This window comes from Simochromis diagramma, unplaced genomic scaffold (genome assembly GCF_900408965.1).
Source record: "Simochromis diagramma unplaced genomic scaffold, fSimDia1.1 OVJJ01000304.1, whole genome shotgun sequence".
NCBI classification, from domain to species: domain Eukaryota; kingdom Metazoa; phylum Chordata; class Actinopteri; order Cichliformes; family Cichlidae; genus Simochromis; species Simochromis diagramma.
In genome coordinates this window covers 20,917,114-21,054,285 of record NW_024387030.1, presented here as the reverse complement: position 1 = coordinate 21,054,285, position 137,172 = coordinate 20,917,114, and the positions used below count along the sequence as shown (strand labels likewise).

At 40.0% G+C, this 137,172-nt stretch overlaps 5 protein-coding genes and 1 long non-coding RNA gene across 6 annotated transcripts in view; 3 read left to right on the top strand and 3 right to left on the bottom strand.

The window, feature by feature from the left end:
- Positions 1-2,933: 2,933 nt before the first annotated feature.
- On the bottom strand, positions 2,934-16,696 carry g2e3 (G2/M-phase specific E3 ubiquitin protein ligase). The gene is made up of 17 exons (XM_040041786.1): positions 16,481-16,696; positions 14,913-14,987; positions 14,481-14,578; positions 13,951-14,052; positions 12,555-12,679; positions 10,605-10,773; positions 9,676-9,782; positions 9,434-9,550; positions 8,276-8,400; positions 7,998-8,091; positions 7,759-7,929; positions 7,516-7,670; positions 7,235-7,419; positions 6,966-7,138; positions 5,802-5,841; positions 5,385-5,556; positions 2,934-5,193 (listed from the first exon to the last, which is right to left on the bottom strand). The coding sequence occupies exons 2-17, from the start codon at positions 14,968-14,970 to the stop codon at positions 4,895-4,897; spliced, it is 2,190 nt and encodes a 729-aa protein (XP_039897720.1). The 5' UTR covers positions 14,971-14,987; positions 16,481-16,696; the 3' UTR covers positions 2,934-4,894.
- A 1,739-nt stretch (positions 16,697-18,435) lies between these two features.
- ehd4 (EH-domain containing 4) lies at positions 18,436-54,029 on the top strand. Its single transcript, XM_040041973.1, has 8 exons — positions 18,436-18,935; positions 25,085-25,261; positions 28,174-28,271; positions 43,327-43,493; positions 43,587-43,720; positions 44,291-44,402; positions 47,223-47,387; positions 50,774-54,029. Exons 1-8 carry the CDS (start codon positions 18,706-18,708, stop codon positions 51,329-51,331), a joined length of 1,641 nt encoding a protein of 546 aa, XP_039897907.1. The 5' UTR covers positions 18,436-18,705; the 3' UTR covers positions 51,332-54,029.
- Positions 54,030-55,816: 1,787 nt separating this feature from the next.
- Positions 55,817-108,092, top strand: sptbn5 (spectrin, beta, non-erythrocytic 5). The gene is made up of 79 exons (XM_040041972.1): positions 55,817-56,253; positions 57,699-57,821; positions 60,652-60,819; positions 61,126-61,242; positions 61,479-61,627; positions 61,781-62,009; positions 63,638-63,724; positions 63,819-63,926; positions 64,002-64,086; positions 64,165-64,298; positions 64,896-65,116; positions 65,246-65,384; positions 65,506-65,640; positions 65,742-65,830; positions 66,016-66,169; positions 68,416-68,619; positions 70,073-70,288; positions 70,558-70,732; positions 71,330-71,466; positions 71,612-71,824; positions 71,970-72,122; positions 72,860-72,990; positions 73,266-73,517; positions 74,109-74,184; positions 74,564-74,775; positions 75,148-75,397; positions 75,574-75,713; positions 76,515-76,614; positions 76,784-76,954; positions 77,120-77,284; positions 77,816-77,905; positions 77,991-78,127; positions 78,532-78,718; positions 78,884-78,993; positions 79,648-79,738; positions 79,942-80,058; positions 80,209-80,366; positions 80,812-80,944; positions 81,045-81,190; positions 83,816-83,930; positions 84,864-84,974; positions 85,357-85,536; positions 85,730-85,933; positions 86,484-86,633; positions 86,719-86,823; positions 87,032-87,220; positions 87,420-87,575; positions 88,376-88,564; positions 88,649-88,744; positions 89,081-89,202; positions 89,332-89,446; positions 89,920-90,033; positions 90,328-90,449; positions 91,432-91,594; positions 91,669-91,857; positions 92,527-92,604; positions 92,684-92,856; positions 92,955-93,045; positions 93,120-93,266; positions 93,491-93,628; positions 93,810-93,977; positions 95,210-95,298; positions 95,502-95,688; positions 95,980-96,048; positions 96,131-96,274; positions 97,102-97,298; positions 97,395-97,599; positions 99,736-99,915; positions 100,003-100,158; positions 100,255-100,472; positions 100,970-101,159; positions 101,240-101,416; positions 101,841-101,948; positions 102,126-102,886; positions 103,108-103,156; positions 103,233-103,301; positions 104,024-104,107; positions 104,482-104,573; positions 105,609-108,092. Exons 2-79 carry the CDS (start codon positions 57,708-57,710, stop codon positions 105,724-105,726), a joined length of 11,901 nt encoding a protein of 3,966 aa, XP_039897906.1. The 5' UTR covers positions 55,817-56,253; positions 57,699-57,707; the 3' UTR covers positions 105,727-108,092.
- On the bottom strand, positions 90,001-91,483 carry LOC120739960. The gene is made up of 4 exons (XR_005697304.1): positions 90,925-91,483; positions 90,782-90,829; positions 90,314-90,384; positions 90,001-90,116 (listed from the first exon to the last, which is right to left on the bottom strand). It is a non-coding gene; the product is annotated as an uncharacterized LOC120739960 (long non-coding RNA).
- Positions 108,093-109,167: 1,075 nt separating the features above from the next.
- LOC120740483 (transcription factor 7-like) lies at positions 109,168-109,867 on the bottom strand. Its single transcript, XM_040042877.1, has 3 exons — positions 109,826-109,867; positions 109,666-109,728; positions 109,168-109,456 (listed from the first exon to the last, which is right to left on the bottom strand). Exons 1-3 carry the CDS (start codon positions 109,855-109,857, stop codon positions 109,288-109,290), a joined length of 264 nt encoding a protein of 87 aa, XP_039898811.1. The 5' UTR covers positions 109,858-109,867; the 3' UTR covers positions 109,168-109,287.
- A 24,233-nt stretch (positions 109,868-134,100) lies between these two features.
- Positions 134,101-137,172, top strand: part of foxg1a (forkhead box G1a) — a 3,452-nt gene continuing 380 nt past the window's right edge. The window contains exon 1 of the mRNA XM_040042739.1: positions 134,101-137,172. This exon is cut by the window's right edge and continues 380 nt beyond it. Within this exon, the coding sequence (XP_039898673.1) occupies positions 134,836-136,161 (1,326 nt within the window). The 5' untranslated portion in view covers positions 134,101-134,835 and the 3' untranslated portion in view covers positions 136,162-137,172.

Here is a 137,172-nt window from a genome sequence, read left to right as displayed (position 1 = left end):
TTTAAAAAGAATAAGTTTTAAAAAAAAAGCAACGAAAAAGGCATAAATAGCATGAAAGCATGATTTCACACTCTTTTTTTGTATTAAAAATAACCAAATCGTTACATGCTTAAACTTACACAAAATGAGTGAAATCTGCACTGTCATGAACACATTTTTTCACCAACAGCTCAAAAACTATTAAAGATGTGAGTGAGTGAATGGAATAACTGCTATATTAAATAGTTTAAAAGTAATGTTTGAAAAGCGCATGCCAACTGAAAGTGTAAAGAAAAATAACCTTAAATAAATACCACATTCTTAATGGATTTTAATTTAGTACAAGCAATCACTGCCAGTATGATTGTTTGTGTTATTATGTAATCTGTGTGTTAATGTGTTTTATCATCTGTTACAGGTTTCTTATTCATTTTCAGTTATATTAAATACATAAATTAAAAAAACACAGTGAAACAATAAAACTGGTGTTTCTGACAGTATTCATCTTTGCTGAGGGTCCACATAACCGGACTGGACCACAGTCCATCTCTTATTGCCCACTTTTTCATGCCAATCTTTGTTACAGTCTCCATTTATATTTTTCCCCCTTCCCTGACCAACATAAAATGAAAACCTCATATGAACAATTTAAAAGTCTGCTAAAATATATTCAGACATCATTTCCGAAGACCATTAGTAGTTCAATGTGTGGATCCAAAATATTCCAATTCTGTTGATAGTCTGGGACAAAAACCCTTGTCCAAGGGTTTCAAGGGTACACTAAACAGTCTTTTAGTGCTCCCCTGTTTTCTTGAAATTTCTTGTCTGAACTCTTCATTCAAACAGTTCAAACAACTAGATCTTTTGTTGAGAGACAGTTTCCATCAAGTTCCATGACAATTGTTTGTAAAACCTCAAATGTCTACATAAGCTTTGTGGGGTAGCTCAACACCAGTGAGTAAATCAGGCTAAATAAAATGGTGAAGGCATTTGCAATGTTATGTGGTCAAGAAGCACTTTGACACCTTCAGTGATTATTCCAACACCTTCAAGGTCATCTGTGGGTTCTGCCCCTTCCATCTTAATGGTGAAGATTCCCAGGGTTACCCACATAGTAAGCAGGTCTGGCCCAGATCTGGTATTAAGCCGGCCCTGCTGGCTGACTCTTGGCATGATAAGATGTATGTCATCCAGATATGGGCCAGGCCTGGCATAGATAGCAGTCTTTATGTGATGGCATGCCATATCTGGACTGATTGTGGTTTGGTCCATCTGGCCCAGGCTCATAGAAAACGGGTATGACCCGGATCTGGCACCAAGCTGGCACTTCTGACTGACTGGTGTCATGGCAGGGTGTATGTCAACCAGATGTGGGCCAGGTCTGGCAATGATGGCACTATTTATGTTCCTATTTTCTTTAGAAGACCCAAATGCCATGTTTCAATACTATACAGCTATGGTAGCCAGCGTTTCAAATGCAGGTTTGACAGGTTTGTGAGTGTACACTTTAGCCGAAACCTAGTGAGGGTTTACTCATGTTCAACACTGGGTGGCTGTAGCTCAGGAGGTAGAGCAGGGCATCTACTGATCGGAAGGTTAGTGGTTTGACCCCTCTCTCCTCTAGTCAGCGTGTGGAGACTTCAAATGTAGTTAGGAAGCACTCAGTTTAGAAAAAGTGTGTGAATGTGGCATGTTGTATAGAGCACTTTGAGTAATATGTGAGGGTAGAGAAGTGCTATATGAGAATCAGTCCATTCACTGTCTGAACAGAGTTTTGTCATGGTATTTTTGCACTATTATGTATGTTCCAGCACATGTTGTTATTACATGGCTTGATTAAGGACATCTGGGGCCAGAGCTGAAACTGTTTTGGGCCAGCACAGGGCCAGCAGTGTGTCTGCAACTGGCCTTGTGCTGGCCCATGTGTGGGCCACCTCTGGCAAACCAGATCTGGGCCACCAAAGGGCCGTCATTCTTCGCGGTAGGTGGGCCATGTGTAAGCATATTGTGTGGGCCAGATCCGGGCCATACCAATTTTTCTTTGTGGGTATCTGCCACATTACCTCCTGGTGGAGATTCATTACATATCAAACTCAGGACCTGGTGTGGGTCTGACCGCCATCACAGTATTTATTTGCAGACTGGTGAAAGAGTATATGAGTTGAAAAGTTTCATGGAGACTGCAGATTTAGTCACCTTTGTTCACTCGTGTCTGGTTTATTTAAGAAGGCCCTGGTCATACAAGTAGATGTAAGAATGATACACAAGTGCCATTTCTTTTCACCTTGTAATGCTTTTAAACCCTTAAAACCGTATTCCAAAACACGATGCTGTGGGCAGCAATCAGCACTTCAATCAAAATAAACACCCTGAATGATTGCATATGAAAGCAGTTAAAAAATACCTGAAATTTCTAAAGCTAACAATAATTCAAAAACTAATATTACTAGTTCAAAACTGCCTTAGAATATTACTGTTGTTCATGCTATGGAAGAATGGCTGCCTAACACCAGTTTAAACTTCAAATGACATTAGCAGCATAAGGACCCAGTTTGAATTTACAGACACAAAAATACGATATCATCAGAATGAATCAACAACAGTTTTTTGAACTCTACAAACAGAAACTGCAGTTTGCCCTCAGCATGACAAACATTTGCCTATACACAAACACTTAAACCAAATGAAATTAACACATTTTACACATCTAAACTATAGCTTACATATTTATGAACTGCCTTGATGAACGAGCAAGTCTTAATCTAACTGTGCGCTGCTTCACCCTCCACAGCAAGTGGAAAACCAAATTTGCTATAAAGGACGGCACAATTTATTTCATCACAAAATGCACTGCTGTTGTTGGGTTCGTTTTGAGAAAAAGCCAATGTGTTAAGAAGTTGAAGTAAAAAAAATAAATAAAAAATGCTGCCCTATCACAAAGAGCACCACAACCAGACAGTAAATGCTTATTATTATGTGTGATAAACAGGACACTAAGGTAAAAAGTTGCAGGAAAGCCACAGTTCTCCTTATTTGGCAAAGCCCCAGCACTTCGGCTAACATTTCTTCTTCTGCAGCTTTCTGGGCATCTTATTTAAATGAAAATTAGCTTTTTTTGGAGCTATAGGCCAAAATTATGAATGAAATTGAAATGACAATGTAGTTTCAATTTAATGAGCGTAAAAGTTTGTACATTTCTACTTTCTTCTACAAGTCCTGTTGTAAAGTTACAGCAGTGCAAAATATGCCACACTGACAAATGTATTCAGATTCTCATACAGAAATGAAATGTTAAGTGTTATGCTTGATCCTAATCTGCTGCCAACTCTGTTTACATTGCTAGCTTAATAGCTGAGACAACACAGAAAAAAAAAATCTGTTTATCACTGAGAATATTAAATCAGTAAAGTTAATTTCACTTCCGAAACATCATTTAATGTCAACACATAGACCCCTTGTTTGTTTACATTTGGATAAAATATAATGATTACAGAGTTTTTTTTTTATCTTTATATCTGCAAATATGAACAAAGTACAAGGAAAGCAAGGACAGCTCGTTAAAAGAGGTTTTTGAAAAATATGTACAGTAAAGTATGACTGAACTAAAAGTCAAGGTTACAAAATCAGCACCGTATCACAAAAGATGTTGAGATTACATAACAGAAAGTGACGACGGTTGAAGACCTTTTAATGCTAAATGGATTCCAAGGACAATTCCAGGATGAGGGGCTACGTTTTGGCCATCAATGTTTTCTGTCTCTAAAATGCCCCCCTCCCCCCAAAAAATAATCTCCTCACACCTCCAAACCCAAAAAACAACACATGAGGCAGGATTAATCATTAGGCAACTACAAACAATATGTACAAAATCCTCAATCACCATAAGCATAAATGTATTTAAGATATACTGGGATACAATCAAAAGAGAGACAAGCTCTATGGAGAGACAAGCATTAAAAATGAACTGAAGCGTATTTGGTCAAATGTGTTATTGTAAAAGAAACGTAGATAAAAAAAAAACAAACAACAACAATAATGCACCACTCTCATGACTCAGAATGTGTTTGCAAGGTTGTAATAACAGAGATACGATAGTAGCTTCACTTCAGGTAACTACAGCCTTCAAGAAGTGTTTTAATATTGAAGTCTAGCGTTTTCGAAAGGACAAAATTTCAATGTACCCAAACACCCGTCGCTGACAGCTTCAAGTCAGGACTGATCCACGGATGCTGCCGTCAAGATCAAACTATTTGTAAGGCGTTTAACAGCTTGGATCCTCAGCAGGAACCTTTGAGCTTGGAGCAGAGCGCCACAAGAAGGAAAGGGTTTGTGGTTCAATTCATATTCCGTGCTTGTTTAAGCAGTTAAGTAAATAGATAAAAGGATGGATATTTGCATCTAGATTTACATCTTCAAAAGAACATACAGAACATTCTTTCTTCTTATCAGCCAACTCCAAGAAGCCTATTGACAGGAATCGCCTAGTGCTTGTGAGTTTGCACTCTTCCGAGCTTGTGAAGGCATGCTGCGCTAGCCTTCTACTAAAGAATATTATACATACGTCAGAAAAAAGAGGGGTATTACGTAACACTGTCGGTCCTCTAGGTATACAACACCAGTTTACTCAGTATAAATGATATAGAAAACACTAAGGTCTACACATTAATACCGTGTCATGGTATCTGTAAACAATACCACTCAACCAGCTACGATACTGAAAGTTTTTCTTGCTGAAGCAAATAGTGATTTCTTTAACAAAACATCAAAAAACCTTGTTCATTATGTTTTAAATGCGTACATTGCCCATTTCTCTGTCAATCACAAAGAAACCCCTTGGAAAAAAACAAAAAAACAATCAGAGTTTATCTTCAAACACAGATCCCAAACCAGACCAGAGCCAACCCCACCTACTTCTTTAACCATCTGAGGGGAGAAGGTGCACATGGTGGCTGATGGCCTGCTCCATGGAGCTTTTAAAAGCCTGGTAGGAGGAAGTGACGGGTAGGAGGAGGTGTTTGGACTCAGGCTCACTCTGAGGGAAGAGTCCCTCATCCCTCCAGTCCACACCTCTCCCTTCTTTGAATCCTAATGGGGAGGGTGTGAGAGGATGGAGGAAGAAGATGGAGGGAGAAGAGACGACACTGAGAGCTGGTAGCTTGGCACTTCCTGTGGCAAAGCGAAGGAGGTCCTGAAGGGAGATGGAGCTCCTTCCAACTGAGGAAAAACAGAAAGGGAGTATAAACATTTTAGAGCATAAATATTATCATCATCATTTCTGTGGGACACTTTGGGAAAACGTATCAACACATAAAACAGAGAGTTAGAAAAGGACCCACTACCACTTTTATCCATCCCAATGCAATATTTTTTATTTATAATAATAAAAAATAGGATTAACATTTCACCTTCACACTCAAGTAGGAAGTGCCTCCAGAAGGTGACAACGGGCGTCTCTCGTTTCAATTTTTCCTCCTGCTCAGAGAAGTTGATGGTGAAGAGCTGACCAATCTTCTGAGCTGTGAGATGATCACCAGCTTCGCAGAAAACTCCACAGAAGACAGATGGGAAGAGCTGAACCTGATCATAGTACAATGTAATTAGAGTTTTTAGCTTCACTTTTCTTCATTTCAACTTCTGAATACTTTATCTTGATGTTTAATAACATTAATTGCTGCCTTTTATATTAATCAGTCCAGTTTAAGTCACTTAGTCTTTGTTTTCCCATCAAATATTCCCATTTGTGTTAACAGGGTTACAAACAGCTCTGAGACATTTTTGAACTGATTTAGAAAAGGGTAAATTTCTTTTCAAACTTCAGTCACCTGATCAAAGACACCCAAAGTCTGTAGACCTTCCCGAAACCTGAGGATGAAAATAAGCAAAGTAAACACTGAAAATACAAGAAAGGCCAAGGAAAACAGGAGAGTTATCACCACAATCATTACAATGGAAAAAGCATATCTTACAAAATACAAAATAGGACACCTAAAGAAGATCAGCAGGTCCTGTTATAAGGAAGTGTTGTTTAACTTGGTTTCTTTTACTATTAGGACTACAATTAGTAACTAGGATGCACCAATCCAGGCTTTTCCCGTTCTAATATGCTACGATGTCTTGGTTTTATGCATCTGCTGATACCAAGTACTGATCTCATAACTGTGTTAAATTAATAACTGGATTTTCCACTGTGAGGATGAGACTAGTAATCTTTGTGTGTACGGCAACATCAGTTTCCACTTAAGCATTGCTTCCCCAACTCATTTAGTATTTATTCATAAAATAACAAATGACTAAGATCAATAACACTCAGGACCTTCTTGCTCTGAGTAAAAGTGCGAACTATTGCAGCACCATCTGCCCAGAGTTGTATGTAACAAAGTTTAATATATAAATGGAAAATAATATTTGTGTGTTACTGTAGAGATGGATGGATTAGGATTCTCCTTAATGAGAGTAGGTCTGATTGAGGTCACATTCAAAGAATCAGTTTAATTACATTTAATGACTTAAAGCAGTACACCTCTGATGACCATAGTGGTAATATTTTTGTAAATTAGAAAAGGAGAATTATATTTTGACAAGCTTTTGTTGTTTTCTTTGTTTTCTTTATTTATATTCAGTGATGGAGTTTTAGCCGTCCATAAAGAAAACAGGGGTCATTTTATACTCTGTGTCTTATATTCAGAACAACGGTCTAAATAACATAAGCACCAGTTCAAGCCCTTTCACCTCTAGGAGAAAGCACACGGGGTCCTGGCATGCTTACGCTGACTTTGCTGGAGAATTACCTTCACTTTTCTTACACGGGAGCGATTAAACATCACACGGGCCATGCACTAGGGTGCTGCTATAACTATTTAAGACTGATTTCATTGATTCATACACATTTATGGGCACCTCTATTAGGTGACATTCAGAAAAGATCAGGACTGCAGTGCATGCAGGAAAACAGCCATATACTGTACTTCCATGTTTATTTATCTTACCTCTGCAGTGGCAGCTGCATCCTGGTGATTATGGTGAAGCTCACCAAATCCTCCACCAGAGCCTCTCTCTCCTTCAGGCTGCTGATTGGTCGATTACAGCCAGCTAGTTCCAGGTACTCCCAGCTGACTGCCATGACTTCTTTTAGCTCTTCTAAAGACTCTGCCTCTGTGATCTGAAATGATTCGATCTCTATTTTAAAACTACCTATAATTTTATTTTATACGTTTTTAGCCACTGTGCCTTCCATGAAAGTTTGTCTTGTTCTTACCCTGGTGACCTGGTGGGTGAAGTGTGTGTCAGGGGTCATATGTGTGACATTGAGGGGACGGTTGGCTGGGTAGTTGAATAGACACTGATAGAGAGCACGCGAGAAGAAGCCAACAGGTGGACCACCATGGACCAGAGAGAGGGCCAGCAGGCAGCCGACATCAAAATAAAGGTCCTCACGCAGAGCTGAATAACATACACAGTCAGTGTCTTTGTTCAAATTTTTCATTTACATACAATTGCATAATGGCTTTATGCCACAAAAATAAGCTTTGGAAGTACCCTCTGAGTCCAGCGCCAAGTTTTTGGATCCATCTGGGCCCTCGAACACTACACACTCCTGTATCTGCTGCATCAGCAGCTTCAGGAAGTACTCCTTGGCTGTGTCACTGTCCCAGAGGTTGTTGGGAAGGGGAGTCTGATCTATGTCTTTGAACCTGGACAAATAACATCCCACAGTAAAGAAGACAAATAGCAAAAAGTCTAAACAACAAGCACAACTCAGGAAAGCTTTTCGCCACTGACCTGACAGACAGAGTTTGTGTGGGGTCAAAATCAGCCCTCCTGACTAAGTCGAGACCAGCTGACAGAGCCTGGTCCCCGATCACCTCCACCTGGACACTTGGGGGATGAAGCTGAGGGACCAAAGACTGCAGGAGCTCTTCAGGCGATCCAGATCTTTCGGGTAAAGATGGTCTAAGAGACAGAGACAATTAAGAACAAATCCTGCATCCTCGATGAGGTACTGGCAGGTTAACTTGTACCTTTTACAGCTGATGGAGGAGTGAACTGAAGGCCTGTGGCGTTTGGACAGCAGACTTCTCCTCGGACCTCCCTGAGGAGACCTAACAAGGGAGGCTGGAGAACAAGATAACACGGTTCAGAGTGTTTAGTCATCTCTCCATCAATTTATAAAGCAAAGAGGAGGCAGAGCTGAGTGACATGTTGTCTCAGACGTTGTCAAATATGAAAAAAAAATGGAAAAGGTAGGATTAGCCAGTGTTTTACAAACATGGAACCAGCCATCAATAACCACCCATACCTTTCCCATCTGTCGCTTGTGTGCAGTCAGTGCAGGCCCAGTCTTTAGTGTCCAACTTTAGTCCCGAACATTTCCTGTGAGTCCCTCTAGAGCCACACAGTCGGCAGCGGATCACCTCAAACCATCTGAGAAACACAAAAACAGAATTATAAAGTGATTCCCATAATATTTCCTAATCTCTAGATGACGAAAGCCAGAGAAATATCACTAATGATTATGCTTCACACAGCTGAGGAAACTAAGATCTGCTCCGCTGAGACAACAGCACTGAACTTTTTTTATTCCACTCATTTTATTGCTACACTTTACCAGTCTTGATGCCTTACATAATGTAAAGCAGAGCATTAGCACACAAACAGCTGCCCCTGTGCTAATGTGGTTCTGTTGTTTAAAGGATTTTAAGTTTTTTTTTAACAGTAACTAATGTCTTTATTTGATAAACAGCAGTTATAAATATAGATCCTTAGACGCAACTTTATTTCTTGACTATTTTTCCTGTTGGCTCTAAACAATTTTACAACATTTTTAATGTTCTATAAGAAATAACGTCTGACCTTAAAACAAATACTTTTTTGTACTTAGTTTTTATTCTTTTCTTGTTTCTTAATCTCAGACTGTTAAACACCACTTAAAGGAGCAAATCTGAAACTGTCTCCAATAAGTCTGAACATTAATTGAATGGAAAAACTATTGAAATCTGATGGATTTCAATAGTTTCTCCACTTATGTGCTGATATTAACCTTAAGAAACTCTGCTAACTTAGAGTCTGTATTTCTTTAATTCAAATAGGCCAAACTTTATTTATGTAATAACGCTTGCTGAACAGTGACATTCATAGACACCTCACTCTCATCCACCGGAACTTCAACACTATACAGTCCATTACATACAGTCCATTCATATTGCTATTCCTTTTGCACATTATTCAAACTGCTGACCGCTGTATATTTGACATATATGTATAAACACACACACACACACACACACACACACACACACACACACACACACATATATATATATGCATATATATTTGGAATACATATTAGTAATGTGCATACATTACTAATATACAGAAAATGTTGTTTTTACAAGCATCCTTAGATATGAAAGATACAAATCTGTAAACTAATGAAAGAAAAATATAAATGTCATACCCGCTCTTGGCAGAGTGTGTACAACCATTGTTGCAGAGGCAGGTGAGAGCGTCACAGCGTTTGTAAACCTCCAACAGTTCTGCATATGCATTTGCCTCCAACTCCCACGAGGCATCTCTGCAGGAAGCCCAGACAAAGGGTTCAGGTGGGGGGGGGGACAAAAAACAAAAACAAACCAAAGCAAATAACAGTTTTTCCTGGATAAACAATTGCTGAAACGCTGCAGATATAATTTAGGTTACCTCTCTGGGATGTATATTCCCATTCTGAGCATTTCCTCCTGGAAGTTTTCCTTGTTGTTACACAGGGTACATCTAAAGAAGAACAGGCCTGCACTGTGGGCCTGACGCTAACACACAGACACACGCCAATAAAAATACACAGAAATACAAAAAGTTACACATGCATTGTACTTTTTATATACAGTGGTCCCTTGCTATAACGCGGTTCACCTTTCGGGGCCTTGCTGTTTCGCAGATTTTTTTTGAGCAATTTTCCATACAGCGCATTGTGTTTTGCATCCTGATTGGCTGTAGAACATTGTCAATCAATCTTGTGCAGTGTCTCCTGTACAGTACAGAATGCATTCAGCTTGTCAAATTTACACGTCGACGAAACATTTTACACTGTCCAAGGCAGCCGCGGGTGCCTTTGGTTTCATTCTATAATACTGGACTTATTTTTCTACGAAGGTTTGAACTTTGAGAGTGTACAAAAGATACAAGTATGAAAATGTTCATGCCTGTCTGAGAAAAATGTATAAAGCATGTAGTGAGGGATTTTACAGCCTTAAAACATCTATAATAATTGTAAAAAATTAAGTTTGCTACTTCGTGGATTTCACCTATCGCGGGTTATTTTTGGAATGTAACTCCCACAATAAACAAGGGACCACTGTAATATGGAGTGTAAAAAATGAATTTAATCTTCTCAAACTGAATGGACACAGTCTGGTGGTAGAACTGCAGATAATCAATTCAGCAGAGTCCAGGATATGCAGGACAGCCATATAAACCATTAAAAAATGCAGGACCACATATTCAGGGAATATTTCAAAACATTCAGCTCCCATGAAAGCAAAGTCGAGCTGCATTTCCTGTAAACCTTTCTAAATAGTACTAAATAGCCAACCCAACATATAAAATCAGGGCTCTCTGCACACTCATGGTACCTGCACACAGTCTCTGTGGAACCAGCTGGTATGGCAGGATGGACACTTGAGGATGGAGTAAGACAAAACGGGATCAATAGAGTCCAGACAGATGGAGCAGGATCGAGGCAGACTGATGTCTAACCCAGTACACAGAGACTGGGAGGGACTATGATCTGGACAGTAAGATCTGGACACACAGACAGAGGGGCAGTTACTATCTTTTATATTTACAGTATTATAGTTTAGCAGTTTTATGCAGCTGCAGCTTGGAAGAGTTTTGCAATTTCTCTGCAATTTGGTGCATATACTTTTTAAAAGGAACCAACACTATTGAAGCTGAACTTTGACAGCATTTTACAGCAGTTTATATACTCAGTGATTGGTTTTAAGTTTTAAATTCTATGATAGTTTGGACATTTTTGTAATTCAGTTTTCAGTAGAATTTGATTCTTTTTGTGGCAGAAACAGTTTTTTATGGGTTCACAAAGAAGAGGTACATCTACTTCTTAAATTTTTCTTTACAGATACATCACTCCCAAAGTACTTGGTGATAAATGAATAACAGTTTCACCTGCCTCTCTGACAGACCCCAGTCTTAAATCACATCTGTGGATCTGCTGCAGCAACAGAGTAAGGATTACCACTTCTAGATGCAGACTGAGATGGTGTAGCTGGAGTAGGTCTAACCATAGAACTGATGAGGCAACAAAGTAATAGGCCAAGAAAATAAATGGTGCGTTCTCCAAAGAAAGATCCACGATGTACTATCAGCTTCAAAGAAATAATAGCACAGGAGGAGACCCACCGAGAGCTGAAACTAAGCAATACTGGAAGAACATTTTGGAGAAAGAGCCAAGTGCCTGGTGGAACTCAGAGCAGACCATAGCTTTCTAGAACAAGAGCCAGTCAACAGCCAGTCAAAGACAGACATCCAACAATGAGTCTCTGGAATGAAGAGCTGTACACCATGAAGACCTGACATGAGCCATGCCTACTGGCTGAAGAAGCTAAATGCACTCCATGACCACCTTGCAACAAAAATAAATGGGTTGCTAACAGCAAATACTCATTCATCCAGCCTCTCCACATCATGACAAGATGAGTAGGCACTGGAAATAACACCAGAAGACATTCCCAGTGTGGTCAAATGGTTTCATACAGGCGAGGGGATTCGAACTAAAGGGATGGAGCCACCAGAAGTCAGACTAAAAGATATACTGGACAACCAAAGTACCTAGGTGTCCCACAGGGTAAAGGAAAAATGATAAAGATGCCTGAATGTCAACAAGTCAAATACCTTCAGAAGGTAAGACAGGTGCTCCATCATTGAGGCTCTGTGAGCAATGGAAAGAGGAAGGGCAGAGATTAGTGAGTGTCAGACCCACAATCTAAGAAGATGACCCCCGAAGATGAGCTGAGATCAGTAATCAGGAGCATTAGCAGCTATAACCCCAAAACTGGAAGAGTGGCTCCTGCAGATTCCCAGCACAACATCAGATGATTCTGTCCAGAAGAGAGCAGTCCTACAAAAAGCTAAGTTACTGCCCAGAACCCTTTATGTAAACTTAGCACACAAAGTAACTTGCTTTTGGTCAGTTGTTTCTTTGCTGTAACAATGTTTGTTGGCAATAAATTTTATACCACTGGAAAGTCTGTTTATTTTCTCTTAAATGTTGCCACATTTGTAAGCAAAATGCATTTGTGGATTAAGCAGTAGAGATGAGAATGTGGGTTGCATCCATGACAAATCTTAGTATGTTGCCCTAGTACGTTTGTCATACTAGGGCGACATAGAAAGAAACTAACACCCATGCATGTAAAGCCTATGTGTGGCAAACACTGAAAAATCAGCTTGTGTATATCTTTTATGACTACCGTTTGGCCACAGCAGGAGTATTTCATGTTAGAAAACAGTGCTTTATGCCTTTAACCAGCCAAAAAAGAATTTAATGTGTTGTCAGCACTCACGGGAAGAGTCCAGTGAACTGGGAGACAAACATTTGCTTCCTCCCACAGGGGAAGTGAACCATCTTCCTACAGCTCCTGACATTACAGCCGACACATGCTCCCTTCTTCTTACAGCCAAAACATGTCTGAGACACATATACAGCACACAAGGAAACAGTAAATGCAAACAGGCCCGCACACTTCAATCACAAACCACACCTAGAGGATTTGCTGTTGACCAAATGTAGAAGGGTGTTGGGATCTTATTTGTTGTATTTGCTCTACAGTATCTCACAAAAGTGAGTACACCCCTCACTTTTTAAGAAATATTTTATTATAATTTTTCAAGGGACAACACTGAAGATATGACACTTTGATTTAATATAACAGTATAAATTTGATGTCTAAACTGCTGGCAACAAAGGCGAGTACGCCCTTAAATGAAAATGTCCAAATTGTGTCCAACGTGTCAATATTTTTTGTGGCCACCATTTTTCCCCCGTGCCGGCAGCCCCAAACCGTGACATTCCCACCACCATGCTTGACTGTAGGCAAGACACATCTGTCTTTGTGCTCCTCACCTGGTTGCCACCACACATGCTTAATATCATCTGAACCAAATAAGTTCATCTTGGTCTCATCAGACCACAGGACGTAATTCCAGTAGTCCATGTCTTTAGCTTGTCTTTAGCAAACTGTTTGTGGGCTTTCTTGTGCCATGCAGACCCATTGTATGCAGTGTGCGGCGTACGGTCAGAGCACCGACAGGCTGGCCTCCATCACAACCTCTGCAGCAATGCTGACAGCACTCTGGACATGATGCTGAGCACGTGGACTCAACTTCTTTGGTCGACCATGGTGAGGTTTGTTCTGAGTGGAACCTGTCCTATTAAACTGCTGTATGGTCTTGACCACCGTGCTGCAGGTCAGTTTCAGGGTGTTGGCAATATTCTTATAGCCTAGGCCATCTTTATGTAAAATAACAATTATTTTTTTCGGATCCCCAGAGAGTTCTTTGCCATGAAGTGCCATGTTGAGCTACTAATGACCAGTATGAGTGTGAGAGTGATAACACGGAATTTAACACACCTGCTCCCCAGTGAGACTTTGTAACACTAACGATTCACATGACAATTAGGGAGGGAAAACTCGTGCTAATTGGGCACAATTTGGACATTTTCCCTCAGGGGTGTACTCACTTTTGTTGCCAGTGGTTCAGACATTAATGCCTGTGTGTTGGAACATCAGATTTACACTATTCTACAAGCTGTACACTGATTACTTTACATTGTATCAGAGGGTTATCCCTTGAAAAGACATAATAAAAATATTTCCAAAAAAGTGAGGGGTGTACTCACTTTTGTGAGATACTGTAGAGCTCTTAATATATGCAAGGTAATAATATTGAACTGCTCACCAGTCGAGCTGACCGGCGGGCCTCCTGTTTGATGTCCTCCACCAGGAAACCGAAGATGCCTTCGTCTTCCTCTCCTCGCTGATAAACTCCACAAGATGTTAGCTGAGACAAACACATGCTTACAATATTATTAAGACACACTCTTAACAAACAGACCCTTTTAAAGCATTTTTAATCTAAGAAAATACATCATTGTCACTTTATTTGTGCAACAGAAAAATACAAACCATGAGCCCTCTTGTTCTGTGGTGACTGTGCTCCCTCCTCTAATATTTACCTCCAAATAAATTCACTTAAATCATAATGAGGTCATAGAATAAATCATTTCCTTCTTTGTTTGCTTGTTTTATTTATTTATTTTTTATATTCGATTGTGACTTGGTTTTTACAAGTCTTTCAGAAAGAATATTTTTAATGCTATAACTGTTGGTCAGGCACTTGTAAAGCAAGTCTCAATAAAATATGACTGCTTGAAGGCTGAAAAATACATATTCCTGTGAAAACAGAAATACTTGCAGGCGTTGTCTTACCAAGCAGAAGTAGTGGACAGAGAGTTTATGTTCTTTGAGTGTGACTTTCTCCCCAAACATGGCTGGGTCATCATCACTGCACCTACACAAAGCACAGCCTGCAGATACACACAAAATATGCAAACCTTCATTCAACTAAAAAAGCTTTCTCAAGGCCCTAAAAGACATCATCATAAACACTCATTAAGGTTTTAACGTATGTAAGGAGAAATGTGAAGATATAGCTTTAGTTGCTGATTTTCTTTTTTTTAACAGTAAGAGCACTATATCTAAAACCACAGCGACAACACAACAGAGCTGAAAAGTCAAGCCTAACACACAACACACAGTGGCTGGAATTAGCAGTCAAAAGGTGGTTTAAATACACATTTGTCAACTAAAAAAACAGCAGCAGGAGATATTGACTTCCAACTGTGTGTGAAAGTCACTCACACTCCTCCTGGACACTGTTTGTGTGTGTCTCCTGCGACCTCCTTGCCTTTTTCTTCATCTTTGTGTGAATCAACCCTGCAGGAAAATGAAAGACCACATTTACTGAGCTTTTACAAACACTGTCATCACAACATGCTGACTACACAACGCAGTGGGGTATTGAACAAATGCTTCCAACCTGACCATATTTGACTTCCCTGATAAGAATTCCAGGTTGACGATAAACTCCTGAGCTTTCCCATTTTTACTAGTTTTTTCATAAAAATGGTTTGGAATGAATCTAGAGACATATTCTAGCCCCAAATACCTGTCACTGTACGGTCATTAAACTGAAAGTGAAGCTAAAGTTCAACATAAAATTTAGAGCTCAAATTTGTTTAAGCTCTAAGAGTAAGGCCTGCACCACTTGCACATATGCAGATATTTCAAGCAAAGTCATTATGATATTACAAAAATTACATTATATAACAAGAACAATTTGACTCATCACAAAATATATTTTTTTAATTAAACAAATAAGAGTAGAAAGTTAAAAGAAAACTCCCCTCAGCGTAAACTTTAACAATAAAATACATTTAGAATGTCTGAGGATTGAAGAGACAACACTATTTATTTTAACGTAATGTATCCTTTAGCATTCATGGTGCCTTTACGGATGTAATAGCTTAAAAAACAAACAAGCCTCCTTTCAGGTGCTTTCGTGCTCTTTCTTTGTTACCTGGGAGGACATGCCTACAGTTGCTCCTACATTTCCAAAAAATACGTCACGTTTTTATTAGTCAGGCAAAAGGACTGTTTTATCCATTTCACTTCAGCAACCATCCTGGTGTCAACTCCAGGCAGAAACAATGCTCTTAAATTATTTAGGCAGCCTTTCAGATTAATCTGCATTTTTCATTTTTTATTCAGCCTGTTTGAAGCTTTTTTTAAAAAAAAATACATACGGTTAAAATACTAATTGAATTGAACAAGCGTATATTTTTAGCAAAAATAATATTTTCTTTTGATTTTATTTACATTTTACAAAGAGGTCTCACTTTATTAGAAACAAGGTTGTATACCGGAAGTCACTGACGGCCTCTCATAAGGTTAATCGAGCCTGAAAGTCTTACAGTGATGTCTCGTTTTGTTTTGTTACACACACACACCGAAAAAAACAAAAACACATAATAATATCAGCTAAATAAAAAACAACAACAATAAAAAGGTAATCTTTATGTCTGGAAAGATTCTTCTTTTGATATTTCCTTAACTACAACTAATATTAGTATTTAACTATAAAAGCATTCAAATTATTTTCTGTGGCAGCTCTAAAAGCTTCCGTTGTGCTAAGATCGACAGCTCTCTCTGTAGACCTACAGTCGACCAAATGTTCCTAACATGATGCCTAACATTGCGTTATAGCTACTCCATTATACTCCTATCTGTAAACATTTAGTCGGAAAAATACACTAAGTGCAAGAAGGAAAATAGGAGTTTGAACACGTTCAGCTGAGACGTTGACATCAAAGAAAGGCCCGGTTTCAAACGCAACCTAAACACTACAAAATGTTTCTCCGGTGACCTACTTTACATTCAGGGGCGAAGAGTGTTAGTTTGCGTCCATTTTCCTGTCGTTTTTTGAAGGCTTATTCCCAATGCTTTTGTTTATTTCCGACTAACACCGTCGAGTTTTTAAATTTCCCTCTTTCAAAACAAAAGAACCTTATTTCCGCTTCCGCCTCTTCTTCGTTTGCTTTAGAGGATTTTTCGCACTAGGTTCTCATTTGCCTACATGCGCGCCCCCTGATGGTTGGTGTTGATAATGCTCTCAATAATATTAAACATCTCAACAGATGGTGAAAAACTAAGATATGTGGAGGAAATAAATCCTGATTAAAAACAGTGTCTCCATAATATATACACAAACTACATTTTTAAGGTAGGTAAAGTTTTCAGAATTTTATTAAAATGAAACTTTGGTAATCATGATACACAATTGGTATTTCAAAATTAACATGAGTTAAAGGTTATGACTTTGACACAGGATCTCATTATTTGGACTTTTGAATAATAACAACAACAACAACAACAACAATAATAATAATAACAATAATATGGTTCTTAGCAGGCCTTAAAATTAGGTAAATGCAGCCTCAGATGAACTACAAAACATGACATAATACAGTGTTATTATTTATTAATAAACACTAAGCAAATATGCAGAAACAGTTTGTGAAAAAGCAAGTAAGTTAATAAGATTCAGTAACTTGAGGAACCACCTCTGCCAGTAATAAGTCACTTGAAGGTTGAAGATTTTTTGTCCAATTTTCTCCCACATCACTTGTGGGGGAATTTTAGTCAACTTTTCTTTAAAAAAATGTTACTTCAATTCATTGATGTTTACAGATATTCCTTTATGAATAGCTCTCTTAATAACTCACTACAGTATTTCAGTCTGGTTGATGTCTGGACTTTCACTGGCTGGTTGCAACACCGTGATATTTTTTTCTTTTCAGATTTGCTACTGTGCTTGGTCTAACTTTGCTACTGCATGATCCACTGAAAGGAAAGGTGTACACCCTTTTAAACTATACAATACCAGGAGCATCCAAAAAATAAATATCTCTAAAATGACAATTTCTGTTTTGGCCCTTGGCTATTTTAATTTCCAGCAATTTAATCCTTATAGAACACATACGCTGCGGTGGTTTTTCAATAATAGTGGGTGCTACAGGACAACATCTCCCTATAACAACAGCTCTATTTTCACATTATCATTCAAAAACTGTATTTACACAGTTTATCTTTGTTTATTACCATTATTATTAATAGTAGTAATAGTAGTAGTAATTTATGATCTGAAACATTTAAATGCCACAAATATTTAAAAAAAAACTAACAAATCAAGAAGTAGGCAAATATTTTTTCATGGCACTATTTAACATATATTGTTGCACCTGTCTCACTTTCTTCGCTGTCCTAAGTTACTTTCCACCACTAAAGGACAGTTTAGTGGTGGAAAGTAACTTAGTATATTTACTTGATTACTGTCCTTTGAGTTTTTTTTACTTCACAATAGTTTGATTGAAATAACCATATGTTGGCTTTAGCTACTTATCATTATACTTCTACTAATATATGTTACTGCATTATTACAGATTAAGCTTAAATTCATTAGAACCATCTCCTGTTGCTTTACTAAAGGAATAGAAACATTAATGAATCAGTATTATGATCTAATCGCTACTCTCATTTATATAAGTCTGCATAATGAGCACTTTTAGTTCAAGTTAAACCTTCCGTACTATTCCATCCGTGGCTTAATTAGGCTACAGTTAGTTTTTACTTACTTTCATGTCATACATCTGTATGAGGGCCTAAAAAACTATCCATGTGTTTAATGTCTGCACCGGATTTGTTTGTGAGCAAATATTCAGATTTGCCGCTAGATGTGGCGAAAGCACTCCCGTGCTGTTGCTGAGCCTCCCGTGGTACCCTGTCAGAACATTCTTGAAACGTCCCCGTATGTGCGTTGTGTGTGTGTGTGTGTGAGAGAGAGAGTCTGTGTCGTCACGGGGCGAAGGGCGGTGCCCCCAGGTAAGCACATCAGCACCCTCCACATCACAAACACACGCCCAGAGCAGCATACAGAGGAGGCACAGTACTGAGAGTAGCCGAGACTCCCTGGAGCCAGACACACACTTCCCTCCGCTCAGGCTAAGGACGGAGCTCACAGAGAAGGAGGCAAAAACAGCCGCAATATTTGGAAACATCGAAACAAGGAAGTTGGATACAGAACACAGCGGGAAGCATGTTCAGCTGGGTCAAACAGGAGCAGGGTGGCAGCAACAAAGAAGGAGAGATGTACCAGACCGTTACGGAGGGACTGCAGACTCTTTACACCAAGAAGTTGCTGCCGCTGGAAGAGACCTATCTCTTCCATGACTTCCACTCCCCGGCCCTAGAGCCTGCTGACTTCCAGAGTAAACCCATGGTACTGCTGGTCGGCCAGTACTCCACTGGGAAAACCACCTTCATCAGGTACTGACCTACAACTGACTAGTGTTCTTGTCTGTGAAGAGGCTGGAAGGGCCGGAAATTGTACTAGATGTAGGGGGAAAAGCCCACCTCTATTTTTGTTGCATCACTTGAATGTTATTTGTTGGGACCTCGTGTCATATCTCGTTAAAATATCACAGTTGAAGACGCGTTTGATTTCATCTCAACTCGAAATATAATTGAAAGACAAACTCCGTGGGGATCCCAAATTTGTGCCGAAGTGACTTTTACTATCCTTTCTTTCTTTACTGTGAAAAATATGTGGCATGCTATTGAAAACAACACATCTTAAGGCTCATGGGTATTGGGAGTGAGCTGTGGCATTATGAATGACAGGAAGCACACAAGTTAAATTCACAGCCGTGACTTATGCAAACAGAGTGAGATTTCAACACTACTGTGCCTTCATCAGAGTCAGAGTGGACAAACACACAAGGAAAACACAGCCAACCCTTTGAATCTATTAGATAATGAATCGAAGTTTAAATTATTCTGTTCCACTATTTCAGAAACAGAGGAAAAAAATGACATGACCACCTCAGTTAAGTGCGATAGGCCAAAGTAAACATAATTGCTATGTAAGTGGGGTGACATCATATCAGGAACAGAACCAAAAATACATTCTGCTTTTAAAGGTCATCAGGGTACAAAAATAATCACCAAACAAACCAAAAACCACATATAAGCATGTGTCATGGGCAAAACCTGCAGGAAACATGACAAGTCACCTTTTCATGTGCTATGTCACTGTGTTCAAAGTGAAAAGTCAATATTTCTGTCAGTGGTGCCATGAACTGCACTGCACTGCTGCTAGGAGATGATGGCATTTTTGGATTATCCCTTACCTCTCACTGGTAAAATGAAACAAACAGCAAGAGAAAAAAAAGTGTGCCTCTAAAAGATTTTAGGGAAGGGGAGAAACTAAGTCACCCTTAGAATTCAATTTCAAAATTAGATTTTGATTTTTTTTTAAACCCTGAAACGATCTGAAATTTGATTTAAAGGTTCATGCAGCTGAGTAGGTAAATACAGGTAATTACACTGCCATCATGTTTATGTTTTGACACTGTGTGAATTCTATAACCTGCAATCATGGAATAAGGTAAAAGTTAACTGGAACAGTTCAGGATCCCTGCCAGTTTAGGTTCCTCCTTCAATATTGGACAATTGCTCAATAAATAATTTAGCTGCAAAAGAAATAATATGTAAGGGCCAGATTAAAAGTCTGTAGTTCTTTTCTTTATGGGCAAACTGACAGTAGAATTGTCCTGTTGTATAAACCTTAATAATACATTTTCAGTTTTCTGGTTAAACTTCCAGATGATTAGGTGTGAATAAAAAGGCAGCTTGGAGACCACGCAAATCTTCTTATTCTTCTTTCGGCCACTTACTTTATGGGTAGCCACAGTTGACCTGCCTCCATCTCACTCTAACCCCAGCGTCCTCTGCTGTTGCACCAGTTCTCTTCATATCCTTCTTCACTCAGGTTTTTCCCTGTAGTCTTTCTCCTTTCCTCCTGCCCATGTCCAAACCATCTCCACTTTGCCTCTAATGCCGGACTGGATTATTACTGGTGATTTTTAGTGTTGTATGTGATTATGATGAGGCCAGTGTGACTTTAGCCTGTAGAAAAACAGAAAAATCTTTTTTTTAAACATAATTAGGATTTCATTTCCTTCTCGTTTCTTGCTTTTAAACAGAACTACACTACCAGACTGTAAACTATAACAGCGCTCTCTGAGTTTACAGCTTCCTATTAGGATCCTTCCTGATTATCTAATTCAGACCTGTGACGACACATCCTGTTTTGGTGCTGATGGAGTGATTTTTATTACACTGGAAGGACTTCATGTGAAATTATGTCAATTTAAAGCCCTTCCATGTTCATGAAAAAGGCATGAACATGTATCATAGCAAATTGTAACATGTCAAACAAGTGAATGTAGTCTCAGAGTAAATTCTGGTCACATAAAATCCAATCCAACTAGCAGGTCTATAGTTACAGGTTTAAAAAACATTTAAAAAATGTCTTTACTAAAAGAAGACTACAGTGAGCGCAATTAATATTTATTTTCAGTTAAAGATGCAGGTCAACATTATCAGTGGAGTTTTCACTTCATACAAAGTTTTAATGGCTTTTGGAATTAAACCAAACTTCCTTCTGTGTGTCTTACCTGCTGCACCCCTGATAGCACTAGCTTAAACTAGCCATAGAGGGCCTTATGTGTGAGCTTGCTTTTAATCTTACCATGCCATTAATAAGAGTAGTTTAGTATTGAGCTGTGTGGGGACAATATTCCTTAAAAAAGCTCAGGAACCTGTTCTCTCTGTATGACCCAAGCTTTGCTGAGAATCAGAAACAGTTTCCAAAAGTAGCAGAGTCTCATTTTCCCATAATAGAAATGAATGTTGCAATTACCAAATAGATTGGCCAATTTTCCAAAGGAATTTTGCATTACTTCTTCTCTTTAGGGTTTTGACATATTTAATCTTAATGAGTTAGATGTTAGATTAGTTTCCATGAATTTGCAGCCGGGCTTCCTGCAGAAGAATTGAAAGTCCAACATGCACCTGCAGATTTTGTCAGTGAAGGTCTCATGGTGTTTTTTTTTTTTTGTGAATGTGTCTGAGCCTTTTTCAGAACTTCATTGATGTAATGGAAACAAATAAGGCACATTCATAACTCTGAATAAGTAAGGAGTGAATGATGAGTGAAAACAGTTGTTTTGGCAACAAGGCAGACCAGCAGATTTGACCTGCAATCCCTTCAAGTCTTACACAAGCTGCAGAGAAACTTTGGCAGTTAGTAATGTGTGTGTGTGTGTGTGTGTCTGTGGGGTAGGGGTTGGTGAGGGCACAACCGAAGCTCCACCTTGCGCCGGAATGCTCTGAATCATGGGAACATGTTGCCAGTAAATTGCAGAGTCAACATATTTTCTTCTTCTTCTTGTCTCACAAGGGTGAACTGAAACCCTGGCGTAAGCTGTGGCCCAGTGGGCGGCTCGATAGACACGAACAGGTCTTAGTGCATTCTGTTTGGACAGTAGTAGTAATCTGACCAAACCTGCATCTATGTTAATTGATGATAACTATTAGCATATTTTCTATAATGTATAATCCCACTAAAACTCACAATTTCCTAACTGAACACAGATGACCAAACAGTGTAACTGTTACACAGCTATAAGGAAATGCTTGGAGAAATGGGAAGATTATGGGTGGAAGCTCCAAAATCTCTGCATGAATGACAGAAGTAATTATTTCATAGGAAACTAAAGCCTAACAAAATAAGATTATAAACATCTCCAGGTGTCTTTGTGTGAAGAGTTGGGAATGCATTAATATCCATGAATGTTCAACCATTGCTGTAATATATTTGTCCACCTGTCCTTACAAATTAGTGAAGCAGCAGGCAACAATTACTTTTAGCCAAAATATGTCAGCGGTGTGCTAACGTGGGTCCTCGGCATTTTACCTGCCAAGTTTGAAGAACACTGTGTGAGCGGTTGTCAAGAAAGGAGAAGAAAAGATATTTCTCACATTTTTCACAAGTTGCACAAAGATAAAAATGCACATAAACAACTACAATCAGAGTGGATCTTCCACAATTTTTCAAACTGCAGCTAGAGGTGGAAATTCTTGTGGATCAGCAGCTGAATGAAAACATGAGGGAAGATTATGACTAAACTGTAAGGCCACGTGACATGTAACATTAAAGGGGCTGTCGTTTCTGACATTTCAGTATAGGGGCATGCACGGTAGTTTTCCATCCTTGGGTCTTGCACACTCTTTGAAGTCTGCGCTGTCCACAAAGACAGGAGATGACGAGAAAGAGCCATCTTCCCTCTCTTCCTTCCTTTCTCACTTTTCTTTTATAAGGAAAAGCAAGTGGAAAAGTAGACAAGGTCAGTGTTGAGATGAAAGGAAAGGAAAAAGATTTATTTTCAAAGTCTGTGCAAACACAGCTGTTCCATTACAGAGATCAGAGCCCTGTGTGACTGAACCTCAGAAACTGGCCAATGGCCTGCTTTTGTGACAATAGATCTGGGATTTCCCTTGGCATCAAATTAAAAGTCAAACTGCTGTTTAAGTCATTAAAAATAGCTTTAACGATCAACTTAGCCCTTTTAGTCTCTTTTTTTTAAAGACTAAAAGGGTTAAAATGTGCTGTTCCAGAATCATAAATGTGTGATTATCTATTTCTAACAGTTTGAAAGCCTGACTATTAGCCTTGGAAAAGTCAAAAAACAGTTTTAGTTGTTACGTTGTTTGTTTTAGCACTTAGTTTCTATCTGATTTCAGAGACTTTTCATATGATTTTGTGCTCAGCTCTGACAAAGTAATTATTGTAGGTGATTTTAACATGCAGATGTTGAAAATGACAGTCTCATTAGATTCAAGTGGCTGATGAGGTTTAGAAGTATCACTATTATTTTCTACCATGTGCAAACGCAATGCAGAGCAGCTACCTAAACTTTACTCCCACAGAGGTAAATTATTTGATTATTGTGTTACGTCATCACTATATATGACCCTGGATTCTGTGGTTTCTTAAAAAGGAAGGCAACAAGTAAGACATGCTTGACTCCCTGCTATAACTCACAAATGTGCAGCTTAAAGCAGATAATCCATAAGCTGGAGAGGAAATGGCTTTGCACTCATTAAGAAGATCTTTGTTAGGCCTGAAAAAATAGTAAGATTTCCAAGCTTTACAGTTTTTGAAAAAATAGATTAACAATATATTTGTCATCGTTCAAGGAAAACAGTAACAATCCAGCTTTCTTCTCAGGACTGTAGCCCGACTGACACACAGTCAGAGCTCTGTTGGGCCAACTGTACTTTAACTTTAACTTTCACAAATAAAATGTTAACCATTAAAACAATTTTTTGTCATAGGGTAAACACAGATGTATCATTATATACAGCGACGTCAGTAGCTGCTGATATTTACTTAGACTCTTCTTTCTAGCAATCATTGAGTTCATGGCAAAAAAAGTCTTTCTCTAAAACATCATTGTGTCTTTTGGTCTAAAGTCTTGTAGGAATGGGGTCTCCATTCCTACAAGACTGCTAAAAGAAGTCTCATTAATTATTAATGTTTTTATTTAAGGTTGTGGTAATTAAACCATTACTTAAAACACCCTTATTTGGTCCAGCTGTCTGAGCTAATTGTAGACTCATTTTTAACCTTTGTTTTATTAAAAAAAATCTTGTGTTATGCAATCTTTTGGAAGGTGATATTATTGTGTGAACCACATGAGTTGTGTGTTCAACCACATGAAGTTTATGTTAGCCAACATATGCAGGATCTAACATGTGCATTCCATTCTCTTGCCCATGCTTTAGTTTCGGGCTGCACCACTCTAATCTTGCTCAATCCTGTTTTTTATTTTCAGTATAGTTACCTGTTGTATTTACAAGCAAATTAAGCACTTTTTACATTATTACTCATTAAGAGCAGGATAATGTGCTGTGTTAATGTAACTGTTGTGACATAACATCCATAAAAGTCCAGGTCCCTTGCATCCTAATGTACTATCCAATTGTTAATTAACGATGGAACAACCTTTTTTCTGGGTCGAAGTTTTCATCTTTTTAATTCTTCCTTGTTTTTTAAGCCTCCAAAAACTTTTAGACCCTTGATGTTTATAGATAAATACCTTTATTTTAATGTTTGAAAACTTAACAGAAACACCTCAGTGTACTCCATAAAACTTCAGAAAGTTTTTCAGTTTGGACATTAGGCATGGTTTTGGCAAGGCACTGCTGACCCTAGTAGAATATTCTTATTGTAACACTGCTTTCTATTCACCCTTTTTTATGAAGCCTAAAACGGTGGGGGTACCCAGACTCTACTGAATGAAGGTGTCAAACAGAGCACGTCCAAGAAAAGTAAACCATTTGTGTGACTTGTGTATTTCATTTATTTTTCCATCTTATTGGACCTGTTTTTGGACCTGGATTTTCAACAATGATTTGCCCGAGACATTCTAACAGATGTAGAACTTGATTGCAAATTTCTGGACTACACTAAAACAAAGTTTTTTTTTCGAACACTCTTATTGTTGTAAGTATGGTAAGATCCTGAAAGTCGTTAAAGTTGAACTACATATATTCTGTCTTTGGCTCAGGTATCTACTGGAACAAGATTTCCCTGGGATGCGGATCGGTCCTGAGCCAACCACTGATGGCTTTATAGCAGTGATGTATGGTGAAAATGAGGGGGTTGTCCCAGGCAATGCTCTAGTCGTCGACCCCAAGAAACCCTTCAGGAAACTCAACGCGTTTGGAAACTCCTTCCTCAACAGGTAAAGGCATGCGCATATTAAAGAAGGAAAAACACAGCTTAAACAACCCTCAGTGTCCATCTAGATATGTTTATAAACCTGGAATTCAAAGAGGGTTTTAATATGTGATGTACAGTATTTTATGAGAAAATCGGGTTCCCTCAGATATAATTTTTATTTACCCTTCAGAGATCCAAGTCATTAAGGGCGGCAACCCAAACCTTAACCCTACCCTAAGACTAGGCCAGAACAGAACTATTATGTCAAGATGTGAATAGTTTTTTATGTGTGTTTTGTTGTTTTCAAACTGTTTAAGCAAAACACCAACTATATATTCTGATTGCCTAGGGTTAGATTTAGGTTTAAGGTTGGGGTCATGATAGAGTAGACCTCAGAGGATTAAAAATCTCCATTTTTGGTGTCAGACCACAGACTGCACAATATTACCCCATAAAACCAAAACACAGTGTACAAAAATCAGACTTTCGACATCCTACCTTACTATAAAATGATAAAAATTTAAGTTTTTAAGAAAACAAAATAAAACGTTGATGCACCCTTGCTGGTAAAGACTAGCTAGTCGGATCGTTAGCCAAGGCCATTTTTTTTGTTTCTTTTCAATTTTGAAATTCTGTTTTGGTTCTCTGTTTGAGTGAAATTTGTTACAATAATTAAAAGCAACATTTAATCATGAGAAAATTATGATTTATTTATTAAAGAGAATATGATGGAGAAACCCTTGTTGGCGAGCGGTGCGGTAAGTCCTTTAGTTTAGTTGGTCACCAGGTTTGTTCATATTTCAGGAGGGATTTTTGACCACTCCTCTTCTTGGTCTGATGGAGACCAAAACAAAGAATCAAGCAAAGCCAATCAAAGAAAATGTAACTCAGACTGACTGATCTATAATAGCAACACACAAATCGACCAGTGGATCAGTCCATATACTGAAGGGCTCTCAGGATGTTTGCCTGCTGATCTCCAGAACCATTAATCATTTTAATTGCTGGTCATTAGACTTAATTCCTTTTTTCATCATGCAGCTGAGGTCATCGATGAAACACAGTACAACTGAGAAAACTGGTGATTTCTCCTGATGGAGAGAGACTGAGGAGTATGGAACAACAGATCTATAGACTTCTTAGATGTGCTGTGATTTATTTGTTGCTTTTTCTGTATAGAGTATATTCATGCAGACAGAATGCAGAGAGGTTGGATAAATAAGATGGGTGCAGACTGATGTGACATTAGAGACCTCAGCGGTCCACCCGGTCCTCAAAGAGATCAACAAGATCTTAGAGAATAATTCCATGAAATTGAGGGTTTGGTCTTATTTTCTGCCTTTGTAGATTGTTGTCACTTTGTTTCACTACTTTTCACACAGACAGACACACCCAAGAACCAAAGTAGCTAAATCCAGAAGAAACTTTTGAATAGGCTATTTATCATACTCATGGGATTACTTTACATATACTATTCCAATGACGTCAATGTGTAAGTCTGTACATATGTTTACAGCAGATTGCTCTCATTCACGTGTAATACACATTTTGAATATGGGCTTTTTTTTTTTTCTTTCTTTTCTTTTTTTCGACGCTCTTATGACCTTGCTCCCACTTTGGCAAACACCACTCCATGAACACAAAGAAATGCTGGCACTTCCTCCCACTTCTGTCACTGCTTTCCTCAAAACATTTACAACGTGGGAAGTGACCTCTGTCCCCCCACACTGACATATAAACACTATTAGCTGTCAGATTCCAGAGTTTGTATCAGGCATTTAAATTTAGCTAAAGCCACTCCTGTTCAAAAGTATTTCCTCTGTCCAGAAATATGTCTAAGAGCAGGAGAGAGGAAGTGGACACAGTCCACCCTCCGAATGTCTGTTTGTAAATATACACCTGAAACATTCCTTAAGCTTGAAATCCCGTCTTGTCCCGTTGAGACCCTCCAAAATAAGTTATTGTTTCCAAGGGGAAGTGTGTGTGTGCGTCACCATGTGTCAATATGGTGGCTTTGTTTTTTCCCGCTGCCAGCCTGCTGCATCCCTGACAAGTCAAGGCAATTTATAGCTCCTGTAGCCTCTCGACTAAATTTAGGTGACAGGGAGATTAGAAGTACAGTGACCAGAACCTGGAACATAAGAGAGAACAATGATAACAACCAAGGTGTAATAATAAACTAGTAAAGCAAGTCTAGCAAGTCAAGCAAATCTACATGGTAATGTATAGCCTATAAAAGATGGATGCAACCAACGTAGCATCCCCCACTGGTTTCTGTATTTTGCAGGCTCAGCATTATGTTTTAGTTGCGAACGTAATGGTTCTTTTGGAGCCAAGAAACTGTATTTGCATGATAGTCTGCAGTCCAAAATTATCAGCTAATGCAAACAATCGTAGTTAGAAAGTGGGTGTATCCAAATGTCACAACTATAGACGAGGTCCAGATTATTGACTTAAATATATGCAGCTGCATCAAAGAGCAAACCGCTATGCCACATTATCCACAGAAAAAGTTTTTTTTCTTTATCATTTTTGACTCTTTTTGAACATTCTTTGACCTTTGACCCCACCTTTTGTTTTAACCACAATCACGGTGACAGCAGCAACACCGTAACCTTTGCATCCTGCTGCATGTCACAGATAACCCACACCCCCCCTGAATTTTCACCCTGAGGAAATATTTCTTGTACACTGACAATTTGACTGTTTGTACACACTAGCTTGAACCACTTTTTGTAAAGTCCATCTTACTAGAGTTCTTCTTAGAGATTTGCTGTAGTTCGATAACCTCAAGGGTAAAGTACGTGGTTGGGTGGATGGGGCTGTGGAAATGTTACTTTCTTGAACTATCTGACCAGCTGACAGTTCGTTAGCCTGAGATAAAAGTGTTGCTGCCTTGAAAACATGAATTCTCACTCAATTCTCACTGTTCAGGTTTATCTGCTCCCAGATGCCCAATCAGGTTCTTCAGAGCATCAGCATCATTGATACTCCTGGTATCCTGTCTGGAGAGAAACAACGAATCAGCAGGGGTAGGATATCTGTGTGTGTGTCTGTGTGTGTTGGCTGCCTAAAGGAGGCACCCTACTCTCAGTTTGTTGTGTTGTTGCATAATAGCCCTTGACATTCCTTCACTTCCTCATATTGTATTAAGTCAGTGAGCAGCTGACCTCCACAGTTTAATCTTAAGGCAGTTCGTCAATTAGTCTTCTGTTAAAGGAAAAGTCTTTTTTCTCCGTTTTTTTTCTTTGTTTTGACCAAGTCGAGTAAAAATGTATTAGCTTCATGCAACATGAATTTTCTTTTCTTTTCTAGACTGAACGATTAGTCAGTTTTTCTTAAAAAGATTTTGATAAATACTGGCCAGAGTTTTGCACAACCTCAAGACAAACAAGACTAAATCTCCATCAAATGTTGAGGTCCAGTGTTTTAGAGTAAAATTCCTTTAGAACTTATGGATCTTACCTGCTGATCAATCCTCTAGACAGAGTAACTGTGCTAACATTTAACCTAAAAGGTTCTTGTGAAATACTGTATCTCTCTTTTCTGTCTCACTTCCTTTTTTGTCTCACAGTCTGTTTCCTCTAGTGAATCAGTGCTGCTGATGTGTGTTTATAAATGCAGATCTGAAACCAAAGACACTGATTCGTAGGAAATGAACCCACGGGAGCAGTTACACATCTGAAAAATCTTGACCTGACTCGATATATTTGGTGCCAGGGCTCAAGTGATTGTCAAAAAATATTTTAAGAAATTTCTATTTTTTTTCCTCATTAAAAATGTCTGTTTTCTGTCCTGAATGACAAAAATCATATTATCTATTGGAGAAAATGTGTGACAAGAACCATGTACCAATGACCCTAACAGTGGGAATTTAGTATTAGTTGTAATGGTTATAATTAGTTCAATTTGTTTTATAACCATGTCAAAAGTGCTTGGCAGGACCAAGCATAAAGCATATTTATACATTTTCTATATATCTCTTAAAGATCTGTTTATTAAGTATTGACTGAGTAGGAGTTACCGGTAGTACTGTTTTCTGTTTTGGTTACTTCTAGTTTAGTTTCCCAGGATTAAGTTAGGGGAGAAACCTGAATCCAGGGGCCTGCCGCTGGTTATGGTCTTCTTCCTCTTTTGGTTGTTTTAGCCGGGGCTCCCATTTCTTTTTTTGCTATTTATTCTTTTGTGAGTAACTACACACCCTTTATTAAACGCTTGATAAATTACAGCAGCATTCTGTATTTATGGACGGTAACAGTAAACTGAATGCAAGGTTTGCACTTGTGTAACTGGGCGACTTTATATGCCAGAATTACTAACGTACTGCTTACCATGTATAATATAAAAATGTATTCCATAAGGTAACAATCTGTATTGATTTTAGTGCATGCTGTTGGGCCAAAAATGTGGGAAAATGTGGCTCCCACAGTTGTTTTTAAACCAGAACATAACATTATCTGAAGTTGGTACTGTAGTGGTCTAACCAGATAAAAAGAGCCACCTTTGTGAAACTGAAGACTCTGGTTTTGTGCTCAGCATACCTCACTAACCCATTACACTTTGTTATGGTTAATTCTGTCGGCTTTCACAACACAAAATCAAAATGAAAGAAAATGGAACAATGTGAATTTTCATTTAACTTCCTTATTTTTAGTTTCAGCAGCGTAAGCAGTCATATTTCAAAATGGACCAACATTGGTCTTCATCTTTTTAAACTGTAAGAAACTGTGTTAACCCCATGTCTTATCGTCTATCTGATACTTTGTTCTTCAACACTCTGGCTTTATTTAGTCTTCTCACAGACCATATGCCTAATCCTGTCTTCACCTGTTTTCATCTCTTTTCTCATGCTCTGTGGATTAAAGGGATGCTATCTACACTTGCCAACAACATCTAACAAAATCTCCTTTGACAGCCAGCCTTTAGATAAATGTTGGTGAAGTTGGCATCAAAAATTACACTCCTTGCTGGAATCATTACCAAATCAACCCTCCATGAACAGATTAAAAAGATAGATTCAGTGTGGCATACAACGGCTTGTAATGTCAAACACCTCCACATTGTGAAGACATTCCACCAGCTGATCTAAACATGTTCACTGGGGAGCTCGATATATGATAATGTATTCATTCATTTAAAAAATAAAAAGCAAATCAAATGTGCTGCATTATTCACTACAGGGAAAAAGAAATAAGTACCCAAACCCAACACTGGTCACTGGTACACTGCCAAATAATGGCTAACATGTACAGTCTATGGGAACAATGATATAACAAAAACAGGAGGGTGTTATTGTATAGATATGTATAATGTTTGCTAGAAATTTGTCCAAACGAAGAACTAAAGATGCAGCCTTCCACAGAATACATGGAGGTTCTTTAATATAAATAATTTAATATAATATTTCATTATGCATGTCTTTGATCCTGTCTTCCTTCTCTCTTCCCAAACGGTTGCAGCAGATGGCTCCGCCCCTCCCTGAGCCTGGTTCTGCCGCAGGTTTCTTCCTGATAAAAGGGAGTTTTTCCTTCCCACTGTTGCCAAAGTGCTTGCTCATAGGGTCTCATATGATTGTTGGGTTTTTCTCTGTATGTATTATTGTAGGGTCTACCTTACAATATAAAGCGCCTTGAGTCAACTGTTGTTGTGATATGGCGCTATATAAATAAAACTGAATTGAATAGAATAGAATATTTCATTATATTGAGAAAATATCTGAACTGAGTACTAATATCTATAACAATGATCTAAATTTCTGTGAGCAAAATAATGACAACATGCAATGATTTGTAATAATGAAAAACTAAAATTAGTCTGTAATTGGTAAAAAGTACAAAATTGCTTTTATGCTATTAAGTATATCATTCTGCTTTAAGGAAATGAAAGGGTGTCTCTTTTCTGAGTAGATGCTTGTGCTGTACTAAGCTCTACATTTTACATCCCACGGGTATCTTTGCTGAAAGTTTTATATAATAGCAGTGGTATGTTGGGTGGAGAGCCAGAAAGTCACATAGACTCAGACCATATACTGAGCTTTCTAATGCCGTCGTGCTTATAGCACAGGACTGTATGATTCAGTGGGAAACACACCTGCTAATGTTCATAAACTGTCACAAAGGAGTTCCCCAGGGAACCAGCAGGGAGTCCTTTTAAATTGTATGTCCTCAAAGTAGCCCTTTACTTCACAGTTGTATGTATTGTGGCATGCTACATTGTCAGAAATGCCGATGCTAAAGTTGTCCAAAGTACTTGGAGCTCCCAGAGGGAAACCTAGAGGAAGATCCATCTGGTATAAATGAGACATTTTTACAAATCTGGCAAATGAAAGTCAGCAGAGAACAGGAAGGATATGTGATTCTGATTACAGCTGCACTTAAGTTTTGTTGTGGAAGATCATCTGTCAGAATCGAGTGGTTAGAGAGACAGTGAGAGTCAACAACAGTGCGTCCAGATATCAGAAATGTTAAGGAGGTGTGCAAGCCTGAATTACCAAATTTGCAAATAAGGCACCAACTCGACTTTGGAGGCAACAAAAGTTGACATATAGGTAGTCTTTAGTTAGATTGCTTGAATATTTTAACCACTGAAGTGCAACATTGTTAAAACAAAGACACACATTAGGGCAACTACATTCTCCTGCTCAGCTGTTTATAGTCAGGAATGGTTTATCATAAAATCAGCTTTATGAAAACAGTTTTATTAGATGATAGCGTAGCTCCACCACTTAACATGTAGTGGATCTAGTAATAGGGATTGCAACATATAGCAAAAATCTACCAATCTAACTTCAGTGCATTAACTAGACTATGTGTTAATTTTTTATTATCTATATTAGAATATTTTTGTAGAAACAAGTTTCTCCTTTTATTGCAGAATTCCCGATTCCCTTACATTGAGTCAACCTTATGAATGACACCATTACTTGAACAGCTCAGCTGGGCAAATGGAAGGATGGATTCAGCAATGGAGGGATGGTGGATTAAAGGGAGGGAATGAGGGCCACAGGAAGCAGTGGTGGGGCTTTCCCTCCATCTGGAAGCATTTAGGGCTGCTCAGCTGAGCCTGAATTCCTCTTGAAGACTTTTGACAGGCCAACTGTGACTCAACATGAACGCACATAGAGACAGCATCAGCAATAGATTAAACTTCACTGCGCACATGCTGATGGCAAACTGTCATGCCGCTGCTACTGCTCAGGAATGTTTCATCTGATTAAGTTACTTTGAGCAGTTTAAAATGACTGAACAGCTCTTTGTGTGTGTGTGTGTGTGTGTGTGTGTGTGTGTGTGTGTGTGTGTGTGTGTGTGTGTGTGTGTGTGTGTGTGTGTGTGTGTGTGTGTGTGTGTGTATTGCAGCTGCCTTCCAGAGCACATTGAACATGTTTTGACCCACTTCAGACCTCCTGCTGTGTAGACATGTGGCCTTTATGTTTTTTTAGTCGGGCTTCATTTAAGATTTGTTTCGGCAACTAAAGCACCTGTATATTAGACATGTATCATATAGATATTTCGTATTTGTATACATATTTTATCTTTTCTGAGTTCAACAGTTTGTTTCAATAATGCAATTTTTGCTCTGGGTATAAAATAGAAAGTTCCTTTGCTGCACCTAAAAACCAAAAAACTGTAATTGATTCAAGAAAGTCCCCTGTGCATCTCTGTGTCACTAGCAGGGCTTCAGAGGATTACTCTGTGTCAATCTCATTTGACAACTTGAATGTGTGCATATGCATGGATATCAAACTTGTGCAGGTAGCAGCCTTTAATTTGTCAAGCATCATCACTGCTAATGAAAGGTGACTTTCATATTGTGAGGCCTAATTAACATTAATGAAGTTCTGCAGTTTGACTGAGTGCATTTTTATAAAATAACAATGTGTAATAGGATTAGTAAGGAGGAAGAAAGGGCAGGTATGAAGAGAGCGAAGAGTGGAAGGGAATCACTCCACCTGTGGAGGTATAGAGTTGTCTTGAAGAGAGAGCAGATTGGTAAAACTATGGGAAAGAGTTGTAGAAGCTTGGTTGAGGAGAGAAGTTATGATTAGTGAGGACTAGTATGGCTTCATGCTGAGAAAGAGCACTACATATGTGATGTTTGCTTTGGCAGTGTTTATGGAGAAATACAGAGAAGGTTAGAAACAGCTCTGCTGTGGTGCATGTGATGCTGGTGCCAAGAGAGGAAGTGTGGTACTGCGAGAGGAAGTCATAAGTGGCAGAGAAGTATGTGACAGTAGTGTAGGGCATCTATAAGGAAAATGTGTGGTAGGAGTGACAGATGGATTCAAGGTAGGGGTTGGGATTAAATCAGGGCTTCTTTATTGGAATGGTGATTGAAAAGCTACCAGATGAGGTCAGGCAGGAGTCTCCAAGGACTATAAAGTTTTCAGATGGCATTCTGATCTGCAGTGAGAGTAGGGAGCAGGTGGAGTAGAGCTTGGAAAGGTGGAGATATTCTGTGAAGAGAAGAAGAATGAAAGTAGGTAGAAGCATCTGTGATTGAAAGTGAGGATAGATAAGTTTAAATACATGGAGATACGTCCAAAGCAATGGAGAATGCACAAGAGAGGTGAAGAAGAGAGTGCAGGCAGGGTGGAGTGGGTGGAGAGTGTCAGGGGTGATTTGTGACAGTAGAATGCCAGCAAGAGTGTAAGGGAAGGTTTACTAGATACTTGTGAGGCCTGCTATAATGTATTGTTTGGAAAGGGTGGTATTGAAAAAAGACCGGAGTCAGAGCTGCAGGTGGCAGAGTTCACGATGTTAAGATTTTCTATTTTGTGTGACCAGGATGGACAAAATTAGAAATGACTAGAGCGGAGGACAGTGTGCAGAATTCCTCATTTTGTCAGTGAGATTCACCCATCGTTGTCATCTCAAGTTTCGAAACAGCAAGATGGCAATGGGTTAAAAGCTCAGCTGAAAGCTTTATATTGGAAATCTGCTAACTAATGGGTGTCTACTACCTACCACCATGTGCCCCATTCACCCTGATTCTATTCTCTGTGCTTCCTCATGTCCAAAATACTGGATTTGACGTATGATTTGCAAATATAAACTTTCAAATGATTGAGGGAGTGATTTAGTTATAGGAGGAGAGCTGGGGGACACTTAAAACAGGAATACGTCGACTGTGAAGGGGTTGGCAGTCAGTAGTATGGCTTTTGCTTTTGAGTTTTTGCAGTGGTAAAATTTTCCGATCTCAAATATACTTCCATGCAAATGTTTGTGGGAGTTATCTGTCTGTGATGTCATAGAGTGGATAGTTATTGGAAGGAAAAACAATAGTTATATCTGCCATCCTTTCCATTTTATAACAAAAGTCTGCTCTGCCTGTCTAGTGTTTCCCTGAGCACAGAGTATGTTTTATGGACACATTACAGCTGCATGTTTGGCAGAGACGCTGGCTTGTGGATTGTCTACAGGGTGGAGTTGATGTTTGCCCACAGGGCTCTGGTCCCATGTGTTGATCTCCTGCCAGTCTGTCATCAGTGGGTGGAGTCTGATTGGAGTAACAGAGTTCTAATAGGAGCATTAGAACCTCTTTGTAGCATTCACACACACACACTGCCTTTAATCAGTGGATGGACGTTGCTCAATCATCATTGAGGTGAATGCTATAGTGTGACATCGACATGCCCCAAGAGTGAGAATTGACTTGGAGCCTGACTGTCTCTTGCTGAGCTGCTAGCATGTGTGCAGGTAGCGGTTGGCACTCTGGCCAAGATCATATGACTGAATCATGATTAATGACTGAAATCTTGATTTCCCTCCTATGATCCATGGTCTATGCTTCTTTGTATGTTGGACTCCTCCCAGTATCAGGGTGTTTGCATCTTTCTGTCCTCTCTCAAAGATGTGTGTATGGGTTGTGTGTGTGTGGGGATAAATGGTTAGTAGATTGATTCATATATAGCACCTTTTTTACTCTACTTGAGCACTCATAGCACTTTATATAACATCATCCACCCACCCTTTTTTTCTCAGCAAAGAGCAATTTGGGGTTCATTATCGTGCCCAAGGATACTTGGCATGGAGGGATTGAACCACCCCAACCTTCTGTAAGTAGATGACCTGCTCTACCTCCTGAGCCACACAGCTAAAGCCAGCCCATTAAAAATTGCTGTTGAGCCAGGTGGAGGCTGCGGCTTGGCTGCTGTAAATAAGTTTCTGAGTGCAGACTGGATAACTGCATGGACAGCAGCATCTTGACCTCCTGCTGACAGCCACCTCGTCCCTTTGCATGCCTCTTCTGCAGCCTAAAAATAGCCAATCAGCTGCTTGTAAAGTTGTTTGTGTGAGAACCATAAACTGAACTGCATTAGTTTATTGTGTGAGCTGAATTGTATTTCTCATATCTCTATTACCACAAATTAGGGCTGCTCAATTAATCGAATTTTAATCACGATTACGATCTGGGCTTTCAACGATCATTAAAAATGACTGAGCCGATTATTAGCCCCTCCCTCATTTATCCGCGACACCTTAAAGGCCGGTCCGTGAAAATATTGTCGGGCATAAACCGGTCCGTGGCGCAAAAAAGGTTGGAGACCGCTGATTAAGAGGACCCGAGGGAAGCTCGGAAAGCTAAGCAGAAGTTATTTGGAGAGGAGAGTGACTGCCGTTGGTTGAAAAGAGAGGTTAAAAAAAACTTCAGTGGTGTTGCACACTATTTTATATTATTTTTTAAAGTCATTGTTAACCCTTTAAATCCGGTCAGAGCAGCACGCTCCGTTTTGTGTAACTATTTTTAAATCCCTGTAGAACCTGAACCGTGGAAGCTAGCGCAATAATTTGTTTTGTATATGAAACCGGAGGAGTTGTACTTACATCTTATGCCATCAGCTTGTCCTCGGTCACGGTTTCCTTCCACATAAAGCTTTGCAAAAATTGCATAAAAAGCACTTGCAGGAACAAAAACACAATATTCCAGAAACACGCTTTGCCGATCCGATCAGCTGTTCGTAACACTTCCCACCGTGAAACAGACGTCAGCGCGAACTATGGCATGTCCGCCATTTCCTGGCCGAAACCGGAAGTGACGTCATTTTCGCGGAAATGTAGTTTTTTTACTTGTAGGCCTTAAAAGCCTATACTGGTCACGTTTGACTTTTCTGAATAGTTTCTGGGATGCTTAGAACTCAAATTGCACTGCTGGAAATAGTTTATTTTGATGCACATGCTGTTTTCTTTGCAAATTTGCATCATATGATTGTTTTTTCGTTTTTCCTGCAGTGTATATAAAAATTTGTGTATCTCCAAAATAAAACTATGAAGACACTCAAAATAAATTTCCTGTTGTTATAAACTATTTTTTGCAACTTTTTTGTATTTAAAGTTTTGAGGGATAAACCTCTTAAATTTCTCCAAGTAGAAATATATGCAAAAAACAAAACAAAAACTATTTTCAATTTTTTTGTAGTTTATTGCACTTTTTTTGCAATTAATGTAGTTACTATGGACTTAATGCATACATATTATTAAAATATGGGCTATAACAGTTGTATAGCAACTTGAAATGCTCCCACAAATGGCACTACAACATGTAAAAAAATAATATAAGCTCTGGCGGACTTGGTTCTATGGTAGGTCTTAAAGGGTTAAATAAATATCGTCAAATAATCGAGATCTCAATTTCAGTGAAAATAATCGTGATTATCATTTTTGCCATAATCGAGCTGTTCTTTTTAATTAGGAGATCAGGTTAGATAATTGTCGTTAGGTTATGCCTAGGGTAACCCTCGACCAGGGACGTATCATCACTCCTAGTTGAACTTGTGAACTTGTGATAATTACTTGCGGTTAGTTAGATATTAAATCTGTTACTTCCTCCCAAAGCTAAACTTTAAACTCGAAAAATATCTCCATCCTTTTTTTGCTCAGTTTTATTCTGAAGGTTCTGACTGTAAATGCTGAATTTTGTGGCCACAACTCTCAGAATGTTTAGTCTTGCAACTTTTGTAACATCATGAAATTCTCATTACAAAAAATGTTAAACCTTCATGATGTGTTGTCCTTTGAATGGGTGTAATTCTAACTGTGTCACAGTCAATCACCCTTTTGATTTGCTAATGTAGAGTAACCTGGACAGCTCTTGGGTGTATGTGTTTAATTATGTGATCTTTACAGTCATTCTGAAAATTAAGATTCTTCATAATATGAGATCATCAGATTGGTCTCTTCCAGCTGTAGACTTTAAGTCTTTCTATCTAAACAACAGCTTAATTGAAAAAACTTACCTGCAGTTCTTCAGCAGATGTCTTCTTTTATCTAAGAGTCACCAAAACACTCATAATTAATCCAATGTTGGATTTTTTTCATTGGACAATGCTCGTCAGGGTTGACAGTAGTCAGAGTGAATTTTAATAGCTTGACATTCAAGGTTGTATTTAGCTTGTTTTCCTTTAAATCCTAATAATTACTATTTCCTCATTGTTTTTGGTGCCATTCCCTCATGTAATGCACACTTGTGACATTGCCAACATGCACACAAAGGCAACATCCACGCTTGCACCTCTGCACTGTGGAATAAGTAATAATTCACTATGTTCCAGCAGTGCAGGGGAAGTAGACATTTAAGGAGAAGGCATTTCCGTTTTTAAATGAATTGGAGCATGTGAAATAATCAGTTGTCCTGTAATAGAACCAGAGAACAATGACAGCTCGTATCAGAGGAAGGTCATCTTACTGACCCTGCAGGGGTGTGTTTTGTGCCTCTTAGGTGTGTTTTCTCTCTCTGCTGTAATGAGTTTCATAGGTGCAGAAAATTTCCCAGCCAATGACCGTATTTACTGCTTAGGCTCACATCTACTGGGACAAACCTGAGCCACACATTGCACTCAGTGCTAACAGCATCATTTATTCATGAACGGACAACTCCAGGGTGGACAAATTGCAAAAATAGCTTCTCCACAGAGGCAGTATAATCCTGTTTGTTGAGCTGCAGTGATTAGTGTATTTGTTTTTTCTAATAAAACATAGGCATAAGAAATTCATTGAAAGATTGTCTAAGATGTTCTTAGTTTTAAAACTTTTGAACATGAAAGGAAGCAGTACTAGAAACTCGTTTGAAGTGTGGGTAAAATTTACACATTAGAAATGCTGATGGTAGTCCTCATTAACCTTCATAATAAGCATCATCAGCAATTGTACATGTGTTGTGTCCACAAACAGTCAGATGTTTGTTGCCCCGAAGTGATGTTGTGAATGTAGGCAAAGTGGGATGCTCCACTGTTGTGTTTAATTTGTGAAATTCAGCTGATAGGCTGGTATCCAACCTCTAGATCGTTTTTACCTCTGCCAAGAAGGTTGTGTTTTTAAACAAAGTGTTGAATGAAATGTGATTAAACTTTGTAGGGGCGTACACTGGGGTCATGTTAACAACCCATTTGCCTTGGTCGACCGAGGTCTTCAAGGCAAACTTGATGATTTATATGCTGAAATTTTGTTTGTTGAAAAATACCCCGGTGTATTGTCAACATGTAGAGAGTACCATATAAATGTTTAACCTCTGATATCATCTTTAGGGTCGATAGTTTGATCTGAAGGTCAAAGTGATACAAGTGCTATATAGAGCTATTTAAAACTATGTTTCTTAATGCCATTGTTTGTATTGGCAACATTTAGGTCTATAGGAAATGGTATGTCTTGCTCTTCCTCAAGTTCGAAAAAGATTCAACTTTCATAAAATATTGTTTATTTTTCAAACTATTTTTAAAATGCTACTGTTATTGTTTGTATTGGCATTTAGGAAATGATACTGGTAAACTTCTAAATATCACAATATAATTTTATCTAAATGTCATGTCACACTTGACCTCTGATCTCATTTTTAGTCTTCTGCCTTTCTTTCAAGTTGACCCCAAGATGGGTTACATATTTAAGAAAGTCAAGAGAAAGAGAATTAATCCATAAATAAAAAAATAATAAAAAGTATTTATACTTAAAATTATGTCAGGTGCATTAAAATGTTTCAACAGGGCAAATAATGAAGGTTTGCCCTTGCTTTTAATACACTAAAAGCATGTTTAAAGGAAACAAGGAAAACAAAATAAATATATTCAAAATACAATACTGTTCCCTTAAAATTAAATACTGCCCAGAGATGGAGCTGCCGTGGTGGTTTGCACTCTCAAGTACTTCTTTTTATTTTATTACATTTAATTTATTACTCTACATTTTATTATTATGTACATTTTTACTAGGCAGTACATTTTTGCTTATTTGCTTCTTATTGTATTTCAAAAACTTTTCAAATATCTGTTATCCATTAGACCTAAGGTTGATGAAGTGGCAAACACATTTAGAAGAAAAGTATGAATGTTTGCTGAAGGTGTTTGTACTACACATGTGTTCGGGTACACTGGCTGTGGTCGATGGTGCTCTATGCACACTCAGCCAGCTCTGGAAGCCATGTGTTCAGTGTAAACTGTGCACTTTAGCTCTACCTGTTAAGACCTGGACAAATAAATATGTTTCCCAGCAACCTCAAAGTGAGCAGGAGGACAGTGAATTACGGAGAGCTTCTGAGAACCTTTTTATGCCTGATTTATTGTGCAAATCTTAAAAGCACTGCATGGAAAAATATAACAAACTAACTGGAATCTCCCTTTCCCTGCTTCATACAATTCACAGGCCTTCTTATACAGTCCTATGATAAATAGTATAAATATGTTTTTACCTCCTTTACTCGTCTTCTAAAATCCTAAAATGACACATCCTTAATAAGTGGCTGTACTGTCTGAAGCTTACCAACATCAGCTAAAATAAGGTAGGTAAGGTGGAAAGGAAAGGTCCTAAACTAATATTTAGTGAGACACAAGATGGCAAGTTACTGTTAGAACATCTGGCTAACATCGGAATCGAGGACACAGCACTCAAGTGGTTTACAGCCTACCTGTCTGACTGGAAACAATTTATTCAAGGCAAGATTATCCGACTTCTCGCGTCAGTCAAACATGTTGTCCCTCAGGGAACAGTGCTGCGGCCTTTATAATTTATCTTCTTCCTCTTGGAAATATTGTCCACAATTTTGGTATGCAATTGATTTTTCATGCAGATGACACACAATAGTATTATTCTACAGAACCCAGAAATTCTCTTCCCCCTCCTGTCCTCATATCCTGCCTACAGGCCTAACCCTTTGTTGTATCTATTGTCAGGTCCACGCTTTCCATAGTGTCAAAGGTTTTGGAATCATCTTGGACAAACCCCTCTCCTTTACCGCCCACATCAGTCATGTCTCACGTTCCACCTTCATTACATTTCTAGGCTTCACCCTTTTCTTTTTTAATTCAGCACTCAACTCCGGGTTCATACTCTGGTCACCTCTCATCTGGACTACTGTAATGCCATTCTCTCTTCTATCGGGTGTAGATGGTGCAGAACTCTGCAGCAAGAGTCCTCCTTATGTTTCAGACCTCCTTCACCCTTACACTCCTTCATATACCTTCTGCTCAGCTTCAGCTGCTCCTCAATGATTATTATTATTATTATTATTATTATTATTATTATTATTATTATTATTATTATAATTATTATTGTTACCATTAGGGCATTTTACTTTTTTATACTTGCTGCTTTGAGGCATCACTGCGCAGAAATGATTGACAAGCAAGGCAGGACAAAGAGAAGATCAAAATTATTTTTTGTCCCTTCAACTGAGGGTAACTATTTTAACCCCAATGCATCTATCCGTAGATACAAAGTAACTCAAGTTAAAATGCTGTATAAATATCTTTGTGAAGGGTTTATATGGTTTCTAGTGCAGAAGCACTGAGTACACAGCAAAAGGAGAGAAGTGCTGGATACCAGCCCATTTACCCAGTAAAGACAAGTAGAATTTAGTCAGATATGTAAGCAGGAGTAGAAACATTTCCTTCTGCTGCAACAATCTTCCTGTTTGAGTATAAAAGCTCTTGAGTTTTCAAAAGTGAGGTCAGTGTCACCCAGTTTCAGATGAACCACACCCAAATTGCTATATATCACTTTACACACACACACACACACACACACACACACACACACACACACACACACACACACACACACACACACACACACACACACACAGAGAGAGAGAGAGAGCCAGAGAGAAACAGAACTGTTTTGTGGCTGTTAAATTCACTATGAATATACCTACATCGGGACTACTGTATGCTGAAGTGAGGGAAATAATTATTTGATCTCCTGCTGAATTTGTAAGTTTTAGAAGGAAATTTAGAAAGAAATTAGTACTCTCTAAATTTTATGGTGGTTTCATTTAAATAGACAGAGACAGAATATCAACCCAAGATTCAGAAAAAATACACTACATAAAAGTTTTACACTAAGTTGCATGTCATTGAGTGAAATAATATTAGATCCCCAAGCAAAACATGACTTAGTAGACAACTTGGTGGAGAAACCCTTGTTTGTAATCGCAACAGTAAGAAGTTTCTTGTACTTAGTCACTAGACTTGAAGAAATCTCAGGCAGGATTTTTGCCCACTCTTTACCGAAACTCTCTAAATCCTTCAGGTTTCTTGGCTATTGTTTGGCAACTTGAAGAGCGCCGTCTGTAGATGCGCTCGGTGTGAGGTCTCGCAGCAAGCTATCAAATACGGCGCATTTCTCGGCTTTTAAAAAAACGCTATGCGTCACCAGGTTTTTCTTCGGATTTGAGGTGTTACCTCCTTTGACAGTATCACAGTATCAGCTTAAAGCACTTGTTGCAGGCTGCTGAGTTTGCATATTTTGCTGTGAAGTACAGCCAGACTTTGACCACTTCGCCTTGGACATTTTTAATCTGTAGCTCTGCTCTAAAAGAACGTACGTACCTGGACCCGCCTACTATCCTCGGAAACGTAAAATGATTGGCTAGAATTCAAAGTGTATGACATCTCAGGGAAAAAAAGCACCGAAATAAAGCACCGAAATGTGCGCTGCTTTTCGGTCTGGTTACTACTGCCATCATGGCACTGGATACCGGTACCCATCCCTAACCATAATGTACATCTCCTTTGTTGCCTTGTCAGTATTTTTTTGGGTCATGGTCATGCTGGAAGCCCCATTCATGACCCATCATTAGGACCCATCTTCTGTCTGAGATTTTACGGTGCACGACCCCATCCATTGGTACGTCAGTGTGGTGGAGTCATCTCTGTAGCCTTAGTAGAAAAACAGCCCCAAAGCATATTGTTTCCACTTGAAACATGCTTGACTGTGGGGATGGTGTCCTTTGTGTCATACTCTGCCTCATTTGATGGCAAAGAGCTTGGTTTTGGTTTCATCTGACCACAGTGCTTTCTCCCAAGCATAGTCTTATGGTTCAGGGTCGGGAGTATCAGATTGACTGATTGATTGATTCATTCATTCATTCATTGACTGGTTGATTCTAATCTCTGTAAACCAGAATTATTGCTGGGTTGTAGGGGATCAAATTCCTGTTCCACTCAATAGTGTGCATATCCACTTTGTGTATTGTTTTTTTTCTGGAGTTTTAGTTGATATCCTGTCTATCTCTATTAAAATTAAGCTAACATAAAAATTAAAGACTTCATTTCTTTGTAAGTCTGCATACGTGCAAATCCAGCTTCATGACAGGTACACTTACCTTGCTTGCCCTGAAGGAACGCCACTCAAGCTTACCAGTCCACACACACACACACGCACACACAAAAAGGAACTTTGAGTTCCTTCTTAGAGCTCTGTGGGGATGACAATGTTTTTGGAGACCCACTCTGAAGTTAGCATCTCCTAGGTTTATTTAACTTGGTTACAAAAAACTAACAGGATTATTATGAGTATAAATACATTGCACCATCCTTTCATGTCTTCATCTTCAGCAGAAACATTTGGTAGCCACTTGTTACCAAACCCTCCTTACATTTACAACCATTAGATATCATCCATGGTATTTAAACTTAACACAAAGCCAAAAAAGAAATGCTGATGAAATTTGGCTTGAGGTGCACAAATTACACCTCAAGCCAAATGTAATTTTCTTTCTCATCAGTCAAAATTATTAGACTTTGTTATGCTAAGTGTTCATTTTCCAGAAATGATCTAGAAATGGGAACTAGACTGATCCTTTTGTTTGTCTCCCTGTTGCCAGGTTATGACTTTGCTGAGGTCCTGCGTTGGTTTGGAGAGCGAGTGGACCGGATCATTCTCCTCTTTGATGCACACAAGCTGGACATCTCAGATGAGTTTTCAGAGGCCATCAAAGCTTTCAAGGGTCAAGACGACAAGATCCGAGTCGTCCTCAACAAGGCAGACCAGGTAGGAGAAGCTGAACAAATCTAACATGAAATTAAACTCTGCTCACCTGTGTCAGTCTAACCTTAAGCTCCTCCTCCTCACCTGTTCGATTAGGTGGACACCCAACAGCTTATGCGGGTGTATGGCGCCCTCATGTGGTCACTGGGGAAGGTGATCAACACTCCAGAGGTGGTGAGAGTTTATCTCGGCTCCTTCTGGGCCAAACCGCTGCAAAACACAGAGAACAGGTGAGATACGTTACTTCGTCCGTTTGTTCGCAGGGAATGATGCTTTTTTTAATGAAGTTAGACACGAGAACCTCTTATCTATGATTCATAATTCCAAACCAACCCATCAATTTCATCCTCTGACTGAAGCAATTTGTTTTAGTTCCCACCCCCCACTCTTCTCATCTAAAGACAAATTTTGGATGGAATTGAAAAACTAAGCTTGGAGCTACACAGCATATACACAGTTCATGTGTTTACACATTAAAACATGTAGAACAGGTGCTGCAATTAAAATTGATTATTGCTTTCTCAAAAGAATTGATTGCACAAGTGGAATTGAATGAAAAAATAAATATACTATAAAAATATAGTATGATAGATGGTTGTAAGAATGAAGAAAACTGTTATTCATATGTTCATTAAATAATCTAATTTAGTTATTTAACCTTTCTCCATGATGTATGTATTGTTTCATCCATCCATCCATTTGTTCGTGTGTTTACTCATTTGCTTGTTAGAGTAGGATTTCTTTCTCCATATACGTGTCTTACTTCATTCATTCATTGATTCATTCCTGGTAATTGTCAGGCGTCTGTTCGAGGCAGAGTCTCAGGACCTGTTCCGGGACATCCAGAGTCTTCCCAGGAATGCTGCTCTCCGTAAACTCAACGACTTGATCAAGAGGGCGAGGTTGGCCAAGGTGAGACAGGAAGTCACACGTTGTGGTTGGAGTTAACTTTCAGGAATTCTAGACTTTCAGGAATTCTAGGAATACTGTGGAATATTTGACTGAGGATCTCTGGGATAGTGTTTCCAACTGGCTGAGTCTATGTTTAATGGAGGTGTCCTTGTGAGAAAATGGTTTCTAATGATGTCAGCTGTTGTTTCAGCCTTTCAAATGAAGAATCGAAACATAGATGTTTTTTATTCTGGGGAAACAGGAAACAGAAGTGGTATTTAATTTTAACACTGATGTGGAAATAAAGCCTGAATCAGACCCTAATCCTGAAACCAAGCTTACAACAACCACATGAATTCAATTTAGAAGAGTTTTAAATATTTATTAAAGAACTAAATGAGATAGAAAACATGCTTTAGTCACACATATCATGCAGGGCTTATATTTTGCCATCACTGTGCTGGTGTGGGTCTTTTTTTAGATATAATTTAATTTTATACTCTTGCTAATAAGAACATGGTTGTATTTATGTATACAGCCAGAGGAGTCCTATAATTTTCAAAGTAGTCCTACCTTAAGTAAATAAAGAAAGGAAAACTGTAATTCAGCTCAATAATTGATGTAACAACAATGTAACTGCAGTTAATTTGTTACTTGGTGTGTTTTAATGTTTCAGACTTATAATTTGATATGAGCAGGTCTGACCAATAAATAAATAAAATGAGCTTTAAAAAATTTAAATCAGGGCCTTATTGTTTATTTGGTTATAATAATGTAGAGCTATCAAACAGTTAACAGTTTAACTTTAACTTTAACCGAGCTGCATTTTTGCTTATTGTCACCATAGTGGGGGATACAGGGCATATGCTCAGCTCAGTATTTGAAACACTTGTCCAGCCTGGTAGAAGCATATAAGAAACAAAGGGCTTTTATTTTGTAAAAAGCCTTCTAGCGTACACCACATAGAACGAAGTTTGAGAGCATGTAAAATGTTATTATATTTGAAGTATAACAAAGATCAAGTACTTCAGGTACCACTATATTTTTGAGCAAACAAAGAGAAGCAGGTTAATAACATCAATCATATTAATATTATTAATCTCTGTAATGTTTCGTAATGTTGTACAATGACGCTCAAGTTGATTTGATCGTCTATCATCTCAGGAGATTCATTGTGAAGTCACAGCCTCTTCCTCCGTGGTTGCTTCTTTTTTTTATGTGGGAAATTGCGAAGGCTGCTGTGAAAACTTAATAGTGAGGCACATCCAGCAGCTGTATCAGGTCTGTTGTGTTGTTATACAATGAGCTGGAATCTGTCCTGAGTGAGCGATCCACACCAAGCACAGATGTGTGTTTAGCTGCAAAAGTTCTTGAAATGACACAATCCTGTGAGGTTTAGCAACTTTGTTATGGTGCATATTTCAATTATCAGCTAAACAAAGGATTTGGCTGCTCTCTACTAACATATGACAAGTGCTTTCTAGAGGAAACACTGCGATGTGATGTTTGTGGTGTGATAACGTTAAGCCACTGATGCAAAGGAAATAATGGGATTTGTAGATGTTTTTGTTACAGTTACAAATGACAGTTTTGTGTTTGGGTTTTTTTTTGTACATTTGAAAATGAAATGAATCTAAGCTGTTTTCTCACACATGTAGTTATGTTCAGCACCCAGAAACATGCCAAGGAGTCTTTTTAGTTTTGTTTTTCCTTCCTCTGTAACTTTTAATAAATGGCACTCATGTACTCTGGCACTTTGCCCTCAGAAATCCAATGACCTCATTCCCTCACTGTGTTACTCCTCCCTTCCTTCCACCATCATTATGCCTTTGCCTGTGTAACCGATGATCCTCCTGCACTCCTACATTCCTCCTTTCTCCTCCTGTTTCTTCTCCTCTTCTAATCCATCAGTCACCATCAGTTCCCCTCTGACCCAGCATCTCATAGTTTCCTGTTTCTCTCTCATCCAGAGTCTCAACACCCAGACTTCAAGCTATATTTTTATTCCAGCAAGAGGAAACAGCCTGAGATTTCTGCATTATCCATTTCATTCCATAATAAAATCATATTTAAAGATTTAAACAAAGAATATTTTGTGAAATATTCTTTGTTTTTATGTTGACAAAATGTCGACGTTGTGGTTGTTCCATGTAAAGATTATTTGTGCCAAGAATTATTTTTTTTCTTTACTTAAATACAAATGATTAAAGTTAAATTTGTGAGATGTCATCTCACAATTTCTGATTGTTTGAATTTTCAAATCTCATTTTATTAACCTAAACACATGAGAGTATGAGCTTCCTTGCCCTCCATGGTAACCTGTAGCCCAGATAGCAGACTTCCTGTGTTGGTGGTGTGATTAAGGAAACTCTGTGTAAACAGTGCTGTTATTGAACGGAGCTCTGGCAGCGGGAGGGCTGTGACCTTTTCCTTTTGAGGAACTATCAGGGTAGTGTCTTCTGTGCCATGCTGTGTGTTACACTGGTAACACAGAAGAGTTAAAGGGGATCAGTCATAAATAACTTCGGTTTTGTCTCAGTTAAGTGTTGCCATGTACTCAGACTTCTTCTCTGTTTGCTTGCTCACTTGTCCTGAATTTTGGCTTTTTTTAAGATTTAATGAGCTGAATGAACTTTTGTGATCAGTTTCAATCAGCTTTCTGATGCAACACTTTTAGTTTCATTCCTCTTCTTTCAATGCAATCTCAAATGTCTCAAAGGAAAAAAGCTGCCAAAGCTGCCATTAAAAGAAACTTTAAGTTTTAAGGCACAGAATTTAGATCTGTGTCCCCTCCACGGCATTTTAAAATGCTTATGATCTCCATTGCTTTCCTGCTTGCAGGTGCATGCCTACATTATCAGCTACCTGAAGAAAGAGATGCCATCTCTGTTTGGACGGGAAAAGAAGAAGGACGAACTGATCCAGAGACTCCCGGAGATCTACACCGTCCTACAGAGAGAGCACCACATCAGCCCTGGAGACTTCCCCAATGTCACTAAGATGCAGGTACGTAAAAGCCAACACAGTAGCCAGCAGTTCCCAAAGACCTCTGTGCAATTAGACAGGAGTCATCTCCTGCTGGTTATTAAAACACACACACACACACACACACACACACACACACACACACACACACACACACACACACACACACACACACACACACACACATATATATTTTGGACCTGGATATCCTGAGAATATTTTTACTCAACCCAGATAAAGTCTGTTAATCACTTTTAACACAACAAAAAGAGACAATGTAACTGTAACTGCCAATTTTAGAATAGTTTTTTGTATCACAGTCATATCACAGTAACAGTTGTCTTTATTTTCTTGAAACAGAAGCCGCTCGTACCGTACGGGAAATGATTTAATTCCCTGTTGAATTTGACAGTTTGCTCACTTCCAAAGAAATGAGCAGTCTTCTAATTTTTTATAGCAGTTTCATTTTAAAGGGGAGAGACAGAATGGCAAATATACAGAAAAGAAAAGCGCATTACTTAAAAGTCATGAATTGGTTTGCATGTCACTGAGTGAAATAAGTATTTGATTCCGAAGCAAAACATGACTCCTTATACTTCTTTGTAAGTGAATAAATTTAAAAATTCAGTAGTGGATCAAATAATTATTCTTCCTGACTCTAGAAAATTGTGTTTTAATTTGACAAATAGGAAGCATCACATAGGAATAGTAGTGCTATACTTCTTGCCCACTCAGTGGAATTGTCGTTCTGAAGTGTATGTGTCCTTTAGAGTGGCAGAGTTTGCAAATGCACTCTTGGACACTGGCTGATAGACCTGGAGCACTGGGTTTAATATAATCCCTGTCCCTGTTTATGCAAATACAGGAAAATCATTGTTTAGTAAAAGAAAACCTGAATTTAAATGATAAATGATAAATTTAAATGATAAACAAATGATTATAGCATTGCATCATGTCATCATGCGGAACAACGTGTGATCTGAAGAAGAAGAACTGTTTTCCTGACGTCAGGGAAGGTTTTAGCTGCTGGGACAGAATGAACTGAACTGCAGCTGCTCTGCTGGGCCGATAGAGAGATGCTGCACAGCAAGTGTGTGTGTGTTTCCCTCAGCGAAACTTTGTTTTTATTGGATTATTGTCAGAGAAAATGTTTGAGATTTTTCACTTCCCTGGTGAGATGTCCTGAAAAAGAGCCTGTAGTTATTTTACAAATAGCTTTCTTTAAGCAGCGACACCAGTAATTAAAATGAAGGCATATTATGGTACTAGTAATTAGAATTCCAGAAAAATGTCCTATTATGTTAAGTGAAACATTTACACGTCATTCAGAAATGTGTAAAATTCATAGATTTTTGTACAGAAAATTGCTAAAACACACTTACCTCTCTGAAAATCCAACCAATGTGCAATCGTGCTGTCAGCGTGTTAGTAAGTCCCATTTAGGCCTTTTTATTGGGCTGTGGTTATTTTGCTTCTGAATAAAATATATATCATTAGTGAGGCTTGGATCTCATTAAAATGTAAAAGGACTGTGAATGGCTGTGGCTCAGGGGGGTAGAGCAGGCCCTCTACTAATCAGAAGGTTGGTGGTTTGATCCTGGCCAAAGTTGCTGTGAGTGCTCAAGAGTAGTATAGAAAAGCATTAAATAAGAATCAATCCATTACTCATATGGTAGTTACTTACCAACCATAAGTGAAGCACGACCCTGTAACTAGGAGATCAGGTGACCCCTGCTGGCCAGTAAAACAAATTCAGGTTTAAGGTTCGTCTGCTTTACTTCACTGTGAGAATCTCTGACCATTTTTATGTATAGTCAACAACAGGTGTAATGCTCAAAACAAAAGGAATCCCAGTGTTTTGGGTGGTGATTTAAAATAAACTACATTGATGACAGCAAACTCACTAAGTCAAGGAATAAGCACACAAAACAAGAAAGGTAAACAACATCTAAACCTCAGTTTGAACCCAAATTTCAAAACCATAATGCCACTTTCTAAAAAGCACACCCATTTCCCTGAACTATAAACACTATGCCCCTGCTTTACCATATGAGTCAGATGTGGTGGACTGTTACTGCAAAACTCTACACACAAATCCCTACATTTGTCAGTGCTGACACCATGTGGTCACTTACGGTGTGTTCACACCGAACGCGATAGACGCAACCAAAACGCGCCAGACACCCCAAGAAAGCAGTCAATAATGTTAACTCACATAAGCACAGCTTTAGCTCAATCAGCACACAGTTAACAAAGTGGAAACACTAGGAGTCAAAATGCATCACACACCAATCAGAAACTTTGATGGATAGTCAAAAGGGCCAAAGTCAGCTCACTCAGGTTTGAAACAATGGATCCAAAGACATGCATAGGAAGAGGTCAAGGAGGAGGAGAAGGAGGTCTAGGACACCAGCAAGGAGGAGGTGGAGGAACATAATTGGCTATCGGGCTATTGTAAATGTCCCTGGTCAGCATGGAGGGAATGTCACTCTGTGCGCAGCCATCAGCCAACGGGGGATACTCCACCAGCATGCCATTCTAGGACCCTATAACACTATAGCTCCTTGCTTTTCTTGATGGTCTGAGACAACATATGTTCCAGCTGCACTACAGGGAACCTGACCCTGGCCTGACCCAGACCACAGACAGGATGCTGAGGTGGACTAATGTTTTTGGTGTGTGTTGTACTGTATGGTACATGAATAAAAATGTGCCACTGTATATACATTGGTTGCATTTTTTTGTGTTCATCATGTGAAAAGGTTTTTGAGGGGAAGAACCACAAGCAACATAACTTACCAGTTTTGGGAATATTGTTTTACATTTATTGCACCAATGTGTACGACTATGTTGTTGTGTGTGTGTTTTTGAGGCCTTGTGTGTGCTCTCTGTGGGCAAAGTTTGATTTTTCAGCAAGAGTGAATGGTTTTGAGTGTAGATTGTTCAATATTGTACAATACTATGTTTGGGAAATTGAGTGAGATGATTTGTGTTTACTGTTTTGGCAATATGAGATATAATTTCAGAAATTTGTGTTTAAGCAATCGATAAAATCTGGAATAAATGGCAGACTGGCGGGGGAGGGGGTCAAAAGTTTAGTGACTAACATTAATCCCACATGCAAATATCAGTTTGCTGTAATCTTGTGTTGAGGTTTGTGGCAAAAAAAGAAAATGTGCATAGTAAAGCCTTGCAGAAAAGAGTCCAGCTTGCATTCCTTTTGAAAGCTGCAAGCTGGAGCAGAAAGAGCAAGCCACCATGTTATGATAATGTGTTCAAGTACCTCATCCAAAGATATACCACAATTTTAAAGGCTTCATTATCTGTCATCTTTGTAGTTGTTTCTCTGAGTGTGAGCTGTAAAAGTAGTTAGCAGACGTTAACCTGTGTCTCTTCTTCTCCTTCAGGACATGCTGCAGCACTATGACTTCAGTAAGTTCCCATCTCTGAAGGTGAAGCTGATTGAGAAGGTGGATAAAATGTTAGCCTCAAAGATTGCTGTTCTTATGGCGATGATCCGGGAGGAGGAGGCCAAGCAGCCTCCTGCCATGGTGTCAGGTGGTGCCTTTGAGGGCTCCCAGGATGGGCCCTTTGGTCAGGGCTACGGTGAGGGGATCAGTGCTGGGGCTGACGCTGAAGATTGGATTGTCAGCCGGGACAAGCACCGTTACGATGAGATCTTCTACACTCTGATGCCTATCAACGGCAAGATAACTGGCGTCAATGCCAAGAAAGAGATGATGAACTCTCGGCTGCCCAACACTGTGCTAGGGAAGATCTGGAAGCTGGCCGACTGCGACCAGGATGGCATGCTGGATGACGAGGAGTTTGCCCTTGCTCAGCATCTCATCAAGATCAAACTGGAGGGCTACGAGCTGCCCACTGAGCTCCCCAACCACCTGGTGCCCCCATCCCACCGCAAAAACCCTACTGCAGATGCCTTGTACAATCATATTGAGGACTAGAGTGCTCACAGGATGCCAAGCAAGCTGCTGAAGAGAGACTGAGCAGAGAAGAGGTGTAAAAATGTAAAGAACCATCACAGGTGAACGTGTCTGCTGCTGCTCGTTGAACAAACAGGAGAACAAATGGGCCACCTAATGCTACACAAGGTCAAAGGGTAAGGTTTTGTTGGATACATTCACTAAGACGATGCATTAGAGCCTAATAATGCTTGACATTTTCAGGCAGCAGTCAAACAAAGCACTTTTATTTTGATAATATTTTACATAATGAGCATTTCAGCTGATTTAATTGCATTAAAGAAGAAAAGTGACAAAGTTCTTGTATAATATAGCCACATTTGCCTAATTCTGGTTTCACCATTCACTTTAATTTCTGAAGGACGGCAAGTTCATATTCATATATTCATGTTTAACCTTGAAAACCGACTATCCGAAGGTAACAGTTAGTGCTAGGGTGCAGTTTATTCATTTTACTGCAACATATTTCAAAGGACATCACTTGCACAAAACTTTAGATGCAAGTTTAAATGCATACTTGCTGGTGTTCATAATATCTTTCTGGATTTTTCCCCATCCTTTAAGCTGTTCCGGCTTTATCCTAAAAGGTCTTCACAGTTACACAACAATGACAGTTATTCTCCTTCACAGAAAAACACTGCTAAACTGACTGAAACACCTGGCAGTCCAGGCTGTAGCAAATCTCTATTCTGTTAAAAACATTTGTAGCACTATGGAAACTTCGTCTTTAAACGCTTTTAGATAAAAATACCAAAGATGTGTCTTGATGATGACATTATGCAAAAAATAAATAAATAAATAAAACAAGTTAATGAAATAAAAATTAATAAAATCTAACATTTTAAACAATCGCAATGGCTCCAGCAGCATCACAACAAACTAAAGCTGGGGAGTAAAAGCTGACATAGTATGTATTGCAATCAGAAGCTGTAACATAGCTTTATTCCCACTCCATGTGGGCCTCACAGTGAGGTCAGAGGTCATAGTCTGCAGCTCAGTGCTAATTTGCTCACAGGGATAGACAGTGTCCTGAAATGCAGTTGTCAGTATGTGCTCAATTGATTCTGTTTCCTGACATTGTAAAATGAAAAGGACAGGAGGAGAGCCATGACCTCTGATCTTATAATAGCAAGACTGAAAACTTCAGCGTCTGGTCTTAACATCACCATTCAAAGAAAAATTTTAAACAGGAAACAGAGTTTGCAGGAAATAGGTCCTGTCTTGTTATTTCTTTCTTCTTTTCTTTTTTTAAATGTCAAATTTCAAATGAGATTACATCAGAACAAAATAAGATATCGCAACACATTTTTGCATCCCATCTGAGACATAAAACACTCAACAACATAACCCAAACCTAAAAACCCAGCAACAAAATTAGCTGTGACTTCCAACTATTGGTTTGAAAAACAATTAGCTAAAATTATAGAGGATTTTTAACAGATAAGATAAGTGGGAGAAGGTAACTCATGCGGTTTTTATGGTTAAATAAATGTCTGAAATTGTATTTTCTGATATATATAAATGAATTATACCTTTAAAACCACAGCAGATGTAAAGGGAAGACGTTCCATATCAGTGCCTTTTCATTTCAAAGGCTTTTAGTTTGTCAGAATACATTGTTTTCATTTGACATTGTCACCATGTTGCTGTTTTTAAGTTGTGTTTAAAGGCCTCTGTTCCTATGACAGGACTGTGGTTATCCTTGAGGATTTTACAGGAGGTCTGCTGCACATCAGTGCTTTTAACATGCAACTGTCAGTGCATTTAATTTCCAAGCCCGTCTACAATAAATTATATTCATATGTTACTAATACTGTTTTTAACATCCATTTTCATCTGCTTATCTAATTCAGGGTTATCATATAATGTAAGTTAAGTGTAAGGTTCAGTGCCCTTAAAAGGAGGAGGAGGTGGGGTGGAAGGAGTTGTCACAATAGGCAAAAAAGTTCTTTAGTTAAAGTTTGAGGAAGATGACGGTTTCCTTAGATGTGACTTAAACTACTGTGGAGATTTTCTGTAGTTTTTTTAAAATGTAGACATCAGATTTCTTTCCCAAAACTGAACCATGTTATTTCAGTAATAATAGGAATAAATAATTTTAAAAATGTAGATATTTTTCTAAAAAGTCAAACCTTAATGCCCTTAATTCCATCTCTCCACCAAGTTTCATGAAGTTCAACTTGTTTTTTTTTTCTGCAAACCTTCTTTTGTGCAGATGAACAAACAGCAACAGGTTCCACCTACTTAATGAGGGTAATAATAATTCCTGCATAGCACAGCTTTTGTCTTCTCTGTCTGCTATTGGGGCAAAGACTGGTGGAATTGCTAGATTAATAAGTGTCATGTACTGTTTTTGCTCAGCAGCCACACAAAGGCTTTCAATCTTCCAAGCAAAAGGGCACATCTGCAGTCACTCTCTGTCCCCGTCTATAAAAGTGAAACATGTATGAATCATGTTATTTTCTTATGTTTTCTGTATGATTTTATCCGTCCAGCTGTACATGTAGTGAAAAGGTCAAACTTCCATTTACCTGAATGTAAAAGTTTTTTTTTTTTCTTTTTCAGCCGGATGTATTTTGTAATAATGTTGTTCCACTGTTGTTCTAATGCATTTCCACCTCTCATCCTGTTAGCAGAGCTGGAAATGAATAAAATTAATAAAGTTTATTCAGTACATGTACTCAAGGTTCCAGTGTTTTGTTTTTTGGGACTTTATTATAACCACATTTCTCAGACAGTTATTTTTTCTGTTTGGAGTTTGTTTGTCTATATAATGCCTAAGAGAAAAGACATTAGCAGTGATCTTAGGGAAGCAATTGTTCCCGTCCAACAGTCTGGGAATGTCCTCTTCCAAATAATTTGAAGTTCATTCTTCTACAGTGAAAGATTTAGGACTCATTTAGCATCTTAAATGTTAAAGGTCATAACAGTGTAATTATAAGACTGAACAAGTATGGCCTGCTTGGAATAGTTGCCAGAGGAAAACCTCTTCTCGCTAAACAGAACATGGCACTAAGGCTAAGGTTTCTAAAGTTGCATCTTGAACAAACCACAAGTCTTCTAAGAGAAAGGAATCAAGCTTATGCCCATACCACCCTTAGCACACCAGCTGTCAGAAGGTAAGTCGAGTCAAGTCTGGTCAATACTGGGATGGAGGACTACCTGGGAATACCAAGTGCTGTACTGTTTGCTTAGGATTTAGAGTGCACTATAGCACAGAAAAAGGACTAGGGCAGATTCTTATGGTCTCTTGCAGTGGACGTCCCTTTGTGCTCGTCCTGCTAAATGTTAGTGCAGCATATAATACTGTTGACTAAAACAGTACAGAGATTAGAGCACACATTTGGTATATCTATCTGATCGATTTCAATTAGTGCATATAAATAGAAAAGGTTTCACACATAAAAGTTCACAGAGTTCAACAGGGTCCTGTGCTGGGACCAATTCGTTTTACATATAGGAATAGATAGAAAACACTGTCATTCCTATGCTTTCTTCAAATCAACTGTTAAACTGCAGACATATTTGAAAGACTTGAAAGCCTGGATGACCTCTAATTTCTCACTTCTAAATTCAGACATAGTTCATTGCACATTACCTTGTAACACTGTAATTCATTTTTGACCAGTATATGTCTTTCAATACACACATTAAACAAATATGTCTAGGACTACTTTCTCGCGTTTGCACAAATAAAACTAAAATGATAGAAACATCCTGTCTCAGAATGATGCTGAAAAGTCTTCAGTTAATGCAGAATGCTGCAGCAGAAGTACTAAATAGGACTGTGCTTTCTCATAGGGACAGAGGAATTCCCATAAGCTACCTTATGAATAACATAGGAGAGACCACAGTCACTGCTTTCCTAGTGGGAATGTGCAGTTATGAAACTGTTTGAAACTGTATTTAAAGACACACCCTATGCTTAAATTACTTGGTCTTGCTACTGGAAAGGACCTTTAGGAAGACATTCAAACCCTCTCCAGTGAAAAATGATAATTATTACATAATGTTTCCTTGCAGAGCTGCAGTCAGGTGGTTTTGGCAGGATGAGGGACGGTTATGCATTATTAATTATAATCCAGGAAACACACACTGTACAGTTTACTTTTACTGGATCTTGAACTGTCTCCTCTCTTATCTTTTCCTCTCCAGGTTTTTTTTTTATACCAAAAGGTTTCAGATTAGGACTCAGTGTGCATTTTGTTAAACTGGATCTTAATCCTGGTTCTTCTTCAGGACACTTGCATTTGGGTGCATCATTTATTCACATTGTAGCTTTTATACATGAATATATGCTGGAAAGATTTAGAAAGAAAGATAATGCATTCGAAGCGTGTCTGTGCGTGTGTGTTTTGAGTTACTGTCACGTTGAACTTTGACTCGTTTGCTGTCAGGTGAGTGGATCTGCTCAAGCCGTAAATCCAATGGTTCCAAAGTTCACACACACACACACACACACACACACACACACACACACACACACACACACACACACACACACACACACACTTCAACCTCTTCAAAAAGGACGAGACATTATATTGGCTTTTATTCAGTTTTTGTAGAATTACCATAACCACACCAATAACCTCCTACCTAACCTTAAATCAAGTATTCACCCTAAATTTTATTAATTTACTTTGAATCTCTGCAAATTAGCTGTGTAAACACATTTATGTCCCCACAACATGGGCAATACTTGTACACACACATCACAGGAATTCACACACCTCTTTTATGGCAACATTTGGTGCAGACAATAAAATCAGATCAACAGGGTGTCACTCTTCACTGGATCAGAAGGGCATTATTTCTTCTGAAACGGATGTCTTTTCCCCTGAGATTCCAAAGTTGAAAACAAAATAAATCATAAAGAGCTTTGGGCTGCACAGGACTGAAAGGTAAGAGCATGTTTCCTCTGTCTGTGTGCTTGTGTGCTGTATATAGCTTCTCTTCCTGTTCCTGTAGTTTGGTTCTTTCTAAGTTCTTCTGCAGGTTATCTTAGCACCAGGATACTTAAAAGTGACCACAATGCTGCACAAAAGTGTTTCCTGTTTATGTGGACATTTTTAGGCTTCGTGGGCCATATTTGTATTGGTCATTTTACAGTGTATTGCTAAATTGGAAAGCAGAGATAAAGAAGGAGATTTTGACAGCAGTATGGATTTTAGATTGATCTTTATCTTTAGACTGAGGTTAGCTTAGCTTGGAACAAAGTTTAAATATCCTGTTTAAACTTTTTAGTACATCCATCTGGTTGCTATACATTTAGCAAAATTAAGATTTCACTTTCAAGATGATGCATTGCAATAAATTGTGTTTTGTAATATAACTTAGCAGCATGGTACAGCCACGGTACAGTTATGTTGAATTTTTTTCATATCACTTGTAAGTATTAGAAAGGCATTTTGTTTAAAAAAAAATTTTTAAACAAGAGAATAAGTGAAGGATAATAGGACAACACATGAGGTTATCTACCTTTCTATCTGTGCCTGAATGTCTTGGCATCACTCCACAAAATCAATGATCAACTTAGGTTTGACAGTTATAAAAAAAGAAGTGTGCATACACACACATTAATGGCACAAAGCAATGAGTGAGTGAGTTAGGTTATTAAAGCTTAGGAATTTTTACAGCTGCATTACATTTAGGTGTAACTGCTGTTGTCAGCATGGAAGAAAATAAAATGTGTCCAATTTAACTGTTGACTCAAGCAAGTGAACTGACAACTCAGATTAATTTGCCTAGTCAGCTGATTAATCCTACCAAAGGGCAAATGATGAGTGAGGCTTAAATACTTAAAGGATCATTCTGCTTTATTTCAGTCTGGTTTATTGCCCCTATTCTGTTTCTCCTCTTGCTCTAAGGCTCTTTTTAACTTAGGCCATGCAATCACTTTGTGTCCGTCTCTGTTATTTGACTATCATGCATGTTATGCTTATTTTAAGTATTGCTTAAAAATCAGTGACTTCGACAAGTCAATCGCAATGTGTCAAAGAACCAGTGTAGTGCGACAGAGGCTCTAATAACCAAGAGGCACAAGAACACAAGGATGCATAAACAGAACTATGACACTTTGAACAGTAACAACTAAAGTCTTTCAGTTTGCATTTTTTTTTTGCCTTTAACCTGCAGACTGAAATGTTAAAAGCATTAACTGACACTCCTGTGTGCCACGGATGTGTCTGTCTGATATTACGCTCTCTGATGTGTTGCTGTTGTCCAAACTAGATCTCTCATGAAAACGTGTTTTTTACTTGTTTAAAGCTGTATAAAGTTAAAGCAAGAAAAGGTCAAGATCTGAAAACTGCGTGTGTCTGTGACTTTTAATGTTTTTCATGTTCAGCCCATCAGGATGGCGACAGAGGAGGATGGGGCTGGGAGAGTCCGACAGCTGCAGGAGCAGCGGATGGGAGTTCAAAAGAAAACGTTCACCAAGTGGATGAACAGTGTCTTCCACAAGAATGGGGTGAGATGGGAAGAAGAAATAATTCTAAGAAATAATTATGCATTGCATATGTAAGTTAAATGAATTTATTTAACTTGCATACATGTTCCAGCACATTTGACTAAAGGTTGTTACACATAGTCGTAACTGTATGAGACATAATCAGGATGTTTGTATTATGCGGATGTGACAGTTACAAAGCGATGGGTCCAGTAAATATTATCTCTTAGTTCTTTTCAATGTAAACAACCAAATTTTCAAGCCAACATTAAATGATACGATCGTGGCTCAAGAGTTGGGAGTTCGCCTTGTAATCGGAAGGTTGCCGGTTCGAGCCCCGGCTTGGACAATCTCGGTCGTTGTGTCCTTGGGCAAGGCACTTCACCCGTTGCCTACTGGTGGTGGTCAGAGGGCCCGGTGGCGCCAGTGTCCGGCAGCCTCTCCTCTGTCAGTGCGCCCCAGGGTGGCTGTGGCTACAATGCAGCTTGCCATCACCAGTGTGTGAATGTGTGCGTGAATGGGTGGATGACTGGATATGTAAAGCGCTTTGGGGTCCTTAGGGACTAGTAAAGCGCTATATAAATACAGGCCATTTACCATTTGATACAATATGATGAATCAAAAGGCTTTTTGAAATCATTTCAAAAAGTGGAAATCAATTTCATATTCTATCTTGTATAAGTCATTGCTGAACCAATAGTAACAAAGCAAACAAACAAACAAATAACAAACAACAACAAAAACAAAAGAGTAAATGCTATGAGACAGGAGTATCGAGAAACTAATACATTCAGCCAGTTAAAAATGTAACTGAAAAACAAACAGCAGCAACCTCAACTGTTAAAACTGTCAAGCAGAGATTAATGGGAAATTAGTTTTCTCATCAAAGTCAAATACGAGTTCCCAGACATTCCAGAACATATGAGAAGAGTCCTGGAGATGATGATGATAATAATAATAATAATAATAATAATAATCATCATCATCATCATCATAATATTTCATTTTATTTGAGGGCACCTTTCTAAAACCCAAGGTCACCTTAAAGATCTTAATAAAACAGTAGATTAAAATACATTAAAATAAATTAAGATACAAAAAAACAAAAAACCCAAACAAACAAATAAACAAGATTTGACAACAAATAAGGTCTGTATTAAAGGGAGTAAGCCAGTTAAAACAAGCAGGTTTTGATCTGTGACTTAAATAAGGGAAGGGAATCTATATTTCTTAAGATCGAAGGAAGGGAATTCCAGAGCCGAGGAGCAGAGCGACTGAAAGCTCTGCTCCCCATAGTGATAAGACGAGCAGGAAGAACAACAAGCTGAGTGCCAGATAAAGATCTGAGAGAGCGGGAAACAGTGGTGATATGAAACAAATCCCAGAGATTAGGAGGGGCAAGATTATGGTTGCACCTGAGAAAGAGTCTTATCTTTTTCAACTTAAGCAAATAAGGAATTAAGGAAGGAATTAAAGTGTCTTTAATCCAGGTGCTGGAGATTTCTTTTTTTTTATTGCAATTAGCCTCTTCATAAGAAGGGTCATAAAAGCTAAGGACCTTTGATTATTATTTTGTGTGTGTTCACACACTAACCACACTTTATTACTATATTAGATTTGACTTTACAATCTCAACAGCATTTGTGCATTTTATCCTTACATGCTTACACTTTCTTCTTACCCACTGCAAGGTTATCAAATATTTTTGAGGCCTCTATGTTGGCCAACTAGCTGTCATCTTAGAGCAAAGTGTGAAGTTGGAAGCTAACAAATGCTAGGTTGGTTAGCAGGTTCAGTCCTTAAACCAAAAAAGAGGAAAACACAGACAGAGATGGCTGCTATTTAGTGGTAAGTAAAAGCAATTTATTTATGGACAGAATCCAAAGACAGATAGGCGGGTCAGTCCATATACATCACAGTGATAAAGTTATACTCACAGTCAGCACTTTTTAAAATGAAATGATAACGTTTGAAGCCATGCAAAATTTTACCTTCACACGATTAACCTTTTTTTTTTTTAAAATATAGGCCCTTAAATTACTGTCATGATTATTAATAGTAGAGCCAAAAATCATTTCATATCTATTAAAGACATTAAAAACATTAAAAAAAAAACATTCTGCAGTCCCAACATTTTGACTTAAAGATTTTTTTATTTAAAAAAAGTTAATCACTGCAGTCCTGTGAAAAATTTTCAAAAATACTGCAGGGTGATAACATATGATACTGTATATAGCAGTTTAATACACAATTCTTATTCTTTAATACACACTTTTTGATCATTTGAGTACATTTCCTTACCCCTGTTACGCAGTAGAAAGTGCATTGTGGTATTAGTACTTTTACTTTAGTGAAGGACTTGCTTCACTGATTTTGTTCCAAACTTGTTACAATGTTACAAAAAAAAAAATCCAAAGACAGAATTACGGTACAAGGTGATTCACAGCAGCTACACAGAAGACACATAATAGTGTAGAGGGAATTCCAGGAGTTGGTAATGGATAGAGAAAGAAATCTAAATTAGAGGTTACAACATACACAGGAAATGCAGTATCATCAAATACTTAAATGTTTAAGTGGAGAGGAAGGATTGAAAAGTAACTGATCTTAAACTGAATTCTCAAACCATTTGAGAATAAATCACACCACCTGTAGGCGTTTGTTTGGTCTAGCAAGTAGATAAAAGAATGGCACCCACACACTTAGACTAAGGTTACCAAATAACTGCAAGGTTTAGTAATATTTCTGATTTGCAAGCTTGAACAACGTGAACATCAAAAATCTGGTACAGTAACGGGGAGCTTCTATGTCAGGTTTGGCTTGTAACTGAAACTGTCCGGATCTCCTGCAGGAGAAATTGGAGCTGACTGACGTCTATACTGAACTTAAAACCGGAGAAGTTCTGATCCGTCTGCTGGAGCTCATCGCCAACGAGAAGTTGCCATGGCGGAGCCGAGGCAAGATGAGAGTCCACTTTCTGGAGAACAACAGCATTGCCATCAATTTCCTCAAAACCAAAGTAACCTACTTTTTGCTTTTTGGTGTCCTGAAAGTGATCCACCAAATTTACAAATATACAAAATTAATCTTATACACACAAACCTCAGTGTACAAGTGTATATGGTTATAGTATTATTCCTCATGAGGAGAACGGTCTTTTCTCAGTATATTTTAATCTTGATTAAATGTTAGTTCTAAAAAGCCAATCAGATTATCCTAAATGTCAAGGTAATGACTTTCAGTTCTTACTGGCAGCTGTTAAATGTTGAACTTCATAGCAGTCTCACGAACGACAGCTTCACACTGCTCTATGCTCTACTGTTAGATTCGGGTGGATTTAATTGGTCCAGAAAATGTGGTGGATGGGGATCGTACACTGATCCTGGGGCTGCTGTGGATCATCATCCTCAGGTTTCAGATTGGACATATTAACCTGGAAGAGGTATCGAATTAAAACTACAGCAGAATCAGTTATCTCCTTTAATCTAAACAATTTATTTATGAATTTAACATATTTAACATTTTCCCTCTTTTTTGGGGTATTTTCCTTTTCCCTTTCCTTTCCCTTGCTCCTCCACATTTTTACTTTTGTCTTTCCATCTTCTTGTCTTTTAAATTTTTTCCATTTTTGCCTCGTTCTCATTTCATCTCACCCCCTCCCCTCCTCCTCTTCCTCAGGGGAACAGCGTAGCTCATCGCTCAGCCAAGGAGGCTCTGCTGATCTGGTGTCAAAGGAAAACATCAGGCTACAATGGTGTTGACGTGCAGGACTTTTCCTCCAGCTGGAGGGATGGACTTGCCTTCAATGCTCTTATCCACGCCCACCGGTAGCATACTTGTGCACACGCATTTTTGTTGTATTTGTGAGGTCCCTCATAAAATATTTCCACTTTCCTAAAATATCCTCAAAAGTCAAAAACTCAAATGGAAACTCAAATCGCTTCTCACAGAGTAAACATACATGTGTCTGTCCATCCCAGACCTGATCTTTTTGACTACCACCGTTTCCATGGCGATAACCCCCAGCGTAATCTGGAGCATGCGTTCACTCTGGCAGAGCGGGAGTTCGGTATCATGCAGCTTCTGGAGGTGGATGACATCATGGTCGCTCATCCTGATGAAAAGTCCATCATGACCTACGTGTCTCTGTACTACCACTACTTTTCCAGGATGAAGCAGGGGCAGACCATCCAGAAGAGACTTGCCAGGGTTGGATTCAGCACAAACATAAACACAGCAGCATTGCATACAACAGAAAAAAAGATCAGTCAGATAATAAATAATATGACCATAATAGCATAATACATAATATTAATTGAAGCCCAAGTGATTCTAAATTTGTGTATAGATGAGTGCATATAAATACATATGACACATACAGACATGCACATGTTATAGATATTAAAGGTGACATATTTCTAATATAAGGCAGAATTGTTTGTGTTTAACTAAACGTGCAGTAAAAATAAAAAAGAGAAGCAATGGGGCAGAGAAAGAGTCTGTATCAGTCTGTCAGTCCATCTTTTCAGACTCAGTCGGCTCTTGTAACTTGATGTTGATTAGCAAAAACCGAGGCTGGTTACAATGGAAAATCTAATCTATAAGGCAGGTTTCTGAACAATTACAGTCAGTTTATTTGTCCCTAAACTCAGATTGTGGGTCATTTTTTTCTTTAAATAATATGTTGCTTGACATAATGTCTGTCATACTGTTTATAGTGTGGACTGCTCTGCCCCATGTGGTATTGTAACCTGCTCTAAATAGTGTAGATTACTGCTACACTGACAAGCCGCTGCTCACACAAAACACAAAACACAGCTGGTGGGATTTTTATTTTGGTAGATAAGAAGGTATTAGTAGCTCAAAGAACCTTTCATAAAAGAGGGGCTGTGGATGTTAAGAATCACATCAGATCACATACAATGAGATGCTGCTGGAGGCAGCAGCAGGAACTCATTCAGAGAACCACACACCTTTAACACACCGAAGCTACAAGCCTTTATCTGCTTCACACATGTTCCTTCTGCTGTACATGATAATAACCAAGTTAAACTGAGTTAAACTGTTTTGGGGCTGAGTGTTGTCAGATGTTTTTTTAAGGTTTGCATTTTGTTTATTTGGACTGAGGGTTATGGTTGCAGGAGTGAAAGTGCTGTGACTGAACACTGATGCTGCTGTATTGCTTCTCATTCTTAAATAACAACCACATTAGTTAATGGGAGGTGAAACTAATATGTTTAATTTCTCATCTTAAGTCGCGTACACAATGGAAGTGATAACTACAGATTTGAAAATTATGTTAGAAGCCACTTTTATATTTATTAGCATTTTTGCATTGATAGGTAGGCAACTATAAATCAAAAATTAAGCAAGCCAATCATGTGATGTAATATAACAGCCATGCATTTTAAAATCAACATTGGCTCATATAGCTTGTGATAGTGATAGTGCTCAGGTGCAGTGACCAGCATTTTCAGAATGCCAGGAAGTGACTGACAGCAGCCTTTTGCAATAAGGTTGAGCAGTTTCAGATGGACACTTTTTTACCCCAGTGAGGTTGAGGGGACATCAAGAGGGGCAGGTGCAGGATGCAGAATTACAGTTTGCAGAATTAGAGTCAACCAGCAACAATGGGGATAGCCTATTAACAATGAAATCATTAAGAAGGCAAGATAGGTAATTTAAGGATTAATTTAAATGAGCAACTTTTCTTGGTTGCTAATTCTTTGGTTACGAACAATATTTTTGTCTTTGATTTACCAGTCCAGATTCCATTTTAACATATCAAACCAAAACATCCAGAACACAAAAGCAGGACTTCATTCTTTTCTCCACAGATTGTTGGGATGCTCATGGAGCTGGATGGCATGAAGATCCAGTATGAAAGAATGGTCTCAGATCTGCTTCGCTGGATCAAAACTAAGGTAACAGGTCAATCCCAGAAAAAACACAGGAATATAAGACAAAAAAAAAAAAACAATTAATGAATTAAATTTGGTGATTATTTTTTGACTGAAGATGGTGCAGCTGAATGACAGAAGATTCCCAAACTCTTTGAGGGAGATGCAGAAACTGATGAGCGCTTTTAAGACCTACAGAACTGTGGAGAAACCTCCCAAATACCAGGTCAGATGACCCTCACATTTTAAATTCAGCGTCCTCCTTTGTTCATCTCCTTAAAGTTAAGTCTTGTTTTTCCAGGAGCGTGGGGCAATTGAGGCCCACTTGTTCAGTCTGAGGACTCAACTGGCAGCCAACAACCAATGGGCTTATAATCCTCCCGAAGGTACAGAACACTAACAGTCAATTAAAATATAAGGGCTGCTATGACAAAGATCGCTCATGCTGTTGTGTATTTGTAAAGGTAAAACTCTGAATGACATCGAGAAGAGCTGGGCTATGCTGGAGAGGGCGGAACATGAACGAGAGCGAGCCCTACAGGAAACGCTGCTACGCCTGGAAAGCCTGGAGCAGCTTGCACAGAAGTTTGCCAGGAAGGTAATGCCACTCTACTCATATGAATGTCTTTGTTACAAGTCTCCCAGTTTTGATCGTAATGTTATGGAGTTGCCTGACATATTCCTGAGTAAATTATAAAAACAACTTTGTGATTACAAATCACTGTGTTGTGCGTAGAAACAAATTTCAGTGAGTTTTGGTAATGTTAACCTTAAAATGGATGCGACCTTTTGACCACTCTTGTTCCACTGGACATATATGCAAGATCTTGTTATTTGTTATTAACAACCCCACAGAAAAGTAGATACACACAACACAATAAAAAAGTATAATTTTGATTTAATTTTAAACTTTTTTCTTTATTAAAATAGGTATATCAGTTTGGAATATGATCAGAATGGAATGCCCTTTACTTAAAGCTGGGAAATGGGGACAAACGTGTTGCTGTGATTTTGTGAATTTGTTTGTGTAATGTTAACTTAAAATGGAAACCACTTTTTGGCATCAGAAAGGTTAATCTATGCAGACAAACAGCATTCAAAACCCTGGATCTGATATTCAACTTTCTGCCTGTTTTTATGGCTCCTTAAAAAATCCCTCACTAGACTGCAAAATCCTTCCTTTTTGTCTTCTCAGGCAGCTCTGAGGGAGGGCTATCTTGAGGACACACTGCGTCTGATCCGGAGGCAGGACATCCGAGGTCTGTCCACACTGGAGGAGGCTCAGGCAGCTGGCCGGCGTCTGGAGGCCTTGGCTACCGATGCACTGGCCAGGGAGCCACGCTTCACGGCCCTCAGAGACATGGCAAAATCCATCGAGAAAGGAAACTACCACAGCAAGGAGCAGGTCATTGGGAGGTGGGAGGATGAAAACAATGACTTTGTGTAACCTTAAGTCTTTCTCTTTTTGAAGGGAGAAGAACCAAGAAGTGACATTAATTTTAAAAAAAAACTTCTACTCTACATAATAATATATTTGTTTCTAAGGGAGGAGAACATTAGCCATCGATGGAAGGACCTGCTGCAGCAGCTCCAAGAACAGAGGATGCTTTTGGGAAATGTAGTTGAAACTCTGAGCATCCTGCGGGACATTGAGCTTGTCTCCCAGGAACTGAAAGAACTACAAGTGAGCTTATTATTCGAAATTTAGTTATAATGACGACACTGGAGTTTTACTTAGATTGTACTGTGAGAGAAGTGGGGTGACTTTAATATTACTGACTGTCCCCTCCCTTATACCATCTCAGTCCCAAGCCAGCTCTTCTGAACTGGGGAAGCAGCTGACGGAGGTGGAGTCTCTTCTTCAGAAACAAGATCTCCTGGAAGCTCAGATCTCAACTCATGGTGAAACCATCACTACAATCAGTAGCAGAGCTCTGAAGGTACGCTAATAATTGTCATCTCATGTCCTATTAGTTCACTGTTTGGGGAATTTGTAAGGGTGATTTCTGTCAGACTGACCCACCTCCTTTCTCTCACTCAGGCAAAAGTAAGGGATGGGCAGCAGATTCAGAGCAGAGTGAGAGCTCTTGACACTCAGTACAAATCGCTGGTGTCTCTCAGCAGCAGCAGGTTTGCTTTAGTTTTCTCATTTACAGCATGAGGGAAAAATCATTTATCAAGCAACAGGTCTAAACGTGTAACATTTCTTTGTATGTCCAAAATGGTGGAATAGAAAGTCTAATTAGTCTGATATTCTGTTGCTACATCTCTCACCTGTGCTCATCTTGCCTCACATCTTTCCTTTGCTGTGTCAGGAGGAGGCAGTTGGAGGCTCAGTTGAGGTTGTTTGAGTTCCTCTATGACTGTGAGGAGTTGGAGGCCTGGATCTATGAGCGCTGGTTAAAGCTGCAGACGGCTGGACTTGGAAGAGACCTCAACCACATCCAGGTGGCCGAACACAAGCACAAGGTGAGCCAGAAAGCTGTGTATACGGACACTTGAGCCCATAAGGTTCCATGCTTTGGACTTTGACACTGTGAAGAAGTTTTGTTTGTTTTTTTACACAGGCACATGTGTTACAAGTGGTTTAAGGGTGTTCTTTGTGAATGTGTTAACTCTGAATTATGTGATGAAAAGTTAACTTTTTTGTGCCTCTTGTGAAAAACACAGGATTCATATTATTTTACAAATTGTCAAAACTTTAGAAATGTTACATTGTTATTCTTTATTAAAAAAAGAATAACAAAAGCTCATAAAGCAGATACATGTTTCTGTTTTTTTAAAATGCCTTAAACTAAAGCAAGACAGGACTCTAAGTCAAAAGATTAACTTAAAGAGGCAGCTTTTATTTGCTGTGAAAACTAAAACCAAAATACATGAACACTGTCACTCGGCGCAGACTGAAATCACAGAAAACTGAATTTTATTTACACACTCCCGGTTCACTATATACAGGTGAAGGAGAAGGGGGCCAAGGTTCCCAGGGGTACAGGGAAGAATCAGGAAAAGTGTCCTCTCTTGCTCCGCTCCACACGAACAGAACAATGCACTTGGAAAGGTCCTTTCCTCACACACGCCACTCTCACTGCGGCACTCACGAACAGGCTTCGGTGTCCAAACTTCCAAACCGAGCACGAAGAATCTGTATACAGAGATCAGGAATTAACACGGAAAACTTTCACGAAGAGAGCTCAAAACTGGCTTAGGCTAAAGTAGCACTGACGAACGTTACTCAATAGTCCAGCGGCGAGGTGCTCTCAGTCACTGCCTTAAGTAGCGAGAGCAAACAAGGTGAGGAGCCACAGGTGATTGCTTGCAGGTGGTGAAGGCCAGGGGCGGGAGCCCACAATGAGCTCCGCCCAGGCAGCAAGTAGAGAGAGAGAGGAGAGAGAGAGGAGAGAGAGAGCGAGACAAAAGCAACACACATGTAGCCACACAGGGCCAGCCGGGCAGGCACCATGACAAACACTACACAAACAAAAGATAAACTAGAACTAACAACTGAACTGGACTAGACTTGACAACATGGAACTAACACCAGAACACAGCTTACATGGAGAACACGACAATGAACAGAGTGAGACTAAACACTTAAATACAGATGAAGGATGACAAGGGGATGGAAACAGGCGGGAACACAGCTAGGACTAATCAAACCTGAGAAGACAGGGAGGAAGCAAAACTAAATACACTGAATACAGGACAAAGGACTATCAAAATAACACAAGAAACAAGAGACACACATTAAGACATAAACACAGGAAACGGGGGGAGCGAGGGTCATGAAAGGGAGACAGATGAATCAACACGGAGAGAAAATTTAACATGCGCGAGAGACATGATAGACTACACAAGCAACAAGGACACAGGGGAGGCCAAGCACAGAACCATGAATAATATTAACCACAAGAATGTAGAATATTGTATAAAACATAATCTTAAAAAGAAGAAAACATAAATCCTGGGCTCCGACTCACGGCCCTGACAATATAGAGTTGGACCTACAATAGGTTGCATGCTGTGTGGATTGTTGAGGGATTATGGACCTAAAACCAGGATGCAGGAAACAGTGACTAAACTCTAAGCAAGTTTTAATGGTGATAACCCAGAGAGTAAACCAAGCCAAAATCCAGAAGCTGAATACAAAAAGCAGGAAATCCAAAACATCAAGGGTCACTTGGCATCAAGGGCGACAGAGACAATACAAGAGGTAACGAGGTAAATGTTCGTCATGTGATGAAGACAATTGAAACTAATCTTGAGACAAGGGAAGTAGGAATAAAAACAAAGCACAAGTGACAAAAGACTATAAAAATAAAACAGGAAGTAACAAAACACCAACACAATGACTCTAACAAACAAACAAACCGAAATAAGTGAAACAAAGGATTAAGTCATCGGGAATAACCAATCAAACTAAGACTTAAGAATTCAAAAATACACAAGCTGAAAAAAGTCCAAAGCCCAAGACCACGAAACAATATTTGCCAAGTTTTAAATGAAATGAAAATAACATAAACAAGAAACAGCAATGCAAAGAACAGAAGTGCATCTAAACAAAACAGACAAATAATAACATTTAAATTCTGGTTTAAGTCATGTAATCTGGTTAATCTGACTGTTTTTAGGCTGAACGTGACCCCACCTCGAGAATAAAGGCAATTTAAATCTATCTTGACTCTAAATGCCACTTCAAATAAATCATAATTTGATAGGTGCTGGAGGCAGAGGTCCAGGCCCAGGAGTCTTTGTATAAAGGTGTCCTGGGTCGAGGTCAGGATCTGCTCTCCAAACAGAGTCAGGAGAATCAGCAAGCTGTTCAGAAGTGGATCAGGACTCTCAAGAAGCAGTGGAGCCACCTGACTGACGAGGTGACGGGACACCGCGACAGACTGCAGGCTGCCGCTACCATAAAGCAGGTGAATAATAGTGATGTGTCGGTCAGAACGAAATGGCTCTTTGATGTGAATGACGCTAGCCGGCTCCTTATCGCAAGCCGTGGGTTTTTTTCCCCTTTCTCTCACCCTCTCTCTCTCTCGCACTTTTTTCCGCTTCACTCCGCATGTGAGCCTTGTGCTTTGCGCTGGGCAGAGGGGGGAGGGGCGGTAGTTACACTCGCAGTAGCACAGGAACAGAGCGGGAGGGAGAAAGAGAGCCAGGGACAACAACGTCACATTAGAAAGGTATAGTTATCATCCACAACTATTTTCAGTTGCGGATGATAAAGGATTCAGAAAGTTTATTCATGCAGGTCCATATGACAGAGAATATGCATCTTCTTTTTGTTTTCATATTATAATTTATATTTAATTGTGTTGTGGTTTGCAGCGTGTTGTGTTGTTTCACTTTAAATTTGTTTAAAAGGAAAAAGCTGAAATTTTAAATAGTTAAAAGTTGAAATGTGAATAGTTGTTTTTTTTTTAATATGATTTATTTATTACATTTTATGTGGAGTGAATAAATAAAAGTATATTTACGGTGGCCCCTCGAGACAAAGCATGTAAAAACTCCAAAACACATACAAAACACAACAGAAGTGCTCCAGGACGCTAGGCCCAGCCTTGAGCTTTTCTTACCTAGTGGCCACACAAGCCAGCAAGTACCAACGACCGGATTTGGTGTGTGGTAGTAACAGGTAAATGAACATTTTTTTTAAATTATTTGAATATATATGAGTGCTTGTGTATAAATACACAAACAATACACATATGCTTTCAATTGTGTAATTTAAGTGATCTAGGTAGCTCTGTTTTGGAAGTTCAGTTAACGCTAGAAATGTGTTTTGGAGTTTGTATGTGCTTTTTCTCTAGGGCCCACTGTATATATTTATATTTATATATAAATAAAACCACTTTTTTTTACATTAGTAATTCCTTTTGTGCATAATTTCATATTATTGTTAATAATATATTAATTAATAATAAATTAATTAAATCAACAAAACAACCTGAAGAGCCGGTTCGGAGCCGAAAGAGCCGGCTCTTTTTAGTGAGCCGAACTGAAAGAGCCGGTTCTCTAAAAAGAGCCGGAAATCCCATCACTAGTGAATAATGTGTTATTAAGGGCAGAGAAGAAGAAGAGAAGATTGAAAAAAAGCTGTTTTTGTTTAGTGTAGCTTCTTTTTGTCTGTAAACTCCTATCTGTGCTCTCAACAAACACATTTTTGAGGTATTACTGTTTTTTTACAGTTAGTCTAATTATTTTGCAGTCAGATTTTTACCTGTGTGCTGCTGTTATTGTGTAGGTTCTAACCATCCTGTCACGTATGTTATGTTTTATTTTCTTGTGTGGTCTTTTGGAACCTGCTCTTGATCTCTATAGACATGCTCTAGCATGTCTATAGAGATCAGTAACCTTTATTTCTCTGACCAGTATTTTGCAGATGTGGAGGAGGCTAACTCCTGGCTAGGTGACAGGAAGCCACTGCTGATAAGCGAGGATCATGGGAAGGACGATTCCAGCACAGCATTGCTTCTGCAGCGCCACCTTCGTTTGGAGAAGGAGATGGCAGCGTATGCCTCAGAAATAAAGAGACTGTCAGAACAGTCAAAAACTGCAGCACAGCTGACGGTGCTGACTGCACAGCAGGTCATTCTGCGTGCTTTATTCGGATATTGTTTCTGTCAGATAGATTTTCCTAACATTTCTTATGTGTAGTTATTAATGAGTCCTTACTAAAATAATATAACATAGTTGAAAGATGTTTCTCCTATGTGTTCCTTACTTTTTTAATCTTCATTTATTGGCTGTTATAAACTGTGATATCAATAAACTGACAAATAGCTAATATTGGCTCTACAACACTGACTGTGATAGTAGATGCAAAGCTATAGGCAATATTTCCTCATTCCTTGTAGGCAGAGCCTCAGCAAGGCAAGATGATCCAATATAGCGATTCCTCTGGGGAAGAGGAGAAGGAGGGGCAAGGAGCACGAACCTCACTATCCAGTACCAGAGGTGGGAAGGGCCCTGTAAGCATCCCCCCTCAGAAAGAGGAAATCAAGGCCAAAGTCCGCTTCAGATACAGCAGAGGTACTGGAGTACTTAGTGTCACTGTTGTGTTGCATAGCATGATAAGGAGTGACTGCTACTCATACATGAAAACATAAGCCTATATTCTGCACTAAATAATCTGCCAGCACTACACTGTGTTATTTCATTTCTCATTTTGATACAGAATGCCCATTTTTCTCTTAAAACAGAAATCTTACTCAGGTCAGACCAAGTCACATAAGAAATATTCATTAAATATTTAGGCAAATTTATAGAGATGCTCTTGTTTACAGAGAGGACCAGATAACAGGCCAATTTAAGAGGAAAAATATCATGCATTATGTCCTTCTCTATTAACCATGTCTGAATTCGCTATTTTCTGTAACACAGGCTAGGTTAACACAGGTTTACTCTGTGGTTTACTATGAAGAGCAGTAATCTGTGCTAAAAAAAATGATGACAGAAAATAAGGAAAAGCAGATTATGTAAATTTTAACTGTTTTCATTTTTGCATTTCTAAAATGTAGCCAAGTGTGTTGTGATGAACAGACATGGGCTATATCTGAAATCACACAACAGAAAAACACATAGTAGATACTTTATTGAAATGTAAAGTATAAACTAACCTGATTTCAGGTCAGTTTCCGTGGGACCACAATGAGATTGTGACCATCATCAGCAGTGAGCCGGATGGAGACAGAGTTGTGGCCAGAGACAGTGGAGGAAACCAGCAGTCCATTCCCAAAACCTACCTGAAAATGCTGCCATCCAGTGTATGATCAATACTGAACCAGTTCTTTGGTCAGATTATGAAAATATCACATCTCGTTAGTGGACATGCTTTGTTAGTGGGCAGTGTGAAAATAAATTATTATGTATTTTTTTAAAGTGTCAATAACTTTATCACACCCTCTTCAGGTTCCTCCACCCACTCCACCTGCCTCAGCCAATGATATGCCAGAAAGCTCAAGCAAGAAACTGAGTCGTCCAAGGCGAAAACGCTCTATGCGTCGCGGCACAGCTGAGATCCAAACCACATTACTGCCAGACCCCGAGTACCAGAGAGATACTGTGGAGAGCACACAGGGCAGGTTGGACCAAGAGTACAATTTCTTGTACAACCTGGTGAAGGTGAGAGAAAGGAGCAGTATACAGAATATAAACTGTTTACTTAGTTATGTGGGAGGTTGTATTAAGATGACAGATTATTATACAGAAAAGGACATTCAGAGTAGCTGTATTCTAAAATCAGATTTATATTTATATTGGTTTTCAGACAAAGACAAAGAGCCTGGAGGAGATACTGCGTCTTCATCGATTTTACAACAGCTGCCATGAGTTTGAGTCATGGATGGAGGATAAGGAGAACATCCTCAACACCTTCAGCACTGATGATGACAATCTAGCAGTGGTTCAGGCCAAATATGAGGTGAAGACTTCTCCAGAAAAATATTTCCAAACATATCGTACAAGACTTATCCTACAAACTGAAAACAGGGGATCAACTCATCTGGGTGAAACAAATGTCCCAATACCTCATGATTTTTCTAATTTGTTTAATCCTTAAATGCATCTCTTAAAAAATATTAAGACTACGTCACAGCCCATCATTTTGTTCAGTTAAGATCTCAGCATAAACTGTAACAGCAGTCAGGTGTTTCCTTTTGCTGATGGTGGGAAATTTAGCCTTGTGGGTTTACTTATAAATGAGTAAATAATAGCACATGGTGTTGTCGAAGCTGGCTAGATGGATTCTGATACCAACAGATTTGTAGATGAAGATCAACCTTAAGTTAAGCTCATAAATCATATTATTTACTGGGAAGGAGAAACTTTTAACCTCTAAAGCCAGAAAATCACAGGGAAAATACTGGCTTCCAATTGTCACTTCTGTAGGTTAATCAGAAATGAAAAAATGTGGCTTTAGGTAGAATACATCTGATAAGGTAATTCATATTAAGTGCCACTGAGTTTTCACTGATTTTCACCCAAACAACAACTTTTTTTGTTGCTTTTTTAAATGATTAATTTGAGGTTTTTTCTGACTTTTGGACATATTTAAGAGGCCTGATTTTTTTTATTTTCACTTCTTCAGAATAAACTCAGACAAACTCAGATTCATAAAATATCTGAATACTTTGACTCACCCTTGACTTTCTGTTTTAGAACTTTCTGACTGAGTTAGCGAGCGGACGAGGTCAGCTGGACGATATCATCAAAATGGCAGACGAGCTGGTGAAGAGCCAGCACAGTAAACAGAAAGAAATCCAATCCAGAAAGAGGAGTGTTTCCAAAAGGTGCAAAAAAAGTCCAAATCACTCAAATCAGCACAAGGACCCAGATACACAAACTAGATCCTGTGAAAAAGTGATGTCTCATTGTTACTGTTATTAAAATGACAACAGTGAAGGACCCAGTAACAACGGCTTGCTATTATAGCAACATGCTATAATAAAGTGCCTGGGCTGTAGGTTGAGTACAGGACAGCATTTTGGACAGTTTTGGGGCGCCAGAGGCTCCTGATGACTGTGTGACAACTGTGTGATAGTTCTTGGTTCTTGGTGTGTTGCAGGTGGGATCGGATTCAGCAGCTGAAGGATGACAAAGGAAAGGAGCTGCTGAGTACGGCAGACGTGCAGTCCTTCCTGCATAGCTGCGAGGAGGCTAAAGCTCAGCTGCAGGGTGAGCTGTCCCAGCTTGACGAAGTGGACATGGGCTGCACCCCCTTCACTCTGCTTGCTGAGGAGAAGAACCAGATTCGGGCCCTTAGAGACATCAAGATGCTTGAGGGCAAGATTGCTTACCTGAAGAGCGTTGCAAAGATGTATGGTCTGATATAGTCTGCAGTTGTCTCAGTAGTACTTAATTTAATCAAAAACACTTTAAAAGTAATTGATGGTTACAAATATGTTAAGCAACCAACCAATCAATCAATCAATCAATCAATCAATCAATAATAATAATTTTAGAAATGTGTGTTGTAATTTGATAGAAATAAGTCATTGTTGTTTTGTATTTGATGTTCATAATGATTCATCAGTGATGTGATATATGTATATAAAGGAAATTAAAAGAGCCATAGACGTGACACTGAAGGTAGCTGCAGTTTTCCTGAGAATAGTTATGTGAATTACTTTCACATGAATGGGCTCATGGATTGGCCTACACTGGTCTGTACCTTGGTACATGGGCTTTGATGTGTTCATGTGTTCACCGCTCTCCAAATATCTATTACAGATGATAATGGTATCTTACTTTACATTACGAATAACACAGAGCTGCATTAGTCTGAAAGGTTTCAAAGTTAAAACACTTTACATGAACTTCTAGCTAAAAGTGTTTTTTCTAAAGAAACTTCACGGTGGAGTACATCTCCATTCATCTCCACTCAATTTGCTCACATCCTGTGTTACAGGAAGCAGGACTGCAGTCCGGCAGAGAGTGCGGCCATTATGGAGGAGGTTCGAGGTTTGGAGGCTCTGCTGGATCAGGTGACATTTTCCTTCTTTGTTTTAGACTGACTGGAGTGTAGTAGCCAAGAGTGAAGGTGTTCAAACTTCAGTCTGTGTTCCTACAGAAGATCTCTTTTGTGCTTGCAACATTTCGTGTTGATTTGCATTGACACTGACATACTCGACGTCATTCTTTTATTAATAAAAGTGAAGATCTCTTATTTTTTGTGTGTACAAAGCAGGTGGTATAAGACTGAAAAGGTACAGCGTTTGGGTCATTATAATTAGGTTTGATATTCTGATGAACACAGACTCAGAGGCTGTTACTGTTTTATTATTGTTATATTATTATTAAATGTTTGAGTAAAAAAAATCTAAAATAAAACTACAAACTTAAAAAAAATACATTTTTGTACAGGTGAAATGTCAAGCATCAGACAGACAGCACCAACTGGAGGAGGCCCGCAGGCTGCAAAGTTTCCAGCAGGAGGCCAAGGAGCTAGAGCGCTGGGGGGGTTCAGTTCAGGAACGGCTCCTGCAGGAGGAGACAGCGAGCGATGTGGCCTCGGCTGTCACGCTGCTGGAGCAACACCAGGAGCTGCAACTAGAAATGGAGACACAGAGGAGCAGGTAAATAGCAGAAACTGTGCACAGCATTCAGTGCTTAGTGTGTTGTTGTTCCATTCATTGAATTGCATTCATTTAATTCTATTTAATTCAAAATAAATTAAATCTGCAGCATCAGTAAATTTAAATGCAAAGTGTTTTAGCAGTGGTTAATAGGAATTTAAAAAAATTATGATGAAAATTATTATGATTAAAAATTATGCTAAAGAATGTTCAAATCATTAATCCTGTGCACGTATTTTTTTAACTACCATAACGCTTGTCCATAATGAAAGCCATTTCTATCCCCTTCTGACAAAGGGATTGAGAAGATTGGCTCATGGACATCATCATTTAAGTGGACTGTGTCTCTCCCACTGTGTGTGTTTTTGCCAGGCTGAAGGAGATGGAGAACTTAGGGAAATCTCTGCTGCAGGGATCATCCAATGGGAAAATAGGCGGTGTTGACATCCAACAAATCCTTGATAATCTCAGTGCTGAAAGGAGTAGGCTGGAGACGCTGTGGGCTAGTAGAAAGAAGCATTTGGAGCAGGGTGTGGAGCTCCAGAGGCTGAACCAAGAGGGAGACCGGATTGAAGCAGCATTGTCTGGACACGAAGCCCGACTAAAAGTCCAAGATCTTGGGGTGAGGGTGCTCATTTCTCACCTTTTTACATGGTCCAGCTCCTTGAAATGTTACCATTAAATTTGAATCCTAAATAAGTATTTATAGAAATCTGTGAAATTGCAATAAGTAAAGATTATAAATAGGATGTTCTATCATAAAAATGTCAAAAATAATGATTACATTTATTGATGCAGGACTCGGTAGACAGTGTGCACAGTCTACTGGGGCGACAAGATGAACTTGAAAGTCTTCTTATGGCTTTGGATCAAAGAGTGGATAAATTCGCTGAGCGCAGCAAGGAGCTTATCGACCAGCAGCACTTTGCTTCAAAACAGTAAGAAAACACAGCAGAAATTGTTCCATAAAGTGGGCTGCCAACTCCATAATTTAATTCTTATGCTGTACTGGAGTAACTTTGCATATTTTGCTTTTAAAAATAATCGTTCTTTGCCTAATCTTAAACCTATTTATCATATACTGAGCCATGGCATAGTCCCTACATTCATCCATGTAAACAAGCTGATTTAGTTCCCTTTATGCCAACTTTCTTCTCATGGACTGTTCCCAGCATACAGAAGGTTTTAACAGGGTGGGTGGGACTGCTGTGCTCACAGCCTGATCTCTATACCTGAGTTTACCAAACTGAGGATATAATTTCTGAGGTCATAAAAAAATAAGAGTAGAAGAAGTTAGGGATAAATAGAATTGGTTCTATGAATTGGGTACTATCACTCTGTTTGTAAATTGTTCTACAAGTAGAACACACATCACTGCAAAATTAGCATAATGCAAATCTAAGATAATTAAAGCTCATCTGCTTGCTACTTCAACCTAACAGGAAAGCTTTGATGCAGTATGCACACAGTTTGCAGAGCACCAAGGCTGTTTCTTTTCCATACGACATGAAACCGTGCCATCTAGCTGTCAAATAAATTACAACATCACATGTATACCATCTCTGCTACTTTGATTAAATGGCTTGTGAGGGGTCATGCCAATCATCTTCTCAGGCAGATGGCGGGGAACTGTTTACATTATTAGTTAAATTGTCCCTCTAACAACCAATATGTTCAAGTCAATAACCTTACAATAAACTGTGTCACCAATCTTTAAAACCTCAATGTTTATCTTACAGCATTAAGGAACGGAGCAGGAGCATCCAAAAAGCCAACAGGAGGCTGAAAGAGAGCTGCAGGAAGAGGAGGAACCTACTGCTGGACTCCAAGAAATACCAGGTACTATTGTCAAAATGCTAAAAACAAGAAAACATACTTTACTTTATGTTGTTTATTGTGTCGAGTACCTGCACTGATCATAATATCTACAGGAGAGCGCTCAGATGAATGTTATAAGTTCTTTAATAATAAATATAAGGGTGAATTTGCCTGGTGTTTCGTGTGGCAGGAGTTCCAAAGAGATGCGGATGAGCTGCTGTTGTGGATGGAGGAGAAGTTTAAGGTGGCAGAAGACGAGTCCTACCGAGACCCCACAAACATCCTCTGGAAGCTGAAGAAACATGAAGCGGCTGAGAAGGAGATGCAGGCCAACCAAGTCTGGTTGGATAGACTTGTTCAGGTAAAACACCTCTAACTTTTCACCCAGCATGATGACTTCTGTAGAGGAAACAACAAGTGTTTGACAGTGACTCTGGCAACACATGCACAGTTGCATATATTGAAAAGACGACTTGCACTTTGGTGAGATGTCACCTTCAGTACATATGTGTGTGTTTGTGATAAGCTGGGAGAGGAGATGATTGCTGAAGAGCACTACAACAGTCAGAGCATCAGCAGGAAGTCTTCTCAGCTCACGAGTCGGTGGAAAAGACTACAAGACAAGATGGCTGACAGGGGGGACAGGCTGAGACAGGCGGGGCAGCAGGAGCAGCTGATGGAGCTTTTGCAGGTAAACTACTGATGGAGAAACTGGATAAGACGTTTGTGTGGTCCAGTTCAGTGATGTTGGTGCCTTTTATGGCTTTTTGAGGAAATTACCAGACAAATAATGCTGTCTGTGTAGCCCATCCAAGACGTTTGTACTTCAGTCTTGATTTGGGAGATTGTAGCATTTATTAATGCTAGTTAATTAGTTAATTAGCACTAATATATGTATGAATGCACTTTGCCAACCTAGCCTACCTGCATTAATTGATAACTTTACACCCCAGCCTCTTGTATGCCTCAAATATGCTCACCACTGGCTCCCAAAAAAGCAAGAAGAACACAGCTTAACTTTGAGACTTCACAAGCCTTTAGGTGACACTATAACTGACCCCTGTCTTTTATATACAGTTCATAGTTTCTGGCCAAATTTAAATTTACACTAATTTTAGAGGTCAACTGGAGTAAAAAATTAAAGACCATCCTTCCCAGGAGAAGTAATTGCTGTCCAAACAGAGCTCCATTCTCAGAAAAATCTTGTACTTTTCCTCCTCAGGATGCCAAGCTGAAGATTGAGGCCATCCAGTGGATGCTAAACAATGCTGCCAAAGGTCACGACCTGCGCTCCAGTCGACAGTTGCTGAAGGTGAGGACAGGCCTGCATTGATTTAATGACTCTGGGTTTTACAGTTAGACATCAGTGAGTACTTTGTGTGTGTGTGCTCATGCAGGAGCATCAGCAGCTGGAGCAGGAGGCCAAGGAACTGGCAGAGAAGATCAACTCTATTGTGAGCAGGGCCAAACACCTCGCTTCCAACCACTTTGACTCTCAAAGGATCCTCCAGGAGACAGACGCCTATCTCACTTTGTAAGTTACTTTGAATCTTCAAAAAAATAGATATTTGCATTTATTGCATTTAGAGTAACTTCAGTGCATATAAAACCAAGTGCATGGTGAAGAAAAGAAAGGAGTACAAACAAGATCAGGTCAGGGTGTCTCAGCTAAGAAAACGATCTGTTGAAGTAAAATGACAAAAGGCAAAATAACAACAAAAATAAAAGTGGATGACAAGGACGCTCACACAGACAAAATCTGAAAGACACAGACACAGATACATAGAATACAATTTCCTATGTCACTTCAGGTTTTATCTGTCATTGTCTCCTTTGGGGTATTTTATTCTGTGTGTAATTAAAAAGTAATAACATAAATATAGTCCAGTGCTCACTCTAGGTTATCATCATCTTGACTTTATAACCTCTGTGTGGCAGATTCAAGTCCCTGCAGAAACCTCTGGACGAGCGTCGAGCACAACTGGAGGCATCTGTGTTGTTGTTTGGATTTTATCATGATGTGGATCTTGAGCTCAACTGGATCTCTGAGCATGTTCCTGCCTCTGGATCTACAGGATACGACAAATCTCTGGCTGGGGCCCTCAGCCTCATGCAGAAACACAAGGCACGAGCTGGGTTGCAGTTCTTTATCTATAAAACCTCCCCTTTTCCTTCATTTGTTAACTGAGCTGAGAGCTCAGTTGGAATTACAATGGACTCAAGTGATTTGACACATTCACAGGGCTGTGTTTTACTTAACATTTGCTCATGTACTCGTGTGTTAACCCAGGAGCTGCAGGCCGAAGTGAATGCACATAGAAAACACCTGAACCACATTCTGAAGAAAGGGCGCAGCCTAGCCAAATCCAACAAGTCAGAAAGAGAGGCGGTGCTGCAGAGGTGTGGTTGTTTTTTTTGTCATCAAAAAAAAGTTTCATGTGCATTGGTGCATTGTAGTGAATCTATCTTACGCTGACATTGCTTATAAAATGCATTAAAACTAGAAACCATCACAAAATAAGCATTTACTTAGACAAGGAAAATGGTATGTTAGAGAATAAGTTATAATATAATAAAATTTATAAAACATTATCAAACACATTACCTTAGTCCACCAAATAATGAGAACAAAATAGACACCATTGAATGATCTTGTCCAAATAGCTTGGTAATCACTCCTGTCTTTGAGGCCTAACACTGATGCAAAGATGGGATTGTTTTCAAAACCCAGCACACTGATCTGAAGGAATAAATTTAAATTTAATGACATTAAAACGACCAATTCCATGAGAGAAACTGGTCCTTTCTCTAAATGTAGGATTTTTGATTTTTAGACTGCAAAGATGCCATTGGCTCCAATGTATGCAAATGTTTCATAATTTTTATAAATAAAAAGCCTGTTGGGAGGGGTTATGTTATATAGCTGGGCACTTGACACAACTTTGAGAAGGTATTTGTCTGGACTGTTCAAGTGATCTGTAATAAGTACGGTCTCAGTTTGGACCAAATGTGTTCTGGCTTTGTGGAGCAGTGTAAATTTCTGCTGTTTTGCAGGTGCGACCACCTCAATACAGAGTGGAAGGAGCTTGAGGATGCCTGCAAAAAGAGAGCAGCTCACCTCAGCAAGGCTATTACCAGAGAACAGGTGAGATGGACAAGGATATTTTATATTGGAGGGAAGTGAAAGTCTTATACTGACACTCCATCATCAAAATACCTTTAAGTAAGACACTTAGTTCTGCAGCTGTCTAACTGGTCATTTAGAGTTAAATTTTGAAGTATTTTATGTTAAACCCAACCAAAACAAAACATAAAATGCTACATTTTCTGTGTGTGCCTCATCTCTAGCTACTGTTGGACTGCTCAGAGCTGGAGTCCAGACTCGCAGAGATGCTCAGTCTGGTGAACATCGACGACTATGGCAAAAACCAGCTGGCCACACAAAGCCTCATTACTAAACACCAGGTATATCACACACTCTCACTGTGTACACTTTGCTTAGTCGGAAAAGGACCTCATATGATTCCCCTATCGATTCCTGACGAAGAAATCAAAGAACAGCGTGCAGATTGTACAACAACAGAATCAGTAAACAGTGTCCTTGTGTTCGTGCAGGTGCTGGAGGGACAACTGGAGGTGTTGGAAGCTGAAGTAGAGGCATTAGGAGACCAGGTAGAGCAGGCCATTCAGAACTGGGGCCTGGAGGAGCTCAGCAGACCTTACAGTCGAATCAGCAGCCTGAACCAGCAGCTGCAGCACCAGGCTGGACTCAGGTGAGCACACACTCATATTGTTGGATTACTTTCTCTGCTTTTCTCTCACAGATTGTTTTTTGAGTCTCTCTCTTTCGTGATATTTTTCCTAATCGTTGTTTGTTTATCTATTTACTGTGTTTTTTTCTTTTTTTTTTCCTTTTTTTGTTTGGAAAAAGTGCAATATTTACATAAGGCAGTTGTTAATTACAGAAAATGTAGAAAGAACATACCTATGTGACAAATAAAATTTAAATTTGAATTTTGAAAATTTTGAGAGAAAGACTTATACAGTAAAGTGCTGATCTTTAATATCTTGACCTGCTTCTAGGTGATTTATATCATTTTTCTCCAAACAAAATGATATTAGTTCAGATGATCTGTCTCTGACTTAGCGGTTTTATTGTTGGCTTTTTTATTGCGTCTGTGTACCTGTGTGACTGACCACCCTAATGTCTCCTGTTAGGGGTCAGAAGCTGAAGGAGGTCCTTCAGCTCCATGAATTCAGGCGAGAGTCTTCAGAGCTGGAGGACTGGATGAACCAGCAGAGACAAACAGCTGAGTCTCAGGACCTGGGCAATGATTATCAGCATGTTCAGGTTACATTTCATTGCACAATGATTGTAAATATTAATTCTAGTGTGTTTTTGGCGGCTGAAGGTAGCTGTAGAGTTGTGTGTCTGTGGATTATGCTTGCAGTTGGTTCGAGGGAAGTTTGAAGGCTTCCTGAAGAAGCTGGAGGTTGGCGAGGAGAGACTACAGAACTGCAGAAACCTGGCTGTTCAGCTGATCCACAACAAACACCCACAGAGCTCTGCAATCAAAGACACTCTGCAGCAGCTTAGGTAATCACACAGCCACAGTAGTGAGTCAGTTATTTTATCTGTGAGGCATCCTATTCCTTTTCTTGTTTGTCTTAAATGCTGAAATTGTTGGTTTTGCGTTTCAGTAAGCAGTTTTTACCTGTGTCCGTCCATCCATTCATCTTCTTCCGCTTATCCGGGGTTGGGTTGTGGGGGCAGCAGACTAAGCAGAGAAGCCCAGACCTCCCTCTCCCTGGGCACCTCCTCCAGCTTGTCTGGGGGAACACCAAGGGGACCACCCAAGTGGAAGCCTTATGCCACTTGCCTACGCTTAGAAATTCTGTCCATAAAAAATATGAACAGAATCGGTGACAAAGAGCAGCCCTGGCAGATTCCATCACCCACTGGAAACGAGTCTGACTTATTGCCAGATATGCGGTTCAAGCTCTTGCAATCGTTGTATTAGGATCGAATGGGCCAGACACCCCATACTCCCAAAGCACCTCCCACAGGACAAGCCTACAAAACACATGCAGACTGGTTGGGCAAACTCCCATGCACCCTCAATTGTCCTCGAGAGAATAAAGAGCTGGTCCAGTGTTCAATGACCAGGACGAAAATTGCATTATTCCTCCTTTATCCGAGGTTCCACTAATGGACAGACTCTTCTTTCCAGCACCCTGATATAGACTTTCCCAGGGAGGCTGAGGAGTTGACCCCCTTATAGTTGGAACACACCCTCTGGTTTCCATCTTAAAGATAGGAACTACCACCATGGTCTGCCAATCCATAGGTACCGCCCCTGATCTCCAAGAAACATTGTAGAGGCGTGTCAACCAAGACAGCCCTACAACATCCAGAGCCTTCACAAGCTCGGGGCAAACCTCATCCACCCCAGGGGCCCTGCCACCAAGGAGTTGTTTAACTGCCTCAGTGACCTCACCCCAAGAGATTCTCATCCCCAGAATCTGCTTCCTCCATGCCAGTGGGATTAAGGAGGTCCTCGAAGTATTCCTTCCATCACCAGACAATGTTTTCAGCTGAAGTGCATGTAGAGCACTGCTTTCTCCTCCTGAGCCTTAGGGTTTGCCAGAACGTCTTCTAGGCAGTCTAGACGTCTTTTTCCATGGGCTCTGTCACAGTTCTGGGTCATTTTGACCCAGCATTTTGGGTTTCTTATTTTTTGGTTTGACTTTGTATTTTTGGTTATTTTCTTGATCTTTTGTCAGGCTTAGATGATGATGATTATTAGTATTATTATTATTATTTAGTATGTTTCAGTTATTCTTGGTGAGGGATTAGTTCTTAGGTTTGTGTCTCATGTTTAGTGTAGGTTTAGTTCTGTGTCTAGTCTGCGTCTTTGTGTAGTTGTTTCCTGTTTTATTGTGAAGGTCCATGTCTTATGTGAGTGTATTCAGTTTTGCCTCCCTTGTCTCGTCAATTACTTCCAGCTGTGTTCCCCACCTGTGTGTAATCTCCCTGTGTTCTTCTGTGTGTATTTGAGTCGTGTCTTCTTATGTTGTAGTCACTGGTCTGTCTGTTAATCTCCCGTCCCCCTGCTATCAACCTTCATGTGCCTCCGCTCACCCTTGTTTGTGTTCATGTTTAGTAGTTTATTTTCCCAGTATTGTTTGCCGTTTTCTACTTGTGTTTTATTTTTACAATAAACCTCCTTCACACCTCCACAAGTGCCTGCACTTGGATCCTCCTTTATTATTCTCCACACAGCTCATTCTATTCGCCATGACAGGCTCTCCGAACGGCTCCTACATCTAAGTTTTTGCTTCAGCTACTGCACGAGTTGGCCTCTCGGTACCTATCAGCTGGGTCCAAAGTCCCACATGCTAACCAAACCCAATAGGACTCCTTAAGCCTGGTGGCTCTCCTCACCTTTGGTGGTCCATCATTCGGTTGAGGGGTTGAAACCACGACAGGCACCAACCACATTGCGGCCACACCTCAGCCACTGCTTGGGCAATGGAGGTGCTGAACATGGTTCATTCAATGTCCCCAGTATCTCTCGGGATGCTGTTGAAGCTCTGCCGGAGGTGTGAGTTGAAGATCTCGTGGACTGGGGCCTAAGGCGTTCTCAGCAGACCCTCACTATATATTTAGGTGCGCCAGGTCTGTCCATAATCCTCCCCCGCCACCTGATCCAACTCACCACCAGTTGGTGGTCAGTTGACAGCTCAGCCCCTCTCTTGTGTCCAGAAAATATGACTGCAGGTCCGTTTACAAAATCAATCACTGACCTTGGCCAGGGCCCAAGCTGTGTGTTGAGATGAGCCCGACTATATCTAGCTGGTATCTCACACATAACTCAGGCTCCTTCCCCACCAGAGAGGTGACATGCCATGTCCCAATCGCTAGTCTCGGTAGACTGGGATCGGTCCACCAGGGCCTCTGTTCCTGGCCGCCACCCAACACACATTTGCACCCGACCCTACGGTGCCTCTGGCGGGTGGTGGGCCCATATCCCTTTTTCCTGGCCAGGCCAGGGCTAAGACACTTGCCCTCGGGCACCCTGCCCTTGTCTGGTTCCAAGGCGGGGCCCTGGTAACCCTATCCCGGGAAGGGTGAACTGTTCCCTCGATCTTCCGCTCATAGGGGTCCTTTGAATCGCTCTTTGTCCACCTTATGTTAGTTTTGATATTTATGTTTCTGCAGTGCATCCTGGGAAGATTTGAAAAGCTTGGCCAAGGAGCGTCAGGATCAGCTACAGAAAGCTGAGGAATGTCACCGCTTTTACCAAGACCTGAGTGATGCGCTAACTCTCATCCAGGTAGCTATGTTCATGTAGAAACTGCTGTCTGACTCCTAGACATGTCAGCTGGGTTTAGATCTAATTACTTTGAAGACATCAGATCCCATGAATGGATTATGGCATTGAAATATGGAAATATAAAATGGAAGATGGAAGACAGCACACCCATCAGAAGCACGCTCATTCAGTTCAGTTCAGTTCAGTTCAGAAGAATGAAGAACTGTTAATAAGAGGAAGGGGACTGGCTGTCCTCCCCTAAATTATTATAGAAAATAAGACATTCTGATTTGGTTTTAGGATTATCTGTGAAAGATGGGAGATAAAGTGTACATCTATAGATGGAACCAAAGAAGGAAAACACTGCAGTGCTAAACTTTGAGATATCATTCAGATCACACAAATATAAAGCGTTTAGCTTGTTTGGCACGAACCTAACCAGCCCCGCCTCAGTAAACCACAATGAGAACAGGCCAAGAAACATGGAGGTGGGAGGGAGCTGACAGTGGAGCTGTAAAAGTTTGAAAGGTGCAAAAGAGATTGCATTTATAGAAATGCTATGGTGTACAAAAACTAAACCCCATCCAGCAACATAGACACAGCTGTAAAGAATTTCACTTCATCTATTTGTCATTGTATCTGAAGTACAAAGAACAGAAGGAAGATTAAAAGTCCAGATCATAGATTATACATGAAATGTGAGCATCAAGTAAGTCTGGTTATCAATCTACATCAATAAATGGTATGGTTGCAACACAAGGATAGGCATACAGTATCTGTTGATTATTAGTAGCTAACAGACTAAAAACCACTCGACACAGCTGAATCCTATTTCACAGTTACACTACACATCTGTCATTTTCTACTTTATGGGATAATGTTTTTTTTATCGATTATGTTATTGATGGTCCCCTGTGCAACACTTAAAACTTCTGTTCCTGTCTCTCTTTGTAGGAGCGACACAAAAGCATCCCTGATGATGTGGCAAAGGATTTGCATGGAGTGACGTCACAGCTGAGGAAACATGAGGCCCTGCTCCTTGAGCTTGCCACCACAGAGGAACAGGTGATAAAGTGCTAAATTTGTTGACCAAGGACATCATATAGTTAAGAAAAGATGTTTAACATCTGATTCAGCTTAAATGAAAAGATCACCATGGAAACAGTCTCTTATGGGTTGTTAACAGGCTAGGGAGCATTTCTAAAGTGGTTTACAGTCAGTCTAACCTACAGAATGTATTTTGCTGCCCAGTGATACATAAAATCACTATGAAGGGAGGCATTTCTGACATCATTGCTACAGAAATGTAGCAGAAGGAAAATCTGTTCAATACTCACTGATGATGAGCTCAATAAGACAGAGTGGAAGATGCTGTCTGACAAAATGACAAAGTGCCATTGGCTGGAATGAGACATCTTAATGTATCTTATCTCTTTCATTTCTATAGTTTCAAGAGCAGCTGGACTCTGTTGACTCTGTCCTGGAGCTTTGCACGCCCGAACTGAGTGTTCGCCTACAGAAAGTGCAGGACGAGGTGGTGGAACGGTGGGAGGAGCTGCGACTTCTTGCTGAGAAGAGAGAAGAGGAGCTCAAGCGGGCTTCCCAGCGATATCAATTCCTTAGCATGGTGAGGACAGATAGATACAGGATGCAGGTCTGAAAGTCTAAAGTAGTACTTCCTTGAGTTGTTCAGTAGATGTTTTGCATCTTTTTGTGGAGGGTTTTCAAGTGTATTTAGGTATAAGGGGAATTTGGTCCATTTGGATTTTGTCCCCAACAATGAGCTTACTTCTGTCATCTTCCCCACTCTTCTTCTTCAGGTGCAAGACTACTTCCTGTGGTGCAGCCAGCTGATCAGCGCAATGGCAGTTGAGGAAAGCATCAGTGATGTGGCTACCGCTGACCTCCAGCTGGCTCAACATCAGCAGTTATGGGCTGAGATGGAGGCAAGACAGGAGACCTACCAGCAAGCTCTGGACATGGGAGAAGAGCTGCAGACACAGGACAAAAGCAACCAGAAGGAGGTAAGGAGGAGAAGTAAGATTTTGGAGACTCTGGGGATAGCTATATGGCACTTTTCTCATTTTATGGAATACAAATAAAAAGAAAGAAAAGTCTGCAAGACCAGAAAGCAGATTAAAAAATACAGCTGCAAAATACAGAAAATCACAACTTCATTGTACCCTTCAAGCACTGTCCAAAACACATTGTGTGCATGAAAGGATTTGAGATGCTGAAGCAAACTCATCTCTGGAGATCAGCTTGGCTTTAATCATTAAGCTCATCTGTTGTGACCTAGAGTCATATTCTGATTGATTTCAGAAATAATCATAAAGTTACGGTTACCATTTACCTATTAATGAAGTCCATGTTTGATAAGTATAGAAAGAACTTGTTATCCCAGGGTGAGGAGGGGGTTCGGGTCCTGGGATAACAAGGGATAACAGCTCTTTAAAAAAGAGCTTAACCTTAAGATGAGATGAATCTGAATTTTTTTCCCCACTGTTGTAAGGTAGACATTGATACAGTCTAGTCAGAGAAATTAGACTTTTTGTTGGGTGATGGTTCTCTTAGGTGTTGGAGAAGATGGACGCTCTCCAGTCAGAGAGAGAAAAACTGGAGGAGAACTGGAAGAAGAAACAGAGCTGGTTAGAAACTGTTCACCTGGAGCAGATCTTCTACAGAGACGTCAACAGCATGGAGAAGATGTCCAACTCACAGGAGGTACACCTGCTGTATTCGTTCAAGAAAAAAACCCTGCAAAATAATGATACCATTGATGGTGAAAACTTCTGTCATGTCTCCACAGATCCTGCTGAAGAACAGCACTCTGGGAAATACTGTGGATGAGACAGAAGGTTTGATCAAACGCCATGAAGCTTTTGAGAAGCTGCTCAGCTCGCAGGAGGACAAGGTCTGTACTCCTTCTGTGGGTTGGTCCTTTCCCCTACAGTTAAAACAAAATGCACAGCTTCTTTAAAGTCAATTGTAAAAACTAAACCATTTAGTGACATGCTGAGGTAGAGTGAATGATAATACTCTACATTTTATAGTAATTACCACTTTCTACCTTGGTTGAGCCCCTGCTCATTTAAATCTACACTTCCCTCTCTCTGTTCCAGCTGTCATCTCTGAAGGAGTTGGCTGAACGTCTGAGGAAACAGCTGAGCAAAAAGAAGAGCGGACAAGTCAAAACCAGACTTAAAGCTCTCCTCCAGAGACGAGAGAAAATTAAAGAGCTTTCTGCCAAACGTGGGGAAGAGCTGGAGCTTTCCAGGCGTCTGTGCATTTTCAACCGAGATGTCGCAGAGGTAACTTGCTAACCAGTCAGAACACTGGGCAATGTTTGGTAGCTGGATCCCCAAATATCTTTAAGGTTTTTACAGTGTTAAAAAATAAGGTGTGATTGATGATAACTGACAAATGAAAAAACTCAGGTCTGATTTCCAGTTCAATTCTCTGTTTATAACACTGTTTAACCGTCCATCTACTTCTGTTTCTGTGCGTCAGGCAGAGGAGTGGGTGTCTGAGCGGATGCAGAAGATGGCAGAGGACAGTAAAGCTGACCTCAGCAACCTGCAAACCAAGATGAAACTCCTGCAGAAACATCAGGTGTTTGAGGCTGAAATCCTGGCTCACCATGAGATCATCAGTAATGTACTTTTGGTAAGAACAGCTCGAGGGCCAGCAGTAGGGCAAATTAATATGAAACCACAATAACAGAAAAGATTCAGCGGGAGCGAAAAGATCTGGGAGTGATCTACTAAAAACATGCAAACATATGAGCAGATTTCATTTCAGTAATAACTAACATGAACAGACCTGCTGAAGGTGTAAGTAATCTGCCAAAACAATAGCTTTGTGAACACAGGTTGTTCGCATGCCATGAAATAACCGCTGCTTTATTGCCAAAAAAATCCACCATATGAACCTAGACTGGAGGTTGTAAGGCTGAGCTATTTATTAAAGTGAAAGGAAAAAAACACACATGGCCACATATGTACAAAGACAGGCGGATATGTAATGCAGCACATGAAGCGAATACAAGAAAAACTAACCCCCCCCCCCCTCCCAAAAAAAACAAAACAAAACAAAACAAAAAAACAAAAACACAAGAGCTGGTCATGTTGCACAGTTCTGTGTGTGCACATTGCTGAGTAAAGACACACAATTAATATTGCCATGTAGCTAATAGTAAATCTGACTCCAAGTGGAAAAAAGTGGAAAACATGTACAGCAGTAATGCCACTTAACTTTAGGTTTAGGATTGTTTGACGTGATTGGACACAAAGAGGTGAGATGATAAGATGAAATGTTAATATGGATCTTTTTTTTAATTTACCTTTCAGAATTACCACTTACAGACATGATTTAGTGAACCTGTCAGTGTTGGTTAGATTGCGTCTTCAGCTTTGTGCCTTTGTGTCAAACATCTACATGCAGCCTGCTTTGTTCTTTGCTTCTAGGCTGGGGAAGAACTTGTATCTCTTCACCTGAGGTCCAAAGAGGTAAAGAAGAGTGCAGCCACACTCGAGCTTCACTGGGAAGAGCTGAAGAAGGCTGTGGCCATCCGTGGCAAAGCTCTGGAAGATAACAGAGCCTTCCTGGAGTACCTCCAGAAGGTGGAGGAGGTGGAGGCCTGGATCAGACAAAAGGTAGAGCACAGATAAATGGATGGAAGTGCACTGCTGTTAACATGGGGACATTTGTTACTTTACGTCTGTGACTCTGTGTTTCAGGAGGTTATGATTAATGTTGGAGATGTTGGAAAGGACTATGAACATGGAGTCCAGCTGCTGAAGAAGCTCAGTGAGTTCAGAGGAAGTGAAGATAAGGTAAGTAAACTTATGTTGTTCCAACGTGAGCTGCGAGAAACTACAGCTATGCTAGGCTGCAATGATAGTTACACAAGACACAGAGCTCAGTGTTTGATGACTCAACCTTTTGATGGCAATAGTGAAGTCGGACAGGGCCTCTATATACCACAAACAGGGAGAAGATGAAGAACACTGCTTTTAAATGCTTTGCTCTCTAGTGTTCTCCTCAAACAGGATACGAAGAGCTTAACATGACTAACATTACTGATATTATAGAAGGAATAGCTCAAACTGACCACAAGCCACACTGTTTTAATATGTCTGAAAAGTGACAGCCAAATCTGTAATCTGCAGGACGTGACAGTGGATGATGCTCATATCAAAGCCATCAACAAACTGGCAGCCAAACTAGAAAAAAGACAGAGTGCTGAGGAACTGGTGACTGTGACAAAGAGGAGGCAGCAGCTCAATGAAAGGTAACGTGTCTGAAGATCTTCCACTTTCAACCCAGAACTTTCTTGCTGTGAGGCAACAGTGTTGACCAGCGCACAAACTACTTTCTGTGGCTTTCTAAATAATGCATCAAAGTGGTTCTTCTCCTCCAGGTGGAGCAAATTTCACGTTGATCTGAATAATTACAAGAACCAGCTCGAAGAAGCTCTGGTGGTCCACAGTCTCATCAGAGAACTGGAGGAGGTCAGAGACAGAGCTAATGAAAAGGTCAGGCAACTGTTTTTTTAACCTTGATGCTGCAATTCTAAAACACAAAATTATTACACTGTGAAAAATGTCAGCGAAAACAGAATGCAGTGATTTGAAAATCTCAAACTCATACAGTATTCACAAAGGAACATGAAAACAACATTCATCTAAAACTCCAGCAAATGGTCTCCTCAGCTGCCAGATGGACTGTAGTTAAAAGAAGTCAGGATGCTGCACAGTGGTAAACATTGCAATGTTCTAACTGTGTTGAAATGCTGGACCTGAGCTGATGTACTCACCTTTAATCCTGTCCATCCTTCGTCACTCCCAGTCAGAATCTTAACATCTTTTCTATTTTTTATTGTGAATAAAATATGGGCTAATGAGATTTGCCAGTCATTGCATTCTGTTTTATTTACATTTGACCCAGCATTGCAACTTTTTTGGAACTTGGTTGGTATTTTGAAAAGGTTCCTCCTCGCTCTCTTTAGATGCTGCTGCTGCAGGATCAGGATTGTGGCTGCGATGTGGACAGTGTAGAAAACCTGATTAGACGCCACGAGGAAATAGAGAGAGAGGCTGGAGTTATCCAAGATAGAGCAAAGGTGAGGCACCCAAGGCTGCAACTGACACGTTGATTCTTGACTTCAGGAATTGTAACTGGAAAGCTTGCATGTAAGCTTGGTACCTGTTCATAAAGATGGTCACAAGTAGATGTTAAATAGATTAAAAACAAGACAAAAAAGCCAACCTTGACAGATGGAAACAAAAATCAGATGAATCTAATCTTGTTAAAACACACTTTCATCAAAAAACTAAATGCAGTTTTATAAGTCCAGCTCATTTGCCAAATTACCACCTCTATGACTAAAATGACTGACTTACTTCTGTCTCATCAGTCTCTGGAAGAAGGCTTGTTGGGTGATGTGAGTGCTCAGTCAGTGATGAGCGACAAGCTGAAGACCAAACAGAAAGAAGTCCAGAAGACTCTGAAAACTTTGGACAAGGAACTCAAACACAGGTAACTTTAATCTACTATTAGAAGCAACAGTGATTTCAATTATTTTAATTGCTGAAAGTTTTCAAAAGTCAGAGCATCTAGCAATTAACAGTGAAATAACTATGTAGGCACCAATGAAGTTTGCCAATGTTTTCTTTGCCATCTCTATACCTTGTCTAAAATCAAGCAGTCTGGCAAATTCCTTGAATTCCTCGCAGGATTGTCACTCACCACTTTATCTAGGCTACCGAGCAGCTTTTGAATTATCTGTGTGATTTTTGTTGATGGAAAGTGTGGTATTTCCAAAATCATGGAGTAGCAATCTGTGATTATCAGGTTGTGTTGGTGCTTACCCTCACATTGATCCATAGCAACTTTTTCCAGGGTTGTTCTGGGAGCAGCTTGGATATTGAGTTTAGTTTAGTTAGTTTAGATATGAGAGGTTCTTTTGGTTGACTTTTCAATTCATAGCACACAGGTAGAGCATGGTCTTTACCTGTGCTCGTCTTTCGGTGCAGCTCTGTGTAGGCAGCTGTTGTTTTATCGTTTCATCCATTTTGCTGGTGGGTGCAGGAATCCCGTCCAACACTAGCCACACAGCATGCCACATCGCACTGAGTGTTAGCCAGAGGGCTAGGTGACAGGTTGTGATAAGCGTTTTCACTTTAGCATACTCCTATACTGGATTCTCATGTCTAAAATCATGGGAACATGTTGGGACTGTAGTTGCACACTGTTCCAGCTGTGGTATGTAATGAGAGGTACTGGACTAGCTGAAGCTCGGTCTGTCTAAACTAGCTAGGCCATCGAGGTATCCCTCAAACTTTCTACAAGCCCACAGACCTGCTAAAGGCTTTTTTTCTCCTCTCACCAAGCATGCAACATGTTAACCACTGGACTTTTAGAGTCCCAACAGTGTTTTACATTAGTAAAAATCAAAAATGCGGATAGTGATCAGAAGAACTCCCTCAGGAAAAACTCAAGAAGAAATGGTCTTTTTCAGAAAAGAAAAGCTGCAGGAGGCTCACCAGTTGCAGCTTTTCAAGGCTAACCAGCGCCTCCTGCTGGAGTGGAGTCTCAAACAAAGCAGTGAGATGGCAGAAAAGGGACTTCCCAAGACCAGAACAGAGGCTGACCGGCTCATTGTGGAGCATCAGGACTGGAGGGTGAGCACTGTGGCTTACTTAAACTTTACTACCTTAATGAAGTAAATACCAATTTTAAACTTTGCTGTTTTTAGACGGAGATTGACGCTCGTGCTGAACGCATCGACTCTGTCGGGGACTTTGGTCTGGGTCTCATCCGGTCTGGTCACAGCTCTAAGTCAGAGATCCAAAAGGCTTTGAACCAGCTAGAGGAAGCTAAAGCTGGACTGGACCGAGCCTGGTTGAACCGTAACATAACCTTGGAGCAGGCCCGTACACTACAGGTGACACAGCAGTGGCCCCCAAAATAATTTAATATGACTTTTTGATGTGAATAATGAATTAATATAGTCTCATTCATATTTATAAGTATATTTGCAAAATTAATTTGCTGAACAAATCTCAGATTTAATTAAAATAAATATATTTCATGTATTGTAAGTTAACCTGGTCCTCTTAGCATTACACTGAATAATCCTTAATATAATTGACGAGATCAGACAAGATCGGGCGTTCTCAGGGTGGTATGGCTGTTCTGTGACTGCAGCTCAGGCGGTAGGGCAGGTCATCTACTGATCCTCCTTCAGTCTGCATGCCAAGTATCCTTGGGCAAGATACTAACCCCAGATTGCTCTCCCCGATGCTACATTTGCTATGAATGGTAGTTAGGAAGCACTAAGAACTTTAGAAGACAGTGCTTGTGTGATTGGGTGAATGTGGCATGTTGTATAGAGTGCTTTGAGTACTCTGGGAGAGTAGAAAAGTGCTATATAAGAATCAGTCCATTTACCACAATTGACACATATGATTGAGCTACTTTACATAACTGAAAAGTTTCAGCTACCTTAGCAAGGTGGATTTTGTGCCTTCTTGTAGTTAGACATAAGACAACTATGAGACACAGCTTTAGCAGTCAGATTAGCTTATGCTGAGCTCTTCTCTGTATCCTTCAGATCTTCCTGACCTCTGTAGAACAATGTGAGAGCTGGCTCAACAACAGTGAAGCCTTCCTGTCCAATCAGGACCTCGGGGTATGGATGATTTGCTTCAGAATCATACACATATAGGAAAGTACTCTTATGCTGTGAAAGCAACCTATTCTTTTTGCAGAGCTCAGTGACAGAGGTAGAAACACTGCAGAGGAAGCAGATTCAGTTTGAGGAAGCCCTGGAGGCTCAGGGAGACCAGCTGGACCAGGTAGAGAAGCTGGCCCAGGAGATGATCCAACAAAAGCACTATGATGCCAACAACATCAGAGCAAAGAGCAAAGCACTGACCACCAGGTAGTCATCAGACATCTCAGCCACACACTTTCCAATTAAAGCAAGTAGCTGGAAATAATGTTTTGACTCCTGCTTGCTCACCTGCTGTGTTTGCGCAGGCGGAGTCAGTTGCAGCGGCAGAGCAGATCTCGTTACAAAGCTCTGGATCAATCCCTCCAGCTGCAGCAGTTCTTGTCCAGCAGCTACCAGGTAACTTTCTGAACTCTGCTGAAGCCTAATTTGTATTGTTCTTCAGGGGTCTATAGCAAATTTGTGTTTTCCAGGTATGTGTGTGGCTGAATGAGCGTAACGCCATAGCACTGGATGAAAACTGGAGGGAACCAAACAACCTTCAGGCAAAGCTGTTAAAACATCAGAGCTTTGAAGCAGAGATCCTCGGCAACCGCTACAGGGTGGAAACCCTCACTAAGGTGGATTTTCTTAAGTGTCTGTGTATTTCCCTGATTACAGCTCTAGCTGCAAGATGTCTTGGGCTGGACAGTTAACGGTTTATTCCTGAGAAGTGTCAAAAAGATTATCCCATCAGAATTTTTGTCCTATTTAGACCTTCTCTTAGATTTTGTTAACATTTCAGACTTTATTGTTTGTTTACACCATTGGGAATATAAAATGTTGCCTATTGGGTGCTTTCCAGGAAGGAGAGAAGCTGCTGTCTGAGTCTCTGTCTGCTGAAGGAAAGGTTCGACCTCGACTCCGAGAGCTGACTGACAGCTGGGATACTCTGATCCACAACTGCAAGGAGAAGAAAACTAGACTGCAGGAGGCCTACCAGGTACTTGCACAGTCATGTTTAATGTTGCACTTAAAACTATAACTTAATTTCAACTTAAACCTACTCAACTTTAATCCTTAACTAAATCTTCATAGAAAACATTAAAGATTTCTTTCATGCTCATTGCCCTGGAATTGTAGGGAGGCACATAAAGTTCTCTGAATGCCCTTTGTGTGTTTAGGCATTGCAGTTCCAGCGTTCATTGGATGACATGGAGCAGTTCGTGGCGTCAGTGGAGAGGGAGCTGGCCAATGAGGACTGTGGCAGTGACCTACCCTCTGTGAACAGACTGCTGAAGGAACTGCAGGGGGTGGAAGAGGAGATGGATGGACACCAAGACCGAATCCAGGTGCAAGCGCGAGGGTGGACATAATGTTTAGTTGTTTTAAATCCCCATAATTTTGAGTTTTTAGTTTGATTTTTTTTCATTAGTAATTATATCTAAGCTACATACTAGATTACTTCTATAATGATATTATAGCCATCATGGTCCTGGGTCTTTGTCCCAGGGTTTATGTTATGGATTGTGTGAATCGGGTTAAAATGATATTCTAAGTTAGGCTAGATTCTCTGATTGTTTCATGTTCGGTTTTCTTGTAATTCTGAGTTCTCATTCGATCATTTAGTTTCTGTTTAGTTTCTAGCTCTTAGTAAGTAAGCAAGTAAAATTTTATTTATATACCACCTTTCAAGACAAAGATCACAAAGTGCTTCACAAAGAAATCCCAAGGCATTTAAAAGAAAAACAGACGAAAAGGTTCTTAGTGATCATAGTTTTCCCTGCCTCTGAGTCTAATGTTCTCCTGTCAGTCAGTCTTGTCTCTGTGTTTATTCCTGTCTCCCCAATTGCTGCGTCTTGAGTTTCTGTCTGTGGGTTTCCTGTGTCCTGTGTCTAGTATATTCATTTTTGCTTCCTCCCTGTCCCATTATGCCAGTTAGCTTCCAGCTATGTTTCCCATCCCTTGTGTATTTAGTCCCCTGTTGTCCTCTGCCTGTTGTCGCGTCATTCCACATTGCTGCGTGTCTCTCCCATGGTCCTCGTTTCTCCTAGTGGTTCTAGTCAGCTCCGATTCCTAGTTTCTCTGTTCCTAGTTTTCTAGCTTCATAGTTCTGTGTTTCCAGTTTTAAGTTATGTTTACATATATCCCGTGTCTCAGTGATTACAGCAAAATAAAGCTGCCTCTTTTAGTTCATCACCTTTGTGTTTTAGTCCTGCATTTGGGTTCAGCTCCTGCCTGCCACACAGCACACTCATGACAATTGCCCATCCTACTTCACAACAAACATTATTGTGAAATTTACTTTAAAAAACCCACCATATTGTTAACATCAGCTAAATGTTAGTGGAGACACATTATTCATGTTAATGACTATATGTTTAACTCAGTTTAAAGTCTAAAGGGAAAAATAACCTTACTTATACTTCTGTGGTTTCCAAACTGGCATGCCACACTAGAGTTGCCTGCCGCCGTCATGGAAAAAGAGCATTGTAGATTCACTAAAGTGTGACAAATGTCGGCTTGCTTTGTAAATCCACTGCATATATGAAGTATATGTAAATGTATATATTTTATATATCAGGGTCTGGTGGACACAGCAAAGAGCTTCCACTCTCAGGGTAACTTCCTGGCTGAGGAGATTCAGACCAGAGTGGCACACACCATCAACAGGTTTGTAAACAGTAGATCATTTGCACTGTGAAGAAATCTGGTTGTATACATAATGTAGCCGACTTCCTCATGTCTCTTTATAACCTTGGAAGAGGTTGATGCTCTTCCAAGGGTATAACAACTATTATAAAAATTAAAATATCACTAAATGAGAAAAAAATGTTTGAAATGTATTTCACTGGTGTTGGTCTTTACTCTGACAGGTACAACAGTCTGGCGCAGCCCCTGCAGAGACGTAAGGAGAACTTGGAGGCCTGGCAAGTCCTGTTCCAGTTCTACAGAAATGTGGAGGAGGAAACGGCCTGGCTGAATGACAGACTGCCCTCCATCACTGCCAAAGACCTGGGCAGCTCCCTCAGCAGTAGCCAGCAGCTGCTCCACAAGCACCAGGTGACCACTTGCAGAGTTTACTGACAGTGAGGAAGGAAGAAAACATATCTAAATTAATTAATATTCACATTATTACAGACATCATAATTTTAATAGGACATTTATAACCTCCTGGACTTTATTTGTAGCTCCAAATTGCAATTGTTTTTATAGTTAAGGACATCTTTGATTAATTGTTTAGTGGTCTGGTCATAGGTTATTAAATAGCATCTATGGTTCTAATTGTTCCAGGTTTTGGGTTACTTTTGTTGTGTTTATTGAAATAAATAATTTGCAAATCATTTTTTAAAGACCTTGATGCAGGAGATCTCTGGACGCATGCCATTGGTCCAAGCAGTTCAGGAGGCGGGGCATAGTCTGGTAAGGATCTCTTTGATTTTGGCATCGTTATAGCTGGAATGTTTAAGAAATGATCCGGGAACCTTATGTGTTCTTCTCTCAGGTCAGGGGCCGACACTTTGCATCTCACGATATCCGGGAGCGTCTGGAGGACTTAAAGAGTCTGCATGAGAAGCTGACGGTAGAGGGTGAGAAGAAAGTGAAACTACTGCAGGAGGCAGTCAGCATACATGCCTTCCTCACAGAGGTAACAGACGCATGACATAAAACTGAGATTTAACGTATAAAGGTCCCCCTTTTTAGATATATTATAAAAATATCTGAAAAATAAGTTTTGTTTCAAGTATCATAAACCGCAGACTGTAATCACTCACATCCTCAGATCATGCCGCAATGTTACCAACTGTGACTCCATCAACATGCTATGCTGCTCTTGTTCAAAAAATAAAAGTGGCGCCTTCACCTCAAGGCGCTTTATATTGCAAGGTAGACCCTATAATTTTACATACAAACAAAAACCCAACAATCATATGACCCCCTATGAGCAAACATAACTCCCTTCTAACAGGAAGAAACCTCCGGCAGACCTAGGCTCAGGGAGGGGTCGCGGTCATCAGCTGTGACCGGTTAAATCCTGAATTGATATTTAAATAGAAATGTATTTTGCCAGAAATACATTTAATAATATATTTCCGACTGTCTGAGTCAAAATTGAATTGAATCAGAACCTTGTGGATGAAAATCAAATCCATTTTAGAAATCTGTGACAATACCCAGTCCGATGTATAACCGCTCATTACTAGCACCACTGTAGCTGACTGTATATAAAAGATTAAATCATACAAATGTACAAATTACCCTCTGAGCAGGTCACTAGTCTATCACAGGAAGAGACAGAACACCATGTACTCTCACGGTCAATTTAGAATCAACAACTAATCTAACAAGCCTTTTTTGGACAGTTGGACTGGTTTAAGACATTATTTTATGTTATTTATATAATCACAACAAAAAAAACTGTAAAAGAAAAAAAAAAACTTTACTTGTTATGTGCCTATTTTTGTGTGTTTGAAGGTTTCAGAGCTCCAACTGTGGTTAGAGGAGCAGCAGGTGGGTTTAGAGTCTCGAGACTGCGGGAGGAGTGAGGAGGTGACGGAAGCTATGCTGAGGAAATTGGACTCTGTGGCTGTAGAACTGGACAACCAGAGGAGGACAGTGGAGAAGCTGCAGGAGAACGGTGCATCGTTGCAACACCTTAGACACCCCAAGAGGTAAAGCGGTGTGTAGTACGATGCAGTATCATCATTCTGCTTGGTTTTTTTTTTACATTTTGAAACTAAAAAGAAAAGAATGTTTCTGTTTTTCAGCCATCTGGTCAGTGAGTCTCTCCCAGCTGTCGTTGAATGTTTTGAGATGCTCCTCAGACTTTCTGCATCCCGTCGTGCCGCTCTGGAAGATCAGCTCCGTCTCTATGTGTATGAGAGAGAGGCTAAAGAACTCCAAACATGGCTGACCTCCAAGAGAACGATGGTAGAGTCCACCGACTGTGGACAAGATCTGGAGAATGTGGAAGTGAGTCACGTAGAAAAATAATCATGGGTTTCTTGTGCTTCATAGTTTTTAAAAAGTAGAATGGTTGAGCCATCAGCTATCAATTGCTGCTCCTGTGAAACTAGCTCCCAGTTTGGGTTGTAAGATTAGATTTCCAACTTTCTTTTTGATGATGCTTATAGTCAGGGCTGGATCAGTTGATCCTAAACCAGCCCTTAGTTATCCTGTTATAAGCTCAGTCTGCCGGGTGACTTCCCATCATACACTGAGAATTTGTTCTGTACTCATTTATTTTCACTCCTCATGTGTTTATACACCACTACTGCATGTCATTAGCTTTTCTCTTTCCCTTCACCTACTAACCAGTCATGGCAGCTTGTTGGCCTTTTTCTGCTGGAAGTCTCTTCCTGTGAAAAAGGAGTTTGTCATTCCCACTCTTGCCAAGTGATGCTCTTAGGGGATCAACTTAAAATGACTGTTGTTGGTGACTGTCGTTGTGAACTGGTGTTAAATAAATAACTAGCCTGTGCTAGTGTGCCATAGATATAGTCAGGCTTGCCTCAATTCACAGCTTGGGTTTAGGAACCAGTGTCCAGGAATAGGCCTGGACTCTAGTTTCCCTTAGTGAGAGGTAGTGGGCAGGGGTGGGTATACTTTTATCACTCTGGCTTGCTGCCTGTATGTTGGTTCACCAGTGCACAAAAGCATTGCTTTTCTGCACCTTCAGGTCGGGGAAACGGTCCAGAGACAGGAGCAGAGCTGTTAGTTGCTCACCATCTAGTGACCACTGAGGACACTGGAATGGACAGACCTGGCCCCCCAGATGTGTAGTGAGGGTGCATAAGCCGTGTCTGACAGTGGACCTATTCAGCTTTATTAGCTTGTGGGACTGTGGCTGATAGATATTGACAGGCCAAGCGGATTATGGCTCTGTCAGGAGCTGAACCAAAAACCTGTGTTTGGAAAGAGTTTTGTGAGCCCACCGAACAAGACTTGATCTGCCTTAGTTGACCTCTCTTACCCAGGCAATTCCAGCAAAACATCAGGTGATTCTGGATGAACATGCAGCCCTCTCCTGGACTGCGCCCAGCTGAAGCTAAGCTCCAGTAACGCTCAGGTTGTCAGGAAATAAACAGCTCATCTGATTTCTCTGACTACAGCTGTTTTTTCCAAATATGTCCCCAAGGTCCCCGAGGGGCACAAGGTGTTAAAGCCCTGATACTCTGCTGAGTAAAATGGAGGTGGCTGAAATGCCAAGAGTTGGATTGTGGGGCATCTGTATGATGTCTCCAATTTTTATTTGTGTAGAAATTCATTGCTAGTTAACGTTAAATGAGTACTCGGCTCAACAGAACTCTCTGTAACTCTGGCTACAGTCCAGAAACCTGGGGTTGTTCCTGTTTTCTTCAATCAGTGATAAATATTAGTTTTATGGAGGGCTTTTTTGGGGGGGAAAGCCACTAATGGGAAAACCATTATTGGATTTTTTTGTATTTGAATTTTTGTTTTCTTTTTTCGTGATTTCTTTTTTTACGTATTTTTGGGCTTTAAGGAGTATAGAGAGTAGACAGGTAAGCAGGGAGTGATTTGGGAGAGGGATAATGTGACACAGAGAAAGGTCTGTGGTAGATTCAAACCCAGATGAGCTATAACAGCACCTATTGAACTAGTTTTTCTAACTGTAGAATCAGTGACGGGACTTTAAAAAATCTGTCCATCTTCTTATCTTGGGCGACCGTGGTTTGCCTGCACCAGTGTGTGAATGTGAGAATGAATGAATAGTGGAATTGTAAAGCGCCTTGGGTGCCTAGAAAAGCACTATATAAATGCAATCCATTATTATTATTATTATCCAATCCAGGGTAGCAGGAAGTTTGTTCAAACTTATGAAAACAGAGGCTCCAAGTTATATTGATTGCATTTGTTTGGGTTTAGTTTCATATTTATTTATTGTAGCATATCAGTTTTTGGCTTGAAAAAATCTTAAAAAGGAAGAGACTTTACTGGCACACAAATAGAGAAAATGGTCAGTTTGTAGTAAATATTAAACCAATGTTCTACCAGGGTGTATATCTTCTGAAACTCTTAGGTCTCAAACTGCTAATATCTCCCTCTTTATTCATTTCTTAGCTTTTTGTCCCTTCTCTCCATCTATAGGTCCTTCAGAAGAAGCTGGAGGTTCTGGTTTCAGAAGTTTCCGGTTTGGGTCGCAGCCGACTGACCTCAGTACAGCAGCTTGGCCGAGGGCTGCAACAAGACGATCAGGCTCGCAGGAGGGATGATGCACTCAGCAGGCTGTGGGATGAGCTCAACAGTAGCATAAGGACCAGAGAACAGGTATAGATCTGATAGATCAAGCTACCTTTGGATGAGTTGATCTGGATTAGAGGTTGTGAGAATGATGGTCTGTCCTGTGTCCTTCAGAATCTGCAGGCAGCAAGGGAGATTCATCAGTTTAACCACGATGTGGAAGAACTGAAGGGCTGGATGGCTGAGAAGGAAGCAGTACTGGACTCAGAGGACCTGGGCCACGACCTGCATTCCATCCAGACTCTGATGAGTCAACATGAAGCATTGGAGGTAGGAAATGTCCACCAAACACTGCATCAAAGCTAAGTGGTGGATGCATGACAGCTGAATGAATGTTCCTGCCTCGTTGTCTGTCTTTTCCATCAGAGGGACCTGGTTCGAATCTCTGAGGAAGTAACCAGGAGTAGAGAAGTAGGTCGCACACTGAGCAAATCCCAGCCTCAGGCCAGGTCCTCTGTGACTCAGCGGCTGGATGACCTAGAGGCCTGCTGGACCAGTATCCAGGACAAGGCCTCCCTACGACGGGCCAGACTGGGCCAGGCAGAAGATGTGCAGAAATACCTTTCCCAGTGGACTGAACTCATGTAGGTTCTGTCAATGGAAAAAAAAATTATTCACACACTACAAATAGTATTAAGTTTAGCTTTATTTTTCTATACAAACCCCCAAAGTATTTGTGTTTCAGCCTGGTCTCAAACCAGGAACCTTTCATGTGTTAGCCAAATGTGTAAATCACTACACTGTGGAGTCCAGTTGGTAAATCTCATTGACATTGGATTAAACTGCTTTAGAATTTTTATCTGCAAGCGGCTTTACACCCCAGGTCTTCCTTTCATGTGATGTTTGACGACATCAGTTTCATATCAGTTGTCAGTTGTTGTCACCCGCTCTGTTTTGGGGTCATGTGCCCAACTCCACTTTCCATGTATGTGCACAGAAGAGTGTGCAGGTGCCAGAAAGCTACTCTGCCAGATATAAGCACAAATGAAAATAACAACCTCTTTGTTCCTACCAGCAGATTACCAGCTTTCTCTTTCAAAGAAGCAGTATTTTAAAGATTGCACATTGTCTTGTGTTCCAGGGCGTGGCTGAAGGAGATGCTGTCTCTGGTGAGAGGGGAGCCTCAGAGTGGTGAGGGAAGCGACCTGGAACAGCTCATTAAAAAGCATGATGAGTATCGCGTCCAGATTGACAGACAACTAATCAAATCACAGGCCGTCAAACAGAAAGGAAGTCGTCTGATTGAGGACGGAAACTTCATGTCTGAGAAGGTAGTTTGGCACATCAAACATCAACAACAATAGAAATGACTCCGAATGGCTGATATCCCACTGTATATTCCTCCCCTCAGGTGGAGCAGCGTATCTGTGAGCTAGAGGAGCTGGAGATGCGGGTGGAGAAGGTTTGGGAGGAAACCAGGCTGCTGTATCAGGAGGATCTGGAGATTGTCCTTCTGCAGAGAGAGCTGGAGCAGGCTGAGCGCTGGCTGAGCTCCTATGAAAGCACTCTGATGGCTGAGGAATACGGGGTATGCGAATGCTGAGAATTGGACAGAAAAGTGAAATGGACAGATGTCACTATGGGTCAAGCACACTTTTCACTTTTCAACACTTTTGTAGCGATTCATGGAAACTGTTGCCCTGTATCAGGGTATATTTTTGCCTGTAGTGTGTTAGTAATGCAGATAAATGCAGAGGTAGGAGGAAAAAAGATATTTAACATAAAATGATTTGCTCCTTGTTGTCCATCGTTCAATATGGATGTGTTTTTATTTTACCCCTGAAGGAAGGCCATGTTATACCTGTTATAATAATAGACTCAATACACCTGTTTGAAATAAACTGAAATTATTTTTGAAGGAAGATTTCAGAGGATGGAGTCCCCAAGACGTCACTCAGAACTTGTGGCATTAAAACGTCTCTTAACCAGAACATCTTCTGTGGTTCCTCCAGGATTCTGTGTCTGACGTTATGGAGCTCCTTAAGAGGCAGGAGGACTTGGAGGCCATGATCCAGGCCCAGAGTGACCGTTTCATTGCACTTCAGAAAAAGAAAACACAGGTAACATTAACAACAGGAAAGAATAGAGGTTCATAGACTAAATCAAAGGCTTTTTCTCCAAACACTGGTTTTCTCTGTCTTTATTAGGTACTGAGATCTTAAAAATGTCTTAAAACCATTGATTTAGATTTTTGTAGTGCATGAACCCTGTTAAAAACACTTTCTTTTTTATTGCAGAGGGAAAACAGACTGGGTCTTCATGGAAATGAGGAGAAGGACCTCCAGTACAGACAGCCTCCAGCTAGAGTTTCCTCCCTGAGAAGTAAACCATCAGAACTAAAGACCCCACGGATCTCCTCTAGAGACGTTCATGGGGCCAGCAGTGGCAGGCAGACAGACAGAACAATCAGACCATCCGTGCTGGAGAAGAAAGCAGAAGCTGTCTCTAGTTCTCCTAGCCCTCTTCTCAGCCCACCACTAGGACCTGGATCAGATTCAAAGATTATTAAAAAAGCAGAATCGGCTGACAGTTCTGATGAGTCCGATGAGTCCAGTCCCAGCCCGACAGTTAACGCCGGGAGAAGGCAAATCAAAAATTCACACCTAAATTCTAACACTCCTCTTGGAGAATCAGCGGATTCCTCTTCACAACCGCCTCCTCAGTCCCATTCACTAAAAGAGACTCGGCCTAGGTCCAAACCACCTGTGGCTCCAAAGCCCAGAATTTCCTTTTCAGAGCAGGCGTTTGGCTGCCGCTCTGATTCTCCGAACCATCCAGAGAAACCCACCACTCCACCAAACTCACCTTCAGCAATCAGACGACTTGTTGCCCCCACTGAACCGCCACCACCTCCACCTGTGAAAGAAAGATGTATTCGCCCTAAATCACCAACATCTAGGCAGCCTGATGTGCCTGGCTCTCCTGCTCCACCTGCTGCTGATCATATTACACCACCCAACGCCCCGACGGCTGCACCAATCACAAAGGAGGATAAGACGTGAGCATGCCCCGTTTCCTGCTGCTTTGACATCGACTGGCTGATTCCTCAACTTAAAAAAAAAAATGTTACTGCAGTGGTTTCAGCTCATAGCAAGAAAATATATATTAATCATCCATGGGATCAGTATGCTGCGCTAAAGAAATTGCACAAACATAATTATACAAAAAACATTAAAAAGTAAGTTAACTCATGGTTGACCTTATTCCCCCCTCTCCTAGACCTCAACAAAAGTCTTTAGATCTAGCAGAGGGGCAACCCGAACCTGAGGTATAAACTGTCTTATTCATTAAATTAATAATCATCATCAACCACATGTTCTCACACCTGTCATACTTACTGCCAGGTCACACCTGGGGAGCCAATCAGAATGGAGGGTGTGTTGGCGATTAAGCTGAAACAAGGAGGAAACAAGGTGAGAGACATGTTACACATCTGTAACTGATGATATGATCTTTATAAAGATATCTAAAAACGAAATTTCATATTGGGCATGAACTCAACATGCTTCTTTGTTTGATACGTTTATAATTTTATTTACACATCTCTATCAAACTGGATGGACAACCTGATGGAAAAGGAGCTATTCGGCTTCCCAGTTGGATTTTCCAATTTTTATATCTTGTAATAAGATGAAAACTGTGGTTGCTAACACAGTATGAAATCATGCTCTTTATAAGGTATCCAGTTGTGATTTTGTTGCTGTACTGAGTAGCTGCTTAACGGAGGAAGATGCTGTACTCAGGATTGTTTCTAAAGGCTAAAGAAAATAATGTAACATTATAGTGTTGCCCACTTAAAGTGAGAGGAGATAAGCAGAGTGAATTGCTCTGTTGTTTTCCTTGTACATCCACACCCTGAAGACGGCAGAAGCTGATACACATTGGTGTATTTTTAATGCCATTAGCCAGTAAAATGAAGGTCTTTTATTACTTTTTGAAACCTACTTTGAGTACCTGGATGATTTATGCCAGTTTTCTTTTTGCCACTCTACCCTTCCATTAGCACCGGTGGTTTGAGAGACACCAGTGGTGCTCCTTTTATTTCCTTTTATTCCCGAGAACCTTTTTGGGTTATGGCAGCCTGTTTGTTGTGCCCACTGTTGAAGCATTGGCTGAGGCTCCTCTTTTGTTGCAGGGTCTGGAGCACTGGGAGGAGGTCTTTGCTGTTCTGCAGGGAGAGACTCTCAGTCTGTTTAAAGACACAGCAGCTGCTGCACAGGTAGAGAACATTAAAAAGCCACTGCATCACTGCCTACATGACATGACAGCAGTTTGGGTAAAAACAATTAAGTCCTGTCCTGAGTGCGTTTAGCACCATAGCAGATGGACATGTTTGATGGTATCATGTGTCCTTGACACAGCGATCCCATTTACCTAGGCTCCCCTGAGGCTGTGTTCTTCAGACACAGAATAATTACTCGCAGTTGAGCATAGGTCGTGTCTAATGCATGCTCAGTGTGTTACGAAAAGGAAAATATTGCAGCTTATTTTTCTACAGGAAGGATTATAACCACAGTGTTCTCCATCTGCCTCTGCACGTTCACTAATAATCTCAGTGAGGTTACACTGTTTAACTCTGTTGTGCTTTCACAGAGGACATCTAGGTGGCCTCCTATCAACGTAGTTGGAGCAGTTTGCAGGGAGAATCGCTACTACAGAAGCAAGGAGAACACTTTCACACTAATGTAAGAGCTGCACGCTTCATGGACAGTGTAAACACAAGCACAACACAACATTGGAGCATTGGAAAGTTGACTTTAATGTTGTTGCTAAAGTTAGAAATCACAGCTTCTCTATGCTGTATGACTGTCTGATGTATAGGACATTCTGAAACTTCATATTTACACTTAAAATTGGCTACTATAATTTTTGGACTAAAGGCGCACTTAAAATCCTTTAATTTTCTCAAAAATCGACAGTGCAGCTTATAATCTGGTGCGCCATATGTATGAAGTTGATGGTTGATTGTTAAAGCATTGCGGCTACCGTAATCAGGAGCCTCGAGGATCACTTCCAACATAAATGAAGACAGAAAACTAAACAGCAGTGACTTTTGTAGTGTTACTGAAGTTGGACTAGCTGGTATATAATGATGTGCTACATGATCGGTAGCGACACAGCTATGTTAGCATAATATAAACACAGTGAAGCTGGAGGATGAACGCTAACTTTTTTCCACTCGATAAAAGTTAAGGTGAGGGTTCCTGATGGTTAGAGACAAATGCAGTTGCATGGCAGGATGCTGTAAACGGAAACCTCAAACTTCAGTCAGGAGAACAACTGAGATAATCCATCCACACTATGAGGTTAGTCATTAATATACTGCAACAACATGGGAATAGAGCAGCTGTGAGAGAATTCAACGTTAATGAATCAATGGTACGGAAGTGGAGGAAGCAAGAAGAATGAAATGAGTAAAGTTTGACTTATCTGACTGCTTTGTTTCACTTATTGCGCCTTGTGTATAAAAACAGACCAGATCATTGACAGTGCGCCTTATGGTCTGAAAAATACGGTATTTGTTTCTTAGCACTGTGAAACTATATTATAATTTTGAAAATTTGTGGCTCACCACTGATCTTTCAAATAAATTCTGCCCGTGTCATACTTTGGTCTCAATTATGCATTTCTTTACATCATTATATGCTGTATTTTCTTATGCAAAACATTCTTAGGAAGACTTATTTTTCTGTACTTGTGTTGTGCTTTCTCTCTCTCAGACTGGATGGCAGTCAGTATGTATTTGCAGCATCAAGCAAGGAGCTCCAGCTCATCTGGATGAAAAAGCTCCAGAACTGTCCAGAATCTGCCAGCAGTGACTCTGACGACTCTGGGTGAGCGCTCACTCATGGTTGATCAATTTTAATAGACCTAAGACAAAGCTCTCTCTCTTTTGGATCATAAGTGATTACTCAGTTCAACTGGAGAATGTGAAATGTTTGAGCTTAAGCAAAAAAAATATAAATAAATAAAAATAAAAGTTGTGTATCTCAAGGTTGCAAATGAGAACTGAGAGAATTAAAAGGAAAGACATTTACAAAAAGTAGCTGAGTGGAAATTCTAAACTACCGATTTGTAAGTTTGGAAATTGTAGTTATGATAATGCACCTTTAAAAACTGATTAAGTGCAATACAAATTACAGTATAACAAGTGGGATTAAACATAAGTGTTAATGTCAAACATGTAACCTCATCATCTACTGAAACAAGACTAGTGATATAACCTAAAATCACTATCACTCAATATTAATAAAAGCTGGTGATAACAACATATTTTTGGTGTTATTACACATAAACCTTTATACGAATTGTTCAGTGTATTCCTACTCAGATGGTCCTAGGACAAGCTAGGGTGCTTCACCTCCTCTTGGATCTGTTGTCATACTTTGGAAAGTCCAATCACTTTAATAATAATAACAGGTTGTTTAAAATCAGAGTAACATAAAAGGCCTGTCTGTTTCTATTTTCGTTTTGATAACACTTTAAAATTAAGCTTGTTGATAAGAGAGCAAAAAAACCCCCAAAAAACCAGTGAACAGAGAACAAGCATGAGCCATGAAGAAAACATGACACAAATGAGGCTTTCAGGATCAGTCTTGTGATGTATGCCACTAAGTGGCTGGGGAACTCTATGTGGTTGCACATCGATGAGAGGGGTTGGCCCCCAGTGCAAGATGTACATCATGTATTTGGAGCTGCTACCTGCTTTTATACCTCTCGAGCACTTTTGTCCTGTTCTGGTCCAGCATGTCCTGGTCAGCACCGGTGTTACAATAGTGGTTTCTTGCATAAACATGCAGGTGGGGACATGCTCCCATCCCCTGTTAAAGCTGCCTCGCTCTCTGTTGTTATGATTCAGTGTTCATTCTCTGTCTTGCCTCTTGAGAGGGCAGCTCAGTTAAAGGTTTGCTTTCAACTATGGCGGCAATGATCAAAAGTGTGAGGGCTTAATCTACAAGGGGTGTGTGTGTGTGCCTATGACTGGCAAGTGTAGGTGTGTTTTCTCTTTCCAGTGCCCTTTTACAAATGGAATGCAGCAGCCCTGTGAAGTCCCTGTGTCCTGTGATGTGCTGCTTCATTAACCAGATTCAGGATGTTTGTCTGCTTTGCTGACAGGCAGGTATAAAGCTTTACATAAACAGAAGACCTGCCATTGGATTTTGGAGGCCATTTCCCTAGCATAAAGTACCAAAGGTCTCTCCTTGCCTCAGTGTGTGAGACCACATACCACCAGGGAATGGAAGCCTTATCTGTTCCATTTAAAAGGGTTTATATGTGACAAACCCAGAGGGTTCATATGAGAGGTTGACCCAAAAGCAGACTCAAGAGCTGACTTTTTGATCAGGCACCAAAACAAGGACTATCAGTACACACGTGCACACATACACACAAACACACGCCTGTGGAGAGATCTCTGGCAAGCAGTTCTGAAACAGAGGAAAGACTGAAATGGTAGAGGAAGGGGTTTTTCGTATGAGAGCTGCAGAGCTGTTGAGGCTCTGCAGAAAAGGATGGAACCTCAAGCTAATTAAGCAGTGAGCTAAGACTTTATTCATTACAGTGTAAGAAGTTAGCCGTGGTTTGGGGGGTGCAGGACTGATCTGATTATGGTGAGGACCAGTCTGCTTGAGGAGAGGAGGGCTGTAGAGGCTGTGCAGAGTGCCCAGGTTCGAGGTCATTAAGTAGCGACATCATATTTTTTACAGTTTTGCTGAAGAAGGGAGGCGTTGACTGGCATTCAGCGGGCGCAACAGGGGAGGCCAGCAATTTAGATGGAGAGGAATTCTCCAGAGAAGCAGGGCTGTTCGGACTATATTTAGGAGTATTAGAACAGGAGAGTGTATCAGGCTGTGGAGTGACAGGGAGGATTGACCACATGTCATCCTGTCAGTGAAACCAATAGGCTCTTTTTGGTTTTTAAAGAATGTGTCAGGGGAGGCACATAATGAGCAGAATATATAGAGGAGAAGCAAGGCTGGTCTGATTTAACTAAGGACCAGTGAGTGGAGAGGAGGGCTGCTGGGAGGGAGTCAAGCTGTTCCACCACTGACAGCAGTGCTTCATCAGTGTCACTGACAAAAGGGGCCTCTTTCTGGAGCTGAACGGGTGCAGCAGAGGAGACCAGTGATGCAGATGAGGCACCCCAACCGGTCGCAGCAGATGGCCGCCCCTCCCTGAGCCTGGTTCTGCTGGAGGTTTCTTCCTGTTAAAAGGGAGTTTTTCCTTCCCACTGTTGCCAAAGTGCTTGCTCATAGGGGGTCATATGATTGTTGGGTTTTTCTCTGTACCTATGAAGCGCCTTGAGGTGACTTTTGTTGTAATTTGGCGCTATATAAATAAAATTGAATTGAAATCCATATGAGAAGCTGGGAGGACCGGATTTACTTGACACACAGGCGCATCAGCTGCTGTCTGTGTGTTCTGCAGCTGCACACACGCTGACTGCTGATCAGGAAGGTTGGTAACAGCTGGCTGTCTCTGTGGCTGCTCAAGAGGCTCCTTCGCAACTGAATAGGAAGAAGATGGCTGTGTCTGAGCTGGCGTCACACAAAGCCTCTTGGCCTGTTGATCTTCCTGTTTAGGTTCAGATGCTGCACAAACAAACACAAACAAAAACACAGTAAGTCTTCTTTTGTTAACAGATTTCCATCTTTTTTTCATCACATTTCCCATTTCAAAAAAGTTGTAATTCCCAGAAATCTCCTCTCACCTGTGCTCGAGGTGCGACTTTGTGTTCTCTTCCTCTTTTTGCCCTAAAGACAAAAATATGAGAATTTTCATCAGTTGATCCAAACTCTGTGCACTGGTTGTTTCATAATTCAGTGCAGTGATGGGCACATGTATGAACTGCATGTTAGCACTTTGGACACATGGGGCGATCGTGGCTCAAGAGTTGGGAGTTCGCCTTGTAATCGGAAGGTTGCCGGTTCGAGCCCTGGCTTGGACAGGCTCGGTCGTTGTGTCCTTGGGCAAGACACTTCACCCGTTGCCTACTGGTGGTGGTCAGAGGGCCCGGTGGCGCCAGTGTCCGGCAACCTCGCCTCCGTCAGTGCGCCCCAGGGCAGCTGTGGCTACAATGTAGCTTGCCATCGCCAGTGTGTGAATGGGTGGATGACTGGATATGTAAAGCGCTTTGGGGTCCTTAGGGACTAACTAGTAAAGCGCTATATAAATACAGGCCATTTACCATACGTAGTTTTCTTTGGTGGACCAGTCTGGATGCTCTGTGGTGTGACGGCATCTCTCGCTTTCAGCCTGATGACAGACTGAAGACAGACAATCATGAGAACCCACTGTCATCATAGATAAATACTCAGCTACACTGTTACTACAGGGCAGCTGGCACACATGCACAAACATGAGCATAAAGCATTAACAGATGCGTAAATATATGCAGAGTTACACACTTACCCTTTTTGCCACAGCTGCATTTACGGCTGCACTGCCAGTTATGTTCAGTTCTGCCGTCACCTTTGGCCTCTGCTCCTTCAGGTAAAGCATGAAGGCGTTTGGTGGCTTCTTTATGTACAGCCGGTCCGCATCCTGTTGGGCTTCACATTTCCTTTTTCTACAGGAATAAAACACAGAGTCAGAACACATGTTAGCATTGTGTACAGCTGTGAGCAAAGTAGTTTAAAAACATGAGTAAAGCTGTGAAACTGAATGTAAGGAGGCACCATTAAAGGAAGCTGATTACAAGAATTCGCACAAACATCTGCAGATGAAAGACAGACAGATTCCTGCAGATCACTGACACAAAGCACCACAGAAACTTACTTTGGAGTGGAGGTGTTGGATGGGGGAGCAGGAGGGACAAAATCCCAGACTGGAACACCGTGCCTACATAGATGCAGAGACGGATACGAGATAACAGAGTTTATGAAGATACAGATGTTCAGCAGCTGTGTTCACTGGTGTGTTTGTGTGTTTTACGTACAGTTCTCCAGCAGGATGCAGGTACTGGATCATTTGTGGAATCCCAAGCACATTACGCTTGAAACACACAAAACACACAACAGATGATGAGACAAGCTGCAATACTATGATCTATCCACCCAGTAGAAGAAATGATCAGTGGGAGGAGAAGATGTGCATAAAACTACATTCATACATAGCTGGACTTTGTTCTCCTACGTTATTCTTTGGAATTATGTTTCACTTGCAGCGACTAAGTTTACTGTTCAGCAAAGCTTCACACCACATTTATACAAAGGTGAAATACAAGGAAGCTGAGAGCAGAGTGATGAGTCCAACACTTTTAAACATCTTTATCAATAAAACTTCAATGAGACCTGTCACTACCTCTGGGTGTCTCAGCTGTCCCTGGCTATCTGTCCCTGGCTGACTGTAGAGGTGAGCTGGTGTTGAGCCCATGAGTGGAACCAGATGCTGAGTCACAGGAGGAGCTGGTTCTGGGGGGATGTGGCTAAAGAATCCTCCAGTCTGAGGATCTGATGCTGGCTGAGGGGGAGTAGGTGTCCCATTGGGGAAAGGAGGGGGAGGCAGAGGGTAGGATGTTTGCTCCAGAATACCAACTGCCGCATCTTCAGGAGTGGAAGGTGCTTCTTCTGACTGCATTGTCTCTGAAATATGATTGTTTTCGTCCCTGATGTCCATTTTAGAGACAGACGGGTTGAGGGGGTCGCTCAGAAGAATGACAACTTCTTCTCTCCGGGATCCTGTGGCACACATTCATAAAAGTGTTATATTTAAGTGTTATATTTGTAAACTAATTCAAACCAAACTGAGAAATACAAAAAACTAACAAACTAATTAATACTTCAAACGATGCTAACCTCAAACTCTGTTAACTCTCATGACTTCACTGCATTTCTATAACAGCAATTGTTCTTACTTTGTAACAAACAGTTTAAAAAGATAGTGCACTGTTTCACAATTACAGTTATATATAATATAATGAACAGGTTTCAGTTGTTTACCAAAAAATGTAAATATCATATATATGTATATACAAGAATCTGCAATTCAGCAACACTAACAAGGTACATGAGGACTTGGAATTTGATTTAAAAAAAAAAAAACATTTGCTGACTGAGGGGTTTTAATTTTGCATCAGCTTAGCCAGTTACGACATTAAAATAATGACTTTTGTGATTTAAAACCTGATTAAGCTGACCTGCACTGCAGAAGGAAATAAAAAAAAACTGTAGAAACAAGTTGCTCTGCAGATTCAAGTTTTACAGGCATTCGTGTTATGAATTAATACAATATGATGCATTGTTGAGATGAATTCACCCCAAAGTTTGATTAAAATGTAACAAGAATGTGCTGTATGAAGGCAGTTACTGCCTACAGGTTTATTTAAATACTGCAGATATATTTTAAAGTACATTTTTCTGATAATACCATTGCAGTTTTCATTTAAATTTTAATTCGATACTTGTTTTTTTTTTTTTTTTTTTTTTTTTTTTTTTACACGATGTGAATTACTTAGGCTACGTTCACACTGCAGGTCTTAATGCTCAATTCCGATTTTTTGATCAAATCTGACTTTTTTGTCTGCTCGTTCACACTACAAATAAAATGCGACCAGCAAACGCTCTCTAGTGTGAACGCTCAAAGCGGCCCGCATGCGCAAAAGAAGATATCACACACAACGCGCTCTGTTTAGACCCAGAGCAAACAATATTGTTTGACTGATGGCCCTTAATATAAAGACTTCGGACTTTACGTTTCCCAATTTTTGCTTTAAGTTATTTTGTTATTTACATAATAATGTAGATAACCTAATAATGATCCTTATTGCTGTTTTAGAGGAGCGCTGCTTCAAAGGATAGTTGCAGATTTCTGTCAGAATCTGCAGATTATACAGTACAAATAAAATGTTCACGTTTCTCCAACGTTGTCTTCCCAACAGTTTCATTGGCATCTACACGGGATGTCCAGGAAGCGTTCGCGATGTCTTCTCTGGCGCTGATAATTGGCGTCTGTCTTGTGTCAGTGACGTAAAAGACGGATTTAATGCGACATGACCATTCAAACAGCAGTCGCTTTCTAAAACATCGGATATGTATCGGATTCAGTACCACATACAAAAGTGACCCAGATCAGATTTGAAAATATCGGATTTGTACCGTTTACACTGTCATACCATGATTGGATATGGGTCGCATAGGGTCAAAAAAAATCGGATTTGATGCGCTTTCGCCTGCAGTGTGAGTGTAGCCTTAGTTCACTGCTGAATCACACAGTAGCTCAATAATTCAAACTTTAGTTTGTAGACTTTGTTTACACGTTGAGGGAGACAGTAAAACAGGAAAAAGGCTTCTCAGGGACTCTGGGGCAGATGGTTTATGTTGGGCCCCGACTGAGCCCACAGTACATGTCAGGGTACTTATTCCCTTAGTAACCAAATTATAAGCAGAGAGACAAAACCATGCTCAGAAAGGTTAACGCTTGTTTTCAGTTTTGAGTGTATTGAATATTTCTATTACAATATGCAAAAAGTCCATCAGTTATTGAAGGAAACAGCTGTCGGATGTTGCTTTACACTGTAAAAAAGAATTCTGTACAAAAACAGTAATGTGTTTTTTTTTTTTTAACGGAAGTTGAAAGACTTTTCTGTAAATGGTACAACGGAAAAATCGTGTTATTCTTAGTCACAATATATTTTCTGTGTCATTAATGGATTTTTTTCTGTGAATAGAAAAACTGAAAATTCTGTTTCTATTACTATTTACAGTCACTTCTTTTAACTTTAACCCATTAAATGTACGTTTTTATATCCTTAACCATACATTTCTATACAATTACACCATTATACACCATTTGCTTGTAAATTAAAACTTCTTAAAATGATCTGTGCACAAGTAGTACACAATAACATTGGTACATTTAATGCTAAATATTCTTTTATTTTATTTTATATTGCTTGTTCTGATGAAGACTTTTAAACTGTCAACAGCAGCTAAGTGAATAAGGATTTGTGTCCATGAACCCTCAGCATTGACAACACTTAAATGCCATAGTTCAAAATCCTCAATCCACACCTTTTGTCCCCTGTGTTCAAAATGCTCTTAGCTGTTAAAGTAGAGGAGAAAAGTTTGACATATTTCACAGCCATTACATGTTCTCTCAAAAAGAGGGCACAGTTACTTCCCAAGCAAAAACCTCTGCTTGTGCTCACAAACCCTAAATTGCAACAAATTAGACAATAATAAGACAAGTGACTACAAAATGACACCGGAGGTTGGTGAAGAGCAAGCATGAAGTGAGAAATTGTGTGCACATTTTCTAGTGATACCTTCATTTACCTGTGTGGTAAAGTCCTGAATGTAGCGTGGTAGTCCATTAAATTCCATCTGAGCTTTAAAGATCAATTTATTCTGAGGAAAAAATGAAAAGAAAAGAAGAAGTTTTAAGATGTTCATTTTTTGTTGCTATTGTTTACATTTAAGATTAAAAAAAGGAATAAAAATACAAAAGTTTAGTATTAGGTGGGAAATGACTTGAAAATAAAATGAATCTGTACACGCTACCATTGAAAGCCAGCAAGGAAGAACAGAGTTTTGGTTTTGGTTAGATCTGCTGTGGATTACCATTATTAATTTTCCTAAAATACATGTAGAGTTGAATACACATAACAGCTTACAGTTGCAATATAAGCAGTTTATAATTAAAGTAACATACAAACCTGCACAAAATAAATCAATCTCAACATTAAACTCACCTTGTTTTTGTAGAGAAGGTGATCAGGCTTTTTCTTCATCTCCTGAGACCAGCTGCATTGCACCATTAGCATCTTGTATCTCCATCCTTTTTCACTCAGTGAAGTCTTTCCTTTTGTTGGCTCTGCACGTGCAAGTGTGTGATCACAGGTGAAATAAGGGATATTTTTCCAATGCAGGTTTAGAGTATTTCATTTAGTGATAGCTGTTGATCTACTTTTCAAATAATCTCTAAGGATCTGAATTTTTAAGAAAGACACAAATGTCCCTGCTTATTATTAGCTTGATATAGACATAACAATTTACAATATGTCAGCAGCATCCCCACATGGCATATAATACCACTGCACACAAGCACTGCGCTTATATGATACTTTAATCAAGATAATGTTATAATTTAATCACAATTAGCTCAACGGGGTCAAAAAAATTTCCCACATACTAGAAATGATCTGCTCAGCATTACAAAAATTACATTTTCAACAAAGATTGGAGTAAAAATGCAGTTACAGGAAAAACATGTCTGTCTACAAATATTACCTAAACATTTTTATGTGCTACAAAATGGACATAATGATAAATGTGCTGAGGTGAAACTAAACTTTCAATAATATCACCACTATAGTTTGTTAACCAGGGGCGATTCTAGGATCAGAGCTTTGGGGGTGCTGAGCACCCAGAGAGCTGCCCAGCCAGCCAAGATACACTTTACTCGTCACAATGAGACTTCTTCCCTGTCTCTTTCGGTCCCTGCATCCTCCCTGTCCTCATTGTCTGTTGTCTTCGTCTCCTTTATCAGTCATCACAGTTTTACCCTCTCTGTGCAAGTCTGCAAATTTCTTTATTAAATCATAAGATTCTTATATTCATCAAGTCTCTCTGTGCCTGGGTCCTCGTCACAAAACATGACATCACTGTTTTGCACATTTTAACACAATTGAATCCCACATTTGTGAAAGAAAAGCAAAACACTTTTTTGAAAAGTCTACAACAAAACCATCAAATCTGATAAAGGTTATTTAAATGCTGCAAAAGAAGAAAGGATTGGAATAAAAAAAAAAAATACATATCCTAACCTTAATTACTGGAGGAGAATAATGAATGATGCTCATAGTGAGTAAGAAGTAAACTGAGTGCATTTTTTGGACAGAGATTAACTTTTAATGTGTATGTATAATATAATACAGATACATAAAAAACACTCCCGAAACAGAATAAATTCTTACAAATACATTATTACAAAATATTAATAAAAAACTATAAAAATGGAGGCAACTTTGCCTGTGGTAGAATGTATACAATGTATGAAAAAATCTTTACTGCAGATACTAATTTTGTGTTGTAAGATTTATGAGTTTCATGCTTTGGTACTTGAGAGAGCTTGACATTTTTATCAGGTGGTACACACTGTAAAACGTTTGAGAAACACTGATAAGTGTATGTGTGATTAAGATTAAGGAACTGACCTCCCAGCCCATTATTCCATCAGTGGGCTGGTTTCAGTCATTATGCAAATGTACTGTTTATAAGATTGGGGAAACCTGCAGTCAGCTGAGACTGAAGAAGTCACTTGGATGGGTGACGAAACGTTTCTCCCACAAAACGCTACGTCCAGATGAACAGAATCAACTTTTGGAGAAGTGTATGTGTGCTTTTGGAAAACATTTAAAGCTGCTGTACAGAATCTTTGAAACAAGCTTAAAACATTTTTAGAATATAAACAGAGCATCTGCTTCTCTTTACAGCTCCTCACTCCACCAGGGCTGTTTGGCACTTTCTGATAGTGTGCAAATGTGATGTACGTATTGCGGCAGTCATACAGATAACTGGACGGTCCAAAAGTTGGCCTACCTATTACTGGCTGAGGTTTTAGTAGAGTTTTGGCTGAACCACATAAAAATATATCATTAATTTTAATCTCCCCAATCCATTACAATGTTATGTCGGAATGTTGTTAAAGAGGGTCAAAAATGTTTCAACCCAGTTTGTTTTGCAGATTCTGTACAGTAGCTTTAATATAGGACCAAAATACATCAGTGACCTCCTGACCCAGTATGAACCTTCCAGATCCCTCAGGTCATCTGGATCCGGTCTTTTATCAGTTCCCAGAGTCAGAACCAGACACGGAGAAGCTGCATTCAGCTTTTATACTCCTTATATCTGGAACAAACTCCCAGAAAGCCTCAGATCAGCTGAAACACTCAGTTTATTTAAATCCAGGTTGAAGACTCACCTGTTCTCAGCTGCATTTGAATAAAGCACCAAATCCACACTTTTAAGCTTAAATTTCAAAACTAACATTTTAACTACTGATTTTATCTACTGTTCTGATTTTATCTGTTTTGATTTTATATACTGTTTTGTTTGTTTGTTTGTTAATTAGTTAGTTTGTTTGCTTGTTTTAATCAATTTTAAATCATGCTTTTTATTTGTTTTTGTTTCTAATGTCTCTGTAAAGCACTTTGAATCACCTTGTTGTTGAATTGTGCTATACAAATAAACTTGCCTTGCCTTGCCTAGGGAGGACACAACTTCCAGATTGTGTGAGTAAAATCAGGTTTTTTCTCTTTGTCAGTTTAACAGTTTCTGTTGTGCCCGTCACTGTTCCCTGTCTGTTTTCTTACCTGGTTCTTCCCGACCTTGTACTTTCTCCTCACGTTCCCCTCTTTCCTCTCTCCCTCTTTGGACTGACAATCATACACAAATAGATTGTATTCAATTAGATGCAAAAATTACATTATTATATAAAAAAAACTATTAAGATCACTAATAAAAAGTCCTCTCTCAGTGTACTTTCAACCGAAAGGCAAATAACCAAACCAGATGAACATCTAATAAAAGATATAAACATTGAAACACTGATCCAACATTATTCTTGATTAACGGATCATTTGATTTTACACTTTTACCTGAATGTGGCTCCTTTTTTTGAAAAAACTTCCTTATATCCATTATGAACCTGGCTGTCTCTCTGTACACACACACACACACACACACACACACAACAGGAGTTATAAGGTTAATGGGCATTCAGTCAGTTAGCTAGTTAGTATCCATTTCAAACAGGACAGTGGTAACAACAGCAGGCTGCGGACAATTTTAAGTTTTAGATTTTAAATAGGCTGTATAAATTTCAATGGGAGCAACAGGACGGTCAAATGTCGCTGATTTTACTACAGAGCAGGACGGATTATAGGGTAGCAAACATCGTTGGAAAACACGTTTTCAACACTCCAGGTTACCTGGGTGTAACGTTTTTCAGCTAAAAAGAAACATGGCCTGACTCCTACCTAACTATATAAAAAGTAACTTAGGGTTAAATGCAGCTAATATGTCCTGTTTTAAGCCAGGCACTTACCCCTCCGCCCCGCTGCGTCTCAGCCACCATTGCTCTGGCAGAAAGGGTGCTAGAGCCAGAGCAGGGGAAAGACGAGCTGTAACAAACGATTTGGGGGGGGGGTTATCGATACTTTTGTTGTTAAAATGTTACATCTCAACCAAGTTCTGTAGCAGCCTAAATCACAGGCTAACGTTAGCATTTGTTAGCCAGTCAGGATGGTCTGAGGCTAAAACTAGAGTTAGTGTAACTTTGCCTGAAACCCTTTAAAGTCTTCAGTAGAGGCAACTGTAAAACATAGTTAGCTGTCATGTTAAATTTAAATAATAATCTAAATAATATGCAAATGTACTGTTTATAAGATTGGGGAAACCTGCAGTCAGCTGAGACTGAAAAAGTCACTTGGATGAGTGACGATGAGTTTCTCCCACTGAAAACGCTACGTTCAGATGAACAGAATCAACTTTTGGAGATTTACTTACCTGAATGATTGAGAATGCATCAAGACGATGACAGGGAAACTATTTCAATTCAGTTCAATTTTAATTATATAGCACCAAGTCACAACAACAGCTTTATATTCTAAGGTAAAGCCTCTACGATAATAGAGAGACAATGCCCTGTAAGCAAGCACTTGGCAACAGTTCTCCCTTTTAACAGGGAGAAACCTCCAGGAGCACCGGGCTCAAGGAGGGGTGGCAATTTCATGGGTTGGGAGTGAGCATTGGAAGACAGGACTAAAGACTAAATTGATCAGACTAAAACATACTCTTTGTGCTATCTGTCCGCCTTCCTGGCTTGAGAACAGTAAAATATTACCTCTAATATACTTGATAATAGATATCTGAGATTCTATAGATTCTATATTCTGTAAATCACAGGTTTGTGCTAAATGTCTGTTTGTGGTGAGGACCAGGTATTGCTGAAAAAAGTCAGTTCATGAGCTCCAGAGTGCTGGTGTACTTCTTCATTTTTCATAAAGTAAATTAAAAATATAACTTGTCCAGCTCCAGATGGACACCCCGTCAGAGGTGGAGACAATGGCACTTTCCTATGGCACTTAATTAAAAGCAGCTTTCAGTGACAATAGCCAACTGTGGCCACAAGATGGTAGTAATGTAAATGCTAGGTGCACATATTAATGAACATGCAAGGAACTTTATGACAGTGCTGTCTGAGCTGAAAGGAGAGAGATCGCTTTACTTTGGTACATTTTTATTGAAGTCTATTTTTAGATTTGACAGGGCAAAGATTCAGTTATTACAGATCTCCAAACCTCATGTGATCTTCAGGTTGGCTCAAGTATGTAGCGAGCTTCACCTAATATGCTTCCATGGCCAAGCAGCTTTATCCAAACCTTACATGGTAAAATGGTCTGTATTTGTATAGCGCTTTACTTGGTCCTAAGGACCCCAAAGCGCTTTACACTATACGCAATCATCCACCCATTCACACACACATTCACACACTGGTGATGGCAAGCTACAATGTAGCCACAGCCACCCTGGGGCGCACTGACAGAGGCGAGCACCAAGCACAACACAAAGTGTCAGATGCACTGGTGTAAAGCACGCCTCTATCAGTCTCTGAAGCAGTGGAATACCTGATCTCTTCTCTGTCTGGTATGACAGTGTGAGCCGGAAGAACTGCACATGTCTGACAGCATTTTGCCGTGTGTGACCTTTCCTCAACCTCGTGGAAAGCCTTCACAGCAGAGTTCACAGCTGCAAAGTGTGACCTGACATCATATGAAACCCTATGGATTAAGAATGGAATGTCACACAAGTTCATATGTACTACTATGTACATATGATTTGGGGATATATAAATAAAACTGAATTCAATTGAAATGAAATTGAATATGCGTGTAAAGGCAGATGAGTGATTACTTTTGGCAATATAGTAAATGTCACCTGCCTTAATAGCGAGGTATTTTCAGCCAGGACATGCAGTGGGATGAGTAAGTAGTGATGTGACCAGCTAAGGCATTCAAATAGTTGTAATAGTGAATAAACTGTCTTAATTAAAGTATATACATCAAGATAATGATAATATTAACAAACATATGAAACAACAAAGTCTTCATTCAGATGACATTAAATCATCCCGTAGTTATCCTGCTATGAGCTTATTACAGTGTTCTGTTGAATAAATAGGATTTTCTCTCTGATATTAAAAGGAAAGCTGTGCCTCATAATAGTTTGAGGTACATTTATTTAAAATTAACAAAGTATTATTTAAAGACTATTTATTTTAGCTGTGTAAGCAGCCATAACATTTCTGCTTTGGTCCTGTGAATTCTGTTATTAAATTAAGTTGCTGGAATGGACAGAGTCCCTAATACAAAGCATTACAGGCATGGTTTTTGGGGTCAGAGAGGATGGTTGTCAGTCACACGTGTTTGATGGAGTTTCAGGCTGGAATGGTTTCCTTCAAACTGTGTAAGGTAATTTGACTTTGACTTTCACATCTACCTATTCACACTGTGCACTGTGGGGACACTAGGCACCTCTGAGGTGGGTGAGAGGCCAAAGAAATGAAACTCCCCACCAACAGGATTTTTCTTTAATGAGATACTTGGACAAGGTGAATTACATTCAGCGGGCACACAATAGTGGAAAAACACACGGTGGCACAGGACACAGCTATGGCTCTATTCAACTGTCATGCATTGCATCTGCTTTCGTTTGCTGCATGGTGATGAAATATGGAGCACTGCAGTGACTGCATGACTACAGCAGTCACAAAATACACTGACGAAGGGATTTCTGTGGGACAGATTGAGTACGTTTATTTAACAGGTACAGAAATTGACATGTAAAAAGGAAATGCTGTGGTTTTCACAGCAGTTAGTGGTGGGGTTATTTGTTGAGGAACTGAATGCTAAAGTCCTGAGCTCAGACTGGGATTGTTGTTTTGAACTGTGGACTAACCAAAGACTATTTTAAAAGATCTGGATGTAGTCTTTGGTCTAGATCGTAAATCCTATTGAATAACAATTCTTTACAATTCAATATCTGTAGATATTGTCCTCGTGTTCTGAGATCCATCTGCTTACTCCTTTCCAGCCTTATCCTCTTTTCTAATATGGCCACGTCTTTCCCCAAAAAACAAGATAGTAACAGCCCAAATGCCAGACTTGAGGCTTCATAATGGTAGTCCACAAAGGAAGGATTGTGGCATGGAAACTGTGTGCTTGCTGGATAACAAGATATAGCTTTTAAATTAAATAAACTTGGGTTTTTGTTAATGCTGATTTGTTTTCCTAGTATTTGCCTGCTTCAAGGCTTTGTGTTAAGCTAGAGTGACCATGTAATATCCTAGTCCTGTCAGCTAAAAATTCACAGGATTTCTAGAGCATTCACAGGATTCCAGAACTAGATGTAATAAATATGTAATGCATTATATAGTATATAATTGAGGCATAACATACTCAAAGTATAGGCAGTACAAGCACAAGCACTGGCTGGCGCCTCTCAGCAGGCTTTCAGAAGTTAGTCAGGTGGAAAGAGAAGAAGGAATTGAGTCTTCTAAGGGAGCGAAGCCTTAAAGAGATAGGTTGTTTCAGAGGATGAACCAGGGGCTGACTGGAGGGCTAGTCAATGATAAATAAGGAAGTAAGGATTTTTTTTTACCTGTCAGCCTGAAAGGCTTATGGGGATATTGTTCGTACCCTGCTGGGCGGCCAGGCAGCTAGGCGAGAGGTGTGGATAATTCAAGAATGACGTGATATAGGATTTTCAATTTATCATAGGTGCATCTTCTCAAAGTCTGACCTTCAATTTATTTGATTTGGTTTTTTTTTTAAATCTAGCACCCAATCACAATAACAGTCACTTTTATATGTAAGCTACAAACCCTACCATAATACAGAGAAAAGCCCAACAATCAATGACCCCTGTGAGCAAGCGCGTGGTGATGGTGTTAAGAAAAATTTAACATAGAAACCTCTGGCAGAACCCGGCTCAAGGAAAAGCAGCCATCTGCTGTGACCAGTTGGGGGGTGATGGGAAGGAGACAGGACAAAAGGCATGCTGTGGAAGAGAGCCAGAGATTATTAATAACTAATGATTAAATGCAGAGTGACTTCTAAACACATAGTGAGTGAAAAAAATGTAAGTGAAGAAAAAACCTCCACCTGACCTCAAAAACTTGACCTGAAAGTCATATGTCAAGTTTTCAGAAAATCTTGTGAACAAGGTAACGCCACCTAGGATTGTCAAACTGCTACTGAAAAGCTTGCATGAGTTTAAATATCCTCTGGCAAGATTGTCTAAAAGTGTTTATGAATGCAATAACTCAAGACATCACCTAGGAGTTGTACATTTTTACCATATGTGAGGCTGAGGGGTAGCACTGGTGGCCACCAGTATTTTTTTTGAGTGGTCTCGCAAGTAGAGACAGAAATGACTGTAACAGATAGCCCTTTAAGTAGAAAGATTGTATCTCAGATCTCCCCCTGAATGTTGCCAAAGACTAGTTTGAGAATCATGTAAAACAGTTACTCAGAGTCGCATGGAAGGGGTATAATAGATACACTAAAATTAAAGATGACTTGTTGCTACTCAGGAGAGCGTCATCTGTCAACCTCAGTTTGGAGAAGCTGGCTGAGTCTCCAGATGATTCCTCATCAACCAAACCTCTCAGCAGGAGAGCTGAGAGCCTGGAGAGACAGTTATCCTCAGAGGGCCAACCTCCACCCAAACCCCCCCATACCTACTACAGCAGACATAACTATCCTGATGGAGGGGAGGTCAGGATGGCAGGTGAGACGTCACAGCAAATTTAACTGGTTTTAAAACTTGTCTCAGTCAAGTTTCAGCTTCTGCCCCATGAGGGCCAAGAAAAAGGATAGACTGCTGTAAAATGTGCATTTAGAACCATGTTATGTTAGGCAAGTGTTACACCAGTGCCAGCTTATGTGCACACTGACTTTCACAGGATTTATTTGCACATCACTGCAGAAAACATACCTTAAAGTTTGTTCCACATGATTACACACTGTTTCAAGGATGGAGTTCATTTCCAGATATTGTTAATGCACGCATATTACAGGTTTCAAATGGAAATGCAACCTTGGAGTCAGAGTTGCTGAAGATTTTATCAATGCAAACTCCTTTTTTTCATTTTGTCAATCATTTGGATTTGTAATCCATGCATTACTATAGTTTTTAACGAAGCACTGAACAGCGCTTAGATGACTTCTATGTCAATAATTGGCCTGATTGTGACTTGATGCACTGCAGATCCACAGAGTCTCCAAAGCCAGCCGTCAGTGCCTCCTCCTGCTTCTCCTGGCCCCCAGGACCCGCCAGCTGTGAGCCCCCAAGTAATAGAGGACCCTGTGAACAAAGACAAGCCAAAAATGAACGTCTTCAGGAAGTTTTTTTCTAAGAAGTAACACTTTGGTTTCCATCCATATATCTTGTGATGCTGTCCATCTCAGTCTCGCTTCAGATTTGGAATATTTTTGTTACCATCAACAATAAGGATACAAAGTCTTGACATGACTCTGCATGAAGTTTCATAGAAATCACATCATATACCAAATACAGATTTTCTTTTACAAGTACCTTCAGCAAATGAAAGGAGGTTATGCCCAGCACAGACGAAATGATAAAGTAACGGCTCATACCACTATTAGATTTGTGATTGGCTGCTTATTTTCCATATTTGCTGATTATCTGCTAGCAGCTGTGCAACCCACCTCCAGCCCAGCTCCTCTTTTTCATATTGTCTGACTTAATCTGTGCTTCTCTGTACTGTACTGGGTCTTACTGCTGCTCTCCCTGTCTCTGTCATTCTGTGTATACACATGGAAAGGTAATGTAAATAACTGCAAATGAAAATACCATAATCTTCTTTTACTATAGAAGTTCTAACTAAAGTAGCAATCAAATACAAAAAAAAACCCAGCAAAAAAAAAAAAAACTCCTTAAGAGATTTTTGGAGAAGCACTTTATGCCATGGCCACAGTAAGGAAGGATTTGAAGCAGCCAGCAGGTCAGCAGTTCTACAGCAGCTACAGACAGATGTTAATGATGTGTTTACATCACCTCTAATGAGAATCTGCTCTCGGCCTGATCCCAAACAGTTTAAAGTGACTCCATGTGAAGACTTTGACTGCACGACATGATCACTACTTTATCAAAATTGACACTTGCTCTCATACAGAATGATTGACAGCAAATCAATTCAAGCAAATTTGTCACATTTAACTGGAGAAAAGATTCGCGAAGATATCGTTCAGCAGAGATGACGCTCTGCATTTTCACACAAAGAACTTTGGCTAATGATTCAACTCCATTTATTTATTAATGAGCAACAAATCCAAACATCTCCAGTCTCATTTTCTCCTCCATTCAATCAGATCAATAAGTGAATCAATAAAAATAACGAGTCAGATTGAAACTTGAAGAAATCATTTGGCAAAAGAAATTAAACTCAGTTGAAGTGTTAAAGTGAGAGTCATTCAATAAAACTGAATCAAAAACGTGACGTAACTTCATCATTTATCTGTATCTGTTTCTGCAGATCAGACTTCGACAATGTTACTTATCTTTTTCTGTATTTGTTTGATTGCTCTAAGATTGTTTATTGATGTGTTTGAATTGCTTTAATAAAATGTATCCATGTTTCATTATCAACCATTATTGAGCTCTTTCTCTCACTGGAACTATGGTAACGATTGGCCACATGTTAAAACTTCATCAGTGTGTTGACTCACAGCACCAGTATGTTCACATGTTCAAAGGTCATCTGCCTGGACTTCAAGGGTCACGCAGAGAACATTTGACCATCGTCATCTTAGATTTGAACTCTGTGGCACTGGATTTTGGTGTTAAAGGAGGCAATCTGACTTTACTGAACACCATTTTAAATATCCAAATACTTAAATATCTAAAAAGAAAATGATTATTGCTAAATGTCATGCACCAACCTTTGGGGCTGAGAAATTAAGCTATTGATGATGTGCCAAAATCCCCACTGGCTGTTTGAGGCTGTCTCCAAAAGCAGTGGGAATGACAACATCTCAGCCACAAAGTGGTTGCCTGAGTAAAACCACAGAGCATGAGCATGCTGAAGCAAATTAATTCTTCAAAATTGCCAATGTTCTGAAAATTTGATCACTACAGACCTCCAAACTTCATGTAGCCTTCAGATTAGCTCAAGGACAGTGCATAGAAAGCTTCGTAAAATGTATTTCCGTGGTCCGAGCAGCTGCAACCAAGCATTATGCAAAGAGTCAGATGAAGTGGTGTAAAGCAAACTGCCACTGGACTCTAGAGCAGTGGAGACGTGGTCTGTGGAGTGACGAATCACGCTTCTCTGTCTGGCAATCTGATGGACGAATCTAGGATGGCGGTTGCCAGAAGAACTGCACATGTCTGACTGCATAGTGCCCTGTGTGACGTTTGTGGAGGTGGTGGTATGGGTGTTTGAGCTGGGCTTAGCCCCTTGCATACCAAAACACTTTGGACAACTTCATGCTCCCAACTTTGTGGTGATGGTTTTGGGATGGCCCCTTCCTGTTCCAACATAACTGTGCACCAGTGCACCAAACCAAGGTCCATAAAGACATGGATGAGCGAGTTTGGTGTGGAAGAGTTGAAGTTGTTGTAGCTGCAAACGTGACTGACATCATATTAAACCCCAATGGATTAAGAGTGAAATGTCCCTCAAGTTCCTATGCATGTGAAGGCAGACGAGCAAAAACTTGCTTACGTTTTTCTGAATGTAATTCTGTTATTTTAGATATGTTACTAAATAGCCAACATCTGTTAGGAGTTATTCGTAGCACATTAGTTGATAATATCATTTAAATTTAGTTCCTATTGGCTTCAAAAAACTGACAGCAGGTAAAACATTAACTGAGAAGCTGAAGCCTTTATATGTCAAGTCACATATGAATGTAGTCCCAAAATGTAAATTTTAGGTTAAACATTTTTCATCAAGTATTTCCACCACATTTTTGATAAAATATGACAAAATCAGCAGTAGCAGTACTTTATTTGCCAAAACTAAAAGTTTGTGCTTTTTTCCTAGAAGTAGGTGAAATGATCGTTTCAGTGATTCTTCTAAATTTAGATCTACATGTTGTGAACTATCCCATGAGTGTCATCTGCTGTGACAATACTCTTCCTACAGTGGCAGTAATATGAAGTGGAATGGCTAAACTGATCATGAAAGTCCCTTGTAAAGTTTGCACTGACAAATTGTGGGGTGGTAGCTCAGAGCAGGTCACCTACTAATCACAAATCAGCCACAGTTCTGTCTTCTTCTTGCTTGGTCTTAATATCTTTGTATCTTCTAATATCTTTGCAAAAATTAATTAAAAAAGATAGAAGTATAGAGACAAATTTCTTCATTCACTGATATTGTATTATCAAAAATTGTATTATAAATCATAATGTTCAGCTTTTTCACACTCAGCGCAATCTGTGCTGAGTCAGCACAAAAACAGAGCTGACTTACTTTCCTGCCTCCCCTTGCAGTCAGCTCTGTTCCAGATCTGAGAGTCAGAGTGTAACCAAAAACCTTTTCTTTTATACTTTTTTTTTTTTTATTAATTCTTAATTATTTCAAAACCTTCTGTATACTCTGGGCAACTGAGCAGGTCAACAATGCAAAAAAAGGCATGACATTTTGAGGGAGGAAAAAACCCCTCCTTTACTGGTAATGTTATAACAGTTTCTCTTTCATGTTGTTATTGTGTGATGGTAGCACAGCTGGTCTCATAGCAGGATGCTTCCTGGTTTCTACCTCCTGGCTGGCTGAGGCTTTTTCTGTGTGAAGTTTGCGTGTTCTCCCTCAGCTCAGATGGGTTACCGTCAGGTGCTCTGGTCCTCTTGCAATTCAAAGAGATGCATGTTGGGTTAGTTGGTGATTCTAAATGAACCACGGGATGTGAGTGTGTGTTTTTGTCTGTGTCTCTGTGTTGACCCTACTACCTGTCTGCTGTGCATCGCAACTCTCGCCCTGTGAGCTTGGTGAGACTCCAGTCCCAACATGACCTTATGGTTGGATAAGAGCATAGATGGACAGACGGGTCATGTCTTCCTGTCTGCAGAAACTCTCACTTGTGTGAAGCGCCTCTAACCGAAACGTCCTCTTGGTGTCGCTGTCGGTGCAGGAATGAGCCTCACACCGTGTCTGTCGTCCTCTTGGCGTGACCATGCGGCCTCCAGTCATCTGGTTGTATTCTTTTGAAGTCTGTTTTCAGCGCTTGTCATCGATTGAACCATTATATCATTTTGAAGTCCTCCGCACCAACATGTGGTGTTCGTCCACAACGAAAACCTTCCTTGAATAAAGCACGAAGCGCGTTTAAAATAGATATAAACAGTCACTGCGCAGACTCCAAAAATATGGAAACAAATCGTGAACTTGTGTGCATCATATATCTGTTGTTTTTGAATTGATTTTAATTGCACAGATTTTTCATTTAAAGGTTGCCCAAAAATGAGGAATGCGCTCATGATCAGTTAATGAAAAAACTTAAAACGCAATTTATATGTTAAACAGCCAAATTAACGTGATCGAGCTCATATTTATTCCTTAATAAACGAAAAAGAGGGCATTTTATCAGTTGAATGGCTTTAAAGGTGTGACGTTTTCTTTAAATCTGTACATTTTTTGAAAGCCTATATTCGGCTTTATTTGTGGGGCTTCGAAACATTCAGCCAGTCCACGATTAAATTGTTTTTAGATGGGCTTCGTGCTGTTGGATTGTACTGCTAGTATAGAAGTATGTGACCGACCATCGGGCTTTACTGTTACCGTCCATTTTTGGTGGTGTTGGACCTATTTGTGTCCCTCCAGGCCTCCGTCTGATTCCCCCTTCAGCATTCAGCTCACGGCGCGACAGAAAGACGAGAGAAACCAGCAGAGAGCAGAAACAGCAGGAGCCCAAGGACAGGAACAGTGTGCAGAAACAAGTTGAACTTATCCAGAAACCAAATACTGACGATGGCATTTTAGCTCTCTCATTTAAACTTCATTGTGTTTCTGTGTTCGGCTCTAATGTTGCTTTTGACTGCGCGTCATAGGTGCTCTACTTTTTATACGTTAAAGGTGCTTTGGGCTATAGTAAAGTTTACTATCATTCAGCGATTAGAGGGTGTTTTAAAGAAGAAAGAAACGCATCAACCTGCTTTTTTAAATTTATTGTTTAAAAAGAGCGCAGGTCTTACCTCTGTGAGTGGACTATTGCTTTTCACACTGAAGCTGCTTGCTGGTTTTAAAGGTTTATCTCCTTTCACCTTTTCCAAAGTAATTAAGAATTCTAATTCAATTTCCCTCATAGATAACTGAATAAATATATTAATATACACGAGAAATGACAAACCAATATATATATATATATATATATATATATATATATATATATATATATATATATATATATATATATATATATATATATATATATATATATATTAAAAATACAGGAGGTTAAAGGTCCGTATTTGAACTGTGCATTATACCCGGCTAGGTTTGCACATTTAAATATTGAATCTGATATTATTCCAGGTCAAATGTTTAGACGGCAAAAAGCAAGGTTAGGGTGACCAAGTGCTTCACTTTATGTGGGACTGCACAGCATTTTCATCACCTTGACCAATCTCTCCTCCTCCCCCTTTCCCACATACGATGTCCCACATTTTGATTGGCTGTAGTTTACTAAAGTCAGCAGTCAATCTCACAAGAAACGTGTGGCTCAAAAAGAAATCCACAGATCAGCGGACGCATCCAAACAGCGGATATAACAGCGGTGCCGCTACTGTGAAAAACAAAATACACTGATGTACAAAGAGAATATCATCAAATTATTAAAAACAAACAAACACGCATACTGTTGCAGTGCATACTGTTTGTGAGCTATTTGGAAAAAACATGTATGAAATGAAACAGTGAATGAAATAAATGTGTAGCCTGTATAGTTGCATGTGTTTAACCTTTGCAGTGACATGTGTGAGCAGTTCAACCACCTCTCAGCATCGTAACCCCACAGTCTCTGCTGCTGGTCGCTCTATGTGGAGGTTGTTCTCTATATTCCAGGTGATGAAAAAATCGTGTTTGTAAAAGCATATCTTGTTCACAATAGGCCTGATCCAAATAAACGTTTTATTCCCGTTAAAAACTCTTGAACTCGGCTTACTATAAAAAGAGACTTCCCAGCAGTTTAAACGGGATTACTGTAAGATCATTACAGCTGTAACATCAACATGACACCAGATCTCCGTGTTAATGTAACAAAAGTAGCAAGATTGGTGTGTGAAAAAAGAGGGCGGTATACTATTAAAACCCAGCGCGCGGTGATGTCAGGATTTTATTGACTCACTTTAAAAATAAAGCGATATTTAAGTTATTTTCTCTCCTTTGCCACACTTTCCACAGGGACGTTTTAATCAGTTTCACTCTCGCTTGAGTATTTATGGGATACACTGACATGATTTAAATATTTTATTGCATATTATCGCCTGCTTTTAGAACTTATATGTGAGCAGACGCAAGCAAGTTTGTCGTTTCAAACAATTTGGAATTTTCAACATTTACCAGAGAAAGTTTCAGGTGTTTGCTTTTTGCCATCACAGTCTCATTTTTATGTTTTCCAGACACGAACTTTAAATCACACTACTGCTTGAAAAAATAACGATGTTATAAGACTGCGCACGATAAACTGAGGCTCAATATGAATGCCAACAGGAAGAGTGGCATTTGTCTCGGTGCAGTTCCACTTTCCACTGCAGGGTGGCATCATCTCTCCTTCTTTGAGCTCTAAAGCCAATCAATGGCAATACTGATGTTAAGAAATCACACAGCGTCATGTGTTCAAACATTCACACTCTAAGGCAGTAAATTCTGCAGATTAACTCCATCGTCTTTGTGTAGGATTTAAGGGAACACCGATTATTTTGGTCGATCCCCCCCCAACAAGGCATACTATAGGGGACAAAAATCAAATGCCCGTGTTTAAAAAAAACACTTTGGGAAAATTACTTTGTTCCCCAAAGGAAAAAGAAATACTTATTATCATTAACTAAATAGACTTGTGAACTAAAATGTCTCTCTGATATCCTCTGCTCCTTCTTATAGAGCTGCAACAAATCCCTGAAACCACAGTAAGACCCCCTAGAACTCACTTATGACTCCTTTTGATAACCAAAAGCCTTTACAAGAACCCAAGGAACCCTTTATTGACAGAATGCCCCATCCACCCCATAGACACCATTAACAAGCTCCCAGACTTTATTAAAACACCAGGTTTAACTTAAGAAAATCTGAAAGCCGTCAGGGCTCACTGAAAAAAAATCGAACCACCTAAAAAACTCTTTATTGAATAACTCAGTGCCCAAATAAACAGCCTTTCCCCAAGAAGCAGCCCCAAACCCCCCTTTAACCATCTCTTTATATTCTGCTTAGCAACCCCACAAGAATTTCCAGATTCCTGATATGGAACCAGAAGTTCCTTAGTCACATTCCTGGACTGAACTATGGAACTTCAGGAACCCCCTTCATGCTTTTCTTGGTCTGAGCTTTTTCTTCTTTACTGTCCTCTTTCTGTTGGTATTTAACAGCTTTAAGAAGGTCTTGACCTTTATTAACCTCCCCTTAAACTCTTGAGCGCCAATGATCACCATTCCCCTCCTTAAGAAGCTCTTGGATCCCAAATAACAACTCTTGAGACCCTCATAATTGAACCCACTTCTACAGTAAGCAGCAAAAGAACCTTAAAACTTTCAGATCCCACTGAGTCCCCGAGGATGCCCTCAGAGACTACCAAAGCACCTTAATGCTTTGCAAGGTCAGAAGTATTTTATTATTTGTTGCCTCTCCCTTTCAATTCAACCAGAAACACTTAAAATGAATAAAACAAATGCTGAAAATATAATCTATAAGAATATAATCTTTTTCTTTTAGTGATGGCTGAAATCCTAATTATGATCAGACAGCTGGAGGTCGGAAGTCTCTTTTGCGTTTTTTTCGCCGTAAATATGCTTGTTTTTTTTTTTTTTTTTTTTTTTTTTTTTTAACTGATATATCATGAAAAGTAGAGCGATGCGCAAAAAGGTCATAATAAAAATATTTCAGTCTTCTAACAAGGTTTATTTAATGTTTCATATTCGTAAACGATTTAAGGATGTAAATGGAAACTTGTTCCCAACAGAATTAAATAAAAACAAAGAAGATTCACTTTAATCTCTTGCATAAGAAAGTTTCTGACGCTCCTATTTTGCCGGAAAATTTCAAAAAAGTTTATTTTGAGTTTCTATATTCAGAACTTAGCACTGAGTGTACTTTGATGGTTCTTTTTTATTTGTTATACTTTTTTAAAAAAAAAAAAAATTTTTTTCACGTTGTTTAAAGTGTTTCCCAAGTTGCTGAGGTCAAGATTTACTGTATCTTATCCTTCATGAGGGCGTTTGCCCCCATAAAAGAACTCAATTTCGTTTTCAGTCCCCCTTGTTAATCAGCCGTTTTTCCACGACCTCTGGATTCTCCAAATAGTAACGCTCATATGGTTTTATTTGGAGTTTTACTTGTTGCCACTTTCTTCAATGCTTATTTTTGGCATTTTAAATTACAAGGACAATAACTGGATCCTGGTTTCATTTGAATGCCCCAGCTTTTTAATTTAAACACCAGCTGTTACCCGCCCAAGCAAATGTTAGAATTAGCATCTAAAAGTCGAGAAAAATTAGAAAGAAGCTGTTGTTACGTGACTTTATTTTTTATTAAAACAAACAGATTTACATCTGGAACCGCAGAAACTACCCCTCCTGGCCTCTCTCCGACGAATCCACCTGCTGCTTTTGTTTCAGGGGACAAAACGTGTCCTTAAATTTCTGAAACAGGCGCTTTGCTGAGATGCTTTTGGACAAACTAACACCAGAGAGCACCAATTTTTATTCATCCCTGTTTTTGTCCTTCTGAGACTGGATGGAGGGTTTTCTCTGCGGCTCCTCCTCCTCCACAACCTTCCCCTCCTCCTCCTCCTCAGGTCTGTTTGGATGCTGCAGAGTCTCACAGCCCGACAGACACAATCAGGAATTTACCTCAACACATACAGACACAACAAGGAAATACAGCGACAACACGGAAGCGCTGCAGAAAACATGCAAGCTGAGCCGAACAGTCCGCTCACATCCTGAGCTTCTCTGAGCAAACAGCCAGTATGTTCAGTTAACAGACAAGCTCATAAACAAACAGCACCGAGTTAGATTACGCTGTCAAAATAAAAGCATAATGGAGAAAAGAATGTCCCTCTAAATACATTTCCTTTATGCGCGCGTTTTTACGCACGAATAAAACTAGTGGGAAGAATGAGTATCAGTTTTTTGGCACCTGCTTGCACTTGACCAACACCCTGAATCGTCTCATCATTGGTATTATTATTTGAAGAAAAAAAAGCATTACATGAAGCTGAATCTATCCTGTATTATAAAAACTATGGTAAGTGAATGAAAGATCCAAATGAAGAAAATAAAAAAAATAAAAAAAATTACAGAACCTTTCCATGAACGTTTTCATCCAGCAAATTGTTCTTTTTGGTTCTGTTTATTGTAAAAGACCAGTCAATAATAATAATATGGCATTAAATCATACATATATGAAATGTTCATATAAAAAATTAAATTCGAATTTAAAAATGATTTATTTTTTAGCAAAACAGATAAAACAAAAACAAAATATAAAGCTTCACAGACGGGAAATACCATAATAATAACATGACCGGTGATGAATCTTAATGGTTTATATAACAAAATAATTAAAAACAAAAAAAAGGAGATTCTGACAAACTGATGGAGTTTATTCAGACTTGTAGTTTCTGAGAATGTGTTCAGTGCTCAGTTTCTTCTTTGTGCGTTAAAAACCTTCCAGCCCGAAATAAACCGGCTCACTTTGCTACAAGTCTTCTCCTGCCTTGCTTCAGTGATGAGCGCCCGTCACTGACAGACTGCTTCGCCTTTTCACAGAAAATAAATTCATATTTGTGGTTGTCTGAGAAGCGCAAACGCTTCCGTGACAATTCAGTGTTTCATGCGTAAAAACAGCGGAGCGTGTCCGAGCAGCTGGTTCATTTTTTTTATTAGAACTACACAAAGAATTACGTCAGGTGTATTTAATCCAGCGCGACTCTCTTAAAAGTCGCTCTTTGTTAATAAATGAGCTTTCTCCTCTTAAATTGTAGGTTTTCTGTGTGTCAGCAAGCTGAGTCACATTTCTGCCGAAAAGTCTCCACTTTGGATGAAAACTGTGAGTTGTTGGCAGATTTCCACATGATTCACGTAAAGTTAAGAAATTCAAAGTAAAATAAAAAATATGGAAAAATGTTCAATTAGCTTTATGTGGTTTCGTTTTGGACACCTCGATGCTCCAATGATGTCAAAAAAAATGTGTGTGTGTGTGTGTGTGTGTGTGTGTGGGGGGGGGGGGGGGGGGGGGGGGGGAGGCTTACAATTTCGGTTGTCTTCCCCTCGCACACACTGACATCAAGATCCTCATACCACCTTAAACGTGTTAAATCAACTGTTGTGCACTTTACAGACTGACAGATTTGGCTGAGTGTGTCTCCCATTAAACTATTTAAGGTGGAATTACATTCTGAAAGGCTTTTATTTTGTAGACTTAACAGTTTTTTTTTCCTTTTGTAATTATCTGTTCCAGACAACACGTGAGGGTGTTGTTGAGGGGGAACATAATATATTTATTTTTTGCGCTCATATGGAGAGAAAAACTTCATTGTAGTAGCAACAATACTTGTGATATCTGCATGGAAATATTACTATTACTGTGCTAATAACAGCGGTGTAGCTGTACTCATTTCGTCAATAATGACAGTGAATCAATAAAAAAACCCCAGCAGTGCTACTAACAAGAGGTAGTTGTGTAGTTTCAGGGGCTGAAGCAGCTGCACACGGCTGGAAGTACTACAGGCGTATTTGAGTGGATAGTCGTGTAGTTGTTGTGGGAACACTTAGCAGTAGTTGCAGTTTATGCATGAATTAAATGAACTCCAGTGAGACCAGAAACAGTATCTGACTTTATTCAAACAACAGCAACAACAACAAAGTGCGTAAATATTACTGCACAGTCCAATTCGTGTAGTATCTGTAAAGCAATATGTGTTCTTAGCGGTTTACTATTAACATACGATAATAATGTAAACATTTAACAATGTAAGAACAACAGCGGTATCTATTCACTAATTTCCTCTCCACTGTGACACTTTGAACTTTTTTCATTTCCTTTTCGCAATCATTTCTTCGCGGGCTGGCAACCAAATTCTGTTATAGATGTAAACACATCAACCCATAAACAGCGTCCCCGTCTTTAATTTTATGAACGTTAAAGCGGAGGCAGATAAGGCAGACATTGTGGACTTCATTGCGTACATCCCTCAGTGCCGTTAGAGCAGCAGTAAATGAAGGAGCAGAGGTGCCGTACCAGTCACAGTATATGCGTATAATTGCAACGTATCTTATTTTTTTTTTGTTTTATTTCTTCGAAGGAAAAAAAATTACATAAATCCCTATTTGAAATGTTATGTTAAATTATTTCACATTTTTCTTTCGATGACGGTTTAAAAGAAAAATAAAAAATAAATCTGTGAATGCGGCTTGGTTCTAGCTCTCGGCGGCCCTCGGCTCTCCACCCTTTCCCACACTCCGAGTCTCTTCCTGCCTCCGGTTCACTTCGTGCTGTTGTTAAATTCTCCTCCGCTGGGAGGAAAGTAAGTGACTACTGAAACCTTCCTTAAAGTGGCAGATTGAAATGACACCGTGTTTATGCCCGGCACACATTTTACGCACGGAGAAGCGGCTTTTGGAGAAGCAGCCCCGCAGCCTTTCTGTGCAGCGCAGTCTGCTGCGATCTGACACATAAATCACCTCAGCCTGTCCTGACCGTGTCCGCGTGCCCTCCGGATCCCCTCTCCTCTGTTTATTTTCCCGGGATGTAAACAGTTTTGGAGACGCCGAAGGGGCAAATATTTGAATCGGAGGAGTGTAAATATGAGGAGCGGCGGGGATTTGGGTTTACGCATGCACGGTGTGTGTTTTCCAGCTATGGTTTTTTGGTTTAGGTGGGGGAGAGAGTGTGAGAGGGGAGGGATGAGGGGAAGGCACACGAGTGTTGATAAGGGTGAGTGTGTTTTCTACGCTGTAAAAAGTGTCCGATTTGGCGGCGTAAAAAGGCTCTAAAGTTTCATTTTCTCTATAAAAAAATGTCAGGTGAATAGACGAGTGGGTTTTAAAAAAGCTCCATTTTTTATTCGAGTTTAATCCGTTTACAGTTCAAGGGTATGATTTCGCAGATGAGATTAATACGAGGACAGGGAGCATGAGTTTGAAGAAGAATAGTCTAACATCCAACGAAAATTTCGAAGCAAACGATTCGCTTTGGAAACCATAAAAACAGACTAGTTCCTGTCGCAGTTCGATGTTCATTTTGATCAAATTTCGATTCGTTAGGACAGAAACCATGAAATGTATCGGGAAGGTGGGCATTTTTTGCAGCGTGCAAGGCATTGGTGGATGTGTGTGTTTCCCTGTGCGTCATGATTGGCTGAAAGCGCAGAGGACGCCTTAATATTTAATACTAATGTTCCCCTGGTTGGCTGAGGACTGGAAAGGTCCAACCAATGTTTTTTTACTTGCTTTAGTGGCTGTGGCTCCCTAATTAATTGCAGCTATCTGTCTCCTATCGATGTGTGTGTACATGTGTGTTGTGTGTGTGTTTCCTTTTTTCTCCCCAAACCGAACATGAAATAGTTTGTTGGGCTATACTTTCTTTCTTCCTATCTATCCCCCCTTCCTTCCTTCCCGTCCTGGTTCGCAGGCAGAGACAGGACAGATTGAAACCCAGCTGTGATCGTCGCTTTTGGTCGTTGCCATTTTCCCCCCTTATTGCCCGGTGATGTTGGATATGGGAGAGCGCAAAGAGGTGAAAATGATTCCTAAATCGTCGTTTAGTATAAACAGTTTGGTGCCCGAGGCCGTTCAAAGCGACAACAACAATCACCAGAACCAGCATCACCACCAAAACCACCTTCACCACCACCACCAGAACCACCACCACCGGCCCGGCGCCGCGGACGAAGCCGAGCAGAAAGCTCCTCTTCCCGTCGCGCAGCCGGACGTTAAGGCGGACTCTAAAAGTGACTCCTCGAGACAGGAGAGCTGCCCGGACGAGAAGGAGAAGCAGGAAGAGAAAAAGGACGCAAAGGACGGAGACGGCGGCGCTGGAGGGAAGGACGGAGAGAAGAAAAGCGGCAAGTATGAAAAACCTCCTTTTAGTTATAACGCTTTGATAATGATGGCCATCAGACAGAGTCCGGAGAAGCGGCTCACTCTGAACGGCATTTATGAATTCATCATGAAAAACTTCCCGTACTACCGGGAGAACAAACAGGGCTGGCAGAATTCCATCCGACACAATCTCAGCCTCAATAAATGCTTCGTCAAGGTGCCGCGGCACTACGACGACCCGGGCAAGGGGAACTACTGGATGCTGGACCCTAGCAGCGACGACGTTTTCATCGGCGGCACTACCGGGAAACTCCGACGGAGGTCCACCACGTCCCGAGCCAAGCTGGCCTTCAAGCGGGGTGCTCGGCTGACCTCTGGGCTGACCTTCATGGACCGAGCCGGCTCCTTGTACTGGCCCATGTCCCCCTTCCTCTCTCTACACCACCCGCGGGCAGGCGGCGCCCTCGGCTACAACGGGACCTCATCGGGATACCCGGGTCATCCCATGTCCTACAGCACCATGCTCACCCAGAACATGAGCAACAACCACTCGTCATTCCCATCCTCCAACGGGCTCAGCATGGACCGGCTGGTCGGGGGGGATCTCCCCTACGCGACGCACCACCTGACAGCGGCGGCCCTGGCGGCCTCGGCGGTACCCTGCGGCCTCTCCGTGCCTTGCTCCGGGGCCACTTACTCCCTGAACCCCTGCTCGGTGAATCTACTGGCCGGACAGACCAGTTACTTTTTCCCTCATGTCCCACACCCCTCCATGACCACGCAGTCCGGCGGCAGCGGCGGCACCTTGCAGGCCGCCCGGGCTTCGGCCTCCAATTCCCCGCAGGCTCCGTCCTCCTCCTCGCTGCCCTGTGACTCTCTTAGGCCCGCTCTGTCCGGCTCTCTGCCGGCCTTCTCCTCAGGACTTTCCGGGGGGTTGTCTGACTATTTTACGCATCAGAACCAGAGTTCAACCTCCAACCCGCTTATACACTAACACCCCAAACCCTCACCCCCAGCCTCACCCCTCCACTTTATCCCACCTCACCTCTCCATCCATGCATCCATCCCCTCATTCTGCCCTGAAGGAGTGAGAATCTTTAAGTGACTGGAACTGTAAGTTGAACATTTTACACTGAACATTTACATTGTACAAAAAATGACAAAATTATTATAAACTACCTACTATAGAAAAAAGAGAAGAGGCTTAAAACTGCAAAACAAAAAAGAGCAGCACTGAGAAACTAACAGAAAGCAGCCCTGAAGTTTCCAGGTATTTTTTATTATTATTATTATTATTATTATCTTAATTGTTATTATTATTATTGTTATTATTATTATTATTATTGCTTCTTCTTCTGCTCCATCTTCTCCAGCAGTTTTAATTTTTGTGTACATAATGTCTGTTCCTATAAGTGTCCGGGGTTTGTCTCTGTATAGTACTGTCAGTCAGCGACGTGCAATGTGATCTGAGATAAAAAACAAAACAAAACAAACAAAAACACAAAAAACAGAGAGCGTGAGGAGAGCTGCAGGCTGATTTTTTCTGTTATTATTATTGGAGGAGGTATTACTTTTATAGAATGTGTATTTAAAATAGTTTCGTCTAATTTTAAGATTTAAAAGGGTAAAATAATAATAATATCTCTGATAGCCTGTTTTGCCCGCATTTTTGCAGTATTATAGGTATCATGCGGGGTTGAAGAAAAGCGGCGGAGAGTGATTTTATTTTACAAAATTGAAACACATTTTTTATATATTTTTTTTAATTTTTTGTTTCTAGCGACTCTGCCTCCCGCAGTTTAAAGTCCCGAGACTGTTTCTCCACTCGTTTAATTTCCCAGTTGAAAACTGCTAATGTACTTTCTATAGACCAAAGAATCGGTTTTTTAGGATTTTTAGAGTCAGTATTCAGCTGCATAACACTACAGGCCTAATGTGGAAAGAATTAAGGACTGAATGAGTGAATGAATGGATGGGAGAAGGTGTGGATGACGGAGTGAATGAT

Excerpts from the sequence above, each read along its gene's own strand:
- g2e3 (XM_040041786.1), bottom strand. The coding sequence starts at position 14,970 with ATGAAGAAAAAGGCAAGGAGGTCGCAGGAGACACACACAAACAGTGTC. Across the intron at positions 5,842-6,965 it reads ATGCAGCTGCCACTGCAGAG|GTTTCGGGAAGGTCTACAGA; the intron begins GTAAGATAAATA and ends TTTCATCCTCAG. Across the intron at positions 5,557-5,801 it reads CTTTGGGTGTCTTTGATCAG|GTTCAGCTCTTCCCATCTGT; the intron begins GTGACTGAAGTT and ends TACTATGATCAG.
- ehd4 (XM_040041973.1), top strand. The coding sequence starts at position 18,706 with ATGTTCAGCTGGGTCAAACAGGAGCAGGGTGGCAGCAACAAAGAAGGA. Across the intron at positions 28,272-43,326 it reads GAAACAACGAATCAGCAGGG|GTTATGACTTTGCTGAGGTC; the intron begins GTAGGATATCTG and ends CCCTGTTGCCAG. Across the intron at positions 43,721-44,290 it reads CTGCAAAACACAGAGAACAG|GCGTCTGTTCGAGGCAGAGT; the intron begins GTGAGATACGTT and ends GGTAATTGTCAG.
- sptbn5 (XM_040041972.1), top strand. The coding sequence starts at position 57,708 with ATGGCGACAGAGGAGGATGGGGCTGGGAGAGTCCGACAGCTGCAGGAG. Across the intron at positions 74,776-75,147 it reads ATGGAGACACAGAGGAGCAG|GCTGAAGGAGATGGAGAACT; the intron begins GTAAATAGCAGA and ends TGTTTTTGCCAG. Across the intron at positions 91,595-91,668 it reads TGGAGCATCAGGACTGGAGG|ACGGAGATTGACGCTCGTGC; the intron begins GTGAGCACTGTG and ends TGCTGTTTTTAG.
- LOC120740483 (XM_040042877.1), bottom strand. The coding sequence starts at position 109,857 with ATGATCCAGTACCTGCATCCTGCTGGAGAACT. Across the intron at positions 109,729-109,825 it reads CTGCATCCTGCTGGAGAACT|GCACGGTGTTCCAGTCTGGG; the intron begins GTACGTAAAACA and ends GCATCTATGTAG. Across the intron at positions 109,457-109,665 it reads TCCAACACCTCCACTCCAAA|AAAAAGGAAATGTGAAGCCC; the intron begins GTAAGTTTCTGT and ends TTATTCCTGTAG.